Source organism: Crinia signifera, chromosome 6 (assembly GCF_055691185.1).
Source record: "Crinia signifera chromosome 6, ASM5569118v1, whole genome shotgun sequence".
Taxonomy (NCBI): Eukaryota; Metazoa; Chordata; class Amphibia; order Anura; family Myobatrachidae; genus Crinia; species Crinia signifera.
The window spans coordinates 115,590,407-115,734,585 of record NC_139222.1 but is presented as its reverse complement, the minus strand read 5'-3'; the positions used below and the strand labels follow the sequence as shown (position 1 = coordinate 115,734,585).

Here is a 144,179-nt window from a genome sequence, read left to right as displayed (position 1 = left end):
TATCGTATATATATCACCCTACTCCACAATCACAGTGACAGCAGTGTTTGGGGAGGGGGGGCAGCAAGGGGGAAGCTTGCTCCCGTAACATGCAGTGGGAGCTCAAGCATCTCCTGTCCTTGCAGTGCCTGCTTTGCCTCTCCTTCCTCTGGCTCACACAAGGGGCTGGGACACATACAGAGAAGGGAGGGGGCAGAGTGGGCGACATACAGTGAAGGAGAGTCAGGCTGGGGGACATACAGTGAATGGAGGCAGTGATGGTCATTCAGAAAAGGGAGAGCAGGGGCAGGCTGGGGGACATACAGTGAATGGGGGCAGAGTGGGGTACATAGTGAATGGGAGTCATAAAGTGAAGGAGGGTCAGGCTTGGGGACATACAATAAATGGAGGCACTGATGGACATTAAGAGAAGGGGGGCAGGCTGGGGGACAGAGTGAATGGGTGCAGAGTGGGGAACATACAGTGAAGGAGGGGCAGGCTGGGGAACACACAGTGAATGGGGGCAGGCTGGGGGAAATACAGTGAAGGGACATAGAGTGAATGGGGGCAGAGTGGCGGACCATTCTGATGTGATTAATGATTCAAAGAATGTCAGGCTCAATGGTCGGCCCCCACACATTTACACTTCACCAAATCTGGCCCTCGGCTCAGAAAGTTTGGACACCCCTGGACTAGGATAAGTAATGAGGGAGGATACCTTTTTAAAGGCGCATAATTCAAATATAATGTATGGGAACTTTTCCTTGAAACGGATGTTTCTTTATCGGTGAGTTTTCTTCCCTTAGGGTAATATCCAGATATTGTAAGTCCTCAATAAAATGTAATTACAAAAGTTATTTTTATGTTAGTGTCTTCTTACTACGCATGAATATCAATATTTGGACAGTACAAATGTGAATGAAGATGATGGGCGTACCCAACTCACGGTAGGTTAGGACGTCTTCAAACTTATAACTGTTTCTTTAGTTGAAAACAAACTCCCAGTCCTCACGTGCTGGATTCAGGCGATGGAGGTCAAGGGTAGTCCTTCCAATATGAAGAAGTGAAACAAAATATCCAATGTGTAAAGTTGTTTGTTATTAAACATGTGATGAGAAATTTGGTCTTAGGTAGACTAATGGATAATGGCCCTTATTCTGGTTCACTCACAAAGGCAGATTCCTTCTCAAATGGACAAAACCATGTGCACTGCAGGTGGGGCAGATTTAGGGCCTTATTCTGGTCTGTGCGGCCGGAGCCGAATATGCGGCCAGGACCGTGCGTCCTAAACCCCGCCTTCCGTACGGATCGCTCACTCCGTCCGAATGCAGTAAGCCGCTGACCGCACGGAGCACGAGTGGATTTCTCATGTATACACCTCCTCCATCTCTGGGAACCTCCCCCATCATTCGATGGTCGCATACCATCGAATGATGGACCGAGCGGTCAGGCAGCTCCCGCGAGCTCAGACCACTCGGGCATTTCTCCGTGCAAAAGCAGGAATCTGGGCGGGCAGCTGACATCCGGCAATGTCATATGTCCGCCCCCTACACGTGCATCACGGCCGCATTACCATACGTACGCCCAGCGTTTTCATGGGAACGCCAATGAAACGCGGGGCGTATGCATATGTTAATGAGGCCAAACAGCCCTTCACGCCCCACTCCTCCCCCTGTTCGTAGTGTAAACAATTCATGCGGAATTTGGACGTATATGTCCCTTTCGCACATGCGCACATATGCCTCTGCACATGCGCAGACACAAAACATCGGCGGAACGAACGCACGCGGACATATCCGCACCATCAAGAATAAGGGCCTTAGAGAGAATTAGTTTTGGGTGGGGTTTTACTTCAAAGTGAGAACTATATTGCAGTGTAAAAATTAATCAGCCAGTATTTTCCCTGCACGGAAACAAAATAACCCACCCAAATCGAATTCTCTCTGCACATGTTACATCTGCTGCCCCCCTCCCCGCAGTGCACATGGTTTTGTCCATTTGAGAAGGAATTTGCCTTTGCCAGTGAACCGGAATAAGGGCCAATATATTCCACTGTGCGCCTCAATCACCAAAACTAGGGGTATATTTATTATTAGGCGATTAGGGTAATATGCGCTATCCCCATACGTTATGGCAGGGGATAGCACTTCCCCTGATCTATGACCGCCGCAATGCGGGACCCGCGGTAATGGTGATATGGGGCATGTGTCAAATCGGCACAGGTATTATTTAAATAGTACCTCTAATGTATGAACCGCCGATGTGCACGCCCATATCCCCATAGTCTTCACCATCTTGATGTGGCGCTGCCGGTCTCCTCAGGGCCAGCGCCACCACTAGGCAAATCTAGGCATTTGCCTAGGGCGCCGGCCACTGGAGGGCCGCGGGGGTACCTGTCCTGCGGCTGTGTATATAAAGCTTGCGGCGGCGGCGGGGGGTCCCTGCAGTCAAGAAATAACGAGCGCTATCCGCCTGGCTACGCGGAAGCGCTTCTGTTGTGGAAACACTGGTCGCACGCTGATTGGCTGAGATTCAGCCAATCAGCGTGCGCCGTGCGGCCAGTGTTTTCACAACAGAAGCGCTTCCGCGTAGCCAGGCGGATAGCGCTCGTTATTTCTTGACTGCAGGGACCCCCCGCTGCCGCTGCAAGCTTTATATACACAGCCGCAGGACAGGTACACCCCCCGGCACCGGGGCGCCCCCACCCCAACTCGCCTGGGGCGCTCCGGTGCGTTGCACCGGCCCTGGGTCTCCTACCTACTAATATTTGGTGGGGCTTGCTGGTCTTTGACTTCCTGAAGTTAAAGCAGGGTATACAGCCTTGTTCATTTCCCAGCATCAATGCAAATATTACCCTGCGCATGCACAGTTTTAATTTGAATACTCTCAAGCCCAGCAGAGTGTTAGAAGGCTGGAGACACAGTGCACAGCCGTCCATCGGGTAAGGATAACGCATTCCCATAACGTGTAGTTAAAAGTTGATACATTCAGGCGATGTGTGGGGCCGCTTCACCACGATAAAGTGATGAAGCGAAACAGGGCTGGTAAGGATCCTTATGGCAACAATAATAAATCTACCCCTCTGTGTGATAGAAAACACATCAAGGCATACTTGCCTACCTGACCCTCTCCATGAGGGAGAAAATACTCTGTTCCTGGACTTCCCTGGTAATGTAGGATTACCATCACCTGTGGTAAGCTAGGTAATTGATAAGAAAGGTGTTTCACCACAGGTGATGGCAATCCTACATTACCAGGGAAGTCCAGGAACAGAGCATTTTCTCCCTCACGGAAGGGGGCAGGTAGGCAAATATGCATCAAGGTATCTTTATATGTGGAGGTAAGATGGGCATACCCACACTCACAAGAAATAGAAATTGTATGTTCATATATTGGTTTCTTTGTGAATCGGTAGGGTCTTCTCCAAACTTGATGGATCATCAGTATAAATGGCGGTCGATGTGGAAGTGCATAAAAAATATCCAATGTGTAGGAATGTCTTAAAAGGTATGCTGTTATAGTAAATATAGGTAAAAACACCCTGTGCATACCTCACTTAAGGATTAAGAGAACTAGGGTCCTTCTGGTTAATGTGAATTTTGCAGCCTTGCAAGTGTGATGAATGAAAATGAATGTCATAGGCGTGCACCGCACATTTTATTAGGGGATGCACCACCTATTGTGCATGTCTAACAACACCCATTGGGTGCGTCTAACACCACCAATCAGGCGTGTCTACCATCATCTATTGGCACTCACTACAATATAAAAGTCAGCCACAACATAATCTCTTGCCTATTTCAGTCAGTTTTTAATCTTATTATTACTCTCTGTAACAGTTGATGCAAATAAAGTCAAAAACATATACTGTATTGATGACACAGGTATGTAGTGATATGACAATGGTCTAGTACAATTAACAATACAAAACACACAGAATTGAATGATAGGCTCTTCTTTTAATAGAATACAGTTCTAAAAAGCAAAAGTCTTTGGTAAAAGGTATTTTTGGTTGCTAGCGGCAGGGAGGTGTTTATAAGGGCGGGCACAGCATTAGGGAATGCCTGTGCACCCCTAACACTCTATGCGCACACCTATGATGAATGTACAAAACAAGAATAAAAAATGGGATCACCTTCCAACAATAAGTGAATCCATTGAAATAGATTGTGTATATATATATATATATATATATATATATATATATATATATACACACAGTATGTCGGACCGGCACTCTCCACAAATAGTTCAATTGGTGCTGCGTGCCTTTGCTACACCGCAGGCAGCACCAATTGAACTATTTGTGGAGAGTGCCGGTCCGACATCCTGTATACTATTTGGTGGGCTCACGCTCACTATCAGGGTCAAGGCACCCCAACGGGATTGGACTATTGAGCAAGTGTTTGTACCAGAGATATCGACACGTGTCGACACCTATACAATATGGACAGCTCCCAACAGGATTTGGGGCTGGGAGGTATACAGATACCTGGCAATGCAACTTTACCTAGAGATGAGACATTAAGCTTTAATCATGATGCAGTCTCTGGAATATTGTTTGCTGAAACCCCTGGGGATTTAAGCCTAAATGCAGAGGACATTTATCACCGGCTGCTGAAAATGCGCAAACTTGAAATAGATTTTCTATTACACGGACAATCTCTCTCGGATTATTTCCGTCAAAAATTAATTCCACGAGGATTTTGTGTACACATTGTGCCCACGATTGGCAGATCAAGCCCTGACTTCTGCAGGAGATGGGTGGCTGTGTTGAACAAATGTGGACTGGAACTAATGCTGTTGGTGATCGAACAAGCTGGACGTGAGCTAAAGGTCACTAAGGATAAGATTGAAGCATTAACAGCCGAACACACCACCCTTCTCAATAGGCAGGAGAATGCCAAACTATGGAATAAACTCCAACAGCAATGTGATTCGTATAAAGCGGAGTTATTGAAATTCAAGAGAGCTAAATTGCATGCAGTACAGCAGGACTATGAAGATAATTCTGTGTACAGATGGATTGGAGGGCAAAATGCTCCAAAGTGCAATTTCCAGCAAAACCGGCGTGAAAATTCCTGGCGTAATAGGAGAGGCAGAAGGGAGCCACAGAGATCTTCGATTTTGCCTGGCCTGAGTCGGATGATCCATCGGCAGCAAGGCCCCCTTTAGGGGCAATTACCAGAAGAAAGGAAGGACCTCGCTTCAGAGAACCTTGCCGAAGCGGTCAGAATGAAAGAATCTTCAAGAGCAGGCAGCTCAAAGATGAACTGATTTTCAATTTGTCTTCAAGGGAAGTAACGGAGAGTGAATGCCGGGTCTTGAGCAAGGGCCTATCGTTCATTCCCACCACCACCCACAATAAGTTTGAATGGCAATGCAGTCTTCAGCGAATGGGAAGGAACATGCGACTGCGTGAGTATTTTTAAGACTCTTCTTCTGTACAGGACTCAGGTGTCATTTACAAATTCATTTCGCGTCAACATCTGTCTAAATTCGACCCGGTGAGTTCAAATACATCAATTAAGACATTTACACGTTTATTTGATGACTCAATGACCCGATTTAATTCGGCGTCAGAGGTGATACATCGGAACTTGAGCCGGGATGAACAGATTGCTCTTAAAAATTTAAGTAAAGATAGGAGTATCACTATCCGCCCCGCTGATAAGGGGGGCGGGATAGTGATACAAGACCTGAGCGACTACTGCCTAGAAATATACAGGCAGTTAGCTGATGAGAATGTATATTGTAAATTAACATCTGATCCGACACAAGTTTTTCAGAAAGAATTGTTTGTGATTATCGATGCTGCAGTGGCCGAGGGGTTAATCAGTGATAAATGTGGAGTTGCACTAAAACCAGCCTTCCCGGTCACCCCTGTGCTCTACACCTTACCTAAGGTGCACAAGGACAGTGCACACCCCCCTGGTAGGCCAATTATTTCTGCCAGGGGGAGTATTCTACAGCCGGTATCACAATTATTGGACATGTTAATACAACCGCATATCTGTGTCCAACCTACATTCCTGAAGGACACGACAAACTTTCTTTACCATATTAATCGATTTGATGATTTGCAACCCCATACAATTATGTGTGTAATGGACGTGTCTAGTTTACACACGTCCATACCGCACCAACAGGGACTATCAGCCATGCGGGTCTTTCTGTGCAACTTGGACAACTTCCAATTCAATGTTGACTTGTATTTAAAGCTACTTGAACTTGTCCTGACCAAAAATTATTTTACTTTTAATGGGGAGATATATCTACAGACGTCCGGGTGTGCCATGGGAGCGGCGGTGGCTCCAGCCTATGCGAATGTGTTTATGTTCAATTTTGAACAGAGGTATTTTTTTCCAGCATAGGTTTGGCCAACACATCCGGGCGTTCTGTAGATATATTGATGACCTGTTTATGTTTTGGAATGGTGGCATTGATTTGTTTAATATAATGATGGCGGAGATTAATGCAGCTGACACTCCTATCAAATTTACGTTTACGACCAGTGATTGCAAAATAGATTTCTTAGATGTGTCAGTAACTATCGCCAATGGCAGCATCAGCACATCATTATTCAGTAAGGCTACTGGCTGCAACACATTGTTGTTGGCCAGTAGCCATCACCCCCCTCCACTAAAGAAGGGGTTGCCATACTCCCAAATGGTCAGGACTGTTAGAATATGTAGCGACCGTACTACAGTAGAGCAGGAGTTGGACAAAGTTGTAGAGAAGTTCCGGCAGAGAGGGTATTCCCTGAAGTCACTCAGAGTGGCCAAAGAGAGGGCATTGAAATTTAAGAGGGGTGACTTACTTAAACCAGCTGTAAAAACTCAAGGGGAAGTATTCCTGTTTATTTCTCAGTTTGACACTTCAAGTGCAGTGGTACCTATCGCCAGTAAGGCATTGTGGCCGATATTGGCCAGTGATACAGATCTACCAGCTTTCAGGAAAGTTCATCCTCTGGCTTGTTATACCAGGGGACGTAACCTGAGAGACATTTTAGTGCACACAGACGTGTCCGGCTTTGATAAAGTTCAAACAGCGAATACTGTTGTTAAAGCGCCAGGATGCTACAGGTGCCCGAAGTGTGTTACCTGTGGCTTCCTGATCGCTGGTACTAAATTTAAGGACCCACATTCCTCTAAGCTTTACTCCATCCGACATGTACTTACTTGTGACACACGCTTTGTCGTGTATATGGTAATTTGCCCATGTGGCTTATGCTATGTGGGCATGACATCGCGTAAGTTTAAGGAGAGAATGGCGATGCATCGCTCCGCTATAAAAGCCTCTGTTGGGGGCAGAGTGACAAGTAAGGTTGCAGAGCAACCAGTAGCTATGCATTTTAAAGAGAAGGGCCACACATTAGCATCTCTCAGGTACCAAATTATAGACCATGTCCCGGAGTCTAATAGGGGTGGCGATAGATATAAACAACTACTTAGACTAGAAGCTAAGTGGATCTTTACTTTAAATACAGTAGCCCCCCATGGCCTTAATGAGCGTCTGGTATGGAGTACCTTCATGTAAATGTCCACATTGCCGTATCAATGCATTGTTGAGGTTATTTGATCTAGGTTTACCAATGATGACTCACTGCTCGTTGAATTGATTATTTTGATTAGATATATTTGAGACATTAGTATATGTTTCCCTCCTATACCCAATATGTATATATGTATTATGGTAGTTGATTGATCTAATTTTTTATTTTTTGTTTTGTTTTTTATTATATATTTTGTATGTCTTTAATATGTGATAGATTGTGTAATGTTGGTAATGTCCTATGTATCATTTGAGGTGTACTTATTTATATATATCATTCAGGCAGTATGTGGCCCGGTTGGTTGGCCCGGGATGGTGTGAGCACCCGGGGCACCACCAGGGTTAATTGTGCGGGGTCTACCAGGTGTATGGCCACGGTTGCGTGAGAGGCAATCGGGGCTATGCAATTTACTGCTTGATATAGTATGTCCCTTAGATGGATTATGTTTTGCCTGGGTTTGATATATTGATTACCGTCCCTCAATAACATCACTTGTTATGGCGTCACTATGGGAACGGCGCCGACGTGGTGTGAGCCGTGGGCGTGTGTTCTCCATGTGATGTCATGACGACCTGGTCTGCAGCTAGGTTACCATGGGGACAGCGTCGGCATGTGTGAGATGCCGACGTGAGATCCTGGGGCCTGCTCCGGCTATGGTGGCGATCGACAGAGGTGCCAGCGACGACACGCACTTCGCCGATGCCCGGGTGGTGGATGCCTGCAAAGTGTGAGCTGTGGACATCCGCGCCGTAGGTATTGGTGCTGGTTGTCTCCCGGTTTCTGGTTGTCATGGCAGCGGGTCAACGTGTGGGAGGCGGTGACGCTGCTGCTGTGCGCCAGAGCCGAGGGACGTGCGGCTGAGGAGCGTGGAGAGCGTGGCTGAGAGCGGAATGGCGGCAATGGTGATGGTATTTAAATGGTAAGCACTGTATTGATTGTTGTACTTGTTTGGAAAGTCTCTTGATAAAGGGGTTGTGCCCCGAAACGGCCCGTCGAGGCTAATAAACTTCCAAGTTCTTCACCAAGATCTGCTGCAGTGACGTGCTTAATCCTCTAGGATTCCTGCTTGGTATATATATATATACAGGGCTATTTTTCTGGCGGAACGGTCCATAACGCCGTTCCTGAAGTTCATATAAAAAATGACATCAACAGGAACGGCGTTCCGGAACCTGTTAGTAGCCATCCTCACCCCGCGGCAGTCAGGTGCAGTGTCCTGGGACTCCCGGCAGATCGCCAGCGCTGTCTCCCCTCAAACCGCTGCCCAGTCCATTGATGCGTCACTGCTCAGCGCGCATCCATGGTGCAACGCGGTGGTTACGCAGTGCGCTACACACTCCCGCCCGCCTGCACGCCTCAGGACTCCTCCTCTGTGATGGACAACTGGAACTATTGCCGAATTCGATGTAAGCTGAGCTCATATGCCCGCAACACAGTTTCTGCCAGGTAGGACTGCAGTACCTCCTCCCTTCAGCACCTGTGAGTACCGCTCAGAAGCCTGACTACACACCACCTCTCACACAGCCAATGCTATACACTTCCCTCCCCTGCAGCCTAACTATACACCCCTCCAACCCCTGCAGCCTATGCTATACACCCCCACCCCTGTAGTCTATGCTTTACACCCCACCCCTGCAGCCTAACTATACACTCCCACCCCTGTAGCCTATGCTTTACACCCCCCACCCCTGCAGCCTAACTATAAACCCCCCCAAACCCTGCAGCCTAATTATACACCCCCCACCCCCACAGCCTATGCTATACACTTTCCACCCCTGCAGCATAACTATACACCCCTCCAACCCCTGCAGCCTAAATATACACCCCCCAACCCCTGCAGCCTAAATATACACCCCCCCAACCCCTGCAGCCTTATTATACACCCCCCACCCCTGCAGTATAACTATACACCCCACCCCTGCAGCCTAATTATACACCACCACAACCCCTGCAGCATAACTATACACCCCCCTGCAGCCTAACTATACACCCCCTCCCCCGTAGCCTAACTCTAACCATACACCCCCCTTAGCCTCACCTTCATTATAACCCCCCCTGTAGCCTAACCCTAACTATACCCCCCCACAGCCTAATTCTATCTATACACCCCCTCCCCTGAAGCTTAACTAACTATACACCTCCTTACAAGCAGCCTAACTTTAACCCCACCCCGTAGCCTAACCTGAATTATATACCCCCCTATAGCCTAACCCTAACTATATACCCCCCCCCCACGGCCCAACCATTCACTACCCACCTGCAGCCTAAACATACATGCCCCACAGCCTATAACCCTAACCATACACACACACACCCCGCTGCCTATAACCCTAACCATACACACCCCCCGCAGCCTATAACCGCAACCATGAATACACATACACCCCGCAGCCTATAACCCTAACCATACACACACCCCATAGCCTATATGCCTAACCATACACACACCCTGCAGCCTATATCGCTAACATACACACACCACAGCCTATATCCCTAACCATACACACACACCACACAGCCTATATCCCTAACCGTACACACACACACCACAGCATATATCCCTAACCATACACACACACACACACACCACAGCATATAACCTTAACCATACACACACTGCGTAGTCTATCATGCTAACCACACCCACCCACCCTTCAGCCTGCCTTTGCAAAGCGCACACTGTTCTCATTTTGAGTATGGGGGAGGGCATCTTTTTGCACCTTTGTTTGCAACTCGCTATTTCTGCCTCTGTGATGGACCCGGTAATAACTATTTTCACTTTAAGCATTGAACTGTGTTTAGCAGACTTTTGTTAATTTGTGTGTTGTATAAGTATTAAATGCCCTTCCTGAGAGGCTGTAACCACTCAGCCATGCCCAGGCTATCACAGTACATCAAGATATAAATCATGTTAAAGTCAAGGTCACAGGTGAATAGGAGGCTGCATAATTGTACAGTGAATATTAGCAGAATTATGCATTTATAGCTCTTCAAGCCATTGTCCAGTGTTCCTGCTTATTACAGCGAGCTCCAAATGAAATGTACTATAATAAATATAATTAAAATAATAATTATCTATACACACTGTTTGAAGCCCCATCCCCGCAATAGCTCCGCCCATATCCCCGCCCACTCTGCTCTGTCCCGGGAGAGTTCCTGAAAATATTTTTCTACAAAAATAGCACTGTATTTATATACCATATATACTCGAGTATAAGCCTACTTTTTCAGACCATTTTTTATGCTGAAAAAGCCCCCCTCGGCTTATACTCGAGTGAGGGTCCCACTTGAGTCAATATGTTTTCCCATTTTTTTGTTGTAAAATTAGGTCCCTCGGCTTATATTCGGGTCGACTTATACTCGAGTATATACGGTATATATATTTATTTTTTATTTTTTTAATGATCCTCCAACAATTGATGAAAAGTGACAATAAAAATACTTTACATAATGCATAGAATAAAAGAAGTCCAATAAAGAGCCAAGGATAACTGGCTGTTCTCGCTCAAGATCTTGATAAAGGTCCACTGACCAAAACACGACTATTGTGCTTGAGGAGAGTCTAAACCGCCTGTGGTTTTTGCCAGGGAGCCCCGCAAGGAGCTTTGGACTATGTTGCACCTGACGAGCAGGTAGAGGCCCCCTGCCCTGGCCCTCTGCCCTGGCCCTGTGAACTGACTATGGACCTTATTCACGTTGCTTTGCAGCAGGGCTGTGTTCGCACGGGGACCGATGTGATTTCTGTTCATGTGCATACGCAGCATGTGTGCACCCATTGCGGACATTCTGTTTGCCGGGTGCACGCACCTAACACGGGGCATTCTCATGCTAATTCGGCCAGATGGGGGACGGCCAGTTGACATTAACCATAATCACCTCAGTTGAGACATATCCAGCCACAAAGCTTGACAAACCCCATTTTCATCGGACACTGTGGGGGTAATTCTGATTCACTTGGAAAGGCACAATCACACTCTAATGCAGGGGTGGGGAACCTCAGGCCCGGGGCCTGTATGCGGCCCCCGTAGCCGGTCTGAGTGGCCCTCACACCCGCCCTGCAGCTTTGCCAGGAGTCAACTTCAGGGGAATTCTCGCAAGAGGTCGGTAGTTCTCGCGAGATTCCTCTTAATCAACAGTAGCCGGAGACTGTCAGGCCTATTCAGCTGCAGCCACTGGAGCGTGGGACGGCTGCAGCAGGACAATTTGTAAGAGACATTTTTACTTCTGGCCCCCAAAGGATTTTTCCCCATACAAACGGCCATTGGCGCAAAAAAGGTTCCCCACCGCTGCTCTAATGGACAAAACCATGTGCACTGCAGGTGGGGCAGATGGAACATGTGCAGATATAGTTATATTTGGGTGTTTTAATGTTTCTGTGCAGGTTAAATACTGGTTGCTTTATTTTTACACTGCAATATAGATATCAGTTTGAAGTACACCCCTCACCCAAATCTAACTCTCTCTCCACATGTTACACCAGCCCCACATGCAGTGCACATGGTTTTGTCCATTATAGAGTGATTGTGCCTTTCCGAGTGAATCAGAATACCCCCCTGTGTCCTGCCAATGACTGCTGTCTCACTAATATTACCTGTATGCGCTCCCACATCCATATTTAGTAGAGGCATTTGATATTATTTTCTTCTACCTTCTCACTTAGGGCCGAATTCAGCATTAATCGCTATTGTGAGAATGTGCAGTGAGGTGGAAACCACCGCTCCTTGGTGAACTTCAAGATATATGTGAGTGGAAAGCTAAGCGCTATCCACTCACAAATCCATATGCAATCCCCATACCATCAAAGAGTTTTTGCCATCTGTAGCTGTGAGACTTCCACTAATCTGTGATTGAGACAAGATGGAAGAGGTCATCATTGATGTCGCAAACCCTCCTCAAAATCACCTGTACACACCTGGAAGACTACTACCCCTAAACACTGGTTTCCTATTGGTCAAATTGCGAAAAGACTACATTTACAAGCATAATTTTTCACATAATTCCCCTAATGCATGCATCATGTGTATGGTATGCATGTGCAGTCTATCGGTAATGGTTTGATTTGCTAATTCTAAATTTAGCAATTTATGCTAAATTAGCCCCTTAGTGCCATCCTATTTGTGTCTTCTCCTTTTGTCTTGGATATAAGCTTTCATTAGCAAGACTCTCCTCTTGTGTATTCTTTCTGTACACCGTACTCTTGTCTCCCTACAGTATTTCTCAAGTCCATGCTTTGAGCACTGGCCTACCTCATGTGGGTGCTACTTATCACTTACCTTATATTGTCATCAATCCTTACACTACAGCTTTAAGAGGTCAGATGGTGAGGTTCCCTCCAGATTACAGCCCTCACATTGGTGGCAAGCATTTTTATCTCCCCTTTGGAGTATAGAGATACCTGGGAATTTATTGGTTATTCTCACAGTGACTTTCATCAGACTGCCATAATCCCAAATTCTAAAACTTTTCATGATTGCATGGTTTTATTGGAAGCAAGACACTCAAGGGCAGGACAGGACATGGAGGGTGAGGAAGGGTGTGACACCCCATTAAGTTATTGAAGCCCTGCACTGTACATATATTCTAAATGCATTATTGTAAAAACTGTTGGGACACTTAGAGGTAAATTTACTAAGATCAGATACATATGAATACACTCATTTGTACCCATCCAATGTCCTATACGGCCGGGACCCTGTGCCCGGCTAATTTACAATCAGCCAAATGCGGCTGATTTGCCATGTTTATATACGACAAGGTCAGCCGAATTCAGCTGTACGAATCAATACACCGTAGATAGGACTAGGCCGTATGTGGCCATAGAGTTCTATGTGATCTACAAATTTACAATCATTCATACTGGTGAATTCAGATACAAATTCACCAGTAAGTACAAATGACAAGTAGACCAATTTTTTTGCCTGCACTTGGCTAAAGCCTGCATGGATCACTTGAAATGAGTAGGGGTCCCCCGTAGACTAGTGCCACAACCTGGGGACACTTTTTATACCATGTTCCTGGGCCAAAGCATCAATCTGTGGCTAGTCAGCCTGGGCCAGGACCCTGGGGGAGTGGGGTCCCCCACAATAATGGGGTCCCCCCTCCAGGGCACCCCAACCTGGGCTGATGGGCCTGATCGGTGGGCACCAGGCTGATGGCATGTATAGTGTAAAGATTGGAATAATAAACATTGGGTTTTGTTGTGGAACTACAAGTCCCAGCAAGCCTCCCCCCCCCCCGCATGCAGTGACTTGGTGAAACCACAAGTCCCAGCATGTGGGGAATTAATGGGCTGGGTCTTGTAGTTCTACAACAAAACCAATGTCCCAATACATCACACACACGTAGAAAAATAGAACTTTAATATATACTACAATCACCCATCCAGGACCATTTTGCAAATGAATCATGGCAAAAGAGATATAGTCAGATCTATAGAAATAGAGCTTAATTTGTCCTGTATGTAGGTCCCTTTAAGAAGAAATAAAACATGGTTGATCAAGGTTTCTAAAAAATTCTTCTTTTCATGAAAACATTTGTTTTTAAACCGGATTTTTCCTTCTCCTGGTAACTTTTGTGGAATGTAGCAAAGAGGCTACAAAGGTGTTAGCTACCAGAGCAAAGCTCTTGATTGTTTTGTACTATGGGGCTTATTCTGCAATCAAGAACCGGGGTTCATAGCAGATATCTTCAAAAGCTGCTGTGATCTCCCATACATCATTGCACAGAATCCTCAGTATTAGTGATTAGCCACAATAAGACATCTGTTTGATAAATATGCCTCCTAAACGTAATCCTCTGCTTAACTTCAGTCTTCCATGGATTTAGTGTTCTAGGTGACATAAACCAGTACTCATTGCATATGAGGTAGGGTTTGTAACACTGTTACAGAGGGCGATGCTCATTCTGTAGGTGGATGTATGCATCTAAAAGACCTATTTTGGCAACAAGTAGTGGACCCCAGGTATCCGATCTATGGGCCAACAGTCACTAGATAGACCACTACTGGTCGACAGAGATTAGATCGACACACAGAAAGGGTCAACTTACACACTGTAGACATTGACACAATGGCCCTTATTCAGATCTGATCGCAGTACAAATTTGTACTCAAAATGGGCAAAACCTTGTGCACTGCAGGTGGGGCAGATTTAACATGTGCAGAGAGAGTTAGATTTGTGGGAGTTATTTTGTTTCTCTGCAGGGTAAATACTGGCTGCATTACTTTTACACTGCAATTTAGATTTCAGTTTCAACACACCACACCTAAATCTAACTAATCTGCACATGTTCCATCTGCCCCACCTGCAGTACACATGGTTTTGACCATTTTGAGAACAAATTTGTACTGCAATCAGATCTGAATAAGGGCCAATGTCGACTTAAGTAAAAATTCTAAACATGAAAAGGTTAACATGCGATTTCAATTTTAGCCGACTTGTTAATTTTTTAGGTACTCATTTCCTATTTGCTTAGTGGGCTATTCTGCGTAGTGAAATCGCATCGCACATCGCATCACATGGCTTTTTGTGCCTTGCGATGTGTGCGATGCGATGTGCGATGCACATCGCATGGCCCTTTTTTGTGGCGTGAGATGTGAGATGTGAGATGTGATCTCAGTAGTTCATATGGTTAAACACCACCACTCTCCACGTCACCCCGAAGCGTGGCAAGCACAGGGAGCCCCGCGAAGGGCGTCGGAACGCATCCTCCGTCTTTTTCATACCCCCACTATCCACGTCGGTGTGGAGTTCATTTTATATAGTGTGGCGAACGCAGCGATCCACCGAGCCCAAAGCGCTACGGGGTGACGTGGAGAGTGGTGGTGTTTTACCATATTAACTACTGAGATCGCATCTCACATCTCACGGCACAAAAAGCCATGCGATGTGCAATACGATTTCGCTACGTTAGCGTACGTAGGTAATCTGGGCGCCCTGCTAGGAAACAAGTACCATTTTTTACCATCCCAGTGGGCATAGAGGGAGAATAGATAGTGTACTAAGCACAGCAAGGCACCATGCCCGAAGCATGGCGAGCCCATGCGAGGGGATGGGATACACTTACATGGTGTCTATGTTGACATAGACATCAAAAAATATGAAAACCTCATGTCGACCTTTTCACGTGTTCTGTATTTACCCTTTGCTTGTGCCGACCTTGTGTCAATGTCGACCTAGTGTATGTCGAACCCTTTTCAGGTGTCAACCTAATCACTGCTGACCATTAGTGGTAGACCTAGTGACTGTCGAAGTAGACACTCTCTATAATTTATACCAGAACCGTACCTCATTATTGCTTGTTTGCAAAGGTGTAACTAGGTTACATGTGCCCAGAGCAAGGGTATGTTTCGGCAACCCCCCCCCCCCCCCTCCTCCAGTATTTATTTCTTCCTATAGTAATGCAACTTACACATTATGCCACTGAAACTGAAATGCTTCACTGTAATGCCCATTTCAAAATATGCCACAAACCTTAATGCGTATTTCACTTTATGCCACAAACCATAATGCCTATCACCTACAGTATAGTACCACTCACCATTGCAAATAAATCATGGCAAAGAGGCAGCTTACTGCATCTTCTTCTGATGGTGCCAGTGTTCCTGGCACTTCTGGCTTATGCTATACATGCAATGGCATAATTATAAATCTTGCCCCCCCCTTGGTATTTTAGTGCCACTTACACACATACTGCCCCCTGTAGTACTGCTTACACACATAATGCCCCCACTAGTGCTGCATATAGACATAATGCCCCCACTAGTGCTGCTTACACACATAATGCCCCCACTAGTGCTGCATATAGACATAATGCCCCCACTAGTGCTGCTTACACACATAATGCCCCCACTAGTGCTGCACATAGACATAATGCCCCCACTAGGGCTGCTTACACACATAATGCCCCCCCCCCCCCCCCTAGTGCCACTTACACACATCATCACCCCCTTTAGTCCGACGTACACACACATAATGCCCCCCCCCCCTAGTGCCACTTACACACATCATCACCCCCTTTAGTCCGACGTACACACACATAATGCCCCCGCCCAGAGCCACTCTCCCTATGCTCCTACTTGTTTGGTAGTAAAATGGTAATTAACAATAATGTCTATGTTGGGTCTCAGGTAGTCTTTTAGAAAGTCCTTTGCTGAAATATAAAAATGTATGTTTTTAAATTGAAATTAAGAATGAAATTCTGTCTCTGGTAGAGTAATAATGCTCTCTAGTGGCTGTGAATAGTAAAACAAGAATTACAAGCTTGGGGGAAAGCTGGTAATATGTACCAATAGCCAATGTAGTTATCTGATTTTTGGCACAAATAAAGGGTGTGCAGCTAACCATTTCACAAATAGTGATTGTCACACACCATAATCAGAAGCATGTGAAAATGAAAAAGTGTTACAGAAAAGTGCTACCCTTATAAACTCTGGCACAAACTAAATCACCCTTAGGTGTACAATGAAAAAGGTACATAACTTTAAATGGTTACAATTGTGATGTAAAGTACCTATATCTCCCCCCCCCCCCCCCCCATATAGTGTGGGAATCAATAGGGAGACATTTAACAACAAAAAAACATGATATGATAGTGTAGTATTTTGAATACACACAAAGGTACATCACACTTACAATAGGTAGACATAGCAAAACATGAATCAAATTCCCTGTGTACATGACTACAGCAATAAGAGTGTTGCTTCAAGACCTCTCAGGTGCTGATAAGAACCTTTAAGAGATTGAAAGACTTCAATACCGATTTTAGGTCCTCCACTTATGGCATACCTCCCAACTGTCACGATTTTAGAGGGACAGTCCCGATTTTCGGGTCCTGTCCCGCTGTCCCACCCGCGGCAGGCATTGTCCCGCTGGGGGGGGTGGCAGTTGGGAGACCCCCAATCTAGTAGAATAGACGCTGTGCGCATGCGCACAGCGTCTATTCTCGTATGAAAATGAGGTTGCAGCTAATTAGCATAAGCCGCACCCTCATTTACATACGCCCCGCCCCCTTTTTGGACGCTCGCGCGGCTTCGCCGCGCGAGTGTCCCTATTTCATACGGACAGAAGTTGGGAGGTATGCTTATGGTGTGTACACACGCTGCGATATGGCTTCTGATGCTGCCGATATAGTGAACATCGGAAACCATATTGCATGCTGATTGTGTGCTTTTTAGGGCTTTCGAGTCCGAAGCGCTGCCGATGCACGCTCCCGTTTGAGCGCAAATCGGCAGCAAAATAGAGAGGGTAGGCAAGACTATATAGTGCAGATCTGCACTATATAGTCTTTGTGCCTTACATACTCAGATAGCCCCGGCGGCAAGAGGGGCTTCTCTTGGGGCTGCAGGGCTGATGTGCAGTGACCCAGGGCGGAAGTTATCCAACGTATAGAGGGGGGTCACATATACTGCTGTGTGCCCTCTGCTGTATGCATGGGGGGGGGGGAGCAGCGGGGGGAAGCTGTCTCTTACCTTGGGGAACTGGGGCATGCCATCACTACACACTGTGCCGCGGCCCAAAGTGGGCTAATGGCACTCAGCTCCGGCTGTGAGCCGTGGATAATGGGCACCATGAGCAGCAGCACCCTGCCATCTGTGCCCCTGCCCGGCACCTGCAGCGGCGGCACTGCGTGTGCGCTTTGCTTCTCCTGCAGCACTCTAGTACTGCCATGTACAGCGCCGCATATGTGACAGTTGGCGGCGCATCTGGATGATTAAAGTAGGATGGGGCAACATGAGGATGGTGACTAATCGCCTCTCTCGTTACAGGTATCGGTACTGTCCTCTCTCTCTCTCCTCCGGTCAGTGATGCATGCCGCACGGCATCTCGACCGTGTGTACACACCATAACAGGTGCAATCTCACCAATATAATACTGCCCCTCAGCTAAAATGACCTATAAAATGCGATCGATGTAGTGTTATTAGTAGACTATTCCGCTGTTACTATTCCGCTGTTTATCTAAATCCACACACTGAAAGGGGAGGAGGCACAGCCTAAACATAGAGGCTTGTGCCCCATCTCCATGGAAACCAGAAGTGCCGTGCGTTCCAAATAGTGGAAACACGTCACTGAATATCTGTTTAGAAAACACTTTACATCCTTCGTTTTTATGCTTTTGTGTTAGTTTAAAGTGTTTATGTCTCCTGAGGTTATGCCTGAAATTCCTACAGCCATGTGCAGTAATGCCCAAAGCCCCCCTCACATATCTTGAAGCCACATTCAGGGGCAAATGCAGGATTTTCAGAAGGGGGTTTCCAGAGGGGCGGAACAAAGCACGGAGATGGACACTTAGGTGACCCAGTATATGCCGGGTCAGTTAAAGTATTATAGATAGACCAAATGTATATAAATAATAATAATAAATATATATAAATATATATATATATATATATACATACATACAGGGGCATCAACAGCAGTGTAGACCCCTGAGCATAGCAAAGTATTGGGGCACCTACCGATCCTCCAGTGGTAGGGGTGGGGGAAGCTTTGATGTCCCGCGGGTGGTAGGGGGTATTATATCAACCGCTCAGCATGTAGGGCCTGGGTCAGTAATTTCCACTAATTACCCCTTTACTGTACAGATGGTGGGAGATGAGGTGGGAGAAGGGGGCATTGGGCTGAATGAAGGGGCCCTGATACATAACTTCCAGGGTGGTAGAGGATGTTTAATATGTAGAGGAGGGGTGTATAGTGGAGTGGGCTTATTATTCATAATTTTCTGGTGGGAGGACAGCTTGCTTGACTGCAGATATCTCCAGTTCCCAGAAATAGATTTCTTAGATTTTAATGGAATTAAAAACTAGAGAATCACACCTACCAAATGGTATTGGGGACTAGAGTTCAGGAGGCAGAGCAATCTATATATGCAAAAAATGATTAGTCGACAGAGATAGCTTAATGGTTTATCCTATCTACATATCAGAGTGTTATTAGTCTGGATATTTACAGATATTTGGATATCTGGATATTTGCAGAGGTGGGAAAAGGGAGACATTTCTGTAATAGTAGTAAAATACCTGTAATGCTGAGTACATTTTGGTTTTAAATAATTGTATTGAGTTCCACAGCTTTGTTTAGTCCACAGAGGTAGATCGTTTGCATATGCAACATCCAGTAAACCTCCTGTTCACATAGTTGTCCGAAACTGTCCGCGCCCCCGGCGCATAGTTTTTTTGATATGTTCTAACCCAGGAGTTGTAAGCCTGTAGGATCACCTGAATGGACTTCATGAAAATGTCTAGAGACACTGTGGGACAATATATGTTTTACAATGTTCCTTCTGTGCTCCAGAAAACGGACTTTGATTTTTCTGGTTGTGCGGCCTATGTATTTAAGCTGGCAAGGGCAGCTTATCAAATAGATAGTATATTCCGTATTACAATTGACAAAGCTGTCTATATTTATCTTATTTTCCTCTTTATCCTCAAAAGTAGGATTTGATATGCGTGCATGTAATGCATTTAGTGGCACCGCATCTAAAGAAACCTTTGGGTTTTGTACCCATCCACATTGGAGGCAGTGTTTCAGATGTTTGTGAATCTGTTGTCTTCAACATGCTTGGGGCTAATAAGTTTTTAAGAGTTCTGTTCTTTTTGAAAACAAAAAGGGGTTTATCTGGAATGATGCCGACTAATAGGTTGTCTTGGCGTAAGATGTAATTTTTTCCTATTATTTTTTTAATTTGTGTTGAGTGACTATTGTATTTTGAAATGTATGTGATTTCGAAATTTTTCTTTTCTTATTTGGTGGTTCCATTCTTCTTGTTGGGTTTGAGTAATGATTCTCTATCTTCTGCAATTACTTCCCCTTATGCTTTTTTGAGGAGATATTTAGGGTAACCTCTCTGTTCAAAGGTATCTAGCATCTCTGAAACTTGTGCTTCAAATGTTTCTTTTTTTGTACAGTTCCTATATAAACTTAATAGCTGTCCTTAGGGTATGCCTTTTTTTTTCAGGGTAGATAATGTGAACTATTAAAAAGAAGATAGGAATTTGAGCCTACTTCTTTTGCAAAATTTGAGGTACAGATGCAATTTCCAACTATCTCTAGGGAAAGATCCAAGAAAGAGATTTTGTTAGGGTGTGTATGGTGTGTGAATTGTAAATTACTAGTCATTACTATTAAGATGATCTACAAATGCTTGTGTTTGTGAGTGCTCCCCATCCCAATTAATAAACAGATCGTCAATGTAACGGCCATAGAGGACCAGACCCGCGCCAAAATCGCTGTCCCAAATAAGTTGTTGTTTGACTTCCCCCATGTAGAGGTTTGCGTAGCTTGGCGAAAATATGGTCCACATGGCCGTCCCCATTGTTTGTAAATAGAAAGTGTTCTCAAAAAGAAAATAATTGTGATGGAGGATATAGGTGATAGAGTCAGTGATGAATTTTTGGTGTTCCACCCTCAGGTTTCCATCTGTCAGTAATCTTTTGGTAATAACTTTAATACCTTTGGAATGTGGAATATTAGAGTAAAGACTTGTAAAGTCTAAGGTAAGGAAGGAATATGTATCCTAAAAATGTATTGCTAAAAATTGGAAGCAACCAAAGTGACCTCTACGCTGTTGGCTAGAGAGGAGGGCACCAAATGGAGACTGCACACAGGCCTCATTCTCTCCTAAGACTCCGCAGGCTATCCCCTTATGCAAATTGTCTTACTATGGTTTCTTCGATTCATAGGATCCTTATTCTGTTGTTCTTTTGTGTTTCGGTACCTTCCGCCCCAGTGCTGCCGTCTTTTCACTGTAAAGCAGGAAGCCGTGACTCACTACCGTTGGGGTAAGAGAGTCAATAGGGACCTGGATACAGCTCCCCTGCATACTAGAACCAACTCCCTCCCCATCTCTCTCTTTCTCCTTGTCTCTTCCTCCCCTCTCTCCCTGTCTCTTCCTCATCTCTCAATCTCCCTGCCTCACCTTCACCCTGTCTCTCTCCCTGACTTTTACTCTCTTCCTGTTTCTCTATCCATTCTCTCTCCCTGTCTCTCTATCTGCTCTGTTGTGCACTCTGTCTGTCTTTCTTTTTTTCTCTCTCTCTCTTCCTCTTGCTCTCTCCCTGTCTCTTTCTTCTTCTCTCTTTCTTGGGGCGGGATGTTCTAACATCCGCAGCCCAGCTCTGCCCCCCTTCGCCGCCCATCGCATACATAATTATCGCATATGCTCTAACATATGGATAATTATGGCAAAGGACAGCTCTTACATTAAGAGCTGTCTTTTGCGGTGAGTCAGCGGGTCCCATCGGGTCCTGGCAGCTCCCCCCTCCCTCCCTTACCAGGCGCTGCTGCTGCACCAGCTCTCCTCCACCCTGCACCCGGAAGAGGATTACAGTGCAGGGAGGAGGAGGTCACAGGTCTGGTTAGCACAGCTCTGTGCTGCCCGAACACAGGTGAGAGGAGGTCGGTGCGGGGCGGCATGGGTCTGTGCGGGGCGGTGGTGGGTCGGTGCGAGGCAGCAGTGGGTCGTGGTAGAAGCACATAGGCTTCTATGGGGTATCGCCAGATTTTTCTGGCAATGCCCCCCGTCGTGGTAACCCGGCGGGGATGCTTAGAGCATCCCAAAATGCGGTACAAATCCCGATAATGGGGGTTTACTGCATTTTTAGATTAGAGAATCTCCCCCTGTGTCTCTCTCACTTTGTCTCTTTCACCTTCTCTCTCTTTCCCTCTCTCTCCATGACTCTTTCTCCTTGTCTCCTTCTTTTCTCTCACTCTCTTTCCTTTTCCCTCTCTCTCCCTCTCTATCTCCCCCCTGTCTCACTCACCCTCTGTCTTGCTCTCCCCGTCTCTTTCTCTCTTCTCCTACTCTCTATTCCCATATCTTGCTTTCTCCTTCTCTCTCCCTGTCAGTCTCTCTCTCCCCCATCTCTCCCTATGTATCTTGCCATGGGATTAATAAGATGGCAGGTTTGACATTCAAGTTACATTTGTTTTATTACCCCACTTCCCCAAGCCCATGTAGGCTTGTTTTCATTTTATTAATTCATTATAAATTATTTGGGGCACAATAATCGAGGTGCAAAACTCCATTCTTATTTCCCATTTTGATGGGCTTAAGGGAGAGGTACACTAGGTTTCAGGAGGAAAAAATTATTCCTATATACTTAACCCCTTCCCGACATTTGACGTACATTTACGTCATGGCCGGGATGTACTTCCCGACACATGGCATAAATGTACGTCATGCCATTTAACTGTCACCGCGTCTATAGACGCGGTGACAGTTTAAACATGTCTGCTGTCCCTGACAGCAGACATGTCCCTGCATGCCCAGGGGGGGCTGCGATGCCGCCCCCCCGTCGGCGATCGCTGTGATTGGCTGTTCAGTGTGAACAGCCATTCACAGCGTTTTCCTGTGTACCGGCGAATAACGTTCGCCGGTGACACAGGGATCGGTGGTGATTGGTGCTGTAAAGTACAGCACCAATCACCACGGGGTGTAAGGGTGACACTGGTGTCACCCCACCTCACCCCACCCGCCCCCAAAGGCCGTGATTGGTTCGTCGGACCGACGAACCAATCACAGCCATGGAGGGTGATTTAAACTAACGGTGACTGCACTGCAGACGCCATTCCGGTCTGGAATTGCGTGCAGTGCGGTCACCGTGCCTATCTGCCGCGATATACTGACCTGATCCTTGCAAATACTTACCTGATCACTGCTTGTAGCGTTCCTGGATCTTGTTACTTCTTGTGACTTCCTGTGTTGTGCTGTGCTGTGTTGTGCTGCTGCAGTGTGTTCGAGTTATAGATAGAGAGATAGAGAGAGAGAGATAGAGAGAGATAGAGAGGGCTAGTCACAGAGAGTGCTATATTTTGTGCTGCTGCAGTGTGATAGTTATAGATAGAGAGATAGAGAGAGATAGAGAGAGATAGAGAGATAGTGACAGATTGTGCTATATATTTTTTATATATATACAGCTGTACTGCGTGTGCAACTGACTGCTGCCCCCCCCTTTTGTGCTGATCAGTATAAATTAACTGATCAGCAACTTTTTGGGGGCGCAGGTTTTTTTTTTATATATATACCTGTCAGTGCTGCTGCTGCAGTGTCATAGAGTGATAGATAGTGAGAGATAGAGAGAGATAGTGATAGAAAGTGCTATATTTTGTGTCTGCTGCCCCCCTTTTGTGCACCCCCAGCAAATTTTTGGGGGTGCAGGGGTTATTTTTTATATATATAACTGTCGGTGCTGCTGCTGCAGTGTCATAGAGTGATAGATAGAGAGAGATAGAGAGAGATAGTGACAGAGAGTGATAGAGAGTGCTATATTTTGTGTCTGCTGCCCCCCTTTTGTGCACCCCCAGCAACTTTTTGGGGGTGCAGGGGTTATTTTTTATATATATAACTGTCAGTGCTGCTGCTGCAGTGTCATAGAGTGATAGATAGTGATAGATAGTGAGAGATAGAGAGAGATAGAGAGAGATAGAGAGAGATAGTGACAGAGAGTGATAGAGAGTGCTATATTTTGTGTCTGCTGCCCCCCCCCTTTTGTGCTGATCACTATATCTGAGGTGATCAGCAACTTTTTGGGGGTGCAGAGGTTTTTTTTTTTATATATATATATATACCTGTCAGTTGCTGCCAGTTGCACTGTCAGTTGCACCAAAGGTTGTGCACCTGCTGCCCCTCACTGGTAATCAGTGTCGCATCACTGATCACCTTTTTTTTGAGGGTGTTGTGGGGTCTTTTTTTAATTTATTTATTTTTTTTATCAAATTCCTGTTGCCTTTGAGCGCTGTTCAGTGACGGATGTTACTGACCAACATCTGTGCTAAATTTTTGGCGCAGGACCTTTTTTTTTTTTTTTTTTTTTTGCACTACATACACACTACACACTACATACTACATTGAAATAAAGTTTGTACCCCCCCCCACACTATACACGTGTTGAAACATTTCACTACCAGAAACACAAAAATAAAAATGGCATCCCAAATGTCATCCCAAATGTCATCCCAGTCATCCAGAAGAATGTATTCAGCGGAGGAGGCATATGCCATGCTTGCCTCTGACTCTGACACAGCCAGTGAGGCAAGCGGGGAATTTGAAGGATTCATCTTAAGCTCCTCTTCCTCCTCTAGTGATGAGGGACCCCCTCAAAGACGCCCCCGTAGAGCAGCTGAGACCCCCCCCCCAATAATTGATCTCGTATGGACCCCACCACCAGACAATTTTGAGCCCCAGGTTCCTGAGTTTTTGGCCATCCCAGGAATCCAATTTGATTCCACAGGTCTCAGAGAAATTGACTTTTTCAAATTATTTTTCTCTGATGATTTTATAAATTTAATGGTGGACCAAACTAATTTATATGCCCAGCAGTTTATTGCTCAAAACCCCACGTCATCATTTGCTAGGTGGACCCCTGTAGATGCAGTAGAGATGATGACGTTTTGGGGTCTGGTGTTTCATATGGGCATAGTAAAAAAGCCAGAAATTAGGCAATATTGGAGTACAGATGTTCTGTACAGCACCCCACTTTACCGTATGGCCATGACCCGGACTCGTTTTGAGTTAATCCTTAAATTTTTGCATTACAACGATAATGCACAGTGCCCACCCAGAGATGATTCCACCTTTGACCGGCTATTCAAAGTCAGGCCGGTCATTGATCATTTCAGTGCCAAATTTGAAGAGATGTACATCCCAGATAAATTCATTTGCATAGACGAGTCCCTTATACATTTTAAAGGAAGGGTTAAATTCCGCCAGTACCTTCCCAGTAAGAGGGCAAGGTATGGCATAAAAATGTATAAGCTGTGTGAAAGCACCTCAGGGTACACTCACAGGTTTAGGGTATATGAAGGGAAGGATTCAAGAATTGAACCGCCAGAATGCGGAAAAATTGTCTGGGATTTAGTGCACCCCTTCCTGGATAAAGGTTATCACCTCTATGTGGATAACTTTTACACTAGCATCCCCCTGTTTAAGGCCCTTGGTTCAAGAGGTACAGCAGCTTGCGGTACTGTGCGCAAGAACCAAAGAGGCCTCCCAAAAACGCACATTGCCCAAGTAATGAGAAGGGGTGAAAGCAGGGGAATATGCACCGAAAATATGTTGTTGGTCAAATATAAGGACAAGAGGGATGTCCTTATACTGACAACAATTCACGGAGACAGTACCACCTCCGTCCCTGTACGAGGTACCAGTACCCACACCTCAAAACCTAATTGTATCCTGGATTACAATAGGTACATGGGCGGAGTGGATCTTTCAGATCAGGTACTGAAGCCGTACAGTGCCCTGCGGAAAACAAAAATCTGGTACAAGAAGCTGGCCGTGTATATCATCCAGATGGCACTGTATAACGCTTACGTGCTATTCCGTTCTACCAGCCAGAGGGGGACATTTATGCACTTTCAAGAGGAAGTCATAAAGGGCCTAATATTTGGGAACCAGCAGGCAGAGGGCCCCAGTACTTCTAGTACTGGCCCCTGTATTGTACCAGGGCAGCATTTTCCTGATGAAATCCCCTCCACTGGAAAAAAGGGCAGGACACAAAAAAGGTGCAAAGTTTGCTATAAAAAGGGAATAAGAAAGCAAACTATTTTCCAGTGTGACACTTGCCCCGACAAACCCGGCCTATGTATAAAGGAGTGTTTTAAAATATACCACACATCTATGGATTATTAGGTTCATAATTTCACCGTGCTTCGGGGGTCTTGCTAATGCCACATAGCACCCACCATTCATTCCACCAGAATCTGAGCCGCAAAATCCAAAAATCACTCCTTCCCTTCTGAGTCCTGCCATGCACCCAACTGGTATTTTCTGGTCACATGTGAGGCATTGCCGTACTCGGGAGAAATTGGGGCACAGATTTTGGGGTGCTTTTTCTCCTTCATACCTTCTGAAAATGAAAAATTTTGAGCCAGAACTGCATTTTTGTGTAAAAAAATGTAATTTTTCATTTTCACTGCCCAGTTGTATCAAAATTGGTGAAACCCCTGGGGGTTTGAAATGTACACTATACCCCTAGATGAATTCCCTGAGGGGTGTAGTTTGCAAAATGGGGTCATTTGTGGGGGGGTTCCACTGTATTGGTGCTTTGGGGGTCTTGCTAATGCGACATAGCACCCACCAACATTCCACCAGAATCTTTGCTGCAAAATCCAAATATCACTCCTTCCCTTCTGAGTCCTGCCACTTTTTGGTCACAAATGAGGCATTGCCGTACTCTGGAGAAATTGGGGCACAGATTTTGGGGTGCTTTTTCTCCTTCATACCTTCTGAAAATGAAAAATTTTGAGCCAGAACTGCATTTTTGTGTAAAAAAATGTAATTTTTCATTTTCACTGCCCAGTTGTATCAAAATTGGTGAAACCCCTGGGGGTTTGAAATGTACACTATACCCCTAGATGAATTCCCTGAGGGGTGTAGTTTGCAAAATGGGGTCATTTGTGGGAGGGTTCCACTGTATTGGTGCTTTGGGGGTCTTGCTAATGCGACATAGCACCCACCAACATTCCACCAGAATCTGTGCTGCAAAATCCAAATATCACTCCTTCCCTTCTGAGTCCTGCCACTTTTTGGTCACACATGAGGCATTGCCGTACTCGGGAGAAATTGGGGCACAGATTTTGGGGTGCTTTTTCTCCTTCATACCTTCTAAAAATGAAAAATTTTGAGCCAGAACTGCATTTTTGTGTAAAAAAATGTAATTTTTAATTTTCACTGCCCAGTTGTATCAAAATTGGTGAAACCCCTGGGGGTTTGAAATGTACACTATACCCCTAGATGAATTCCCTGAGGGGTGTAGTTTGCAAAATGGGGTCATTTGTGGGGGGTTCCACTGTATTGGTGCTTTGGGGGTCTTGCTAATGCGACATAGCACCCACCAACATTCCACCAGAATCTGAGCTGCAAAATCCAAAAATCACTCCTTCCCTTCTGAGTCCTGCCATGCACCCAAATGGTATTTTTTGGTCACATGTGAGGCATTGCCGTACTCGGGAGAAATTGGGGCACAGATTTTGGGGTGCTTTGTCTCCTTCATTCCTTGTGAAAATGAAAAATTTTGAGCCAGAACTGCATTTTTGTGTAAAAAATGTAATTTTTCATTTGCACAGCCCAGTTGTATCAAAATTGGTGAAACCCCTGGGGGTTTGAAATGTACACTATACCCCTAGATGAATTCCCTGAGGGGTGTAGTTTGCAAAATGGGGTCACTTGTGGGGGGCTTCCACTGTATTGGTGCTTTGGGGGTCTTGCTAATGCGACATAGCACCCACCAACATTCCACCAGAATCTGTGCTGCAAAATCCAAAAATCAATCCTTCCCTTCTGAGTCCTGCCATGCACCCAAATGGTATTTTTTGGTCACATGTGAGGCATTGCCGTACTCGGGAGAAATTGGGGCACAGATTTTTGGGTGCTTTGTCTCCTTCATTCCTTGTGAAAATGAAAAATTTTGAGCCAGAACTGCATTTTTATGTAAAAAATGTAATTTTTCATTTGCACAGCCCAGTTGTATCAAAATTGGTGAAACCCCTGGGGGTTTGAAATGTACACTATACCCCTAGATGAATTCCCTGAGGGGTATAGTTTGCAAAATGGGGTCACTTGTGGGGGGGTTCCACTGTATTGGTGCTTGGGGGGTCTTGCTAATGCGACATAGCACCCACCAACATTCCACCAGAATCTGAGCTGCAAAATCCAAAAATCACTCCTTCCCTTCTGAGTCCTGCCATGCACCCAAATGGTATTTTTGGTCACATGTGAGGCATTGCCGTACTCGGGAGAAATTGGGGCACAGATTTTGGGGTGCTTTTTCTCCTTCATACCTTCTGAAAATGAAAAATTTTGAGCCAGAACTGCATTTTTGTGTAAAAAAATGTAATTTTTCATTTTCACTGCCCAGTTGTATCAAAATTGGTGAAACCCCTGGGGGTTTGAAATGTACACTATACCCCTAGATGAATTCCCTGAGGGGTGTAGTTTGCAAAATGGGGTCACTTGTGGGGGGGTTGCACTGTATTGGTGCTTGGGGGGTCTTGCTAATGCGACATAGCACCCACCAACATTCCACCAGAATCTGAGCTGCAAAATCCAAAAATCACTCCTTCCCTTCTGAGTCCTGCCATGCACCCAAATGGTATTATTTGGTCACATGTGAGGCATTGCCGTACTCGGGAGAAATCGGGGCACAGAATTTGTGGTGCTTTTTCTCCTTCATACCTTCTGAAAATGAAAAATTTTGAGCCAGAACTGCATTTTTGTGTAAAAAATTTAATTTTTCATTTTCACTGCCCAGTTGTACCACAATTGGTGAAACCCCTGGGGGTTTGAAATGTACACTATACCCCTAGATGAATTCCCTGAGGGGTGTAGTTTGCAAAATGGGGTCACTTGTGGGGGGGTTCCTAAATTTTAGCATCTTATGGTGCCTAGAAACCTACATGGTGCCTAAAAAATAATCTCATAAAAAGGAGGCTCCAAAATCAAGTAGGTGCTCCTTCTATTATGAAGCCTGTGGTTTGGTCAACGTGCACACTAGGGCCACATATAGGATATTTATGAAAACAAAAGAATTGGGGGAATCAATTTTTAGTCACATTTCTCTAGTAAAATCTACTGTGTTCCTTAGAAAAATGTATTAAAATTGCAAATCTGCAAAAAAAATGAAATTTTGAAATTTCACCTACACTTTGTTTTAATTCCTGTGAAACACCTAAAGGGTTGACAAACTTCCAAAATGCTGTTTTGAATACTGTGAGGGGTGCAGTTTTTGAAATGGCATCATTTATGGGGGTGTCTCACATACAAGTCCCTCAAAGTCACATCAGAACTGAACTGGTCCCTAAAAAAATCAGTGTTTGAAATTTTCTTGAAAATTTGAGAATTTGCTATTCATATTGTAAGCCTCCTAGTGTCCAAAAAAATTAAAAGGAAGTTGAAATAATGATGGAAACATAAAGTAGACATATGGTCTATGTTAGTTATTAACTATTTTGAGTGGTATGATTATTTGTCTCACAAGCAGAAAATTTAACATTTTGCAAATTGCTAAATTTTCCATTTTTTTACGACATTTTGGTATTTTTCACAAAAAAACACAGACTGTATCGACCCAAATTTACCACTAATTTGAAGTACAATGTGTCACGAGAAAACAATCTCAAAATCACTGGGATAAGTAAAAGCAAAAAAAAGTTATCCCCACTTAAGTGATACATGTCAGATTTGAAAAAAAGGGCTCTGTCAGGAAGGCAAAAACTGGCTGTGTCAGGAAGGGGTTAAAAAAAGTAACAAGATAGCTGCACAGTCCATTCGCAAGCGCTCACCATATAATTATTTTTCCAGCGTGTGCAGACTGTGCATAACCCAGGACCTACTCGTCCAGCACAATAGAAACAGGCTGTTCGGGGCAGGAGCTGATGTCACACACCCTCTCTGGTATCCTGATATTCTCCTAATTATCACTGCATATTGAGGTGTGCTATTCCTCTATACATCATGCACAAATTACTATCAGAGTCTGGACTGGGTGTAGTAAAATACTACCCCTTCTGTTAATGTAATCAATTGCTTAGCAAAACATTTTCTGAGCTTCATATAATCTAGGCTAAATAGACATCTCCTGGACAAGACATGTGCCAACACAACGTTTCGCTGTTTACAAGCTTTGTCAAGGCCCTTCTATAATAGCAAAGATAAGCCAACACTTAAATATGGTTTCTTCCTCGGTTGCATATAAAGGTATCTTTTTTTATAAAGATAGTCCTATCCTATCAAAGATTTCTTCTCACAATGTAAACCATAAAAGTCACTTCCATTAATATTCTGGAAGGTGTGCATATAAAGGTATCTTTACTATGTCTGACCCACGTGAATTCATGTGACCAGGTCAGACTACAGACTTCCAAAAAATGTAAATAAAACTAAGGGGTTATGCAGACCCAATCGCGGGGCTGCTAATTTGCAGAGCCCTTCGATGAGGTCATCGCCGCCCAGCCAGAGTGAAATCCCTCCCTGTGTAAGCCTGCAAAAAGATTGCAAAAATAATGCAACCCTGCGAATAGCTGCTAATCCATTCGCAAGTGCTCACCATATAATTATTTTTCCGGCGTGTGCAGACTGTGCATAACCCAGGACCTACTCGTCCATCGCGATAGAAACAGACTGTCCGGGGCAGGAGCTGACGTCACACACCCTCTCTGAAAATGCCTGGGCATTTTTCCCTGCCACACACCAGTAGTCGTCCCGTTACCACTCACAAATGCCAGCTTCCTGCCAATCAACTTGCAGATGGCTAGCGATTAAAAAAGACACTGGGTTTTATCGCAGTATGGCTCAAACATACGTGCTGCAAACTGTGCGCATAATCTCGTGCAATTTCGCAGCCATGCAATCATGTCTGAATAAACCCCTAAATCACTGTGTGAGTAACAAGTTTTGAGCTGATATTCAGTTGTACTGCAGTGGACAGAATATATATATTTTTTTATATATACATAGGGCCAGATTAATCAAGCTTCAAATGTGATAAAATGGAGAGTGATAAACAGCCAGCCAATCAGCTCCTACCTGTCATGTTACAGGCTGGGTTTGAAAAATGTCAGACAGGAGCTGATTGGCTGGTTGTTTATCACTCTCCACTTTTTTCACTTTTTGAAGCTCGATACATCTGGCCCTAAGAGAGAAAGTGTATGAATGGACAGATTTTGGCATGGTGGTGTAGTGTGACCAGGATTGTCAGGGCCATGGAGGTTTAGATGGGGGCCACCCACTAGGCCACTGAGTCTCTGAATATAAATTTTCATTTAAGCCACTTTACTCAGGATGTCTCCCAGTATCAAAAACTGCAGAGATCTGAAAGCACAGGCTGATATCTACCAATGGGGGGGGGGGGACAGCCAGAGCTCCAATAGAAGAGCAGTGAGTCGGAGAATTAACTGTCACACTACAGCTGCACTGACAGTTACTGGCCAAGGTCTCCAATGTTGGTCTGTAGAGATTTTTGCCCAGCATTCATTTCTGAGAATCACTCAATGCTGGTCTAGCTCACCAACCTGTCTATGCTGCTAGACATGCATCCTCAAGGGTCATGAAGTCGGCAATGGCAAGACAAACATGTCACTCATTTAAGACTCAACAAACTGAAGCCTCGACAACCATGGAGTTTCCAGCAGCAAAACAAATTCCACAATCTGCTAATGCTGCGAGAGCTGCAGTTCTTAGACTAAAACCATAGCAAGGCTTTAAATTATGCATTTCAATATGTTGCAAATATCAAGTATGAGATGCACCCTAAGGTAAATAGTGAAATATGTCCAGGTAATGCATACAGTGCAGTGATAAGCACGGCTGGCGCTAGGAATTATGGGGCCTGGGACTGATTTTCAGTCCGGACCCCACCTTAAGGCCGGGGTACCTGGCAGCTCCTCTCTTCTCACAGGGGCATTGCAGTTGAGAAGTTCCCGGTTCCCCAGCTCGCAGTGCAGTTTAGAAGATCCTGGACCAACTGCCGGTCAAAAGAAGTGCAGCATGCAGCAAGGCTCGTCCCGTTTGTCACGTGCGACTTGACGTCATCACGTCATGCCGTGCAGTGCAGGCTTCATGTGCCGAGTCCCGGCGGCAGGCTTGGTCCTGGACAAGGATGTGACTGCACAGTCACAATGTCCTGCCACAGCCCGCAATGAAGTCGGAGCTGGGCAGGCTCCCCGCCAGGCCCAGCTGCATAGTAAACGGGCGCTGGATGGTGGAAGAATGAGGGGGCGTGAGGCAGTGAGTGGTGTACAAGGAAATTGAAGGGATGGGTTTTCTGCTGGGGATAGAGCTGCCCGGGCCCTACCCTCTATCAGAGCGATGTGGTCCGGGACTCAAGTACCCCCAAACCCCCCCTGTCGGCGGCCCTAGTGCTAAGACATGTGATCGAGAAGCATCTAGTATGTGTTGCTGTTGGGGCAAGGTGAAACTCCCACCACTCTCAGACCCGAATGAGCCACTTACATCTTATGGGGCCCACACACGGGGTCATTTTAGGGCATTTTCTAAGCGATCTCACTAGATCGCTTAGAAAATGCCTTGAAATTGCTCTGTGAGTAGGAGTATAGCGATAGTGATGCTTGGCCCTGCGTGTTGATTCAGCATGTTGTATAAATCGAGTTAATCACCGGTCAGGGCCAGTTTTCTAATTGGAGAATGAGTGATCTTGCTAAGCAATCCTGGCTGAAATCGGACCAAAATCGGCTAGTTTTGATGTCCCCTCAGATCCGATGCGCGGTCCCGTGCGCATCGGATCTGCGTCAGGAGGTCGGACCTGCTGCACGTCCGATCACCAGACTTGGGACCTAGTGGGGCGGCGCGGCGGTGGAGGGAGCAGGGGGGGCTGGGGACGCTGCGGGGGACACAGGCGGCATAGAGCCGTGCAGGGGGAGCCGGGAGCTGTCAGTACTGAATAAAAAAAAAAAGCCCATACAATGAATGGGCGGCCTGTGATTGGCTGAGCGCTCTCTCAGCCAGTCAGAAATTGGCTGAGAGAGCACTCAGCCAATCACCGGCTGCCCATTCATTGTATAGGCTTTTTTTTCTAGCACTGACAGCTCCCGGCTCCCTCTGCCCGGCTCTATGCCGCCTGTGTTCCCCGCAGCGTCCCCAACCCCCCCTGCTCCCACCAGCCCCCCCTGCTCCCCGGGTTTTATACATGTCATAAATCGAGACGATTTATCACATGTAAAAAATGGCACATCAAGTGCCAATCTAATCAAGCTCCCCCGGGGAGTAGCCGGGGAAGCTCAGGGGGAAGTCGGGGGCGACTTGTCCTAGGACAAGTCGCCCTAGTGTATGGGGGCCTTAAGATACAGGTTACATATTACAATAATAGTAAGATTTAGAGATTATGTTGTCAATAGTTTCAAGGTTGCGTTTGGTAATGGTAGCCTTGTAGGGTGAAGGCGGAAAAGGAGTGCAGAATAAGTTAAAAGAAAGAGGGAATGCTTGATTAGTAAAATCTGATTTATCACAATGGTGAGTGAAGACCAGATCAAGTCCTTTGGGGAATCAAATTATGTCAGGGTAATGAGTTTAGAGGCAGAGGTATCAGTGGGGTCATCAATAGAGATACCTAATATACTGTAGGAAAGGAAGATCTGAAGAAAGGAAGTATGGGCTCCAGGAAGCAAATTTGTGAATTTGAAGATAGGGCCAATGGGATGAAAGATGAAAGCTACACGCTGGTGAACAGTCAAATAAAGGTGAACAGATTTAACCTCAAAGGTAGAGATTTAAATGGATGATTCTGGGGTTGTGAGTTGAAAGGAGCAGTAGGGGTATAAAGGAACACCCCCTACATAGCTACCATACAGCCACCCCTGAGTGGTGGATATGAGAGAAGGTGAAGCCATCAGAGGAGAGAGTTTTGTGCCTAAAAGGGAATTCCAGCATTCTGTGAGGACTACAGAGTCAGGAGGTTGGACATGAAAAGATCATGGGCGAGGATCAGTTTGTTACATACAAATCTGGCATCCTAGAAGGCATGGGGAGAGGGATATAGTTGTGAGGATGCATTTATCATGGTCATTGTACCATAGAGGAGAGATTGCTTTGAATCATGAGGATGAGGTGAGCAATGGTGTGGTCTCCTGATTGACTTGGTGGGCAAGGTGGAAGTTTAGCGTATCATGAGAGGATTTGAGTATAGTAGACTGGGAGAGATGGGCGAGTGCAGAGCTTTCTGGTGGTGGAGGAAAATAAATACACGTACTCTAAAATACTTATTTGCTTTTTAGTTTCCTCCCTGGGAGAAGCCTGGAGAGGAGAGTCCGGCAGGTGACTGGTGCACGAGGTGCACTGATCCTTCCACATGCCTATATATGTAAGTACTTGTACACTGTTTTTTTATGTCTTGATAAAGGGCGATTAGCCAGAAACGTTGACTCACACATTGTGTGCTTTGCATCGTTCTTTTCTTCATTGCAAAATCTCAAGAGTGCCATCCCAATATCTTCTGTCTATATATACAGACTGTGAAGACCGGCACTCTAATGACTCACTGTGGGGTAGACAAAACTTGCTTGGGTGCATTCTCCCATGACCTGTTACTTAGGGTCACCAATATAGATAGCGGCATAGAGTGTAACTCCAAGACTTGTGCATCAATAAAATGTATTCAGGTCTACAGCGTTTCAAGCATCCTGAAGGTTGGTAGGTGTCCAAATATTTATTTTTCGCATGTATATACAAATAAATTGTTTAAAAATCATACAATGTGATTTCCTGTTTTTTTTTTTATTGTTAACCAGCCTTTTTCTGGGAGTGTCAGAAGAATGCAGGGATGCCAAGTGTTTTCAGGGAGGGTGTGTGAGGTCATTAGCCTGTCTTTGTCCCAGAGTTGAGGAGGGGTGAGAGTTACGCCACTTGCACAGACTGGGAAAATCATTCAACGGAGAGTGAGTTACGTATAGGTTTTGCAGCTGTACGATGATCAGCGATATTTTCGCAAGCCATTCGTAGACCTGTACAGGGCAGGATTTCAGTCTGGGTGGTGGCTATCTGATCGCAGGGCTCTGCAAAAGTGATTAGGACTGAATCAAACCCAATGTAAGGGGCATGAATCAAGAATGTTTTTGTATTTCCTGTGGTGGCCAATGTCTGGGCATGCAGACTGCAAAATGTCTGTTCAGAGTAGACTTTTACTTACACTTTATTAGTGGTTGTCAGAGGTTTAATTATCATAAGAAGTGGACTAAAGATTAATAAGATAATGCTAGTATCACACCCTGACTGGCTGTAGACCTCCCCATGCAGGGGTATAAATGTTTTTTTTTTTTTTTCTGGTGGTGTACACCCTAATATATGTGCTGCGCACACCTAGGTATCTATTTAGATATTTCTCTATCTGTGGGTGGAATGTACCAAGAACGGTACACCCGACACCCGTTGTGCCAATACTAATTTCATATGTACCTCCATATGCCATTAGCAATGCAAAGGCAGCCTGACAGGAGGAGGACCAATTGGGGGGGGGGACCTGTTCCCGCTAGGCTGTTTTAGCGGGGTGCTGCGCCCTGCCTGATTTTTAAAGGGCAAAATGCGCCCTGCCCCTCTAGCAGTGCCCCGCTAAAACAGCCTGGTGTCTGCCCGACACACCGCACGGGGAAGCCCAGTGCCCCCTTTGGTGATGGCGGTGGCCGGACTCGCCCCCTTTGATGATGGCGGTGGCCGGGCACGCCCCCTTTGATGACGGCGGTGGCCGGGCCCGCCCCCTTTGATAATGTCGCGGCCCAGGCACACCCCTTTTGCAACGTCAGCGGCCCGGGACCGCCCACAGGTGTGCCATCGAGGGCCCTGCCCACACAAAATCCTAGAGGGAACACTAGGGGGGTGACACCATGAGTCACTACACCGGGTGGCACCTACCCTAGTGACGTCTCTGCCAATGTGTGTTACTCATGCCCAGCATTTGGTAAGTTATACCACTTTCAGACCCAGCATTTGGTAAGTTATACCACTTTCAGACATAAAACCCCCTAAATCACGGCCGTCACTCTGCATTTTAGTGCCGGGTTGTTTTACAGGTCCTAGTCTAACTCACCTTTCACTCAGAAATGCAAATCAAGCATTTCTACCTGGTAATTTGCTGATTAATACAGGTATTTCTTCTGTGTGAAGAGGTCAAATCAGGTCAAAATTCCTGGGTCTACGACCTTGGTAAGAACCTGGGCCGAAGACTCGAGAATTTGCCACCCATATTGAATGGAAAATTACCGGGTAAAAATGGATGACCCAGTAATTTTCTTTTATATGTAAAAGGGGCATACTTTGCAATTGATTTATTAAACAGATTCATTTATACAAAGCGCTATATGTATAAAAAAAATGCACATTTATCTAGAAGTGTTCAAAATTACAACGCAATTTTTTTTCAATATTTATTTATTTAATAAAATACATATTGCATTATATACATATATTTGTTGCTGACCGCAAACTCTACATATGTAACACATGCACGTTTTCATTGTTATTAAAGGCGATAGCTCCTGTTATCGCAGATACCTTTGTGCAATCGCAAATACCTTTGTGCAATCCCCCTCGCAGTGCCGGTTCGCCCGCACCAGCTGCGCATAAACATCCATTTCAGGCTGGGGGGAACCACCCCCATCATTTGCAAGGCACCGGCCCGCCCCAGGCGAGGGGGGGTGGGGCTCCCCGGTGCCTACGGGGGGAGGGGGGGTAGTGGTACCTGCGGCGCTGTGTGATCTGGCGGCGGGGTCCCTGCAGTGATGCGCGCTATCCGGCAGCCAGGCGGCGGCGCAGGAAGCGCTGATGGGTTTGAAAACTCGCCGCATGCTGATTGGCTGAATCTCAGCCAATCAGCATGCGGAATGTTTTTAAACCCAGCAGCGCTTCCCGCGCCGCCTGGCTGCCAGATAGTGCGCATCACTGCAGGGACCACGCCGCCAGATCACACAGCGCCACAGGTACCCGGCACGGACACCCCTGCAGCCTCCATGCGAGTGGCGAGGGGCAAAGTGCCACCCTCCAGTGGCTGGCACACTAGGCAAATGCCTAGATTTGCCTAGTGGTGGCGCCGGCCCTGGTCACCGACCATCAAATGATGGTGCAGGTGCACGCAAATCAAGTGACTTTCAAGTCACTTAGATATGCGTGCACCCTCGGGAGGAAATGGGCAGGAGCTGAACCCCCCCCCAACTCCCCCCTGGCGTCACCGGGCGAATTGTATGGGTATGCCCAGCATTCTCATGAAACGCTTGGCATTCCCATGGGTATATTGCCTGGCCCGCTGTCGCACATCCCCCGGCCCGCAATCCTGGGTGTGTGCGTCCATCGAACACCCTGTTCGCCGTGGCCGCACGGACCCTGCCTCTGTACATGTGCAGAAATGCATCTGCAAGCGAAGGGACCTGAATAAGATCCAATGTGTGTAAAGGGTGCTGCTACTGCAGACACTATGGACCTTATTCTGGTTGACTCACTAGGTCCATCAGTCCACCAGATGCCGCCTGCTACCCCCCATCGCATGCCACGATTCCCCGCACAGCTGCAAATGGATGATTGCATAATCATCCATTCGCACCTGGGGAGAAATCATTTGATGGTCGTGACCATCGAACGATTTCTCCAGTGCTCGCAGATCAGAGACACCTCTATGGTGTCTCTGATCTCTGAGTGTCCTGTCCGAGCACTGGGCGTTCCCATGGGCTGTACCCCCGCCACTGCCCTATGCCCGCACTGCTAGGTGCGAGCGGGATGTCGAACATGTAAATCGCTGTGCCCGCTCACACCCTGCGTCTGCACATGCGCAGAAATCCTGTGTGAACGCACCCCCTATAAATAACCCCCTCTGTGTAAACGGGGCTGCTACTGCGGGCATTGTGCATGGAAAGGGCGCTGCTGCTGCAGGCATTATGTGTGTAAATGGTGCTGCTACTGTGGACATTATGTGTGTAAGCAGCGCTGCTACTTCAGGAATTATGTGTGCAAGTGCCTCTACTGCAGGCATTATGGGTCTAAGCAGTGTTGCTACTGTGGTCATTGTGTGTAAAGGTGCTCATACACTGCTGCGATGTCTTGCAGCAGTGTTCGGACACCCGATACCCCTGCAGGCAGGGATGCATGCTATCCGTTGTGATGGATCACATGCGTCCCTTCTTCCCACCCGGATCGCCGCCAGGAGGAACGGGTGGTCAGACAGCCTGCCGGTCCGACCACCTGGTCGGATCCGATGCGCACGGGACCGCGCATTGGATCCAACGGCATGTCAGGGAGGGGTGATTTGGTCTGACTTAACAAAATCGGACCAAGTCGCCTCAGTTTATGGGCACCTTAAGAGGAGCTGCTACTGTGGGCATTGTGTGTAAGAGGAAATGCTACTGGAGGCATTATGTGCATAACGGAAGTTTCTAGTACGGGCATTATGTGTATAGAAGGCACTACTACTGCAGGCATTATTATGTTTATAAGGGGCGCTACTACTGCAGGCATTATGTACAGGGACGCTGCTATTGCAGGCATTTTTGTGTGTATAATGAGTGCTACGGTACTTGTTTCCTAGCACGGCGCCCGTCGGGTTGATCGCATGCCTTAAGTTTAAGGTACTTAAGGCATGCGATCGACGCGATGGACCTGATTTTCTGTTAATTAACCAGTTTATTTGACGGTAAAAGAGAAAATCGCGGTGATCGCATCCATCGCGGCCCATTATAATGGGGCGCGATGCGACCGACGCAATCAACGCGATTTTCCCATAGAGAATAATGTTAAATGATTTTTACAGTTAAAATCGCGTTGATCGCGGGCCATTATAATGGACCGCGATGCGATCGATGCGATTTTACATAGGGAACAATGGTAAATGGGCCAATATGGCCAATTTCTCATTGTATATGGTTATAAAGTGTGGTGACTGCCCCCCCCATTGTTAACGCCACCCCACTATTGAAGCGTGGCGAGCGGCGGCGGTACGCGTCCTCCGAACTTTTCATACCCCCACTATCCACGTCGGCGTGGAGTTGATTTTATAAAGTGTGGCGAGCGCAGCGAGCCTCGCGAGGGGACGCGTATACCTGTGAAGTTATGCGTGTCCCCTCGGCGTCAATAGTGGGGTGGCGTTAACAATGGAGGGCCATTTCACCCATCAGGGGGGGGGGTTTGCTATTAAAATGGGGGGTTTGGGGGCTTTTTACATTGAAATCAATGTAAAATTGGGTCGATCGCATCGCATGCGATTTGGTTGGCATGCGATGCGATCGACGCGATTTTTCCGACCCGATCAATACAAACAAAATCGCGGGCGCCCACTAGGAAACAAGTACCAGTGCTACTATTGAGGTGTTATGTGTATAAGCGACACTACTACTGTGGGAATTGTTTTGTGTATAAGGGACACTACTACTGTAGGCATGTGTAAAGGGCACTATTGCATAGTATAATGTGGATAAGGGGCACTGTGGTGTAATAAGAATCAGGGGCACTACAACTTGCGTAATGGGAATAAGATTGTGCTACCGTGTGGTGTAATTTGTAATGGGGATACTGTTGTGTGTCCACGTCCATTTCTTGTGAGACAACAACGTTTTTCAGCTCTGGTGTTCACTGTTTCTTTCTAAAGTATGGGAGGGAGCAAATTTATAGATTGCAGGTGGGCGCCGAACACCCTAGCACCGGCCCTGCACAACATACAAAATTTGTGAGTATATTGGATTTGGGGGCTCGGCTACTAGAGAACTTCTTTTCCGGCATATGATGACGATCACACCCATAAGATGTGCTATGTCGGAGGAGGAAAGTAAAAGGGATTTAGGTTAATCAGGGACAGCTGGGATAGATAGTAGAATGTGCTATGTATGACAGCTGGTGGCAGTGTGCTGCTGCTGCTGCATGGTGTCAGTAGTGTAAAATGTATGACAGGGTCGCTGCTGTTGCCAGTCACAGCGCACTGTTGTGTCCTCCTGCATTCGTGTCCCCGCAGTTGGCCCCACCCCCTCCCCGCCCCGGACACTGCGCCTGCGCGGCGGATGGAACGTTCCCCCGGGCCTTGCAGTGCGTGACGTCGGCAGCCTCCGCCCTCCGCCGCTTTGCTGCATCACCAGCTCCTGCACTACTCACTGCACAGGCCCCGAGCACCCCCTGACCACTGCATGCACTGCCCCTCACAGGAGAGCACCCCGGAGGAGACATGGCCAAATCCGAGCAGGTCCTAGTCCTGGAGCCTCAGCACGAGCTCAAATTCAAAGGTAGTTATCTCCGGGGCGGCATCCGCCATTTTCTAGAGCGGCCGAGGGGGAGCTGGGGGGTACCCCCGGGGTGCAGGGGTTGGGAGAAGGACGGGCGTCATGTGGGGTCTCCGCCCCATGGGGGATTGCACAACATCCTGTCTGTAGGGGAATATATGTATCATGTTTCAACGTATCTCACATGACATGTATTATGTCCAGTATATGGTTCATTATATGCTAATGTATGCCCTCTCAATATGTAATTATTGTACTGAGTAATCCTATGTAGTCCATAGTGTCCTGCTGTATACCATGTACACCTTGTGTATGGCCAGCTATTGTAATGTTACACATGATAGACCGAGAGGGATGTCTGCTTAGAACATGCTAGATCAGAGGAGAAACCTGATATAATTGCACCAGGGAGCTACAGCTACTGTACACATAGCATGTAACACAAGATTGAGCTGCAGGTCTGTGGCCCTTCCTCGGGCCTGCCTGCTTCCCCCTGCCTTGCATTAGCATAGTATTGCTTTTATTCTCAGTAATTACTACAGTGAGTGTATTTCAGGAGCACATAAACCCACAGGCTTTGAGACTGCTAAGAAAAGCAATGATTCATATTGCTATTATCAGGACCTCAAGGAGACTATGTTTAGTTACATTATTTGGCCTTTAATATATTGTGGATGAACTGGGGTAGTTCCTTCAATGTAAATGAAATTGTGCACATAAATCTGAGACTGTAATCTACACCTCCCATGTATTGGAATGCAGCTGCAATTATTTATAATGAAATGCCCAACCTGCCCATGGTTGTGTATATATACCAGCCGTAGCTAATTAAGCTTGCCGACTATACATTTTGCGATCTACACATTTTCACAAATTGTGTAGAACAGCATGCTACAGAAATATGGTTCGGTCACACGTTGAAGGTAGATCCCACATACAATTAACACTTGAAATAAATGATTAAGGGAGGTGGAGCTGTAATTGTATATACTGGTAAAAAAAAGTTATTTTCCCTAACTTTATATTTTATTGTACTAAATATTTACATTTGTCCCCTATTCTGAAACTTCCACTTGTATGTATGTTTTGTGTACACTTTCATCTTCCTGTGCAGTTTTCATGCATCATAAACATGATGCCGCTTCTGCAACGTAAGCCTTTGCACTGGCTGGAAGATTGCAAAGTCTGTTCACCATTCCATGCACTTATCAGTAATGTGTGTCCTATGCCCCTGATGTTACGTCAGATTGTATTACTGGTCCGAGTCAAAGTGCTTCACTGATAGAGCAGCCATCTCATGAGTGCCATCATTTCAGACTTGTAGTAGGATGATGTATGGCTTTCTGCAAGTGTTCCTGGAAGAGGAAAAGGATCTGATTTTCGTTTGAGGACCTCCTGTTTATTTAATAGTACTAATTATAAAGAGTATCAATAAAACTTATCAATAAAACTTAACTTCAATCTTAACAGTCTTCTACATTGTAACTTGGAAATCCCAACCTTAGTATTTTATTAGAGTATTCTGCATCAGATTGCTTACCATTGTTTACTTTGTCTTTACAGAAGTCTACATTCCGATTTGCTAACAGCAGAGTATCCCAAACTCTGCCTTCAAGGCACAATAAATTGTTTAATAGTCACCCAAAATTGCATATCACCTTTTAATTTAGAAGGGGCAACATACAATTGTTTTATTGTGCTGATTTTAGCTTGCCACCAGTGTGAGCTGAAATGTGTCCTATCACTGCTAATTGCGTCCGAATGGAGCAACGATTGAATAGCTCTATCGGGCACCATCAAGTGCAGGGCTGGGCAATTGCGGCCCTCCAGATGTTGATGAACTACACATCCCAGCATGCCTTGCATCAGTTTCAGCATGGCGACATAGCAAAACTAATGCAAAGCATCCTGGGATGTGTAGTTCATCAACATCTGGAGGGCCGCAATTGCCCAGCCCTGATCTAGTGAAAGCTACAGTAAAACTGAATTCCCCCCTTATCGGTCCAGGTTTTAAGTATATCCATGTTTGAGCGCAGGTGACTTTAATTGGCACATTTGATTTAACAATGTATGCTCAGTTGTGGCTAGCCATAAAACTGGTACTGTTAAAGTGACAGATTTTGGGACCCTCCGGCTTCCAGTTTAATTAAGGTGCCCATACACGTCCCGATGCGGGCGTGTGTTTTGAGCTTAAATAGCATGCATCGCATTGCATGCCTTGTGCATGCGATGTACAAAAAGTATGTGCAGCACATACTTTTTGTACTGTGCGATGAGGTGCCGCGGGAGCGCGCACCTCAAAGCACAGATCGCACCGCCCGCATCGGGACGTGTATGGGCAACTTTAAGCTGGATACACACTTAAAGAGATATCTGCAAATATATCTACTGCTCCCATTGGCTCATGAGCAGACTCTAGTTTTGAAATAGCCGTGCAACAGACTTGATCTGATACAGCCGGAGCCAAGTGGGTTGTCCACCGCTCTGCCCTGCATTAACGCACATCTGGTCATTCACTTTGTTGCCTTGACAAAGGGGCGTGTGAACACCTCTTTTTTGCTGTTTTAATACACGCTTGATATAAATCCTCTGAGTGCCATCATTCCTATCATTGTTGTTATCCATCACTACAAGGGGCACAGAGGTCGCTGAATTCCAAGGGAGAGTGCCGTACTGCAAAGTGTGTGTGTGTATATATGCAGTTTGGGTTTTGAGGAGCACACAGGCACAGGTCTAACAAGGAGTGGTCTCCTACATATTTTGCCTTAGACACTATCCTGAAAAAGTGGGATTGTATACCAACTATCTAAGGAACTATTGAGGGTGGTATCTAGGGAAGCCAATCCCGGGGCATTTTTTCAATCCCGGGATTCGGGATTGAAAAATGCTCAATCCCGGGATTGGCTTTCCTAATAAAAAGACACCCTAGCTGCCCCATATTTACCTTCATTTGAGGGTGCAGCAGGGTTGCCAGGAGCCCGGTTGCTGGGTGGGGGGGGACGGGTTGTCCATGGTGCATGCTGGCTGGCTTCGCGCTGGCTGGGCGGGCGAGTGGGCTTGCTGGGCGGGTTCATAGCTGGCTGGGCGGGCTGGTTCAAAGCTGGCTGGGCGGGTGGGTTCAAAGCTGGCTGGGTGGGTGGGCTTGCTGGCTGGGCGGGCGAGTTGGCTTGCTGGGTGGGTTCATAGCTGGCTGGGTGGGCTTGCTGGCTGGGCGGGCGGCGCGGCATTACATTGCCGGGCGCGACCTCTGCCTGCGCAGTGCTGCCGGGAGAAGTCGGGCAGCGTCTGAGCGATGCTCAGGCGCTACCCGGCATTAGATCCCGGGATTGGCCACCCTAGTGGTATCCTTTATTCAATTATATATATATATATATACACACACACACACACCTCTGGAATATAATTATTTACAGGAGTGAATAACAATTGCATATTGTGAATATAACCTTATATAATAGGTACATTCCTGATAGTAATCCATGAAAAATGGACATATAAGAATTTACGTCTAAAGACAGTGAGTCAAAGAGCTCCTAATAACAGACAAAAACAAATTAATCAAAAAATCTTCTGGAATACCACAATAAAGTGTGCAGGCTTATTCAGTCTATACCACCATAAAGTCAATCTAAGATTGTAACAATATTATCGGCATTCCCCTGATGATGTCTATTGACGAAATGCGTCGGGTACTAGATATCATCTATAATCAAGGAATAACATTACTGAAGACAAGAATAACTGCAAAAAGTTTGTTTTATTGTTTTTTTTATGCTTGTAAAAATAAATGTTTTATGTATAATGGAAAATTTCTATTGTGTATAAATTGGTCAAGGGAAAGACAGGAATAACCCTATTTTTAAAGCAGTTAAGGGCGCCATATAACACTATTGTGGGTTAATATATATATATATTTTTTTTTTTATGTATGTGTACAGGTGGAGCGTCTTTCAGTCAGCGCTGGGAATCGCCAGATTCACTGAGCTGTCTTTTGCCAGCAGGGAGGCACTCCATCTGATGGGGACATGTGAGCATCTCATACGCTCGTGCATCCCCATCACTCGGCGGCAGGGAGCGGATTCCCTGCCAGTCTCTGCTTCAGGGAGATGGGCAGGGTTAGTGGTGTTGCGGAAGGGCTCCACTCCTTAGAACAGGGTGCGCGAGCGTCTCGTGTGTGCACGCCCCCTTCCGGCTCCTGGCTGGTGATTCTATTGACAGGAGCTGCTCCATCTGTATATATGTATGTATGTTATACATATATACACACACTACTGTTTACAATGCATTATCTTTGTGCATTGTGGTTTGCTTCCCTTGAGACTGTGTAACCATATACAGGATCTTTACCCATTAGTTTGCTAGTGCTAGCTAGCAAAATCATTCCAAAATGTAACATTGTTTTTCCCAACACAGTGTTTACCTATATAATAAAAAGCTACCGCTGCTCTTCCACTTCATGGGGGATGGGGGATGGGGGAATTGAAATGTTCTGTGAACCAGAGTGTTGCCCACCAGATCAATTAGAGCAACTAGCTGGTAACTAGTTTCACTATATTTTCCCTTTTTGATTGGGTTACAGTGAAGTGCTGGCCTTGCTCCCATCCAGTACCAGATTTTTATTCCATTCATCCAACCAACTAGTTGGATTAAAGGTGTATAAGTGCAGAGGGAATGTGAAAGGAATGCCATAACCAACAAATGTGACAGGGGTTTATGCTGGCCATACACCAGACCAACATCAGTCCTCAAGTACCCCCAACAGTTTGTTTTCCAGGTCTCCACACAGTCTCAAGTGAAATAATTAGCTCCACCTGTGGATGTTTTATAATGTGTCAGTGAATAATAAGTGCACCTGCTGAGTGACCTGGAAAAAACGTGAACTGTTGGAGGTACTTGAGGACTGAGGTTGGGAACCACTGGTCTAGTGTATGGCCAGCATAAACCCCTGTCACATTTGGTGGTTATGACATTCCTTCCACATTCCCTCTGCAGCATCTTTTACCAGTTCCGTGAATTTTAGTCTCCTGATTTTATGTAAGACTGTTATGGAAATCAGTACAGTGCATGTAAAATCAGTACAGTGCATGTAGAACAGTTCAATTGTTGGGTGTTCTCTATAGTGAAAACTAGATTGATGTAAATATCGAGTATCCGTTACGTCAGTGGTTCTCAAACTGTGGGTCCTGACTTTTTTCTAATCTGTCAGTGATTCAGTGAGTCTGAAAAATCTGTTGAATTGTCTTATTTTGTGCCTCCACAATTCTGCCATGTACTGTATATGCTGTAGGCTGACTACACATGTGACGTGATGACCTTTCAGTAGCGCATGCAGGGGATCTGAGGGCCCTAGTCTGAAAGCTGAGGGTCCCCTCTTTCCATAGGTACAAGAATTTTAAAAATCGGCCCTGGGGAACAAGAGATATCTGACTTCAAAGCAGTGGTCCCCATCCAAGCCTGTTAATTGCTCTCCCCAGTCAGATATTTCAGTTTCTGTCTGACTTAGAGTTTTTCTGAGGGTATATTCTAAAAGCTAGGACTCTCCCCCTTTGAGAGACACTAGAAGCTTGTCTCTACTGTTCCCAGAGCCAGAGATATCAACCTTCCAGCAGCTGGTTACTGCTCCAGCTCCACACACCTGGTATGTAGTTTTATATACTCGTTGGCGGATTGCTCTGCCTCCTGAACTCTGATCACCTAGTACCATTTGGTAGGTGGGATTCTCTAGTTTTTAATTCCATTAAAAGCTAAGAAATCTAGTCCCGGGAACTGGAGATATCCGCAGTCAAGCAAGCTGTCCTCCCACCAGAAAATTATGAATAATAAGCCCACTCCACTATACACCCCTCCTCTGCGTATTAAACATCCTCTACCACCCTGGAAGTTATGTATCAGGACCCCTTCATTCACCCAATGCCCTCTTCTCCCACCTCATCTCCCACCATCTGTGCAGTAAAGGGGTAATTAGTGGAAATTACTGAGCCCTACATGCTGATCCGTTGATATAATACCCCCTACTACCCGCGGGATACTTCCGCTCATAGCACCCCCCACCCCTACCGCTGGAGGATAGGTAGGGGCCCCAATACATTGCTATGCCCAGGGGTCTACTCTGCTGTTATGTATATATATTTATATATAGACATTGTAGGGGCTCTGCACACACTAAATTAACTGATGGCTCATGAATTGATCAATGCATTTAAGCCTGCAGCCCCCAGTCATGCACCATGTTTTAACTAAGATTCCATAGCTTATGTTAGCCATTTCCCTAGATGATTAGTGACAGGTGTGTTGGTAGCTGCTCACCTATAAAAGCACAGTCTGCTGTGAGCTTCAGACCAGATAGCATGCCTGGAATCAAACATTGATGTGATAGCTATGTGTATTGTAGCCATTTTCAGCGATAGTGTTAGGACCTGCAGAACAGTGGGGTCCCGTGAAGGGGGCTGCAGGCTTAAATGCACTGATCAATTCATGAACCAAATCTCCACTATTTATTATCAGTTAATTTAGTGTGTGCAGAGCCCCTACAATGTCTGTTTAAACAATGTGGTCACAAGCCATAGGGCACCCCAAAACTAGGAAAGGTGAGTGCCGATGTTAAGTGTATGTATGTATATATATATATATAGATATAGATATATATATAGATATATATATATATATATATATATATATATAGATATAGAGATATATATAGATATAGAGATATAGATATAGATATATATAGATATATATATATATAGTAATATATATATATATATATATATATATATATATATATATATATAGTAATATATATATATATATATATATATATATATATATATATATATATATATATATATATATATATATATATATATATATATATATATATATAGTAAAATATATATATATATATATATATATATATATATATATATATATATATATATAGTAAGTGGGGTTTTGTGCCGGCACTCGACTCCTAGTCAGGTTATAACGTGCCCGGTGCCTCTGAAGCCGCAGCAGCGGGTCCAAATCATATAGAATAGAAGGAAGTGGCACTCGGGTCTGGGATAAATGATGACACGTAGCCGATTTAACGGTTGACGTTTCAGCCCTTTATTCGGGCTTTTCTCAAAACAGCTTACAGCTGTTTTGAGAAAAGCCCGAATAAAGGGCTGAAACGTCAACCGTTAAATCGGCTACGTGTCATCATTTATCCCAGACCCGAGTGCCACTTCCTTCTATTATCTATATATATATATATATATATATATATATATATATATATATATATATATATATATATATATATATATATATATATATATATATATATATATATATATATATTTATTTATTTTATATATATATATATATATATATATTTATTTATTTTATATATATATTTATTTCATATACATTTGGTCTATCTATAATACTTTAACTGACCCGGCATATACTGGGTCACCTAAGTGTCCATCTCCGTGCTTTGCTCCGCCCCTCTGGAAACCCCCTTCTGAAAATCCTGCGTTTGCCCCTGCCTTTTGCCGTAACTTGCTGGGGTCCTGTAATTATTTTTATTGTCTGATGGGGTACCAGTGCAAAATACTTTAAGGACCCATGCGGGTACTTGTTTCCTATCTGGGCGCCCAGGTTTTCTACGTACGGCACCATAATGAAATCGCATCGCATCGGATTCGGTACTCGATGATGTACGATGGCCTACGATGCTATCCGATCCGATTTTACATTGGAATCAATGTTAAATGGTCCCTGAGACCCGATTTTACATTGATTTCAATGTAATAACCCCGCAAACCCACGATTTGTATAGGAAACCCCCACCTGATGGTTTAAAATGCGCCTCCATTGTTAACGCCACCCCAGTATTGACGTCAACCCGAAGCGTGGCGAGCGGCGGCGGTACGCGTCCTCCGACTTTTTCATACCCCCACTATCCACGTCGGCGTGGAGTTGAGAATAGAACAGTGTGGCGAGCGCAGCGAGGCGAGCGCACGCGGATACCTGTGAAGCCCGCGAGGGGACACGGATACCTGTGAAGTATCCGCGTCCCCTCGCGGGGCTCGCCACGCTTCGGGCTCGGTGGCTCGCTGCGCTCGCCACACTATTCTATTCTCAACTCCACGCCGACGTGAATAGTGGGGGTATGAAAAAGTCGGAGGACGCGTACCGCCGCCCCTCGCGGGGCTCGCTGCGCTCGCCACGCTTCGGGTTGACGTCAATACTGTGTTTCTGTGCAGATGTGACAAGGGGAGGGCTTTGAAGGGTTAATAAATACAGTAGTGTTACAGATGGCCCATCCTATGGGCCAACCATAAAAGCGGGAACGAAATCGGATCGCATCGTTCAATATCGTGTATGTGCATTTGTGGTATCCGATGCGATGCGATCCGATTTTAATACGGAGAATACCATGGTGCGCAATTAACTTAGCGGGCGCCCAGATAGGAAACAAGTACCCCCATGCGTTACGTGCATTAAAGGATTGTAGGAAGAATGGAGATTAAAGAAATAGTAATGCACAGTTGTGCTTAACGTCCCACTGACCCTAAAATAGATGTCATTTTTAATTACCATGAAATCTTGTAATGACCACACATGTCCTTTGTGTGTAAAACCTTCTGTGCCATAAAATAAGGTATTTGACCTGTATGTGAATTCTGGCCCTATGCAAGCGGGTATCAGTGTATTTGGGGCCTAAGTGCACTATTCAGCCACCAGCTTTCCACTGGTTTGGTATGGGTGATCACGTGTCACGTTGTCGACAGTGATGCTGTTGACCTTATCGGCATGCCGGCGCCTGCATTCTGGGATCAACACGGTTGCTGCTGATCCCACGACTACACTCCCAGTGATATATACACTGCTTAACTTTAAATGTTGTTTGTTTATATACTGTAGCTTACATTTTGATTAAAAGGTCATTTAACTTTCATGCTTCAATTTAATTATTGAAAAGTAACTAACCCTTTGTTTTAGGTCAGCGTGAACTGTACTCTTTGGCCGTACAGCTTAGTTCTGGAGCTCTTCTGTTATATTTTTACATCAACTTAATATTAAAATTAATTTATATATTAACATTATATTGCCATTCCCTTTTTATTTATTTTTATATATATATATATATATATATATATATATATATATATATATATAAACACAGACAGGCTGCGCTAGTCCTTAGAGATGTTTTCAAATCACAATAGTAGTACGGTGCAGCTTCTCCAATAAACCGATCCCACGGATAGAGTTTTGTATGCAAAAGAATAAGAGAGAGCGCACAATGAGCAGTATATTCAGGTAAAATTTATAAAGAAAATAGCAGCTCACGTACATATTAGGTAAAAGATAAACAGCTTGCCAGCATGTATACACAAGGAGCAACAGGTGGATGTCTCTTCTCAAACCGCGCTGAAGCCGCAAAGCCTCCGGCGTATGTCACAGCGTGTTTCTGCTGTGACATACTTGGAGCTGGGAGTCTGTTTGATGGGACGTCGGAGGCTTTGCGGCTTCAGCGCTGTTTGAGAAGAGACATCCACCTGTTGCTCCTTGTGTATACATGCTGGCAAGCTGTTTATCTTTTACCTAATATGTACGTGAGCTGCTATTTCTTTATAAATTTTACCTGAATATACTGCTCATTGTGCGCTATCTCTTATTCTTTTGCATATATATATATATATATATATATATATATATATATATATATATATATATATATATATATATATATATATATATATATATATATATATATATATATATATATATATATATCTTTGATATGGACAGTAAACCTGAAAAATGAAGTTGCTTTTATTGATACAGTATATCGAAAGCTAGAATTCCATTTTGTCAGGGGAGCCAAACCAGATTGGAACACTTGGGAGTCCTCACTTATGTAAACATTTTACCTATTAAAAATGACTTAATCCTACCTGAATGAAAGATCTTATAGCTGCACCTAGTCAGTAAAACTAAGATTATGGAGCTACAGTAATGTAATCATCACAAGTTGTAGCATTTGTACATAAGAACCTATTGGGAGTTTTTATTATTTGCTAGATGGACTTTGTCAATGTACTTGTTGCACACAAATGCCGTACACACACAGTTGTGGTGTGGTCTTCCATTTAGTTTCCCTTTGCCATAAGGGATATCTATGGACCAATCATATGCAATCAATGATCTTATGGGGGAAAACTATTCTCCCATCTTAGTTCCTTGAGATTTCAAGGCAACTTTCAAACGTTGTTTCTTTATTGACTGGATTTAGCAGCATTCAGAGGCTGAATGCTTCTAAATTTACGGGGGACGTACCATTTTTCACACGTTTCAGTTTGCCACTTAAGGAGGCTGCGAACTGAAATGTGACCCCCCCCCCCCCCCCCCAACGCACGCAATGTAAACGTAGCAACAATTGAATTGCTCCATAAGGCGTCATCTAGTGCCAACTGTGGGGAAAAACAATTGAATTCCGTGCTTTCTATTCCTGATTTCCTGTAAAAGAATATGCTGCTTTGGGCTGAATGTTCCTGCCCACAAAGTAACTTCCCCTGATGTAGATTAGGATGTGAGTGGGTGCCAGCTGATGGGTTGATTCTATTCAGCACACTGTACATAGCTCTGGGAGAGAGCTCCTGGAGTTATTCAAATCAGCGTGCTGTTATGTTGGGGAATACCAGTTCCCATGGGTGTTTTGCTACAATGCTGTTTGCAGCCTGCTGTGGTACAAAACGGTATCTGACCTAGTTTTTGTTGGGTTTCTGCTTGCATCCTTTGCTAATGCGCCTTAAGGTCCATAAACACTGGAAAATCATCGGGCTGAAAATCGCTCAGTGCATGCCCACTGAGCAATTTTCGCCTGTTCCTGGGGGTGGAAGACTTTCCATCGCATGATGCTATGGAAATAAAGCCGCCCACCTTGTCACAATATGAGTAGATGAGCAATGGGGCTAGCGATGATGCTGGCGCTCATCGCTGGCCTGTACACACTGGGCGGCTTTTGCGCTGAAAGCAGCTCAAGTGACAAAACTGAGCTGCTTTCAGCTCAGTCGCCCAGTGTTTATGGCCTTTTAGAATCATCCCCTTCACCACTTCCACCATTTAGAATATGGCCATACCCATCAAATTCTGTAATATTCAGAAGAATTCCAGAAGTTGATGACCAGCTCTAGACAAGTTAGTATAAAATATAGTCTGAAAATAAATGTAAGTAGAAACTCAAAGCTCCTTACAGTGAGGTCGCTCAGTGACTGACTTATTAAATAGGTAAATTTGTAGATTTCTATCATTCTGCGACCTGAACGTCTGAATTGGGTATGGGGTCGGTCACTAGGTCGACATGGAAAGGTCGAAGCGAGTTAATGTTTTGGTGTCTGTCGACATGGACACCATGCTTTGGGGACAGTGCCTCTACGCTTGGCACACTATTATTTTCTCACGCTATACCCGCTTGGATAGTAAAGTGCGAAAAAAAAACCATGAAAAACTCATGTCAACCTTTTCCATATGTCGACCTTGTGACCGCATCCCTCTGGAACAATGAGAAATTATCCAGAACACGTGGGTGCTGAGACTATACCAGGGCTGTGGAGATAAATGTTCCGACTCCTCGTACTTCTGACGCTGACTCCTCTATATTAATATGCGAATGTATGGACACAAGGAACGATTTCTTTACCAAATCGTTACTGGCGACGAAAAATGGTGCCTGTACATCAATATGAACCAGCGTAAGGAATTGCTTAGCCAAGGTAAACAAATGACCCCGCGCATGAAACAAGATCTTCATCCGCGTAAAAAGATGTTGTGCGTATGGAGGGAGAGCTTGGTTGAATGAATTTTTCGAGGTATTAAAAACCTTATTGAACGTTTGAAATAAGTTGTAAACTACAAGGGAGAATACATTTATAAGTATTGGTGCTCCGAATTGTGCGTTGCGTGCCATATAGTGAAGCACATGAAAAGCATGCTTTTTCACGGTCACTTAACGTGTTCGTTTTGCGGTTACGTGAGGCACTGCATGCATTGGTCTTTATTCTTACAGTAGAGAAGTCATTAATTATAATTGTCGGAGTCGGTGCATTGATTTCCGACTCCAGGCACTCGAAATTTCCTCTGACTCCACAGCCCTGGACTATACCTCATCAGATTGCAGTGCAACCCATCGCTGTTAACATTTCTACATCCTATATGAGGACTATCTCCACACAATGTTATAGGGCCTACACACATGCCGATATTAAGGCATTTTCTAGGGGACTTTGCTTAGAATGCCCCTACATCGATGTGTGTACGGGGATATAGCGACAGCAATGCGCATCACTGGCCGAAATTAATGGTCAGTGACCATTATTCTCTATGGTCACCAGTGTTCTCCGCCGGAGAACACTGGTGCTTTTAGCTGGTTCCGCACACAGAGCTGACAGCTCGCGTTGGGTTTGTGGTCTGTCAGCGATGTGTGCTGAGCTACAGCACCGCAGCATAGGCCGACATTGCTATGTGTGTAGGGCCCATAACTCTTATAATAGGATTAGTGGTTTCCTTTTTTCGGGGGTATTCTGTTCAGATGGTTACGGGGTCCCTGCACACACGGCAAAGTAGGCAGCTGCATTGAAATGAATACACTGAAAAAATATAACTTGTCATTTCTTGATCTTTTTTGTATTTTACATCAATATTGTTTAAAGTCAAATAATGTTCTAATAATCATTTATGTTCTCCTATATTTCTTTCCCTACTGGATCTGTTATCGTCCTATTACTGCTGCTGTGCAGAAATCCAAGGCCCTCCTACCTCACCTGGTCACATGACAATTCAGTGAAAATCCATGACATTGCAGGGAATGTAGATTCTACTTTCCCAGCAGAGAGAAAGTACTTGAGAGCACAAGATTATGTCGGGCATTTCATTTATCACCAAATATACCACTGGATTGAGATATACTGTCTCAGCTCTGTACACATGATGTGATTCAGGTTCAATTCGATTTTGGCTAACTGCACTTTAGATTTAAGGGGTATACACACCATGCTATGTAGTTTCTATGCAATCTTGATTCAGGATTGAGTCGTACAGTGAAACACATTTAATTTGTGCTATATAGTACAGATTTGTACCATACCTCCCAACATGACCCTCTCCAGGAGGGACACAATGGCTCTGCTTCTGCACTTCTGTCTTAATTTATGATGACCATCACCTGTGTTGAAGCACATTTCTTATTAATTAACCTGTTCAACACAGGTGATGGCAATCTTAAATTGACAGAAGTGCAGACGCAGAGCATTTTGTCCCTCCTGGAGAGAGTCATGTTGGGAGGTATGCTGTACTATATAGTCTTGCCTGCACAGTCTATATTTTTCATTCGACTTACAGAAGCAAAGTCGAATCGAAAAATCTACAAAGTGTAACCAACCATGTTTACATTATATTGCAATTTGGCCCTAGGCCAAATACATTTTAAATGAGAGATATTCCAGATAGACTTGCCCGCCCAGCCTATTTTTCTATTCAATACTGACTAAACAGGGTCGTGCATCGAATCTGCATTGCATGTGACAACACTGTGCGATTCTGGCTAACTTTCTATTCGATTTTGACTATATAGTTAAAATTGATGGCCAGAATTGCACCGTGTGCACACAGCTTTAAGGTACCCACATGCTAGAAAGATCTGTGATTTATCATATTTAAGATTTCCATTGGACAAAAGATTTCATGCAAAGAGTACATTTTGACATCTAAAGATGTATCTTAAGATTTCAGAAAAATTTGAACCCCCTTTGGTGTTATGCTTGGAAATTTTCCAGGCTGAGCTGCTCTGCTGGCAGAATCTCCCCCCGAAAGATTTCCGTATATGGCACTATAATGTAGGTGTGTGCCATCCCCATACGTTGCTCACCCTTTCGACCCCTGACGCTGCTTTCCCTGATTACCCCCTGGGAGCTGAACACCCAAACACGTGAGCCCCAAAATACCAGTGTCCCGACGTCCCAAATACCCGACTGCCCTACTATCCGAACGCCCCCCCGCAAATACGTGATTGCTTTCAAAGTGCCCGAGTGCCCCATCTCCCAAATACCCGAGCGTCTAAATGAACCTGAGCACACCAACTCCCAAATTGTCGACCATCTGAATACCCCAAAGTGTCCCAACTACCTGACAGTCCGAACGCCCAAGTACCAGAATTCCAAAGTTCCACAGATTTTTAGTTGCATCTTCTGATCTTCCCTGCAGCAGGTAAGATCAAAAGATTTACATAAAAAAAAACAGTAGATCGCCCCAAAATTCGCTAAAGTGTGTGGACACCTTAAATGTTACTTAAGCCTGTGCAGTGTGGGTGATTAAACAGAAACTGTTTTTGGAGTATTTTTTTTTTATGTATTCATCATAGTCAACAACTAAAACCCTTTCTTGTCAAATGCCAATAACCAATGTGAGCCGTACATCTACAGACTAATGTATTTCTCCAATAATTGGTTATATGTGGGGTGAGATTGCCAAAGTAACAAAATAGAAAAAATACCAGACTTGCTGATTTCAATAATTTTAAGTGAAATTTTTATAACTGTTAGTTTTATCACTTTCCAGTTTCCATTTGTAAAGCTCATTGAGCAGCATGGAACTGCTTTCAATCTGGCATATCCAAGCAGAAATAGACTTGCCTGCCAAGTCTATTTTTGCTTTTGACCCTGATGTCACGGGGTCACGCATGAAGGTCGAATCTGCATCCAATGCAGCGAACACTGTTCGATTTGTTCGTTTTCGATTTGGGTTATATAGAAAATGACACTGAACTGAGCTGTGTGTACACAGCATAACCTGCATCAAAAAAATAATGTAAAACACCACCCAGCAATTCTAACAGGAAATATAAATAGCATGCTTAAATCATACCAAATAGCTGAGTGTTTTTCCTTTTTAAACCAGCAGTCTGCGTGGTGCAGGGGGGGTGGTGGTGGTTGTAATGGCTATGGGGACCACGCTGTTCAGCAGGGGAAGACTGTCACAAGCTGCATTGGTGGCCTGTGACTGGTCCTCAAACACTTTTAAAACCTCCCTGTTTTAAAATGGCAAATGGAATTGATTTGTCTGTTCTATATTTAAACGAGCAAAGGTAAAAATGTGTGTGTTGGAGTAGCTGCCAAGGCTTCCGCTGGACTGGGGGGTATCATCTTACAGTAAGAGGTAGCGTGGCTGTAAATAAAGTAGTATGATGGAAAGCTCATACATGCTGATGAACTAGTTTCAATGCAGTGACGCAACGGGTGAATTTATCAGGATTTATATGGCTGATCTTGTAACATCATTTCCCACTGCATTTGAGGGTTTTTAGCAGAGGTGCTTTGTATAATCGTATACACAGTGCTGCAGGAGGCAGTTTTTTGTCATTTCAATTAGACAGTATAAAGTACCACTGTATTATATTTATAGAAAAATGATTTCAAATACTGATTTTCATGTGGTTTTTTTGGTTCTTGTTTCCAGCGATTTTAATTGCAGGCATCGGGACCTAAAAAAATCGCGTCCATCGCATGCAACCAAATCTCATGCGATGCGATCGACGCGATTTTTACATCGGAAGCAATGTAAAATGGTCCCTGGGACTCAATTTTACATTGGGACCAATGTAAAATGCACCCCAGACCCCAAATTTTTATTGCATACCACCCCTGATGGGTGAAATGGCCCCCCATAGTTAACGCCACCCCAGTATTGACGCCAGCCCGAAGCGTGGCGAGCGCAGCGATACGCGTCCTCTGACCTTTTCATAACCCCACTATCCATGTCGGCGGGGAGTTGATTTTATAAAGAGCCCGAAGCGTGGCGAGCGGACAGGTATTACGCGTCCCCTCGCGGGGCTCGCCGCACTCGCCACACTTTATAAAATCAACTTCACACCAACGTGGATAGTGGGGGTATGAAATAGTCGGAGGACGCGTATTGCCGCCCCTCGTGGGCTCGCTGCGCTCGCCACGCTTCGGGTTAGCGTCAATACTGGGGTGGCGTTAACAATGGGGGTTCATTTCACATGTAAAATACCCATTAGGGTGCCTATACAATAAAAAATCTGGGCCATTGGCCCTTTTAACACTGTCCCCTATGTAAAATCGCGTTGATCGCGTCAGTCGCATCGCATGCCATTATAATGGCATGCAATGGTCGCGATCAACGCGATTTTTTCATTGACGGGGGAAAAAAAGGCTAAAAATACCAAAATATCGGGTCGGTCGCGTCAATCGCATACCTTAAGTTACCTTAACTTAAGGTATGCGATTACCCACGACGGGCACCGTGCTAGGAAACAAGTACCATTTTTTTAATTTATATTTTGTTCTTTAAAATAAGTGGGTTTAGTTATAATTCTTTCCATTGTTTTGAATGATAGATGATCTGATATAGCTATGTTTTATATGTGAAGGTGAAGATCCTATTTTATCCAGTCTGCTACTTGTGTATTTAATGTGAACACGAACACACATCCTAATATGTTATTAGGTGCATACACACGCACAGATATTCTGTCTGATCTATCTGGTCGGAACAAAATCCTGGAAATGTATGGGAGCAAATGACAATCCAAAAATTGTTCCCAAACACTTGAAAACAGACAGTGACCAGTCAAACAAATTGTTTAATCGTTCTTCTGATATAACAAATTTATCAAAGCATTTTTTTGGGGGGGGGGGGGGGGGGGGGGGGGGGATATGGAAGTTGCTCCCATAACATTTCCAGGTTTTTGTTCCCACCAGATAGATCAGACAGAAAATCTGTACGTGTGTACGCACCTATTGACTGACTGGGAACCAGTAACAGATCTTTATTATAAGCTGTTGCCTTTTAGCTCAAAGGGCTCATTTTACATTCTTGACCTTCCAAGGAATTGTGGACATGCCCACAGTGCAAATTCTGCCAAGAAGCCTATCCAGCTTCTGATCTAGCCCAACTGTTTCAGTTGAATTGCCTTCTCTAGCTGTGACTTTTTTTTTGTGTGTGTGTGTTTTTTTTTATTTTTTTAATTCCCGGGTAAACCCATGAATTTAACGAAATACATGGGTCCTTTTTCTGTGTGGAAGGGTCAATCTGGACCTTTAAACTCCGGGTTTCCGAACTTTAAATAAGCAGGGTTGGAGACACGGAGTTTAAGATCTGGATCCACCCTTTCACACAGAAGAAACCCATGTGTAATAGAGCAGCGAGCGGCTGAATAACCCGACACTTCAAAAGCCGGTAATTGCCGGGTTATTCGGCTGCCCCTGTCTGAAAGGGACCTTTTCCACAATGCACTCCATTACAGCTATCTTTGGGGGGAGTGCTTCTCTATCCGGCATCATTCCGAGCAGTAAAGTAAGCTGGACAGATTTGCAGAAATAAATGTGTTAATTGATGGTGTGTATGTGGTTGGAGATATTTACTTTGGTAAAACCCAACTTTACACCTTTCCCTATGGCAAACTGAATATGCACCTTAGTATAGGGTTGAAGCTGCTGACCTCCAATGCTAACAGTTTTGTGAGTAGAAAATATTCTGGTAAACTGAAGAGTGTAGGGGTGTACACGCGGGGCACAAGCTGGGAGATTATGACTTAAGCTGGGTACACATATATACAATCCTTATTTTTTGTAACCGTTCGGCCGACCGTACTCCCGTCGGACCGTCTACAAACAACAGCCAACACGCGCGTACACACCTCGTACACACCTGTACAATTTACTTGCGACGTCCGATGTACTCCCGTCCAAACAGTCACAAGAAAAAGATTGTACCACCGTACACACTCTCCCGATTTGGGCTAGTGACATGTCACGTGACCAAAATTATCATAATGGGCTGGGTTAGGGCATAATTATAGCAGTCACCCTCCTATTAAAAAAAAAAACCGGCGTGGGGTCCCCCCACAGCCGTAACCAGCACCAGGCTGAAAGATTCAGGGCTGGTATTAAAAAATCAGGAAACCCGACAATTAGGGCTTCGCTTATTTTTTTTTTTTTTTTTTTTTAAATCAGGTCCGGGGCTGGTTCCCAAAATATGGGGGACAAAATGACTAGGGGTCCCCCGTATTTTAAGAACCAGCCCCAGGCCAAACCAGCCAGCAGGGTAATGCCACAGCCGGGGGACACTTATTATATAAGGTCCCGCGGCCAAAGCATTCAGCCCTCTGACCGGTCAGCCTGGCCAGGGGTCCTGGGGGAGTGGGAACCCCCCCAATAAAGGGGTCCCCCCCCCTCCAGGACTTACCTGACCAGGCTGAAGCCTGGTGCTGTCCTCGATGCCCCTGGGCGGTGGGCATCGAGCTGATACTGTGTAAAAAATAGATGAAAACCTATTGTCTTTTCCTGTGGAACTATGAGTCCCAGCAAGCCTCCCCCGCATGCTGGGACTTGGAGAACCACAAGTCCCAGCATGCGGGCATTAAAGGGCCCGCTGGCACTTGTAGTTCCACAGTAAAAAAAAAAATAGTTAAATAAATACACACTGACACATTAGAAAAATAAAAGTTTAATACATACATTACACAAACACACTGATACTTACCTATCTTGATCCCGAAGGTAGGTCCCTGGGTCCGGTCCGGTGGCTTGGTTCCGGGGCTGGTCTGGGTCTGGGGCTCCAGGGCTGAAGAGTCCGGGGTCCTGGATCCGTAGTAATCCAAAGGGGTACCTGTGGAAGGAAATCCTACTCACCTGCTCCTGTGGCGACCACCTCGGCATCTTCTGTTGAAGTCCCGCTGCTCCCAGCTGCAGTGGTACCCGCTCCGCCTCCGCTGTATACTAGAGACGCAGAGATCCTTCTTCCTCGGCGTCTCTGCTCAGAATGATTTCTGGCCAATCAGGAGCCGACTTTCTCGGTCGGAGTAGAATCCTACTCACCTGTCCTCTGGCGTCCACCCCGGCATCTTCACTTCAAGACGCGCTGGTACCCGCTCTGCTCCGCTGTATACTAGAGACGCAGAGATCCTTCTTCCTCTGCGTCTCTGCTCAAAATGATTTCTGGCCAATCAGGAGCCGAGAAAGTCGGCTCCTGATTGGCCAGAAATCATTTTGAGCAGAGACGCAGAGGAAGAAGGATCTCTGCGTCTCTAGTATACAGCGGAGGCAGAGTGGGTACCACAGCAGCCGGGAGCAGCGCATCTTGATATGAAGATGCCAGGGTGGACGCCAGAGGACAGGTGAGTAGGATTTGCTTCCCCAGGTCCCTCTTTGGATTACTACGGATCCAGGACCCCGGACTCTTCAGCCCTGGAGCCCCGGACCCGGACCAGCCCTGGAACCAAGCCACCGGACCGCACCCTGGGACCTACCTACGGGATCAAGATAGGTAAGTATCAGTGTGTTTGTGTAATGTATGTATTAAACTTTTATTTTTCTAAAGTGTCAGTGTGTATTTATTTAACTATTTTTTTTCTGTGGAACTACAAGTGCCAGCGGGCCCTTTAATGCCCCGCATGCTGGGACTTGTGGTTCTCCAAGTCCCAGCTTGCAGGGAAGGCTTGCTGGGACTCATAGTTCCACAGGAAAAACCAATAGTTTTTTTCATCTATTTTTTTACACAATGATCAGCCCGGTGGCCACCGCACAGGGCCACCGGGGACAGCACCAGGCTTCAGCCTGGTCAGGTAAGTCCTGGAAGGGGAGGGGGCTTTATTGGGGGGGGGTCCCCACTCCCCCAGGGCCCCTGGCCAGGCTGACTGGTCAGTAGGGATGAATGCTTTGGCCGGGGGGACTTGCATAAAAAGTCTCCCCCCTGCTGTGGCATTACCCTGCTGGCTGGTTGTGCCAGGGGCTGGTTCTTAAAATACGGGGGACCCCTGGTCATTTTGTCTCCTGTATTTTGGGAACCGGACCTGGAGCCTGGGGCTGGTTTTAAAAAATCAGCGAAGCCCTATTTGTCGGGTTTCCTGATTTTTTTTATTTTTATTTTTTTAATACCAGCCCCGGCTCTTTCAGCCCAGTGCTGGTTACGGCTGTGGGGGGGGACCCCACGCCGTTTTTTTTTTTTTAGTCAAAGCTGGAACGCCCACATGGGCGTTCCAGCCTTGGCAGTATAGTCGCAAGGACGGCAGCATATCGGTCGAACGTGCGTACACACTGCACTTTTGTACCGATATGAGGCCGTCCTGTCGGATGAAAATTAAACAGCAAAGAACCGTCGACCGACCGAGTATGGACGGTCAAGACAGTTTTTTGCCGTTTATCGCTCGTACGGGACAGCGTACACAAATATACAATTGAACGGCTGTCCGACCCAGAACGAAAGAACGGCCCGACAATTGTATATATGTGTACCCAGACGGAGATCGGCAGACTACCATCCCCAGCAGCAGCCCTTGTGTACATGCAAATAGAAACAGCAGTGTCTAGTCAAAATATACTTGCCTGCAGTGTCTATTTGCTGGGCGATAGCGGGCTGCGCATCACTATCGCCCGCTGTGTACACATGGGGCAAAAAGCGATTTTGATGATGTAGTCAGAATTGTTTAGAAGTATCTCCCTGTGTGTGTGTATATTCCCACATGGATATGTGTATATATACAATTCTGCCCCATGTGTTTTGGAATGGCACATTTTCCCCTTGGCAGATTGGATGGAAACCTTGTCACTACAGCATCGAAGCAACCCTTTTATTACAAATTGTGTCGATGCAGACTTTCATATGGTAGTACAAATGAATTCATGTCCTAGTTTTGTTTAATGCAAGGGCACTTACTGGCACAAGGGTTTATATCTGTATGTGAGGGTATACACTGTTTATATAGAGGGATACTGTCTGACATGAGAATGAACACGGCAAGGAGGATGTGATGACCCCAAACCCTGTAGTCTGTACTGTCCGCATTTTCCCTTGCAAATTTGAATTCACTTCCAACTGTAAAATAAATGTTCCCATTGCTTGTGTATACTGCATGTGTACTGCAATAAAGGTCCATTAAACAGTGGACGTGTTTGCCCAGCATGTATGGCCAGCGATGTAGTGAAAATCGGCTCCATGCATACACACTGAGAAATCCTCCCCCCCCCCCCCAACTGGGGTGGACTGCTTTCCATAGCAGGATGCTATGGAAAGCCATACACTCGGCTGGTAAAACAGCCCAATGGCCGGTGATGATGCTGGAACGCTCATCATGGGGCATACACACTGGTCGGTTTTGAGCTGAAAGCAGCTCAAACTGCAAACGTGAACGGCTTTCAGCTTAATTTCACCCAGTGTGTATGGGCCTTAAAACTAACGAGTAGTCTGCAGGACATTTAGCATCTCTGACTTAAGCATATTTTTTCTTTTGTGTATTTAAATGTGTCGTTGAGTAGTGACTACACCTGTGCTCTCTGAAAATGTGTCAGCGAGTAATGACTACACCTGCGCACCTGCTAGAAAATGTGAATTCTTTTGGGTCCTGTGGACTGAGTTGGAGAACCAGTGTCCTAATGGCACATGCATCTTTCACTGGGAAAGATTAATGAAACAATGTTTTAATATTGCCAGCTCTTCATTAATTATTTTCTTTGTTTCCTATGAGATGTCACATCTTTCAGAGTACCGCACTAGGGATACTTGAGAGTGTAGCTGGCAGAGAAGGCGGGTGTGTGTGAGAGGCTTATTTAACAGTAATGTTAATATAAATAAACTCCTGTTTTGCCAACTTGTGTAATTGTAGCCAAGCCTTGTACTTGCTAATTACAGCACTTAGCATATGTGAGATCACATTGTGTGTATTTTATGAAGTGTAAAGCACACAGAAGGTCCAAAGCATCCTTGGGATTCTACATCATTTTCTTTTAATTGTAAAAAATGAAGGAAAAAGTATGTTACTAAGCTGACACCTCCCAAATTTCTCCCAAAGGTTAAAGTGGTCATATTTATAAGGTTCTAACCTTTCTTTTGTATAAAAACATTTTCTGCAAATAAATATTTGGAGGGTTCAATTATTAAAAGCAATTAATTTGGGCATTTAGTTGTAATTTGCTCCCAAACAATTTTCCAAGGTTTAGGGGCACATTGCTGACTGTCATTTGCTCCCATACATTACCAGATTTTCATATTAACCCCTTCCTGACAGAGCTAGTTTTGGCGTTCCTGACAGAGCCATTTTTTTCAAATCTGACATGTCTCACTTAAGTGGGGATAACTTTTTTTTGCTTTTACTTATCCCAGTGATTTTGAGATTGTTTTTTCGTGACACATTGTACTTCAAATTAGTGGTAAATTTGGGTCGATACAGTCTGTGTTTTTTTGTGAAAAATACCAAAATGTCGTGAAAAAATGGAAAATTTAGCGATTTGCAAAATGTTAAATTTTCTGCTTGTGAGACAAATAATCATACCACTCAAAATAGTTAATAACTAACATAGACCATATGTCTACTTTATATTTCCATCATTATTTCAACTTCCTTTTAATTTTTTTGGACACTAGGAGGCTTACAATATGAATAGCAAATTCTCAAATTTTCAAGAAAATTTCAAACACTGATTTTTTTAGGGACCAGTTCAGTTCTGATGTGACTTTGAGGGACTTGTATGTGAGACACCCCCATAAATGATGCCATTTCAAAAACTGCACCCCTCACAGTATTCAAAACAGCATTTTGGAAGTTTGTTAACCCTTTAGGTGTTTCACAGGAATTAAAACAAAGTGTAGGTGAAATTATAAAATTTCTTTTTTTTTGCAGATTTGCAATTTTAATACATTTTTCTAAGGAACACAGTACATTTTACTAGAGAAATGTGACTAAAAATTGATTCCCCCAATTCTTTTGTTTTCATAAATATCCTATATGTGGCCCTAGTGTGCACGTTGACCAAACCACAGGCTTCATAATAGAAGGAGCACCTACTTGATTTTGGAGACTCCTTTTTCTGAGATTATTTTTTAGGCACCATGTAGGTTTCTAGGCACCATAAGATGCTAAAATTTAGGAACCCCCCCACAAGTGACCCCATTTTGCAAACTACACCCCTCAGGGAATTCATCTAGGGGTATAGTGTACATTTCAAACCCCCAGGGGTTTCACCAATTGTGGTACAACTGGGCATTGAAAATGAAAAATTAAATTTTTTACACAAAAATGCAGTTCTGGCTCAAAATTTTTAATTTTCACAAGGAATGAAGGAGAAAAAGCACCCCAAAATCTGTGCCCCAATTTCTCCCGAGTACGGCAATGCCTCACATGTGACCAAAAAATACCAGTTGGGTGCATGGCAGGACTCCGAAGGGAAGGAGTGATTTTTGGATTTTGCAGCTCAGATTCTGGTGGAATTTTGGTGGGTGCTATGTCGCATTAGCAAGACCCCCCAAGCACCAATACAGTGGAACCCCCCCACAAGTCACCCCATTTTGCAAACTACACCCCTCAGGGAATTCATCTAGGGGTATAGTGTACATTTCAAACCCCCAGGGGTTTCACCAATTTTGATACAAGTGGGCATTGAAAATGAAAAATTAAATTTTTTTACACAAAAATGCAGTTCTGGCTCAAAATTTTTAATTTTCAGAAGGTATGAAGGAGAAAAAGTGCCCCAAAATCTGTGCCCCAATTTCTCCCGAGTACGGCAATGCCTCACATGTGACCAAAAAATACCAGTTGGGTGCATGGCAGGACTCAGAAGGGAAGGAGTGATTTTTGGATTTTGCAGCACAGATTTTGGTGGAATGAATGGTGGGTGCTATGTTGCACCAATACAGTGGAACCCCCCCACAAGTCACCCCATTTTGCAAAGTACACCCCTCAGGGAATTCATCTAGGGGTATAGTGTACATTTCAAACCCCCAGGGGTTTCACCAATTTTGATACAAGTGGGCAGTGAACATGAAAAATTACATTTTTTTACACAAAAATGCAGTTCTGCCTCAAAATTTTTAATTTTCAGAAGGTATGAAGGAGAAAAAGCACCCCAAAATCTGTGCCCCAATTTCTCCCGAGTACGGCAATGCCTGACATGTGACCATAAAATACCAGTTGGGTGCATGGCAGGACTCAGAACGGAAGGAGTGATTTTGTGGATTTTGCAGCTCAGATTCTGGTGGAATTTTGGTGGGTGCTATGTCGCATTAGCAAGACCCCCCAAGCACCAATACAGTGGAACCCCCCCACAAGTCACCCCATTTTGCAAACTACACCCCTCAGGGAATTCATCTAGGGGTATAGTGTACATTTCAAACCCCCAGGGGTTTCACCAATTTTGATACAAGTGGGCAGTGAACATGAAAAATTACATTTTTTTACACAAAAATGCAGTTCTGGCTCAAAATTTTTCATTTTCAGAAGGTATGAAGGAGAAAAAGCACCCCAAAATCTGTGCCCCAATTTCTCCCGAGTACGGCAATGCCTGACATGTGACCAAAAAATACCAGTTGGGTGCATGGCAGGACTCAGAAGGGAAGGAGTGATTTTTGGATTTTGCAGCTCAGATTCTGGTGGAATTTTGGTGGGTGCTATGTGGCATTAGCAAGACCCCCCAAGCACCAATACAGTGGAACCCCCCCACAAGTCACCCCATTTTGCAAACTACACCCCTCAGGGAATTCATCTAGGGGTAGAGTGTACATTTCAAACCCCCAGGGGTTTCACCAATTTTGATACAAGTGGGCAGTGAACATGAAAAATTACATTTTTTTACACAAAAATGCAGTTCTGGCTCAAAATTTTTCATTTTCAGAAGGTATGAAGGAGAAAAAGCACCCCAAAATCTGTGCCCCAATTTCTCCCGAGTACGGCAATGCCTGACATGTGACCATAAAATACCAGTTGGGTGCATGGCAGGACTCAGAACGGAAGGAGTGATTTTGTGGATTTTGCAGCTCAGATTCTGGTGGAATTTTGGTGGGTGCTATGTCGCATTAGCAAGACCCCCCAAGCACCAATACAGTGGAACCCCCCCACAAGTCACCCCATTTTGCAAACTACACCCCTCAGGGAATTCATCTAGGGGTATAGTGTACATTTCAAACCCCCAGGGGTTTCACCAATTTTGATACAAGTGGGCAGTGAACATGAAAAATTACATTTTTTTACACAAAAATGCAGTTCTGGCTCAAAATTTTTCATTTTCAGAAGGTATGAAGGAGAAAAAGCACCCCAAAATCTGTGCCCCAATTTCTCCCGAGTACGGCAATGCCTGACATGTGACCAAAAAATACCAGTTGGGTGCATGGCAGGACTCAGAAGGGAAGGAGTGATTTTTGGATTTTGCAGCTCAGATTCTGGTGGAATTTTGGTGGGTGCTATGTGGCATTAGCAAGACCCCCCAAGCACCAATACAGTGGAACCCCCCCACAAGTCACCCCATTTTGCAAACTACACCCCTCAGGGAATTCATCTAGGGGTAGAGTGTACATTTCAAACCCCCAGGGGTTTCACCAATTTTGATACAAGTGGGCAGTGAACATGAAAAATTACATTTTTTTACACAAAAATGCAGTTCTGGCTCAAAATTTTTAATTTTCAGAAGGTATGAAGGAGAAAAAGCACCCCAAAATCTGTGCCCCAATTTCTCCCGAGTACGGCAATGCCTGACATGTGACCAAAAAATACCAGTTGGGTGCATGGCAGGACTCAGAAGGGAAGGAGTGATTTTTGGATTTTGCAGCTCAGATTCTGGTGGAATTTTGGTGGGTGCTATGTGGCATTAGCAAGACCCCCCAAGCACCAATACAGTGGAACCCCCCCACAAGTCACCCCATTTTGCAAACTACACCCCTCAGGGAATTCATCTAGGGGTAGAGTGTACATTTCAAACCCCCAGGGGTTTCACCAATTTTGATACAAGTGGGCAGTGAACATGAAAAATTACATTTTTTTACACAAAAATGCAGTTCTGGCTCAAAATTTTTAATTTTCAGAAGGTATGAAGGAGAAAAAGCACCCCAAAATCTGTGCCCCAATTTCTCCCGAGTACGGCAATGCCTGACATGTGACCAAAAAATACCAGTTGGGTGCATGGCAGGACTCAGAAGGGAAGGAGTGATTTTTGGATTTTGCAGCTCAGATTCTGGTGGAATTTTGGTGGGTGCTATGTGGCATTAGCAAGACCCCCCAAGCACCAATACAGTGGAACCCCCCCACAAGTCACCCCATTTTGCAAACTACACCCCTCAGGGAATTCATCTAGGGGTAGAGTGTACATTTCAAACCCCCAGGGGTTTCACCAATTTTGATACAAGTGGGCAGTGAACATGAAAAATTACATTTTTTTACACAAAAATGCAGTTCTGGCTCAAAATTTTTAATTTTCAGAAGGTATGAAGGAGAAAAAGCACCCCAAAATCTGTGCCCCAATTTCTCCCGAGTACGGCAATGCCTGACATGTGACCAAAAAATACCAGTTGGGTGCATGGCAGGACTCAGAACGGAAGGAGTGATTTTTTGGATTTTGCAGCTCAGATTCTGGTGGAATGAATGGTGGGTGCTATGTTGCACCAATACAGTGGAACCCCCCCACAAGTCACCCCATTTTGCGAAGTACACCCCTCAGGGAATTCATCTAGGGGTAGAGTGTACATTTCAAACCCCCAGGGGTTTCACCAATTTTGATACAAGTGGGCAGTGAAAATGAAAAATTACATTTTTTTACACAAAAATGCAGTTCTGGCTCAAAATTTTTCATTTTCAGAAGGAATGAAGGAGACAAAGCACCCCAAAATCTGTGCCCCAATTTCTCCCGAGTACGGCAATGCCTCATGTGTGACCAAAAAGTGGCAGGACTCAGAAGGGAAGGAGTGATATTTGGATTTTGCAGCACAAATTCTGGTGGAATGATGGTGGGTGCTATGTCGCATTAGCAAGACCCCCAAAGCACCAATACAGTGGAACCCCCCCACAAGTGACCCCATTTTGCAAACTACACCCCTCAGGGAATTCATCTAGGGGTAGAGTGTACATTTCAAACCCCCAGGGGTTTCACCAATTTTGATACAAGTGGGCAGTGAACATGAAAAATTACATTTTTTTACACAAAAATGCAGTTCTGGCTCAAAATTTTTCAATTTCACAAGGAATGAAGGAGAAAAAGCACCCCAAAATCTGTGCCCCAATTTCTCCCAAGTACGGCAATGCCTCACATGTGACCAAAAAATACCAGTTGGGTGCATGGCAGGACTCAGAAGGGAAGGAGTGATTTTTGGATTTTGCGGCTCAGATTCTGGTGGAATGAATGGTGGGTGCTATGTGGCATTAGCAAGACCCCCGAAGCACGGTGAAATTATGAACCTAATATTCCATAGATGTGTGGTATAATTTAAAACACTCCTTTATACATAGGCCGGGTTTGTCGGGGCAAGTGTCACACTGGAAAATAGTTTGCTTTCTTATTCCCTTTTTATAGCAAACTTTGCACCTTTTTTGTGTCCTGCCCTTTTTTCCAGTGGAGGGGATTTCATCAGGAAAATGCTGCCCTGGTACAATACGGGGGCCAGTACTAGAAGTACTGGGGCCCTCTGCCTGCTGGTTCCCAAATATTAGGCCCTTTATGACTTCCTCTTGAAAGTGCATAAATGTCCCCCTCTGGCCGGTAGAACGGAATAGCACGTAAGCGTTATACAGTGCCATCTGGATGATATACACGGCCACCTTCTTGTACCAGATTTTTGTTTTCCGCAGGGCACTGTACGGCTTCAGTACCTGATCTGAAAGATCCACTCCGCCCATGTACCTATTGTAATCCAGGATACAATTAGGTTTTGAGGTGTGGGTACTGGTACCTCGTACAGGGACGGAGGTGGTACTGTCTCCGTGAATTGTTGTCAGTATAAGGACATCCCTCTTGTCCTTATATTTGACCAACAACATATTTTCGTTGCATATTCCCCTGCTTTCACCCCTTCTCATTACTTGGGCAATGTGCGTTTTTGGGAGGCCTCTTTGGTTCTTGCGCACAGTACCGCAAGCTGCTGTACCTCTTGAACCAAGGGCCTTAAACAGGGGGATGCTAGTGTAAAAGTTATCCACATAGAGGTGATAACCTTTATCCAGGAAGGGGTGCACTAAATCCCAGACAATTTTCCCACTAACACCTACGAGGGAGGGGGGGCATTCTGGCGGTTCAATTCTTGAATCCTTCCCTTCATAAACCCTAAACCTGTGGGTGTACCCTGAGGTGCTTTCACACAGTTTATACATTTTTATGCCATACCTTGCCCTCTTACTGGGAAGGTACTGGCGGAATTTAACCCTTCCTTTAAAATGTATAAGGGACTCGTCGATACAAATAAATTTTTCAGGGATGTACACCTCTTCAAATTTGGCACTGAAATGATCAATGACCGGCCTGACTTTGAATAGCCGGTCAAAGGTGGGATCATCTCTGGGTGGGCACTGTGCATTATCGGTGTAATGTATGAATTTAAGAATTGTCTCAAATCGAGTCCGGGGCATGGCCATACGGTAAAATGGAGTACTGTACAGAACATCTGTACTCCAATATTGTCTAATTTCTGGCTTTTTAACTATGCCCATATGTAACACCAGACCCCAAAACTTCATCATCTCTACTGCATCTACAGGGGTCCACCTAGCAAATGATGACGTGGGGTTTTGAGCAATAAACTGCTGGGCATATAAATTAGTTTGGTCCACCATTAAATTTATAAAATCATCAGAGAAAAATAATTTGAAAAAGTCAATTTCTCTGAGACCTGTGGAATCAAATTGGATTCCTGGCATGGCCAAAAACTCAGGAACCTGGGGCTCAAAATTGTCTGGTGGTGGGGTCCATACTAGATCAATTATTGGGGGGGGAATCTCAGCTGATCTACGGGGGCGTCTTTGAGGGGGTCCCTCATCAGCAGAGGAGGAAGAGGAGCTTAAGGCAAATCCTTCAAATTCCCCGCTTGCATCACTGGCTGTGTCAGAGTCAGAAGCAAGCATGGCATATGCCTCCTCCACTGAATACATTCTCCTGGATGATTGGGAGGACATTTGGGAGGACATTTGGGATGCCATTTTTATTTTTGTGTTACCGGTAGTGAAATGTTTCAACACGTGTATAGTGTAGGGGGGGGCACAAACTTTATTTCAATCCGGGGGGTATGTAGTGTGTATGTAGTGCAGAAAAAAAAAAATACTTTATACCAATAAAAAAAAAAAAAAAATGAAGGTGTTAAAAAAAAAAAAAATGAAGGGGTTAAAAAAAAAAAAAAGGAAGGGGTTAAAAAAAAAAAAAGGTCCTGCGCCAAAAATTGAGCACAGATGTTGGTCAGTAACGTCTGTCACTGAACAGCGCTCAAAGGCAACAGGAATTTGATCAAAAAAAAAAAAAAAAATTGATCAACCCTGTGCCGAAAAAGATGATCAGTGATGTACGTCACTGATCAGCGCACAGCGGCCACAGGACACCCACAAAATCACAGTGTGTGTAAAAAAAAAAATTAAAAAAATACCCCACAGCACACACACAAAAAAAAAAGGTGATCAGTGATGCGACACTGATTACCAGTGAGGTGCAGCAGGTGCACAACCTTTGGTGCAACTGACAGGTATATATATAAAAAAAAAACCTCTGTACCCCCAAAAAAGTTGCTGATCACCTCAGATATAGTGATCAGCACAAAAGGCGGGGACAGCAGACACAAAATTTAGCACTCTCTATCACTATCTCTCTCTATCTCTCTATCTCTCACTATCTATCACTATCTATCACTCTATGACACTGCAGCAGCAGCACTGACAGGTATATCTATATATTAAAAAAAACCTGCGCCCCCAAAAAGTTGCTGATCAGTTAATTTATACTGATCAGCACAAAAGGAGGGGGCAGCAGTCAGTTATATAAAAAATATATAGCACAATCTGTCACTATCTCTCTCTATCTCTCTCTATCTCTCTCTATCTCTCTCTATCTCTCTATAACTATCACACTGCAGCAGCACAAAATATAGCACTCTGTCAGTAGGCCTCTCTCTCTATCTCTCTCTCTCTATCTCTCTCTCTCTCTCTATAACTATATCACACTGCAGCAGCACAAAATATAGCACTCTCTGACACTATCTCTCTCTATCTCTCTCTATCTCTCTCTATCTCTCTCTATCTCTCTCTATCTCTCTCTATCTCTCTCTATCTCTCTCTATCTCTCTCTCTCTATCTCTCTCTATCTCTCTCTATCTCTCTCTATCTCTCTCTATCTCTCTCTATCTCTCTCTATCTCTCTCTATCTCTCTCTATCTATCTCTCTATCTCTCTAGCTAGTACACTGCAGCAGCACAATTTCACAGGAAGGCACAATTATTGAACAGGATCCAGGAAGCAATCAGCAGCGATCAGGTAAGTATTGCAGCAAGTATTCTGGTCAGTATGGCGGCAGGGGGGTACGATGACCGCACTGCACGCTTTCCAGACCGGAATGGCGTCTGCAGTGCAGTCACCGTTAGTTTAAATCCCCCTCCTTGGCTGTGATTGGTCCGTCGGACCGACGGACCAATCACGGCCTTTGGGGGCGGGCGGGGTGAGGTGGGGTGACACCAGTGTCACCCTTACACCCCGCGGTGATTGGTGCTGTACTTTACAGCACCAATCACCTCTGATCCCGTGTCACCGGCGAACGTTATTCGCCGGTGACACAGGAAAACGCTGTGAATGGCTGTTCACACTGAACAGCCAATCACAGCGATCGCCGACGGGGGGGCGGCATCGCAGCCCCCCCGGGGCATGCACGGACATGTCTGCTGTCAGGGACAGCAGACATGTTGAAACTGTCACCGCGTCTATAGACGCGGTGACAGTTTAAATCCATGACGTACATTTACGCCATGTGTCGGGAAGTGCTTCCCGACCATGACGTAAATGTACGTCAAATGTCGGGAAGGGGTTAATCCATCAACTAATTCAGTGGTTCCCAACCCTGGTCCTCAAGTACCCCTAATAGTGCACGTTTTCCAGGTCACCCACCCGGCAGGTGCACTCATTATTCAGACACATTTTAAAAGATCCACAGGTGGAGCTAATTATGTTAATTGTGATTCTGTGAGGAGACCTGGAAAACATGCACTGTTGAGGGTACTTGAGGACCAGGGTTGGGAACCACTGAACTAGTTTGCTTGCATCCCATAGCTCTGTGCCCTCTTTGTCCATCCATATTCTTTTACAAAAAATATCACCTCTAGAACTGGGTCCTCCATCAATTATATTGTAACATTTGTATGTGCATATCTTCCACCGCTTTCAAGTTGAAGCTGGCAAATCTTCCACAATTATTTAGTATCTAAAAAAAAAAAGCTATTAGCCTGCATAGTCTCAAAGTGCAGAATGTAACCAAAAAAACCAAGCTTTTTTTGGTTATGTATTATCACAATGTGACATCAGGGAGAGAAGAGCCCCAGGGCTGGTGCAAACAGAAATCCACTAGTCGGTGGCAGCAGCAAGCTGATTAGATTATCACACATATTTTTTAATAGAATCAACCCCTATATTTCTGCAGGGATCTCTAAGGGCCAGACATATTGGACCTTGAAAAGTGTTAAAATAGTCTCAAACATCAAATGTCTAATAACTGTCATTTTTCAAATCTGGACTGTAATATGGCAGTTAGGAGTGATTGGTGGTTTATCACTCTCCATTTTTATCACTTCTTAAGCTTAGTACATCTGCCCGTAACACAGCTAAAATAGGTATTGGTTCCACCACTGTATGTATGGGAGCAAGATTATTTAGGTTTTTTAAAGCCGTTGTCATTCACACAACCCGAAAGCCCATTCTTTTGTGTTTTTGTTTGCTTTGTACAGGCTGTTTAACCTGCACCACCACCTCAAACAGGAAAGATAAAGATAAATAGAATGCTTCTATCACATACCAAATATCTCAGTGCTTTTCCTTCTTAAACCTGCACTCCTGCTCCATGTTGCAGGGGGGTGGTGACTGTAATGGTTATGCTGACCTCTTTGCTAAGCACGTGAGGCTTGTCACAAGCTGCAGTCGTGGCTTATGACTGATAATATGAAAGTCAGCATCAACACAATTTGTGCAATTTTAGGACAAGCGAGTAAATGATATTATGGTTTGGCCTTCGTTTTTAGGTCTTTTGCATAACCGCAAAATATTCATGTTATGTAAATAGGGGGTACTAATAGCTGTGGTTGCGGTGTACCCAACAGAGCAATTCAATTATATAATTTAGCTCGAAGCCCCTGGAATACTGGTAAAAATCCGACACTGCAGGGCGCTTTCAGCGGGATAAAAAACAAACATTTCAATATCGCTTCCTTGTTCCCATCACTTTGTTAGAACAGGCATGAAAAAAAAGAATTCACTCGCCCTCTTAAACTTCTTAATAAAACCATTCTTTCAACGTGCAAGAAATGTGGAATTTGTTTTGTTAAAAACACACCCATGAAACATAGACTTTGCTCAGTCCATTATTGAGCTTGGATGTAGATGTGTGCACAATCGTTCTGCTGGCAGGAGAACAACTGAAATGTCACCATTATCAGAGGTAGGCCTTTTCATATTAATTACATTGTTTTTAACTCAAGTAATTTAATCTTTGCTATTATCCAACAAGATAAATATTACTACATTCAACTCTTCATTGGAAACATTTTTCTTTTTTTTTTTCTTTCCATGTATTACTTCATTTGACAGTCCCCAAGAGCTGACTGATATAGCTGACTCCGTTTTCCTGCTTGCCCTCCCCTCTGGGAAAACTGGATACATAATTTAACGCAGTTCAGCTGGGAGAAATTGCAGAGATCCTTAAGTAGTGGTGCATCCAGGGTTCTACAGAATAATAATTATTGAATGCAAAATGATAATGTGATGCGTGCATCAAGTTTTCACTTTGTTCAATACAATATGCCTATCTTGTCCGTCTAGTACTGGGGTAGCCAACCCTAGTCCTCGAGAGCTACCAACAGTGCATGTTTTGCAGGTCTCCTCAGTCTCCTCAGATCAGAAAGTGAGCTAATTGGCTCCATCTGTGGATCTTTTAAAATGTGTCAGTGATTAATGAGTGCAGCTGTGCAGCAGCTAGGTTGTCTGGAAAATGTGAACTGTTGGTAGCTGTCGAGGGCCAGGGTTGGCTACCACTACTATGTCCAGGGATGATTGTTCCATTAGGCTGCCACTAGGTGGAATCAATGGAGCATTTCAGTTGTTGCTCTGTTCAGATGTGAGTAACCTGAAGCAGACACATTATAGCACCCATCCTCTTGAGGTGGTGAGCTGATTAAGTCAGCTGCATGAAAAAATGTGTAGTTTATAAAGAGTGGCGAGCGGATGCGTATTACTTGATGTGAATTTTGTGTATTACTTGACGTGTATTCTGTGTCTGCTTGCCACGCTTTGGGCTCGTTTTCTGCGTCCCCTCGCGGGGCTCTATGCATTCGTCCTACTTCGGGCTTGGTAGCTGGCTGCGCTCACCACACTTTATAAAATCAACTCCACGCCGACATGGATAATAGGGCTATGAACAGATCGGGAGGACGCATCCTCTCGCATTGCTTCGGGCTGACGTGGATAGTGGGGGTGTGCTAAGATTTGCATACTATGCGATTCGTCATGAACCTACACAAGTACCAACAAATGTGCCTATTGGCCTATCTCTCCTCACAAAAACAATAGAATCCCCCTTATACCCTTTTTACACTGCCCAAAAAACCCAGGGTGACCCAAGCCCCCTCAGTATGAAAGGGTCCCTGAAGAAGAACCTGGGTAGCAAGCATGTTTGCTCCCGTGTAATGGCGTACTGTAAACAGGTGACCTGGGTTCTGTTTACACTGTATGGAGAGCCGGCAAATGAATACCTGGGTCCAGTCTGTGGTGCAAACGGGGTTTCAATTCACTGTGACTTGTGAAATCTGAATTCAATGAACCAGCCTGTTTTGTAGGATTGTAGGGTAAAATATGTATTCATTTGCATGCACAGTCAGTTCTTGGAAAAATGGTATTGCAAAGTCACAGGTTTTTAGTGGTACACTTAAGACACGAGATGCTCTGTTTATAAACTTTGTAGAGTTTAATTTTAAATTGTGTAAGAGGTAGTAGTTCTCTACTTTTTTAAAGGTTTGTTTTATCTCTAGATCTAAGCATTGTCTATTTGTACATTTTTCTTTGTACATCTGTTATAGATAGAATTTAATTGTTTCCCCACAGCCTGCCCATTGAAGCTATTCAATTGTTCTATCCGGATGCATGTTCTGAAGGGGAAGTCATTTCTGCTTGAAGCCTCCTGAGGTGCCGAGCAGAAATGTGCGCAGACTCGGTGGTTTGAGCACTTTACTCTCTTCGCATTCTGACCAGAAATTCAAACGGTTTAGCTGCTGTACGCGGCTAATCCCGGACTCTATGGATGTGATAAGTGCAATAAATAATGGGGGTACTTGTTTAGTTTCACGGCGGCCGATATATCGGATGCAACATTGGCTGATTATATCAGCTGATCCGATGCATTTTTTTTTTACCTGTTCATAACCCCACTATTCACTACGCATGGAGTTGATTTTATATAATGTGGCGAGAACAGTATTCCACGTCCCCTCGCGGGGCTCGCTACGGTCACCACGCTTCGGGTTCGGTGGCTCGCTGCGCTCGCCACATTATATAAGATCAACTCCATGCGTAGTGGATGTTATGAACAAGTAAAAAATAGTATCGCGTCGGAATGACTGATTATATATCGTCCGATATCACATCCGATTTATCGGCCGCCATGAAACTAAACAAATACCCTAAAGGGTGAACAATTGAATTGCTCTGTTGGGGCACCTGTTAACTATCCTGGCTGTTAAAAATAGGATTTTAATACCTACTGGTAAATCCTTTTCATGGAGTCCTTATAAGATACTGGGATGGTCTCAAGACATTGGGTATTAGAGGGTATCTGCAGGAGACAGGCACATATATAATTTTGAACTGGGTGTACTGGCTCCTCACCCACGAACCAGTTAAGGTAAAACTGTGCCCGAATGAGGATGAACATATGAGAAAAAGGATATATGTCAATACATATGTGTGAAACATGTGGTGAGATTTATACCAGCACACTCACATACAACTACAACAAAAAACTGTACTCAACAATGAGGCCACCATAGTGAAACGGGGTGGACTTTTCAACAACCAGACTAAGTATCTGCAGCGAGACACCGCACTGGGCGGGTGCCCAGTATCCCATAAGGACTCCGTGAAAAGGATTTACCGGTAGGTATTAAAATCCTATTTTCACTATCGTCCTATGGGATACTGGGATGGTCTCAAGACATTGGGTAAGTCCCAAAGCTTCCAGAAGGGATGGGAACGTGCAGAAACTGCTGCAGTACCGCCACCCAAACTGGGTATCTTCTTTGAACAGGGTGTCAAACTTCGAAAATTTTACAAAGGGATGCTGACCCCAACCAAGTTGCAGCTCTGCAAACCTGTAAGGCTGAAACACCCTGAGCAGCCGCCCAGGATGCACCCACCGACCTAGTGTTGTGCAACTGATCTGCTCTTGCCTCTCTCTGCTGGCTCCTATACAGCCAGTGGGAGGGGGGGGTTGACGACCGCACCACAGGGCACAAGCCCACCCGACCAAGACCAGATTCTGCTTCCTCCCCCAAAAAATCTGGTCGCCGTGGCGACCGGGGTTTGTCGAGCCCTGGTCTAACGACGCTAGGAATTCTCCCTCCTCCAGACTTGCTATTTCTGCCCTTAAAGACTCCATTCTGAACTTGCACAGCTTAGGTGCAGTAAGGGTTCATAGTCTTTAGGTTCAGTATGGGCCGTACCGAACCGTCAGGTTTCGGTACTGCGAATAGGTTGGAGTAATAACCCCTGCCCTGCTCTGCCACTGGGATGAGTACAATGACCAGTGATTTTACCAGTCTATGTACTGTTTGACACAGAATTACCTGGTCCTCCGCAGCCGATCGGATGAACCTGTGAGGGGCGGTCCGGCAAACTCCAGCCTGTAGCCGTTGGAAATAAGATCCCTCACCCAAGAGTCCAGGGGAGAGGCATCCCACACATGGCCGAAATGCGCTAACCCCCCCCCCCCCCACCTCGATAAACTCTCGAAACCACTTTTCCGGTTGTTTCCAGGCTTCCTTAAACGTGTCCTCCAAATCAGCCTGCTCAGGAATGACCATATTAGATACAACACCTCTCTAATTGCAATAATGAGAGGTTCAGGGCCACAAAGGGAAGAATGAGAGTCCTGTGCTGTGATGGCTCATCCTCTTCGCTTTCCTGTGAATCTTCTTCAGAATCAGGCAAAATCGTGGCCGAGGCTTGCTTGCGTGATTGACCCGGGGCATGGGTGATATTATCCACCCTTGCTGACAGGACTGATAAATCCTGCTGCACCTGCTTGGTCTGCACCATATTTGCAGCCAATTGTGAGGACACATTCTGCAGTATAGTTTTAGTACCAGTAGCCCACTCAGGCTCCTGGGAGTCTGATTGCAGCATCCCACTAAGTTGGGGTGACACCCCACTAAGTTGTGGAGACATGCATTGTTTACAAGTAATTTGTGAAGTGGACCCAGGAGCAAACTTTGTGCTGCAGATCACACAGGTTATCTTACTCGCCATACTGGAGAACTGTAACCGTCCCACAAACGCACAGATTAACTCAGTGAAATACAGAATAAATCAATGTGAGGTGTATAGAAACTATGTGCAAGCTTCTAACACTCATATGTGTGTGTGTGTGTGGCTTTAACAAGCCTGTGGGGAGTACTCAGATACTGAGGGGAGCAGCACACCCTTAATCTGAACTCCCAGAATGAGGAGTTTGTTTATAAGCACATATACCATCAAGTAATATGCCCACAATATTGAGTGCACAAAGCAACACACAATAAGCGTTTGTAAAGCGTTGAAAACACTTGCTGTTCTGCTGCAGAAGTCCCTCTCCAATGCCTCACCGCTGAGGAGTCTGTGTCAGGCAGTAATGGCGCTTCAGGGAGAAGCAGGAAGCAGTGTTGGTGCCCACAGAGCTCTTTGCTCCCGCTCTGAGCAAGCACCGCCCCCTGTAATGGCACTGGGCTTATACTAATGTTTATACTGGTGCTGGCTGTATTTAACAGCGCTTTTGTGGGGAACTGCCCTGGTGGTCCAGTGGCTAGCCCTTAGCATCCAGTCTGTGACAGGGGGCCTGCGCGGTCCCTGTGAAGGGACACAGCGACTGCCGCCGCCATCTTGCTGCACAATGAACCCGGGGTACCCCACTTAGGGGACCCCGTTTGTACTCGCCACTGACTTCTTCGGACTGAGTCAGGAGTGGTGCCGCATGCTGGAGGTGTGTAACGCTGCAGCGCAATGCCCGCGATGACATCAACCTCTCAGGACAGTGGTCCTGCAGCAGGGACAGCTCTGTATCTTAAGAGGCCTGCAACTTAACCCACGAAGCAGGAATGCTGTGAAGTCCAACAAAGCAAACCCAAAATAATAAAATAAAATAAACTGAAGACAAACTCTCTGGAGCTCCAGCAGTGTGCATCCTATCCTGAGGGCACATTTTTCTAAACTGGTTCGTGGGTGGGGAATCAGAGGGGAGGAGTCAGTACACCCAGTTCAACGTTATATATGTGCCTGTCTCCTGCGGATACCCTCTAATACCCAATGTCTTGAGACCATCCCAGTAACCCATAGTGAAAATATTTGAATCAGCCAATTTGGTACTTGTGAGTTATCCGGGCGTCCGATTTGTAAATCGGGTCGGATCGGGACATCGCATCGCATCGCATGCGACCATCGGATGCGATGCGATGCGATGACCCGATTTTTCCAGAGGAATCAATGTTAAAATGGACTGAGTCCATTTTAACATGGAATTCAATGGGAAAAAGGGTCCTTTTCATACCCCTACTATCCAAGTGGGCATGGAGTTGGATATAAACCTGTGGCGAGCGTAGCGAGCCACCGAGCCCGAAGCGTGGCGAGCGGACACGGAATACCGTCCCCTCGCGGGGCTCGCTTCGCTCGCCACGCTTCGGGCTCGGTGGCTCGCTACGCTCGCCACAGGTTTATATCCAACTCCATGCCCACTTGGATAGTAGGGGTATGAAAAGGACCCCTTTTTCCATAGGAATCATTTTAACATTGATTCCTATGGAAAAATCGGGTCATCGCATCCGATGATCGCATGCGATGCGATGCGATGCGATATCGCATCGCATCGCATCTGATTGTATGCCTTAACTTAAGGCAGGGGTCTTCAACCCATGGCCCGCGGGCCACGAGTGGCCCGCCGACTTGTTTTTCCTGGCCCGCCAGTGAATAGCATTATTAAAATGATTGGCATGCTGAATGAAAAAAAAATCCTTCCGCGATGTCCTCTTAGCAGTGGGACGCGGCAGAGGATGCTGCTGGGTGAGGTTGAGGATGGCGCGGGCGGGACTTTGTGCGGAAATGTGCTTTGTCTACTTCCTGACACTGCACACACGTCCCGCCCGCGCCCTTTCAGACAGCCAGGAGACTGGATTGACAACCGCCACCAGCCGCGCACTGCATCTGTCCCTGCCTGCTCCTTAGCTGTTAAGACAGCAAAGACAGACGCCGCCATTAGCAGCAGCAGCCCTCTGCAAGGGACACTAAGGCAGGTGCCTCAGGAGAGGGTGAGCTGGCTGTACTTAGAAATGGTTTGTTGAACGTGGGGGTGGGGGTGGGTTGAGCTGGCTGCATTTAGAAATGTTTTGGTGGAGGTGTGAGGTGAGCTGGCTGCATTTAGAAATGTTTTGGTGGGGGGTGAGGTAAGCTGGCTGCATTTTGAAATGGTTTGCTGAACATGGGGTGGGGGGCTGGCTGCATTTTGAAATGGTTTGCTGAACATGGGGTGGGGGGGTGAGGTGAGCTGGCTGCATTTTGAAATGGTTTGCTGAACATGGGGTGGGGGGCTGGCTGCATTTTTAAATGGTTTGCTGAACATGGGGTGGGGGGATGAGGTGAGCTGGCTGCATTTTGAAATGGTTTGCTGAACATGGGGTTGGGGAGGAGGTGAACTTGCTGCATTTTGAAATGTTTTGCTGAACATGGGGTGAGGTGAGCAATGCCAAGTTTCTGACTTGAAGAAAACAAAAGTAAGCAGACAATTCTTTTATGACTGAAACCTTATTGTTGAAGTCTTTATTATGGGTTTGTTAGTATGGAAAAGGTCTTGTAATCTTACATTCACATTTTTAAATAGTTTGAATAGTTAATACACCTCAGTATAACTTAGTGGCCCTCGGGCTTCGTTTAATTTTTTTATGTGGCCCACTTGGTCTTAAAGGTTGAAGACCCCTGACTTAAGGCATACAATCAAAAAATCGGACGCCCAGATAACTCACAAGTACCGCCAATTTTAGCTTGTATCCCTGTTGCCTCAGAAAATGCTGGCACTATATAAATTAAGGATAAGACCATTTATTTAAGTGTTGTCTGCCTTATTGTGAAGAGTGGCCAGCTTCGGAGAGCTTCAAATGAGTGCTAGACCAGAGTTGCTATACAACATTGAAGGTTTCCGTTTAAGATTCTTTACTGTGTCTACAATGGTGAAATTACTCCCAATAAACCATACATATTTTTTATATATTCTTGTACCAGTTTTTACACATTTTGGTCAACTTGTATTATTAATCAATTTGTGTACACCGACAACCACAAGTTCATCCAAAATAAAGACATCTTGAAACATTATACAGCTTTAAGCGTGCCAGTTCTATTCGACCTTATTATGGAATAGAAATTCCAATTCATTCCAGTACGGGAACTCAATTCGTATCAGGGATGTAGCTCTCAGATTAAATGCTCAGATATTCAATTTCCCGCCCAATAAACACACAATTAGCAGAATTCTGTTCTGTTTGGGTGCTAGCAGAAGTATGAAGGGCTAGCCATGGGCCCGTTGTGTGCATACATTGCCCCATGCAGTTTAATACGGGAGATGCAGTTTACCTTGCATTAGTCACAGCAGGGTGCATCCTCTGGGTTAAGTGTTGAGGATATGAATAGTTTCGGGCACTAACCCTGAGATATACATCCAGTCAATGCTACAGTAGTAGTAGTTTGTTTATTTATAAGGCGCCACAAAGTATCCACAGCGCTACAGTAATTCCCCGCAATCAGTGTGCTACAGTAATTGAATCCCCCGCAATCTATGCCAAAGATAACTGTAATGCAGGTTGTTTTCATGGCGACACCAGACCAGAGTCACGTTGCAAACCTGTACATGAGGATTAAAGAGCAAAATGACACCTTATGATATGTGTTGACCTTAATACATTTGGGCATCTCTGAGTTCCCACAGTTGTAGCTGTAAAACCTATGCACTATTAAAGGGATTCATTGGTGTATATACATTTTTTTCCTTTTGTGTTCTGCTGTGCCCTATTAGTGCACAAGGATGTGATCAAACAAAAGCGATACTAGAGAAATATAACTAGTAGAAAAGAGTGGAGACTGACATAAAAGCTTTGTTTCGGGAATGTTTGTTTTGCTAATGTAAAAAAACTTGTGATTGTGGTTTAGCAGTACTTTTGTATCATGCCAACCTCATTGATGTACATGACAATTTGTCATACATAAATGTTTGTCAGGGGGTTTTTGTCAATGCTTAGGGGCCTTGATTTTTCTGGGTGCCTTAACTAATGGTTGTTCAACAAGCAATTCAATTGTTGCTCCGATACACAGCTTCAGCACAGATGGTTAGATAAAAATAGCTGAGGTACTGAGTCACCTGGTGACTGTGTGCCTTGAAGACTTAGGTTGGGAATAGAAGGGATATAGCTCCTACCACCACATTTTGTATAATCTACTCATGGAAAGACCTATTCCACCCAGAGTAATCCGATGTAGTGTGCCCAAGATGGCTGCCACACCTGGTACCTTTCATGGGAGCAATATATGGGCTGTGAATTTTATTACCTAAAACAACTGCACCATCTATGCATTATGATTAATGTGCTCTCCATTTGTTGTGTGTGTTCCCTACAGTAATACAACATCCATTGTAAAAATGTTTTTTTTTTTGTCTGTAAAATAACTGAGTCCTGCTAGAGAAAAGCACCATATAAATAACATTTATATTTGTTATTCCCGCAGCTTCCTGATTTGGCAAGAAAGCATATTAGAAGTCTGCTTTTGGCACCACAACCAGGACTTTAGCACTTTGCGTAGCTAAACCTGTATGTGTCAACAGTAATGGGTACCCAATCAAAACTACTATTGAGTTGATGTAATAAAATGCACACCCAGTAAAAGATTAGGGGGAATTACATGTTTTTCCCCCTGCAGCGTACTAACAGCCTCTGCTTCCCTGCACTGGTCATTGCTGGTCTCCCGTGCCATCCACTGCTGCTTTCCCCTCTGCTCCCTGGCATCGTACACCATGTAGCAGCCAGATCCATCCAATGTCGTTTCAGGCACAGCAATAAATCCTTCTGGGACTTTGCCGTGCCAGTCAATACCTGCTAGCATGAAATAGGCCTTTCAGGAGAGCACAGGTGCCCGGAAAAGACCACGACACCGGGGAGCAGTAGAGCCTGGTGCCCAGTGCTGCTAAAGGGAAGGTCGATGATGGAAAGAGACCTGCATTTTCCCCCAGCCCTCTTCTCTCATCTAGCCCCATAAACTCACCCTCTATTACCACCTCACGTTCTCTCACCCCACATCTTTGTCACTGATGTGTGCTGAAAATGCACATTAGTTTTACAATTTAGTTTACTAGTGCACCACATTTGAGATGGATCTAAACCTCAAACGTAACTGTTGCAGTAAAAACTGGCTTTTTTTTTTAATGATTAACATGACCTTGACAATATGGGTACACAACATTTTGATAAATATTTGCATTTGGGGGAGGGGGCTTCTATTAAGGTAAGCTCAATACACACTTTGCAATGTTACATAGTAAGGACTTATAAACTGTTTTTAATAATACATTTCATAAAGTTGATTTTCCGGACTAAGGTTTAATAATTTAATTATAAACTAAGGCATCTAGTAGTAGTGTTCCTTCTAGGAACAGGGCAGGGTGTGCTTCACGGGAGCAGCTTAAAGGGGGCAGATCGGGCCCACCGACGTCCCCAAAGGGGGCTTCCCCATGTGCATTGGCAGGGACAAGGCAGCAGCAGGGTGCTGCTAGAGGGGCAAGGTGGATTTTGCCCTTTAAAAATAGGGCAGGGTGCAGCGCCCCGCTAAAACAGCCTAGCGTGAACACTATAGTAGTTATAATGTCCATGCTTTGAGCACTCATCCCTCTACTAAACAGTAGAGTTTTAACCGTGTATGTTTGCCTCTAGAAATTTGTCAAGCACCTTTGTAAATATGTTCATAGTGTCTACCAGCACTACCTCCTCTGGCAGTTTGTTCCAAACATTCACTGCCTGTACTGTAAAGAGCCCCTTCCTTTTTGTAGTGTGCGAAATCGCCACTCCTAGAGTCTATGGCAGTGGTTCCCAAACTGTGTGCCTAGGCTCCCCGGGGTGCCTCAGGACACTTGCAGGGGTGCCTTGGGTTGGTATACCAGGATCAATTCATATTATTTATGGTCAATGTACCAGGCAAAACCAGTGCTGGTGGCTGCCAATCATAACATATGTGGACAAACAGAAGCAAATCCTGTCCCCCTCCAGATAAATGTGTCCTATAAACACAATGCACTTAATTTAATATTTTTTTCTGAATTTCTCGATAAGAAGTATTTGGCCTAGGGGTGCCTTGAAAATATTTTGATGCTCAAGGGTGTCGTGTCCAAAAAAGTTTGGGAACCACTGGTCTATGATAGCCTGAACTCAACCCTCAAGCTGTAGAGGGTGACTGACTAATCTGTCTAATGCTCCCTGATATAAGTGTATGCAGTGATAGTCAGCAAGTGCATAGACACATGCCAATGCAGGGCATGTGTGTTTCATTGTTTGTATGTGCAAGACGACATGCGGGAGTGTGCATCCTTGCTAATAATTTGCATTTTCAGCGATATCGCTCAGAATGAGAAAAGTGAGTGTTATCGTTTAAAATGTTGCTTAGTGTGAATGGGGTTTTGCATAGAACAGTGCTTCCCAAACTGTGTGCCATGGCTCCATCGGGTGCCTCGGGACACTTGCAGGGGTGCCATGGGTTGATGGTCCAGGACTAAAACCAGTGCTGGTGTCTGCTAATCATAAAATTGTAGTACAATCGGAAGCAAATCCTGCCCTTTAACACATAACTGAACCTAAGAAGCACATATAAACACAATCTACTTCATTATATATATATATATATATATATATATATATATATATATATATATATATATATATATATATATATATATATATATATATATATATATATATATTTTGGGGCCTAGGGGTGCCGTGGAAAAATTCTAATACTCTAGGGTGCCATGATTCGAAAAAGATTGGGAACCCCTGGCATAGAATATTGATTGGCTTCATTTTTTCGTAGTATTTGGCATTGAAGGCACCCTCTATATGATATTTCGAAGACGACATTGTGTTGGAGGGTAGTGATTGTCACAAGACACTCTTTTTACTAAATAAGTCATGTGATTCTTGAACATTAGTAAGGCTTTAGCTACAAACTAAAAATGAAAAAAGTGAAAGTTCTTATAGAAATGATGTAATCTAAAAATAGACACAACAAGTATCTAAATGGTATACATAAAATATAGGTTAGATATTTCTTAAGACTATATTGAACGTCTTAAGATTAAAGAACTGTGTGAGTTAGGACACATGTCTAAAACTGCATCCGCATTACACAATATGACCTTTTATATGTACATGCAGCTCAATCTGAGGATATTGTCAAGGACCGCATAATTCTGGATGTGGCCACTGATGATGTAATTTGTAAAAAAAAAAATAAGAGGACGTGGGGTTTAAGAAAAAAATGTGGTCATTGTCGTGAGTTGACCACAGAGTTGTAAGCCGGGCACACCATGGCATGGGGATCCTGTTCAGGGCCTACCGCTGGACAGACTTGGATGAGAACTTCAGATGACACTAAGCAGCCACCACTTGTGTCTGTTGGAAGAGCGATCAAGCTTAAAACAAGAGAAAGATAAAGTAATGCTAATTGCACAACCAAACCCGAGCAATGCCGGGTATCGCAGGTAGTTTACCAATAAAGCCTAACTTTGTTCATTTAATTTCTTTGCCCTTTTTCAATCACTCAAGCAAGGTTCTTAGAGTAGCAAGCATTCTTTTTTTTTTTTTTTTTTGTATGTACTAGAATGGAAACTAGCAAAAAAGGTACTTGAGTTGGGATACGGTCATTGGGTCTACAGCAACTGTTGACCAGCATTGGGCCGACCTAGTTGCTGTAATTGATACAAAGAAGGGGGAGTAGTGTCCCTAAGGGCACTTAAGAGCGCTGGATCACTATAATTGGTTGTGTGGATCACAATAAAAATAATTAGATCAATTTAATAACAGATGAGACTGCTGCCGCTTTCAGGAGAGGATGTGTGACCTCTTCAAGTATCAAGAAACAGGAGGGGGGTAAAAGTGATTTTATCCCAAATAATTGGGATGCTATCACTTTAAGAAGCGCAGTCTGATCTGAATAATCATTGACACAGTTTTATAGTAAAAATACTCTGATGAATTTATTCAATTATACAAAGTAATACATAATACTATATGTGTGAAGTGCACTTCACCACATAGGATACAATAAAAAATTGATATAAAAAATATATATAGATATAAATACACATAAACGAGACAATGACAAACAACATAAAACATGAATGGCTGGCTGTGGTGTTTAGAGGCTGATTTTAAGCAGGCTTGGTTATGGTTTCAAATGGCATTTTGTAATCCTTTTGTATAGTTACCAGTCCTTTGGCAGGGGTTGTAGGTGGATGCAGGTGGATATGCCTCCTTAATAGGAAAACCTCCGTGAGTGGCACTTTTTCTCCTCCTTTACCAGTGTAGTGACTGGATATGTAACTGTCCACTGATGATAAAAAACCCAGCTGGTGCTCTGCCCAAAGAGATCTGGCGTCTGGTTCAGCTCAAAAACGCGTTTCTCCGCCTTGTGTGCTTATCGGCGGCTTCCTCAGTTTGAGCTGTCAGGTACACATACAGCGTTTTTTATAGTGTGTTGATTCGCGCGTCTAGCGCCCCCGCACTTCCGGGTTTGAGTTCCAAGCCTCGGTTTGGCTCTAGTCATACAAATAGACAGCGGCGGCCATTTTTAATTTGTATTCCAAGCCTCGTTTTTATTCCTTTTTCAGGAAGTCGCGGCCATCTTTAACAGTGTAAACCAAGCCTCATTTTCACTCTCCACATAGAACATATAAATAACGGCAGCCATATTAGTGTGGTGTACTCCAAGCCTCGTTTTCACTGTTCTTTATGTCCTTTCTGCGTATCATACACCAAGCCTCGTTTCCAGGATAAAATAAAAACACATTTATATCATAATCTAAACCTCGTTTTTTTAGGGGTGCAGCCATTATTATAACTATAACACAGTCCAGATTTTCGCTGAATATTGCCTTATTTATTTCTTTATTGTTGTTTGTTGTTATTCTTCCAGCCTCTTTGGTTTATTCTATTACTATTATTTAGCCTCTTTCAGCCACCAATTCATAGACAAACAACATAGACACGACAAAATTATTTGGAAATACATATCAAATCACTAACAAAATTCATATATATAAAAAGACATTCTGCATATTTATTATAAATATGATTCTGATTTCATATTGAACCCTGATCATATATATACCCTGATCTTACATTTTTCATTTTTCATTTTTCCCCCCATATTTTTTCTTCTTCCCCCCTTACATATATAGTCTGATTATGAATTAATAATTTTTCTTGATCGTTTTTTATTTATTATTACCACTATCACTATTCTACATACTATTCTATTTAATTTCATTATCTTTATATATAAAAAATATATATATGCATATACAACAATAATAATAGTAACGATAATAAGGGGGGGGGGGGGTTTGAAGATTAGGATACAAAAGAGAAATAAATAAAAATATAGATACATGAATAAAAATGAGCAAGTGAGAGATTGTGAGGTAACATTTTTTATGGCCCTTGCCATGTAAATATTTATATAATAGCCTATAAATAAGGCTTCTTCATGCCTATATATAGAGGGAATTATGGGTGAAAGAAAGAAGAAAAGGGATAGAATTCTTATAAAAAACCTTTTCGAATTTATATCAGGACACTGTATAGCGTCATTCATAATATTACAATCGTCATTACACCAATATCAAATTACATAGTGATGCACAGGCAGCTGTGGACGGGAAAAGTGGTGCGCCGATAAGCCATACCACTTCGCCCCTCCCCAGCTGTCTCCTATGCATCAAAAAAGACTCATTAACATATATAGACTATACGCAGGCACGTCAAACACAAAGGCTGAAGATGTCATGTTTTAAATATTGTTTAGTTCGATGCTATCGTTTAGACCCAAAGGGCTGAGGGTTCTTAAACAGAATATCCAGTATGCCTCACGTCTGCATAACTGGACATATCTGTCTCCCCCTCGAGGGGTGCTCTGGATATGTTCTATTGCAATCATCTTAATGCCTTTTAGATCACCTTTTTGACATCCAGCTATATGTCTGTATAAGCTGTTATTTTTATTCAGTTTTATAATGTTTCTTCTGTGCTCCATGTAGCGGACATGCAGATTTCGAATGGTGCGACCTACATATTGTAGGCCGCATCCGCAAGTCAAGATATATATGATATACTTAGTCTTGCAGTTTAAAAAACTCTTTATAGGGAATATCTCTCCCGACACAAATGATGTAAACGTAGTTGTTTTCCTTTCAACAAATAAGCAGGACATACATGAACCTCCAGTTCCTCCGCCCCCACATACATGATAACCCTCGGGTTGGGGTGGCAACCAGGTGGGATTACTAATCTTGTCCTTCCCTTTTTTCTTGTAGAAACTGGGTGCCAATTTCGTTTTTAGATTTCTGGATTTTCTGAATACTACTGCATTGTTGAAATCTATCTCTTTATTCAGTATCTCATCTGACTTCAGTATATACATATTACTTTTTATTATTTTCTTGATCTCCATGGCTTTAACATTATACTGTGTGACAAACGTAGTTTTTCTATCTTTGTTCAGACTCCTTTTCTTACATTTTTTGGATATTATGTTATTTTCTTTCACTTCTAACAGTGTTTTCCTTTCCATACTTTTAACTACATTCAGGGAATCATCTAACAGCTTTTGGGGGTAACCCTGTTCCAAAAAGGATTTAAGTAAATCTTTGCTTTGTCTATCGAATGCTGCCTCAGTTGAGCAATTTCTTCTAATTCTCATTAGCTGGCTCTTCGGTATATTCTTTTTCCATTTACCATAATGGCTACTCCCATAATTTAAGTATCTATTCTGATCGACACTTTTGACAAAAGTCTGGGTCTCTATTTTGTCCCCCTCTACCGTGAGAGCAATATCCAGGAAAGTGACACCCTCTGTGTGACTATTGCTGGTGAATTTTAAACCGTAATTATTGGTATTTAAACTATTAGTGAACGCAGTGACCGAGTCTAAATCCCCATCCCAAACAAAAAATAAATCATCTATGTATCTGCCATAAAGGACCAGGTTCTCCCCCAGTTCCGCCCCCCAGATGTTCTCTTCTTCAAATCTCCCCATAAATAGGTTGGCGAAACTGGGGGCGAACCTGGTCCCCATGGCCGTGCCCAGTGACTGTAAATAAAATTTAGAATCAAAAGTGAAATAGTTGTGCTTAAGAATGAACCTAATTGAATTTAGAATAAATTCCGCCAGGTCGTCCGTCATCTCTGGGTCGTTGTCAAGATACCATTTAGTGGCTGTAATCCCAAGTTCATGATCAATATTTGAATATAAAGCTTCAACGTCACTTGTAATAAAGTGGTAGCTGTCTTTCCATTTAATTTCGTTGATTTTTTGTAAAAAATGTGTCGTATCTTTAATATACGATTGAAGCTTGGGTACATATTTCTGCAGATAGTTGTCAACAAAAAATGATAGATTATTAGTCATTGAACCGATCCCAGCGATGATCGGACGACCTGGCGGATTAACCAGTGTCTTATGGATTTTCGGAAGAAAATAAAAAGTGGGTGTGATGGGGTATGGTATAAATAAAAAACCATATGTTTCCTTGGATATTGCTCCCACGGAGAGGCCATCATCCAACAGATGGCTATATTCATACATGAATTTTTTAGTTGGGTCACCACCCAGTTTATCGTAGTATTTTTCGTCCATCAATTGTCTCAGTGCCTCTTTTAAATATTCCTCAGTTTCCATTATGACAACGCCTCCCCCCTTGTCTGCCTGCTTTATAGTTATATTAGAGTCATCAAGCAAAGATTTTAACGCTATTCTTTCCTTTTTGGTCAGATTGTCTTTTAGTGGAGTTTTATCAGTTTTATTGCATAAAGTCCTAAATTGTTCCATGATTACTTTATAAAAACTCTCTACAAATGGACCCCTAAACTGTAGCGGGTAAAATTCCGACTTCTTTTTAATATCATATTATTGTGTCTTTGATATCAAATATGGGAATCTGTACATCTATTGTGTTACTTTCTGATGCCAATGATTCTAGAATTGTCACCAGTTCACTATCATTGGGTTCCAGAATTTCTGGGTCAATACTTCCCAGAATTTTCTGGTTTTGATTTTTAAGTGAAAAGTAACGTTTCTGACTAAGGTTCCTGACAAATTTGTTTAGGTCAATAAACAGCTCAAAGAGATTTGGCTTACTGGCCGGAGCATAATTCAATCCTTTTTCAAGCAAGCGGATCTCCTCCTCACTTAAAACTTTTTTGGAGAGATTAAAAATCCCTTTTCCTTTTACTTTCTCTTTGAGTTGTTTCCTTGACTGTTTCTGTCCTCCTCGTTTTCCCCGAGATCTTCGTTTCTTGACCTTTTTAGTGATCTGTTGTAATTTTCTATTGGGTTCTTTAGATGGTCTGATCTGCGGGGATCCCCTAAAAAACTGTTCTCTCTTGGGGGTAATGGGGTGTTATAATTACTATTCCCCTGAGTGTCCCCTCTTCCCATACGATTTCTGTCCTGATATGTCCTCCTTGGTGTATAGTTAGGATTATAGTGAGGTCCCCCACGTGTACCAGATTTAGCCAGGGGTTCATATCTATTGGAGGTTTCTATGATATCCCTCTCACTGTCTCTCTTATTATATTGAGGCCTATAATTATGAATGGGCATCCTATTTCCCTGATCTTGATAGGACCTATAGCCTTTTTGAGGTCTACCTGGTGTAGATTTTTTACGATTGTCCCAATTATTGGTAGATCTATTTCTATTGTAGGTATGCACTGTGCCTGACGCATAGTCTGATCTATCACGATCTAGTTTATTGTTTTTTCTCAGAATTAGTGTCTTTTCAAAACTTTCGACATTTCTATTCACCTGTAAATCTCTTTTAGAGAAATCACTATCCCCTACATGGGTTTTAAGTTTTTCTTGAACTTTTTCGATCTCCACTTGGATTTCTTTAGTTTTCTCCTCTCTATATCTAATTAGCAATCGCATTAGATTTTTAGAACAATTATCAAGTATGTTCTCCCACTCATCAGAGAAAGTTTTATCCTCCTTAAATGTTGAGGTCTTGAGGATTCGCAACCCTCTTGGGATCAGATTCTGGTCCAGATATTTCTGTAACAGAATCTGATCCCACCAGTGTCTGGTCTCGTCTGTACATAAATTCTCTAATTGGTTAAACAGACTATGCATATTCTCTATACCCTCATCATGAGTATCAGACCGGATTTTCAATGGGTCTTTTAAATATAAGTTTCTTCTCTCAATTCTCTCACTAATACATTTTAAATTGCTCATATTCAACACCTAGTATAGTGCTCCTGCAGCTCTTTGACACAATACAAAATTGATACAAAGAAGGGGGAGTAGTGTCCCTAAGGGCACTTAAGAGCGCTGGATCACTATAATTGGTTGTGTGGATCACAATAAAAATAATTAGATCAATTTAATAACAGATGAGACTGCTGCCGCTTTCAGGAGAGGATGTGTGACCTCTTCAAGTATCAAGAAACAGGAGGGGGGTAAAAGTGATTTTATCCCAAATAATTGGGATGCTATCACTTTAAGAAGCGCAGTCTGATCTGAATAATCATTGACACAGTTTTATAGTAAAAATACTCTGATGAATTTATTCAATTATACAAAGTAATACATAATACTATATGTGTGAAGTGCACTTCACCACATAGGATACAATAAAAAATTGATATAAAAAATATATATAGATATAAATACACATAAACGAGACAATGACAAACAACATAAAACATGAATGGCTGGCTGTGGTGTTTAGAGGCTGATTTTAAGCAGGCTTGGTTATGGTTTCAAATGGCATTTTGTAATCCTTTTGTATAGTTACCAGTCCTTTGGCAGGGGTTGTAGGTGGATGCAGGTGGATATGCCTCCTTAATAGGAAAACCTCCGTGAGTGGCACTTTTTCTCCTCCTTTACCAGTGTAGTGACTGGATATGTAACTGTCCACTGATGATAAAAAACCCAGCTGGTGCTCTGCCCAAAGAGATCTGGCGTCTGGTTCAGCTCAAAAACGCGTTTCTCCGCCTTGTGTGCTTATCGGCGGCTTCCTCAGTTTGAGCTGTCAGGTACACATACAGCGTTTTTTATAGTGTGTTGATTCGCGCGTCTAGCGCCCCCGCACTTCCGGGTTTGAGTTCCAAGCCTCGGTTTGGCTCTAGTCATACAAATAGACAGCGGCGGCCATTTTTAATTTGTATTCCAAGCCTCGTTTTTATTCCTTTTTCAGGAAGTCGCGGCCATCTTTAACAGTGTAAACCAAGCCTCATTTTCACTCTCCACATAGAACATATAAATAACGGCAGCCATATTAGTGTGGTGTACTCCAAGCCTCGTTTTCACTGTTCTTTATGTCCTTTCTGCGTATCATACACCAAGCCTCGTTTCCAGGATAAAATAAAAACACATTTATATCATAATCTAAACCTCGTTTTTTTAGGGGTGCAGCCATTATTATAACTATAACACAGTCCAGATTTTCGCTGAATATTGCCTTATTTATTTCTTTATTGTTGTTTGTTGTTATTCTTCCAGCCTCTTTGGTTTATTCTATTACTATTATTTAGCCTCTTTCAGCCACCAATTCATAGACAAACAACATAGACACGACAAAATTATTTGGAAATACATATCAAATCACTAACAAAATTCATATATATAAAAAGACATTCTGCATATTTATTATAAATATGATTCTGATTTCATATTGAACCCTGATCATATATATACCCTGATCTTACATTTTTCATTTTTCATTTTTCCCCCCATATTTTTTCTTCTTCCCCCCTTACATATATAGTCTGATTATGAATTAATAATTTTTCTTGATCGTTTTTTATTTATTATTACCACTATCACTATTCTACATACTATTCTATTTAATTTCATTATCTTTATATATAAAAAATATATATATGCATATACAACAATAATAATAGTAACGATAATAAGGGGGGGGGGGGTTTGAAGATTAGGATACAAAAGAGAAATAAATAAAAATATAGATACATGAATAAAAATGAGCAAGTGAGAGATTGTGAGGTAACATTTTTTATGGCCCTTGCCATGTAAATATTTATATAATAGCCTATAAATAAGGCTTCTTCATGCCTATATATAGAGGGAATTATGGGTGAAAGAAAGAAGAAAAGGGATAGAATTCTTATAAAAAACCTTTTCGAATTTATATCAGGACACTGTATAGCGTCATTCATAATATTACAATCGTCATTACACCAATATCAAATTACATAGTGATGCACAGGCAGCTGTGGACGGGAAAAGTGGTGCGCCGATAAGCCATACCACTTCGCCCCTCCCCAGCTGTCTCCTATGCATCAAAAAAGACTCATTAACATATATAGACTATACGCAGGCACGTCAAACACAAAGGCTGAAGATGTCATGTTTTAAATATTGTTTAGTTCGATGCTATCGTTTAGACCCAAAGGGCTGAGGGTTCTTAAACAGAATATCCAGTATGCCTCACGTCTGCATAACTGGACATATCTGTCTCCCCCTCGAGGGGTGCTCTGGATATGTTCTATTGCAATCATCTTAATGCCTTTTAGATCACCTTTTTGACATCCAGCTATATGTCTGTATAAGCTGTTATTTTTATTCAGTTTTATAATGTTTCTTCTGTGCTCCATGTAGCGGACATGCAGATTTCGAATGGTGCGACCTACATATTGTAGGCCGCATCCGCAAGTCAAGATATATATGATATACTTAGTCTTGCAGTTTAAAAAACTCTTTATAGGGAATATCTCTCCCGACACAAATGATGTAAACGTAGTTGTTTTCCTTTCAACAAATAAGCAGGACATACATGAACCTCCAGTTCCTCCGCCCCCACATACATGATAACCCTCGGGTTGGGGTGGCAACCAGGTGGGATTACTAATCTTGTCCTTCCCTTTTTTCTTGTAGAAACTGGGTGCCAATTTCGTTTTTAGATTTCTGGATTTTCTGAATACTACTGCATTGTTGAAATCTATCTCTTTATTCAGTATCTCATCTGACTTCAGTATATACATATTACTTTTTATTATTTTCTTGATCTCCATGGCTTTAACATTATACTGTGTGACAAACGTAGTTTTTCTATCTTTGTTCAGACTCCTTTTCTTACATTTTTTGGATATTATGTTATTTTCTTTCACTTCTAACAGTGTTTTCCTTTCCATACTTTTAACTACATTCAGGGAATCATCTAACAGCTTTTGGGGGTAACCCTGTTCCAAAAAGGATTTAAGTAAATCTTTGCTTTGTCTATCGAATGCTGCCTCAGTTGAGCAATTTCTTCTAATTCTCATTAGCTGGCTCTTCGGTATATTCTTTTTCCATTTACCATAATGGCTACTCCCATAATTTAAGTATCTATTCTGATCGACACTTTTGACAAAAGTCTGGGTCTCTATTTTGTCCCCCTCTACCGTGAGAGCAATATCCAGGAAAGTGACACCCTCTGTGTGACTATTGCTGGTGAATTTTAAACCGTAATTATTGGTATTTAAACTATTAGTGAACGCAGTGACCGAGTCTAAATCCCCATCCCAAACAAAAAATAAATCATCTATGTATCTGCCATAAAGGACCAGGTTCTCCCCCAGTTCCGCCCCCCAGATGTTCTCTTCTTCAAATCTCCCCATAAATAGGTTGGCGAAACTGGGGGCGAACCTGGTCCCCATGGCCGTGCCCAGTGACTGTAAATAAAATTTAGAATCAAAAGTGAAATAGTTGTGCTTAAGAATGAACCTAATTGAATTTAGAATAAATTCCGCCAGGTCGTCCGTCATCTCTGGGTCGTTGTCAAGATACCATTTAGTGGCTGTAATCCCAAGTTCATGATCAATATTTGAATATAAAGCTTCAACGTCACTTGTAATAAAGTGGTAGCTGTCTTTCCATTTAATTTCGTTGATTTTTTGTAAAAAATGTGTCGTATCTTTAATATACGATTGAAGCTTGGGTACATATTTCTGCAGATAGTTGTCAACAAAAAATGATAGATTATTAGTCATTGAACCGATCCCAGCGATGATCGGACGACCTGGCGGATTAACCAGTGTCTTATGGATTTTCGGAAGAAAATAAAAAGTGGGTGTGATGGGGTATGGTATAAATAAAAAACCATATGTTTCCTTGGATATTGCTCCCACGGAGAGGCCATCATCCAACAGATGGCTATATTCATACATGAATTTTTTAGTTGGGTCACCACCCAGTTTATCGTAGTATTTTTCGTCCATCAATTGTCTCAGTGCCTCTTTTAAATATTCCTCAGTTTCCATTATGACAACGCCTCCCCCCTTGTCTGCCTGCTTTATAGTTATATTAGAGTCATCAAGCAAAGATTTTAACGCTATTCTTTCCTTTTTGGTCAGATTGTCTTTTAGTGGAGTTTTATCAGTTTTATTGCATAAAGTCCTAAATTGTTCCATGATTACTTTATAAAAACTCTCTACAAATGGACCCCTAAACTGTAGCGGGTAAAATTCCGACTTCTTTTTAATATCATATTATTGTGTCTTTGATATCAAATATGGGAATCTGTACATCTATTGTGTTACTTTCTGATGCCAATGATTCTAGAATTGTCACCAGTTCACTATCATTGGGTTCCAGAATTTCTGGGTCAATACTTCCCAGAATTTTCTGGTTTTGATTTTTAAGTGAAAAGTAACGTTTCTGACTAAGGTTCCTGACAAATTTGTTTAGGTCAATAAACAGCTCAAAGAGATTTGGCTTACTGGCCGGAGCATAATTCAATCCTTTTTCAAGCAAGCGGATCTCCTCCTCACTTAAAACTTTTTTGGAGAGATTAAAAATCCCTTTTCCTTTTACTTTCTCTTTGAGTTGTTTCCTTGACTGTTTCTGTCCTCCTCGTTTTCCCCGAGATCTTCGTTTCTTGACCTTTTTAGTGATCTGTTGTAATTTTCTATTGGGTTCTTTAGATGGTCTGATCTGCGGGGATCCCCTAAAAAACTGTTCTCTCTTGGGGGTAATGGGGTGTTATAATTACTATTCCCCTGAGTGTCCCCTCTTCCCATACGATTTCTGTCCTGATATGTCCTCCTTGGTGTATAGTTAGGATTATAGTGAGGTCCCCCACGTGTACCAGATTTAGCCAGGGGTTCATATCTATTGGAGGTTTCTATGATATCCCTCTCACTGTCTCTCTTATTATATTGAGGCCTATAATTATGAATGGGCATCCTATTTCCCTGATCTTGATAGGACCTATAGCCTTTTTGAGGTCTACCTGGTGTAGATTTTTTACGATTGTCCCAATTATTGGTAGATCTATTTCTATTGTAGGTATGCACTGTGCCTGACGCATAGTCTGATCTATCACGATCTAGTTTATTGTTTTTTCTCAGAATTAGTGTCTTTTCAAAACTTTCGACATTTCTATTCACCTGTAAATCTCTTTTAGAGAAATCACTATCCCCTACATGGGTTTTAAGTTTTTCTTGAACTTTTTCGATCTCCACTTGGATTTCTTTAGTTTTCTCCTCTCTATATCTAATTAGCAATCGCATTAGATTTTTAGAACAATTATCAAGTATGTTCTCCCACTCATCAGAGAAAGTTTTATCCTCCTTAAATGTTGAGGTCTTGAGGATTCGCAACCCTCTTGGGATCAGATTCTGGTCCAGATATTTCTGTAACAGAATCTGATCCCACCAGTGTCTGGTCTCGTCTGTACATAAATTCTCTAATTGGTTAAACAGACTATGCATATTCTCTATACCCTCATCATGAGTATCAGACCGGATTTTCAATGGGTCTTTTAAATATAAGTTTCTTCTCTCAATTCTCTCACTAATACATTTTAAATTGCTCATATTCAACACCTAGTATAGTGCTCCTGCAGCTCTTTGACACAATACAAAATTGATACAAAGAAGGGGGAGTAGTGTCCCTAAGGGCACTTAAGAGCGCTGGATCACTATAATTGGTTGTGTGGATCACAATAAAAATAATTAGATCAATTTAATAACAGATGAGACTGCTGCCGCTTTCAGGAGAGGATGTGTGACCTCTTCAAGTATCAAGAAACAGGAGGGGGGTAAAAGTGATTTTATCCCAAATAATTGGGATGCTATCACTTTAAGAAGCGCAGTCTGATCTGAATAATCATTGACACAGTTTTATAGTAAAAATACTCTGATGAATTTATTCAATTATACAAAGTAATACATAATACTATATGTGTGAAGTGCACTTCACCACATAGGATACAATAAAAAATTGATATAAAAAATATATATAGATATAAATACACATAAACGAGACAATGACAAACAACATAAAACATGAATGGCTGGCTGTGGTGTTTAGAGGCTGATTTTAAGCAGGCTTGGTTATGGTTTCAAATGGCATTTTGTAATCCTTTTGTATAGTTACCAGTCCTTTGGCAGGGGTTGTAGGTGGATGCAGGTGGATATGCCTCCTTAATAGGAAAACCTCCGTGAGTGGCACTTTTTCTCCTCCTTTACCAGTGTAGTGACTGGATATGTAACTGTCCACTGATGATAAAAAACCCAGCTGGTGCTCTGCCCAAAGAGATCTGGCGTCTGGTTCAGCTCAAAAACGCGTTTCTCCGCCTTGTGTGCTTATCGGCGGCTTCCTCAGTTTGAGCTGTCAGGTACACATACAGCGTTTTTTATAGTGTGTTGATTCGCGCGTCTAGCGCCCCCGCACTTCCGGGTTTGAGTTCCAAGCCTCGGTTTGGCTCTAGTCATACAAATAGACAGCGGCGGCCATTTTTAATTTGTATTCCAAGCCTCGTTTTTATTCCTTTTTCAGGAAGTCGCGGCCATCTTTAACAGTGTAAACCAAGCCTCATTTTCACTCTCCACATAGAACATATAAATAACGGCAGCCATATTAGTGTGGTGTACTCCAAGCCTCGTTTTCACTGTTCTTTATGTCCTTTCTGCGTATCATACACCAAGCCTCGTTTCCAGGATAAAATAAAAACACATTTATATCATAATCTAAACCTCGTTTTTTTAGGGGTGCAGCCATTATTATAACTATAACACAGTCCAGATTTTCGCTGAATATTGCCTTATTTATTTCTTTATTGTTGTTTGTTGTTATTCTTCCAGCCTCTTTGGTTTATTCTATTACTATTATTTAGCCTCTTTCAGCCACCAATTCATAGACAAACAACATAGACACGACAAAATTATTTGGAAATACATATCAAATCACTAACAAAATTCATATATATAAAAAGACATTCTGCATATTTATTATAAATATGATTCTGATTTCATATTGAACCCTGATCATATATATACCCTGATCTTACATTTTTCATTTTTCATTTTTCCCCCCATATTTTTTCTTCTTCCCCCCTTACATATATAGTCTGATTATGAATTAATAATTTTTCTTGATCGTTTTTTATTTATTATTACCACTATCACTATTCTACATACTATTCTATTTAATTTCATTATCTTTATATATAAAAAATATATATATGCATATACAACAATAATAATAGTAACGATAATAAGGGGGGGGGGGGGGTTTGAAGATTAGGATACAAAAGAGAAATAAATAAAAATATAGATACATGAATAAAAATGAGCAAGTGAGAGATTGTGAGGTAACATTTTTTATGGCCCTTGCCATGTAAATATTTATATAATAGCCTATAAATAAGGCTTCTTCATGCCTATATATAGAGGGAATTATGGGTGAAAGAAAGAAGAAAAGGGATAGAATTCTTATAAAAAACCTTTTCGAATTTATATCAGGACACTGTATAGCGTCATTCATAATATTACAATCGTCATTACACCAATATCAAATTACATAGTGATGCACAGGCAGCTGTGGACGGGAAAAGTGGTGCGCCGATAAGCCATACCACTTCGCCCCTCCCCAGCTGTCTCCTATGCATCAAAAAAGACTCATTAACATATATAGACTATACGCAGGCACGTCAAACACAAAGGCTGAAGATGTCATGTTTTAAATATTGTTTAGTTCGATGCTATCGTTTAGACCCAAAGGGCTGAGGGTTCTTAAACAGAATATCCAGTATGCCTCACGTCTGCATAACTGGACATATCTGTCTCCCCCTCGAGGGGTGCTCTGGATATGTTCTATTGCAATCATCTTAATGCCTTTTAGATCACCTTTTTGACATCCAGCTATATGTCTGTATAAGCTGTTATTTTTATTCAGTTTTATAATGTTTCTTCTGTGCTCCATGTAGCGGACATGCAGATTTCGAATGGTGCGACCTACATATTGTAGGCCGCATCCGCAAGTCAAGATATATATGATATACTTAGTCTTGCAGTTTAAAAAACTCTTTATAGGGAATATCTCTCCCGACACAAATGATGTAAACGTAGTTGTTTTCCTTTCAACAAATAAGCAGGACATACATGAACCTCCAGTTCCTCCGCCCCCACATACATGATAACCCTCGGGTTGGGGTGGCAACCAGGTGGGATTACTAATCTTGTCCTTCCCTTTTTTCTTGTAGAAACTGGGTGCCAATTTCGTTTTTAGATTTCTGGATTTTCTGAATACTACTGCATTGTTGAAATCTATCTCTTTATTCAGTATCTCATCTGACTTCAGTATATACATATTACTTTTTATTATTTTCTTGATCTCCATGGCTTTAACATTATACTGTGTGACAAACGTAGTTTTTCTATCTTTGTTCAGACTCCTTTTCTTACATTTTTTGGATATTATGTTATTTTCTTTCACTTCTAACAGTGTTTTCCTTTCCATACTTTTAACTACATTCAGGGAATCATCTAACAGCTTTTGGGGGTAACCCTGTTCCAAAAAGGATTTAAGTAAATCTTTGCTTTGTCTATCGAATGCTGCCTCAGTTGAGCAATTTCTTCTAATTCTCATTAGCTGGCTCTTCGGTATATTCTTTTTCCATTTACCATAATGGCTACTCCCATAATTTAAGTATCTATTCTGATCGACACTTTTGACAAATGTCTGGGTCTCTATTTTGTCCCCCTCTACCGTGAGAGCAATATCCAGGAAAGTGACACCCTCTGTGTGACTATTGCTGGTGAATTTTAAACCGTAATTATTGGTATTTAAACTATTAGTGAACGCAGTGACCGAGTCTAAATCCCCATCCCAAACAAAAAATAAATCATCTATGTATCTGCCATAAAGGACCAGGTTCTCCCCCAGTTCCGCCCCCCAGATGTTCTCTTCTTCAAATCTCCCCATAAATAGGTTGGCGAAACTGGGGGCGAACCTGGTCCCCATGGCCGTGCCCAGTGACTGTAAATAAAATTTAGAATCAAAAGTGAAATAGTTGTGCTTAAGAATGAACCTAATTGAATTTAGAATAAATTCCGCCAGGTCGTCCGTCATCTCTGGGTCGTTGTCAAGATACCATTTAGTGGCTGTAATCCCAAGTTCATGATCAATATTTGAATATAAAGCTTCAACGTCACTTGTAATAAAGTGGTAGCTGTCTTTCCATTTAATTTCGTTGATTTTTTGTAAAAAATGTGTCGTATCTTTAATATACGATTGAAGCTTGGGTACATATTTCTGCAGATAGTTGTCAACAAAAAATGATAGATTATTAGTCATTGAACCGATCCCAGCGATGATCGGACGACCTGGCGGATTAACCAGTGTCTTATGGATTTTCGGAAGAAAATAAAAAGTGGGTGTGATGGGGTATGGTATAAATAAAAAACCATATGTTTCCTTGGATATTGCTCCCACGGAGAGGCCATCATCCAACAGATGGCTATATTCATACATGAATTTTTTAGTTGGGTCACCACCCAGTTTATCGTAGTATTTTTCGTCCATCAATTGTCTCAGTGCCTCTTTTAAATATTCCTCAGTTTCCATTATGACAACGCCCCCCCCCTTGTCTGCCTGCTTTATAGTTATATTAGAGTCATCAAGCAAAGATTTTAACGCTATTCTTTCCTTTTTGGTCAGATTGTCTTTTAGTGGAGTTTTATCAGTTTTATTGCATAAAGTCCTAAATTGTTCCATGGTTACTTTATAAAAACTCTCTACAAATGGACCCCTAAACTGTAGCGGGTAAAATTCCGACTTCTTTTTAAATACCCTTTCATTGGACGTACTGTCTTTGATATCAAATATGGGAATCTGTACATCTATTGTGTTACTTTCTGATGCCAATGATTCTAGAATTGTCACCAGTTCACTATCATTGGGTTCCAGAATTTCTGGGTCAATACTTCCCAGAATTTTCTGGTTTTGATTTTTAAGTGAAAAGTAACGTTTCTGACTAAGGTTCCTGACAAATTTGTTTAGGTCAATAAACAGCTCAAAGAGATTTGGCTTACTGGCCGGAGCATAATTCAATCCTTTTTCAAGCAAGCGGATCTCCTCCTCACTTAAAACTTTTTTGGAGAGATTAAAAATCCCTTTTCCTTTTACTTTCTCTTTGAGTTGTTTCCTTGACTGTTTCTGTCCTCCTCGTTTTCCCCGAGATCTTCGTTTCTTGACCTTTTTAGTGATCTGTTGTAATTTTCTATTGGGTTCTTTAGATGGTCTGATCTGCGGGGATCCCCTAAAAAACTGTTCTCTCTTGGGGGTAATGGGGTGTTATAATTACTATTCCCCTGAGTGTCCCCTCTTCCCATACGATTTCTGTCCTGATATGTCCTCCTTGGTGTATAGTTAGGATTATAGTGAGGTCCCCCACGTGTACCAGATTTAGCCAGGGGTTCATATCTATTGGAGGTTTCTATGATATCCCTCTCACTGTCTCTCTTATTATATTGAGGCCTATAATTATGAATGGGCATCCTATTTCCCTGATCTTGATAGGACCTATAGCCTTTTTGAGGTCTACCTGGTGTAGATTTTTTACGATTGTCCCAATTATTGGTAGATCTATTTCTATTGTAGGTATGCACTGTGCCTGACGCATAGTCTGATCTATCACGATCTAGTTTATTGTTTTTTCTCAGAATTAGTGTCTTTTCAAAACTTTCGACATTTCTATTCACCTGTAAATCTCTTTTAGAGAAATCACTATCCCCTACATGGGTTTTAAGTTTTTCTTGAACTTTTTCGATCTCCACTTGGATTTCTTTAGTTTTCTCCTCTCTATATCTAATTAGCAATCGCATTAGATTTTTAGAACAATTATCAAGTATGTTCTCCCACTCATCAGAGAAAGTTTTATCCTCCTTAAATGTTGAGGTCTTGAGGATTCGCAACCCTCTTGGGATCAGATTCTGGTCCAGATATTTCTGTAACAGAATCTGATCCCACCAGTGTCTGGTCTCGTCTGTACATAAATTCTCTAATTGGTTAAACAGACTATGCATATTCTCTATACCCTCATCATGAGTATCAGACCGGATTTTCAATGGGTCTTTTAAATATAAGTTTCTTCTCTCAATTCTCTCACTAATACATTTTAAATTGCTCATATTCAACACCTAGTATAGTGCTCCTGCAGCTCTTTGACACAATACAAAATTGATACAAAGAAGGGGGAGTAGTGTCCCTAAGGGCACTTAAGAGCGCTGGATCACTATAATTGGTTGTGTGGATCACAATAAAAATAATTAGATCAATTTAATAACAGATGAGACTGCTGCCGCTTTCAGGAGAGGATGTGTGACCTCTTCAAGTATCAAGAAACAGGAGGGGGGTAAAAGTGATTTTATCCCAAATAATTGGGATGCTATCACTTTAAGAAGCGCAGTCTGATCTGAATAATCATTGACACAGTTTTATAGTAAAAATACTCTGATGAATTTATTCAATTATACAAAGTAATACATAATACTATATGTGTGAAGTGCACTTCACCACATAGGATACAATAAAAAATTGATATAAAAAATATATATAGATATAAATACACATAAACGAGACAATGACAAACAACATAAAACATGAATGGCTGGCTGTGGTGTTTAGAGGCTGATTTTAAGCAGGCTTGGTTATGGTTTCAAATGGCATTTTGTAATCCTTTTGTATAGTTACCAGTCCTTTGGCAGGGGTTGTAGGTGGATGCAGGTGGATATGCCTCCTTAATAGGAAAACCTCCGTGAGTGGCACTTTTTCTCCTCCTTTACCAGTGTAGTGACTGGATATGTAACTGTCCACTGATGATAAAAAACCCAGCTGGTGCTCTGCCCAAAGAGATCTGGCGTCTGGTTCAGCTCAAAAACGCGTTTCTCCGCCTTGTGTGCTTATCGGCGGCTTCCTCAGTTTGAGCTGTCAGGTACACATACAGCGTTTTTTATAGTGTGTTGATTCGCGCGTCTAGCGCCCCCGCACTTCCGGGTTTGAGTTCCAAGCCTCGGTTTGGCTCTAGTCATACAAATAGACAGCGGCGGCCATTTTTAATTTGTATTCCAAGCCTCGTTTTTATTCCTTTTTCAGGAAGTCGCGGCCATCTTTAACAGTGTAAACCAAGCCTCATTTTCACTCTCCACATAGAACATATAAATAACGGCAGCCATATTAGTGTGGTGTACTCCAAGCCTCGTTTTCACTGTTCTTTATGTCCTTTCTGCGTATCATACACCAAGCCTCGTTTCCAGGATAAAATAAAAACACATTTATATCATAATCTAAACCTCGTTTTTTTAGGGGTGCAGCCATTATTATAACTATAACACAGTCCAGATTTTCGCTGAATATTGCCTTATTTATTTCTTTATTGTTGTTTGTTGTTATTCTTCCAGCCTCTTTGGTTTATTCTATTACTATTATTTAGCCTCTTTCAGCCACCAATTCATAGACAAACAACATAGACACGACAAAATTATTTGGAAATACATATCAAATCACTAACAAAATTCATATATATAAAAAGACATTCTGCATATTTATTATAAATATGATTCTGATTTCATATTGAACCCTGATCATATATATACCCTGATCTTACATTTTTCATTTTTCATTTTTCATTTTTCCCCCCATATTTTTTCTTCTTCCCCCCTTACATATATAGTCTGATTATGAATTAATAATTTTTCTTGATCGTTTTTTATTTATTATTACCACTATCACTATTCTACATACTATTCTATTTAATTTCATTATCTTTATATATAAAAAATATATATATGCATATACAACAATAATAATAGTAACGATAATAAGGGGGGGGGGGTTTGAAGATTAGGATACAAAAGAGAAATAAATAAAAATATAGATACATGAATAAAAATGAGCAAGTGAGAGATTGTGAGGTAACATTTTTTATGGCCCTTGCCATGTAAATATTTATATAATAGCCTATAAATAAGGCTTCTTCATGCCTATATATAGAGGGAATTATGGGTGAAAGAAAGAAGAAAAGGGATAGAATTCTTATAAAAAACCTTTTCGAATTTATATCAGGACACTGTATAGCGTCATTCATAATATTACAATCGTCATTACACCAATATCAAATTACATAGTGATGCACCATTACATGGCAAGGGCCATAAAAAATGTTACCTCACAATCTCTCACTTGCTCATTTTTATTCATGTATCTATATTTTTATTTATTTCTCTTTTGTATCCTAATCTTCAAACCCCCCCCCCCTTATTATCGTTACTATTATTATTGTTGTATATGCATATATATATTTTTTATATATAAAGATAATGAAATTAAATAGAATAGTATGTAGAATAGTGATAGTGGTAATAATAAATAAAAAACGATCAAGAAAAATTATTAATTCATAATCAGACTATATATGTAAGGGGGGAAGAAGAAAAAATATGGGGGGAAAAATGAAAAATGAAAAATGAAAAATGAAAAATGTAAGATCAGGGTATATATATGATCAGGGTTCAATATGAAATCAGAATCATATTTATAATAAATATGCAGAATGTCTTTTTATATATATGAATTTTGTTAGTGATTTGATATGTATTTCCAAATAATTTTGTCGTGTCTATGTTGTTTGTCTATGAATTGGTGGCTGAAAGAGGCTAAATAATAGTAATAGAATAAACCAAAGAGGCTGGAAGAATAACAACAAACAACAATAAAGAAATAAATAAGGCAATATTCAGCGAAAATCTGGACTGTGTTATAGTTATAATAATGGCTGCACCCCTAAAAAAACGAGGTTTAGATTATGATATAAATGTGTTTTTATTTTATCCTGGAAACGAGGCTTGGTGTATGATACGCAGAAAGGACATAAAGAACAGTGAAAACGAGGCTTGGAGTACACCACACTAATATGGCTGCCGTTATTTATATGTTCTATGTGGAGAGTGAAAATGAGGCTTGGTTTACACTGTTAAAGATGGCTGCGACTTCCTGAAAAAGGAATAAAAACGAGGCTTGGAATACAAATTAAAAATGGCCGCCGCTGTCTATTTGTATGACTAGAGCCAAACCGAGGCTTGGAACTCAAACCCGGAAGTGCGGGGGCGCTAGACGCGCGAATCAACACACTATAAAAAACGCTGTATGTGTACCTGACAGCTCAAACTGAGGAAGCCGCCGATAAGCACACAAGGCGGAGAAACGCGTTTTTGAGCTGAACCAGACGCCAGATCTCTTTGGGCAGAGCACCAGCTGGGTTTTTTATCATCAGTGGACAGTTACATATCCAGTCACTACACTGGTAAAGGAGGAGAAAAAGTGCCACTCACGGAGGTTTTCCTATTAAGGAGGCATATCCACCTGCATCCACCTACAACCCCTGCCAAAGGACTGGTAACTATACAAAAGGATTACAAAATGCCATTTGAAACCATAACCAAGCCTGCTTAAAATCAGCCTCTAAACACCACAGCCAGCCATTCATGTTTTATGTTGTTTGTCATTGTCTCGTTTATGTGTATTTATATCTATATATATTTTTTATATCAATTTTTTATTGTATCCTATGTGGTGAAGTGCACTTCACACATATAGTATTATGTATTACTTTGTATAATTGAATAAATTCATCAGAGTATTTTTACTATAAAACTGTGTCAATGATTATTCAGATCAGACTGCGCTTCTTAAAGTGATAGCATCCCAATTATTTGGGATAAAATCACTTTTACCCCCCTCCTGTAGTTGCTGTAATGATCCACACCCCTTGAGTTATTCTTCCCCTGTATGGTTTGCAAAAGAAAATGTGATGCAATTTAATAAGACACACACACATCAAAAAAGACAAAGAAGATCCTGCAGCTATAGATAAGAAAGGGAGCACGATACAGTTTACGCTTCCACCCAAATAATTTTTTTTTTATATATTCTTTGAAACCATACTTTTATTTTTAAATACTTTGTTATGGTTTGTGATAATGGGGCAGATGTATTAACCCCTTCCCGACATTTGACGTATATATACGTCATGGCCGGGATGTACTTCCCGACACATGACGTATATATACGTCATGACTTTAAACTGTCACCGCGTCTAGGGACGCGGTGACAGAGGGACGATGTCTGCTGTCCCTGACAGCAGACATGTCCCAGCATGCCCAGGGGGGGCGGCGATGCCTCCCCCCCGTCGGCGATCGCTGCGATTGGCTGTTCAATGTGAACAGCCAATCGCAGCGTTTTCCTGTGTTACCGGCGAATCAGACGCTCGGTAACACAGGGATCAATCACCGCTGGGTGTGAGGGGGTCACCGGTGATGACCACACCTCACCCCACCTGCCCCCAAGGCTGTGATTGGTCCGTCGGACCGACGGACCGATCACAGCCATGGCGCGTGATTTAAACTAACGGTGACTGCACTGCAGACGCTATTCCGGTCTGGAATTGCGTGCAGAGCGGTCACCGTGCCAATCTGTCGTGATACTGACCTGATCCTTGCCTGATACTTACCTGATCACCGCTGGTAGCGTGCTGCCAGCAGCTGGATGCTTCCTGGATCTTGTGACTTCCTGTGTGCTGCTGCTGCAGTGTCATAGAGTGACAAATAGTGACAGATAGTGACAGATAGTGACAGATAGTGACAGATAGTGACAGATAGTGACAGAGAGTGCTATATTTTGTGTCTGCTGCCCCCCCTTTTGTGCTGATCAGTATATCTGTGCTGATCAGCAACTTTTTGGGGGTGCAGGTTTTTTTTTTTATATATATATACCTGTCAGTTGCACCAAAGGTTGTGCTGCCTGTGCAACTGACTGCTGCCCCCCCCTTTTGTGCTGATCAGTATAAATTAACTGATCAGCAACTTTTTGGGGGTGCAGGTTTTTTTTTTTTTATATACTGTATACCCTGTCAGGTTGCACCCACAGTTGTGTGCCTGCTGCCCCTCACTGCTAATCAGTGTTGCATCACTGCATCACTGATCTGCAGTTTTTTTTTTTTGGAGAGTGCAGTGGGGTTTTGTTTTTACACCCACGTTGCTTTTGTGGGTGTCCTGTGGCCGCTGAGCGCTGATCAGTGACTTACATCACTGATCAGCATTTTCGGCACAGGGTTGACCTCATTTTTTTTTTTTTTTATTGGGATCAAATTCCTGTATAAAGTATTTTTTTTTCTGCACTACATACACACTACACACTACATACCCCCCCGTGTTGAAATAAAGTTTGTACCCCCCCTACACTATACACGTGTTGAAACATTACACTTACAGAAACACAAAAATAAAAATGGCATCCCAAATGTCATCCCAAATGTCATCCAGAAGAATGTATTCAGCGGAGGAGGCATATGCCATGCTTGCCTCTGACTCTGACACAGCCAGTGATGCAAGCGGGGAATTTGAAGGATTAGTCTTAACCTCCTCTTCCTCCTCTAGTGATGAGGGACCCCCTCAAAGACGCCCCCGTAGAGCAGATAACTTTTCTCTTTCAATGGTCCTGGTGACACAGCTCAACACTGGGATGTAGGAGGGTCCGAAGGAGCCAGGCACCTATCCTAAAGCTTTAGAGGGTAGGCTCCTCCCCTACTGCATCCCTGGACTCTTCAGTTCGTGTTAGGTGCCCACTGGAGTGGGTGCTATTCTAAAGGGCTGCAGGAGCAGCCGAAGAATTAGAGTAGTTAGGGGATTTTTATTATTTTATTAACTTTTACCCTAGCTAGGTAGGCACAGTGTGAGGATTCTCATAGTGAATCCTCACACTGCTTGCGCAGCAGGAGCTGACAGAAGCGCGTCCTGTCAGCTCACTGTGCACAAGGGAGACACTGTCTGGTCCCCCTGTGCAGCGCTTATAGCCTTTTCTAAAAGGCTGCCTGGGCTCCGGAGTACCCTGAAACCGGCTCCACGTTTAGGTGGGGATCATGGGGGACAGGCGCTCCGTGATGGCGGCGGCCATTTTATGCGGAGCTTACACGCTGAGCTCCTAGATGAGAGGACAGCAGCGTTGTGACAGGCATGTTCCAAGTGATCCCCATTTGAGGGGGAGACACTGGAACTAGGAAATCCTACCTAAGGAGCGGCTTGCTGGGGGTGGTTGGCGCCAAAAGGTCACGGACCCCGCAGCAGCAGGGACCTGTGGTCTCTTCCTTCACTCTGACTTTGGCGCCTTTCAGAACGCTTGCAGCGGAGCTGAGCTGGCTTACTGATCCTGGCAGAGTGACTTGGATTTCCTGGGCATCGCTTCCCCGCAGTTGAAACCAACAGACAGATAAGTGATTGGGTGCATTGCCTCTGTATAAACGCTTGTACATTGTTTGCACTGTGTATACTGATAGATATACATTTATCACTTGCATCATGTCTGAGCATCAGGCTGTGGTTTTGGGGGAGGGAGCCCTTAATGCACTGAGCGCGTGCAATGTTTGCACACAAAAGTTTGTCCCTGAGCAGATGGCCAAGGGGGGCTTATGTATTACTTGCGCTGATGTGAGACCCATGGGCAGTGATCCCCATAGGGCAGAGCATATGGAACCTGCGTGGGCCAGGGCCCTAGGCAGGTCAGTAAACGCTTTGGTGCAGCTTTTGGACAGGCAGAGTGATGGGCTGGTAGAATCACAGAGACCTATGCCATCATCTCAGCAGTCGTCTGGCTCCTTGCCTCTTACCCAGGCAGATCCTGCACTTATCCAGGTGATGCAGGATACTGCAAAAGGGATTAACAGGTTCAGTGAAATGCTGGACAAAATGGATGAAAATGTGGCAGGGACCCCTAGAAGGTCTTATGCTTTAACTACTGTGGTAGATGAAGAGGAAGGAGAGTATACTGACATCCCCTGGGATCAGGGTGATGATTTGGAAGAGAACTCTGCTGCTGGTATAGAGGATCTCATTGTAGCTGTGAAGCAGGCTTTAAAGCTGACTGTGGAGGATAAGACTCCTGTTAAAGGTGTTTTTAAGCGACAGCGGAAGGAGGCTGTTACTTTTCCTTCAGATGAGGGGTTACAGGAATTGTTAGAAGGGGCTTGGAAAACTCCTGATAAGAGGCTTCAGATGCCAAAACGATTCCTAAATCTGTACCCCATGCCAGAGTCTCATGCGGAGCTCTGGGAAAGGGTCCCAGTTGTGGACGCTTCAGTGGCACGTTTGTCCAAGGCTACTGTATTACCAGTACAGGGCGGTGCAGCTTTTAAAGATTCTGTGGATAAAAAGCTGGAGGGAAACCTCAAGGCTATCTTTGAAGGGGTGGGGTTTACCTTACGACCCCTTATTGCTTCAGCCTGGGTTTCTAAGGCCATGATAGAGTGGGCTGGTGAATTATGCACCATGCTGCAGGCTGACCCGGGTGCATTACTGCTGGCAGAAAAGATTAAGGCAGCAGCAGAATATGCAGTTGAAGCAGAGGAGGAAGCTATTAAAATGGCAACCCGAGTGTCCACAGTCTCCATTAATGCCAGGAGAGTGCTTTGGCTTAAAGCCTGGGAAGCAGACAATGAGTCCAAGAAGGCTCTGGAAACATTAGCCTTCAAAGGAAAGGTACTCTTTGGTACCGAATTAGAGGAGATTATAAAACAGGCCACAGGCGGCAAAAGTACATTCCTGCCGGCCTCCTCAACAAAGCAGACGTCCAGATTTTCTGCTTTTAAGCCGTCCTTTCGGCCCTCCCCTAGAGGTGGTGCGTCCTTTCGAGGACAGTCTTTCAGGGGAAGGTTTCAGCCCTCTAGAGGCAAGACACAAAAGTCAAAATTTGGCTCTTTTCACAAGAAGCCTGCCAATAAAGGAGAGGATAAACCCTCTGCATGACTGTCAGGGGCTTTGCCCGACAGTGACAAAAGTGGGCGGGCGTCTCACACTCTTCAGGGACGCTTGGGCTTCTCTAGACCAGGATGCCTGGGTGCTAGACATCATAACACAGGGTTACAAAATCCCTTTCAGAGGGCCACCTCCGAAGAGGTTCATCCCCACATCCTTACCAAAGGAGGCACGGCTGCGTACAGCTCTTGTGAGAGCAGCGCACTCCCTTTTGGAAAAAGGGGGGGTGACACTAGTCCCCAAGACAGAGTGGAAGAAAGGCTTTTACTCCACGCTGTTCCTGGTGCCCAAACCAGACGGGTCTTTCAGACCAATACTAAATTTGAAGTCTCTAAATGTTCATTTATGGGTAGACCATTTCAAAATGGAGTCTCTACGGTCAGTACTCCTGAGTCTGGACCAGGGAGAATTTTTGGCGTCCATGGATGTCCAGGACGCATATTTGCACGTTCCTATACACCCGGAGCATCAGACCTTGTTGAGGTTTGCCATAGGAGACCTGCATTTACAATTCCGGGCGTTACCCTTTGGGCTAGCAACCGCGCCAAGGGTATTCACAAAGATAATGTCAGTAATGGCGGCGGTGCTGAGGCTCAGGGGAATCACAGTAATACCCTATTTGGACGATCTCCTGTTCAAAGCAGAGTCAGCAGCCATGCTGCAGAGTCACTTGGCAGAGGCCATCAGTTTTTTGCAGGCTCACGGCTGGATTTTAAATTTGCAAAAATCTCAGTTGGTACCGTCACAAAGGCTCCAATTCTTGGGAGTCATACTGGACACCCATCTTCATCGGGTATTCCTCCCGGAGGTAAAGGCCAGGGATCTGGTCACCCTAGTCCAGGAGATTCTCAGGGCTCAGAGCATTTCAGTATGGAGGTGCCTCAAGCTCCTGGGGAAGATGGTGGCGTCATTCGAGACGCTTCAATTTGCCAGGTTCCACTCTCGGAGGTTCCAATGGAACATTTTGTCAGCTTGGTCAGGAGACACTTTGACCATGAAATCCGAGATGATAGTGCTGTCTTCGGACACCCGAGAATCCTTGAAATGGTGGACAGAAGTAGATTCCCTTCAGTGGGGTCGGTCATTACAGACCTGGGACTGGTTGATAGTAACTACCGACGCCAGTCTCAGGGGCTGGGGGGCAATAGTCCTGGATCTCAGGCTTCAGGGCCTGTGGACGGCAGAGGAATCAGCGTTACCAATCAACATCTTGGAGCTGAGAGCTGTCTGGAAAGTCATTTCCTTAGCGGGAGACAGGTTACAGAACCTCCCTTTGAGGATTCAGACCGACAATGCCACAGCTGTGGCGTATCTGAATCACCAGGGAGGTACACGCAGCAAATTGGCCATGTGGGAGGTGTCCAGAATCTTCCTATGGGCGGAACAGAATGTTCCAGCTGTATCGGCTATATTCATCCCAGGAATAGAGAATATAGAAGCCGACTTCCTGAGCAGGGAGGAGCTCAAGGAAGGGGAATGGAGCTTACACCCTCAGGTGTTTCACCAAATCACTTCGATGTGGGGAACTCCGGATGTGGACCTGATGGCATCCAGGATCAACCGTCAAGTGCCCAGGTTCTATGCCAGAACAAGGGATCCACTAGCGGAGGCAGTGGATGCCATGACTATTCACTGGCAGGGAGATCTCCTTTATGCATTCCCACCAGTACCAATGTTACCGAGACTTCTGAAGAAAATACAGGGGCAGAAGGTTCCAGTGATCTTAGTGGCCCCGGATTGGCCAAGGAGATCCTGGTACTCGAGGCTTCAGAGGTTGTCTGTGGACTCATGGCGTCTACCTCTGAGACCAGACCTTCTAAGACAAGGCCCATTCAATCACCTGGATTCAGATCGATTGATTTTGACGGCCTGGCTATTGAAACCACCATTTTGAAAAGAAAAGGGTTTTCTGAGGCAGTAGTACAGACTATGATAAAAGCCAGAAAAGCTGTATCTTCGGCAAATTATTATAGAGTCTGGAAGACTTACATTCGATGGTGTGAGAGAAGAAAGGCTCATACATCTCATTTTAAGCTATCAAGAATGATGGAATTCTTACAAGATGGTTTTTCATCGGGCCTAAGCCTTCAGTCACTGAAGGTGCAGATTTCGGCCTTGTCCATCTATTTCCAGAAAAAGATAGCCATTTTGCCGGAAATTCAAACTTTTTTACAAGGAGTATCCAGGTTGAAACCTCCATACAAGCAACCAGTAGCACCTTGGGATCTATCACTGGTTTTGGAATGCCTTCAAAAGGCACCTTTTGAACCTTTAAGGTCGGCTGACTTTAAGTTTCTCACGTGGAAGCTAGTGTTTTTGTTAGCAGTAGCATCTGCTAAAAGAGTTTCAGAATTGGGAGCTTTGTCATGTAAATCTCCCTTCTTAATTTTTCATGATGACAGGGCTGTTTTAAGAACAGTGCCTCAGTTTTTACCGAAGGTGGTATCTACCTTCCATTTAAATCAGGAGATAGTTCTACCTGTGTTTCAACCCCCAGAGGGTTCTAAGAAAAGGGACAAGTTGAGAACTTTGGATGTTGTGCGTGCCTTACGCATATATGTGGACAGAGTGAAGAGTGTCAGGAAGACTGACACATTGTTGGTATTGTATGACGTACACAAGATTGGTTGGCCTGCATCTAAGCAGACTATTGCTAGGTGGTTGCGGTCTGTGATAGCCTTTGCATACACCAAAGTGGGTAGACCAGTACCGGCCAAAATAAATGCGCATACCACCAGGTCAGTTGCCACCTCTTGGGCGGTTCGACATGGGGCCACAGCTGAGCAGGTTTGCAGAGCTGCCACTTGGTCATCTGTTCACACATTTGCCAAATTCTATAGATTCCATGAGTTCGCGTCGGAGGACGCATCATTCGGGCGAGCAGTGCTGAGAGCTGCAGACCTGAGCGTACCCTCCCAAAGGACCGGCTCTGGAACGTCCCAGTGTTGAGCTGTGTCACCAGGACCATTGAAAGAGAAAAAGGGATTTTTGTAAGAACTTACCGTTCGAATCCCTTTCTCTGATATGGTCCTGGTGACACAGCGATCCCTCCCTTACGCTCAGTAAGTATGCCAGAAGTTTCATGATGTTCATGTTAAAATGGTTAAAAGTTAACAGTTTTCTGTTATAAAATGTGCATATAATATGTGCAGGCGTTTGTACTGAGTTAATGTATTCCAGTGGCTTTGAAAGATGAACTGAAGAGTCCAGGGATGCAGTAGGGGAGGAGCCTACCCTCTAAAGCTTTAGGATAGGTGCCTGGCTCCTTCGGACCCTCCTACATCCCAGTGTTGAGCTGTGTCACCAGGACCATATCAGAGAAAGGGATTCGAACGGTAAGTTCTTACAAAAATCCCTTTTTACACTCGCATCCCCCTGTTTAAGGCCCTTGGTTCAAGAGGTACAGCAGCTTGCGGTACTGTGCGCGAGAACCAAAGAGGCCTCCCAAAAACGCACATTGCCCAAGTACTGAGAAGGGGTGAAAGCAGGGCACAATCCACCGAAAATATGTTGTTGGTCAAATATAAGGACAAGAGGGATGTCCTTATACTGACAACAATTGAGACAGTACCACCTCCGTCCCTGTACGAGGTACCAGTACCCACACCTCAAAACCTAATTGTATCCTAGATTACAATAAGTACATGGGCGGAGTGGATCTTTCAGATCAGGTACTGAAGCCGTACAGTGCCCTGCGGAAAACAAAAATCTGGTACAAGAAGCTGGCCGTGTATATCATCCAGATGGCACTGTATAACGCTTACGTGCTATTCCGTTCTACCAGCCAGAGGGGGACATTTATGCACTTTCAAGAGGAAGTCATAAAGGGCCTAATATTTGGGAACCAGCAGGCAGAGGGCCCCAGTACTTCTAGTACTGGCCCCCGTATTGTACCAGGGCAGCATTTTCCTAACGAAATCCCCTCCACTGCAAAAAAGGGCAGGACACAAAAAAGGTGCAAAGTTTGCTATAAAAAGGGAATAAGAAAGGATACTATTTTCCACTGTGAAACTTGCCCCGACAAACCCGGCCTATGTATAAAGGAGTGTTTTAAAATATACCACACATCTATGGATTATTAGGTTCATCATTTCACCGTGCTTCGGGGGTCTTGCTAATGCCACATAGCACCCACCATTCATTCCACCAGAATCTGAGCTGCAAAATCCAAAAATCACTCCTTCCCTTCTGAGTCCTGCCATGCACCAAACTGGTATTTTTTGGTCACATATGAGGCATTGCCATACTCGGGAGAAATTGGGGCACAGATTTTGGGGTGCTTTTTCTCCTTCATACCTTATGAAAATGAAAAATTTTGAGCCAGAACTGCATTTTTGTGTAAAAAATGTAATTTTTCATTTGCACAGCCCAGTTGTATCAAAATTGGTGAAACCCCTGGGGGTTTGAAATGTACACTATACCCCTAGTTGAATTCCCTGAGGGGTGTAGTTTGCAAAATGGGGTCACTTGTGGGGGGGGTTCCACTGTATTGGTGCTTCGGGGGTCTTGCTAATGCGACATAGCACCCACCAACATTCCACCAGAATCTGTGCTGCAAAATCCAAATATCACTCCTTCCCTTCTGAGTCCTGCCATTTTTTGGTCACACATGAGGCATTGCCGTACTCGGGAGAAATTGGGGCACAGATTTTGGGGTGCTTTGTCTCCTTCATTCCTTGTGAAAATGAAAAATTGAGCCAGAACTGCATTTTTGTGTAAAAAATTTAATTTTTCATTTGCACAGCCCAGTTGTATCAAAATTGGTGAAACCCCTGGGGGTTTGAAATGTACACTATACCCCTAGTTGAATTCCCTGAGGGGTGTAGTTTGCAAAATGGGGTCACTTGTGGGGGGGGTTCCACTGTATTGGTGCTTCGGGGGTCTTGCTAATGCGACATAGCACCCACCAACATTCCACCAGAATCTGTGTTGCAAAATCCAAATATCACTCCTTCCCTTCTGAGTCCTGCCATGCACTCAAATGGTATTTTTTGGTCACATGTGAGGCATTGCCGTACTCGGGAGAAATTGGGGCACAGATTTTGGGGTGCTTTGTCTCCTTCATTCCTTGTGAAAATGAAAAATTTTGAGCCAGAACTGCATTTTTGTGTAAAAAATTTAATTTTTCATTTGCACAGCCCAGTTGTATCAAAATTGGTGAAACCCCTGGGGGTTTGAAATGTACACTATACCCCTAGATGAATTCCCTGAGGGGTGTAGTTTGCAAAATGGGGTCACTTGTGGGGGGGTTCCTAACTTTTAGCATCTTATGGTGCCTAGAAACCTACATGGTGCCTAAAAAATAATCTCATAAAAAGGAGGCTCCAAAATCAAGTAGGTGCTCCTTCCTTCTATTATGAAGCCTGTGGTTTGGTCAACGTGCACACTAGGGCCACATATAGGATATTTATGAAAACAAAAGAATTGGGGGAATCAATTTTTAGTCACATTTCTCTAGTAAAATCTACTGTGTTCCTTAGAAAAATGTATTAAAATTGAAAATCTGCAAAAAAAAAATGAAATTTCACCTACACTTTGTTTTAATTCCTGTGAAACACCTAAAGGGTTAACAAACTTCCTAAATGCTGGTTTGAATACTGTGAGGGGTGCAGTTTTTGAAATGGCATCATTTATGGGGGTGTCTCACATACAAGTCCCTCAAAGTCACATCAGAACTGAACTGGTCCCTAAAAAAATCAGTGTTTGAAATTTTCTTTTCATATTTTAAGCCTCCTAGTGTCCAAAAAAATTAAAAGGAGGTTGAAATAATGATGGAAACATAAAGTAGACATATGGTCTATGTTAGTTATTAACTATTTTGAGTGGTATGATTATTTGTCTCACAAGCAGAAAATTTAACATTTTGAAAATTGCTAAATTTTCCATTTTTTTACGACATTTTGGTATTTTTCACAAAAAAACACAGACTGTATCGACCCAAATTTACCACTAATTTGAAGTACAATGTGTCACGAGAAAACAATCTCAAAATCACTGGGATAAGTAAAAGCAAAAAAAAGTTATCCCCACTTAAGTGATACATGTCAGATTTGAAAAAAAGGGCTCTGTCAGGAAGGCAAAAACAGGCTGCGGCGGGAAGGGGTTAAGCCTTAACAAGAGATAAATGCAAGGGTGATTGGGGCAGATGTATTAAGCCTTTACAAGAGATAAATGCAAGGGTGATAAAGAGAGATAAACGTCCAGCCAATCAGCTCCTTACTGACTTTTTTTCAAACACAGCCTGTAACATGGCAGTTAGGATGTGATTGGCTGGACGTTTATCTCTCCTTATCAACCTTGCATTTATCTCTTTTTAAGGCTTAATACATCTGCCCCATAGAGAGATAAACGTCCAGCCAATCACCTCCTGACTTCCATGTTACAGGCTGTGTTAAGGAGAGATAAATGTCCAGCCAATTAGCTCCTTACTGACTTAACACTGCCTGCTACATGGCAGTTAGCAGGTGATTGGCTGGACATTTATCTCTCCTTATCACCCTTGTATTTATCTCTTGTTAAGGCTTAATACATCTGCCGCAATATGTGATGCATGGCCTGATGTAAAAACGTAATGCTTTTAGTAGTCCTTTAGATAAACAGGTAAAAACGTAATGCTTTTAGTAGTCCTTTAGATAAACAGGTAAAGGTTTCATTAGACTTCAATGACCCCCATGCCCACCTGTGTTTTTTTGGTGCTTTTTACTTTCATATTCATCCATGCAAGTTGGCCAATAGTGCACCTTGCCCCCCCCCCCCCCCCTCACCTAACTGCTCAGAACCTCTCTGAACATCACTAATGTTTGTTCCTTGTGCGATTTTTCCTGATCAGTGACATCAGGTCCTGGAGAGCAGAGCAGCACTAAAATTTGCACAAAGATCACGCTGGGATTGATGTGCCCTTTTGTAGAGCGATTGGAGGCTGAGAATCTAGTTTAACAGGTTGTAGTTTCAGTAACCGCATTCCAATTTTCTGTCCAGCGGTAATGTCTTGGTGAACTACACCCTGCTGTATTTAAAACCGGTCAGAGAGGTAAAATGTTCCCGTGGGGAGATGTGGTGTGGATATTTGTGAATCCTGGGATTTTCCCCCCAGGAAACAGCATATTCTGCAGTCAGGAAAGGAAACAGTCCTTTTAGTGTGGTGTGTAGCAAATTATAGGTTGTCTTCCATATCCAGAAATTCCATATCTACAATATTCCGAAATCCCCAAATTTGTGACTATCAAGTGACATTTGTCTTTTTTTTTTTTATTACTATTTTATAAATGCACAGAATTTTTTGGAATGTTCACAATCTCCAAACACATTTGACAAGACGCTAATCCTGAAATAATGAGGACAGTCAGATGCACATTAGCATTCAATGTGGCCGGGTTTTAACGCGCAAAACTATTTTTCAGAGAAGTCTGTAGTCCTGTCAAAAAAGTGTATAATGGGTGCAATTCAACTGGGGTTTTTTTTTTTGGAGACCATAATAAACTGATGGGAGATCGTGGGGCTATATCTAAGGGATTTTTATGCACCAAAACAGACAGTGTTTAGCTGCATAAAGCAACTATACCAGTCTAAACCAACAAGCATGGTGCAAAAGTGCTTTTTGAGTACCTAAACAGGCAGCTTTTTACATATTTGAACTCCCACCTCTGGAGGCTGCACGAGACCTGGAATGTCTGCACGCAAAAGCAGCAACAATTTAATTTCTCATTCGGGCACCATCTAGTGGCAGCCATAGGGAAAGACATTCAGCCCCCAAAAAAGTGTTCTATATTGTATATTTACTCCGTTGCATTCCAGTATCTGCATAGCGGATTAGATTTAAAAAAAAAGGGCCATATTCTTAATTCATATTATAAATATTACATTTGATAGATTTCCCATATTCTGTAACTTATGTATTATATGAGTGCTGTGTGCAGTGTTAACGTGCCCACACACTAGAACAAATGTGATTGGCGATTGGCCAATTTCCGATATATTTTTTTTACCGATAATCTGTTGAAAATCGTCCGGATGCGTGCTCCCGAGGATCTTTGGCTAAATCTTCTGATCTTACATGCTGCATTGCATGACAGATTGGAAGATTTGAAAAAAGATCCATAGGAACGCACATGCGATCTTAAGAGAAATCTTTGAAGATGTTTGCTTGCCTGAAATCTTTTGTCCCAGACGGACAAAAAATGTCATGGCGAATTTATGCGCACATCTTAAGATCGCAGATCTTACTAGTGTGTGGGCACCTTTTATATTACATGACAAAGGCAAGCTGTAGCAGCAGTGTTCGGACACCTGTTACCCTACAAGCCGCCGGGACATATGCGATCCGTTGTGATGGATCGCATGTGTCCCTGCTTCCCGCCCGCCTCGCTGCCTGGAGGGAGGTCCCAGAACGGGTGGTCCCTGCATGTCAGGGAGAGACAGATTGGTCCGATTTTACAGTCCGATTGGTCGCAGTCGGCCGAAATCTGACCTAATCGCTTCAGTGTATGGGCACCCTTAGACTGTGTGCCCTCAAATGCTTTTGATAGGTGAATAATTAAAATGAGCTCTGAGATAGTAAGTTTCTTACCTAGGAGAGAGAAGCTATGTAAGTTTATATTAATATCCTCTTATTTATATGGAGTCACAAGGGTTTTTCAGCAAATCACAAAGTACAGTGCATAAGCTGAAACCATGCAAACAAAAAAAGAAAGAAAAATGCTTAAGGTCCCCATACACCGGTCTGACTTATCTGAGGGTCAAGCAGGACCTGTTTTCTCTTGAGCTCCTCGGAGGGGTCCTTCCGACTTGGCAATTGATGTACCATTTTTTTATTATTTTTTACGTGGGATTTTACATATAAAAGTACTCCCTGAGAACTTCCATACGTGTTGCATGTATAATCTACAGGATCCAGTGCACACGGGGTCGCACATCCAGATCCAATCACATGTCAAACACCTCCGATTTGGGCTGATTTCACCCGATATATTGGCCCATTCTGGAATCGGGTGAAATAGCCCCAAATTGGATCTGTGTATGGTGCACCTTTTTTATACCTAGTACAAAACATTCCAGAACATGGGATACAAGCTACAGTACATACACATAATCTATGCAGTCATAACACCGGCACCGAACAATATAAACTATTTGTTATCGTCCACATCATCGCTACTATTGTCTAATGTGTGCGCGCATTCCATGGATGGTAGGTGCACCCAGATATATTACGTCCTTGCAAAATCACTTGCTGGCTTTGAGCATGCATCACGTTTATTGTTGCACTGCAACTGCAAACTCCTCTCACAAATCCATTCTCTCATTACAGGTCCTTTTACAGACGTTGTTACAACAAACCTGAAACTCTCTAATCCTACAGAAAAAAATGTTTGTTTCAAAGTGAAGACCACAGCACCCCGTAGGTACTGCGTAAGACCCAACAGCGGGATCATTGAGGCCGGCTCATTCATCAATGTATCTGGTTAGTATGGCGCAAGTCTGTAATGTTAATTCTATCTGATTATAATAGTATGTCATTGTCAAAACCTATGGCTGGCATTACTAAAACAGCTAAGAAGGTAATAAATCTAGCATGAAGGTGGCAAACAAATCAGGAAATGATCACATTCAGTTTTTTTTGTTTTTTGTCCTCGTGCAAATCTCTTATTGGCCACAGTTGGTTACAGCGGTTGAGTTAAATAAAAATGTCTTTCAGATCTTTGACATTAAGCTACTTGCCATTCTCAGTATAATGTAGGTTTAATTCCTTAACTACCTTTTAGCCTATTAATATTGTTTTATAAAGCACCACCAGTTACATGGTGTAAGTAGTATTGTTTATTGAACTTAATGCTGTTGACAGTCAGTATGCCAACAGCATATTATTGTGTGTGGCATGTGGCAATGCAGACGCTATTGCAGCGGCTAAATCGGTCTAAACTAATGGTTGCAATGTAAGAAATGCAAACTTTACACACATTTCAGCCACCAATTCGCTCTTCCACGATCTGAAATGTGTGACTATTCACGTCTGAACGGAGATCCATTGAATTGCATGCAAAAAATAGCTGCTGTAAAAACAATTGATTCGCCCCGGAGATTGCGTACAGCGTTACGATTGACACTGTGTTGATTTATAGCCATAATATGGATAAGTACACAAACACTACGGTATATTTTTAGACATCAGCCCAGTAATCTACCTGTAGGGTTTGGGTGTGTGGGAGGAATCCCATGCAAAGATGGGGGAAAATATTTGTACCCATAATCATAACCATGCAATGCCGTTAACGTAAGTGTTAACAAAGCCTTACTGGTGGTTCTGGTAGTGGCCTAGAGGGTCAGTGATTGCGCTTTTAATAAAAAAAAAAAAAAAAAAAAAAACTTTCACCATATTATGTTTCTGGGTCCAGTCACATAATATGGTGAATGAGGGCAGCTAGCATGTAGGACAGTGCTGGGGTCTGGTGGCAGCTTAGTGTTAGGAGCAGGTAGCGGTTGTGGGCAGAGATGAGGCTAGGACTGGGAGGAGTTGAGGGGTCTTAATGCTCTCATACCCTACTGTGATTTGGGCTGGTTTTACCCGTTCCTGGCGTATCAGGACGAGAAATTGGCCCAAATCTGATGCTTTTGATGTACCATAGGCAGTGGTGTAACTAGAAATTTTGCGCCCCCCCCCCCCCCCCCTGCCAAAAAAGTTTCTTGCTCTGGCTGTACATCCCCTGGCTTGTTTGTCTTAGAAGCTATTTTGATATTCCTGGGTTTGAGACCATATCAGAGGGAAGTTACTTCCCTGTATACTGATGAGCTTCTATGTTCTCACAGGTACAGATATTTCATTGGAATTTAGTCAATTCCTGGGTTGCACTGCTACATATGTGGTACAGTAGCCACAAAGACAGCCACCATCTGCTTAACCGCACTGTGCTCACATTGGGAATTTCTGTGAAGCTGCAGCTCCAACTGGGTTCCCCTGGGTCGACTTATTTTGTCTTTGGGTATTAACTGTAGATCCATGATTCAACTGCACTGATGATCTCAAAGAGTTTCAGTGACCACCATCAAACCTGGCCAGCATTTTGAGGCATCGTCACCCAAGCCCCCTCCTACACATCAGGCAGCTAGTAGAACCAAGGCATTTGTATTAAAGGGGTTAGAAAAAAGCTACAGGTCTAGATGAGCCAAAGTGGTTCTTATTTTTTTTTAGTTTGTCCCACCTCTACTGCACTCCTTTCAATTTCCTTCATTCCACAATTGAATTGCTTAAACATCTCCCCTTTTTTGCAAAGTCAGCCTTCAGAAAATCCAACACCTTTTTTGTAAGACAAAGTTGGACCTTGTCTTTATACTACACCATACTGCTTGATGGTCACTAGATCCTAGGTTCTCACATATATGTCTGATATACTGTGACCATTTGTGAGCATTAAATCTAATATTGCATCTTTTTGTGCCTGGGCTCCCATACCAAAGGCAGGAAATTTAGATATTTGCCACTTTTATAGTTGAACTTGCAAAATACCTCTGCCAATTTATATTGGGTAAATTAATGTCTCCAATGATTATGACATCTGCCTTTTTAAGGCCATTTTAGTGATCTACAACAATAGGTTCCTGTCCAATTCCTGTGCCTGTCTTGTGGTGTATAGATCACCCCAGTGTGAAGTGTCTCCTTCCCAGTTTCTATGGCGGGAGGGGGGACCTGCCACCTAAGGAGGCTGGCTGTTTTAGCGGGGCAGAGCATGATATGTTCTTTAAATATAGGGCAGGGTGCAGTTCCCTGCTAAAACAGCCTAGCGTGAACAATTACCTATGCACTGAGCATCTGGAAACTATCATTTGTGCAGCAGGTGCATTGCACAGAGGCCCCTGATAAAGAAGGGGCCCATTGCTGCCCAAACTAGCAATGAGTTATTGTGAACTTGAGTTGTGGTGGAGGAGGGGGGGCCCTAAATTTTTATTTTTGCACCTGGGCTCACAACCCGCAAGTTGCGCCAATGATGTCAGCATAGCCATTAATATGTTGGTTCCTGACCTTATGTTCCCCTTGTTATTTAAACCCATTATTTACCCTGCTTTTCTTTCTCACTATCCTATATGGATTTGATTTTTTTATTGCAATCCTCAATTACTATGATCTGTAGATTAAGGACTACTAGCAGTACCTAAAAACTTTCGTATTTCCATGTGGATCAGACTCTATGGAACTCTAATGCTATCTGTATCTCCACGCTATCTGTAGTTTATGGAAAACTTGTCTGTTCATTGTTTCTGTACTGTGTTATGTTAATTCTTTTAATCACCATTAGTCATTAAAGAGAGCGTGTTATATAAATAATGATTATTATTGCCTTGTCCTATCTTAACAATGGATGCATCATATTGAAGCTTTATTGTACACTCTTCTTGTCAAGCATTTTATTTAAAACCTTATTTTCATTTCAGTTATGCTCCAGCCGTTTGACTATGATCCTAATGAGAAAAGCAAGCATAAGTTCATGGTACAGTCCATTTTTGCACCATCGGACATTTCTGATATGGAAGCTGTTGTAAGTATCTTTCTTAGGAACTACTCTTTCTGCAGTAAGCAAAATAAGTTTGACAATAACTCCATTGTACGCTATACCGATGTTTTAGCAATTTTGCGATGGTCATACCTCATGTGCTGCAATCTCCTTGCATGGTACCTTTGCACTGGCGGTAAGGAACTATTCACTGAGTGACAGGAAGTGAGCACCTTTTTTTTTTTTTTTTTTAAGGTATTTGATAGTGGCAGCAAAAATGCTTTCATGTCATGGCTGTTTTTGGGACATGTACCTGATATCAGCTGCAAACATGTACACAAAGAAACATGGCACCTACGTCGTTACTGCCGTGTTCAGTCTGCATAGTGCTAGACATACTAGAGCAGTCAATATTCTCCATTGTTGCACATAAGCTGCATATCTGCACGGTTGCAATGGCTCCAGGAATTAGGCCCAGTGTTCTTGACAAACATAAATCCTTTAACATGCTATTTTAGTAGTAATGTCTCCATGTATGAGTTTGTCAGACAATTACAGCCACTGGGGGGCAGTATCTGCACATGAAAATATAATATTGCAAGGTTATTTCATTCTTCATAGTTTATCCACTATGTAGATAATGTATGAAATTGTCTTTCGCAGTGTGGTCCCCATTCTTCCCTTTTAGTGATTTCAAACATTTGTTATTTTACAGAAGGCCCTTAAACTGATTTGATAAATCTAAATTAACCCCTTGAGTGGTATGGCCGGAACTTTTCCAGGCTCAGCCGCGCTGCCGCAGCGGGCTGTCCCGGAAAGTTTCCGGGCATACCACTATTATACAATAGGTGCACGCCAGTGGTGTCCAGGTGTGGTGCAGCACCTCTACAGCCCACCCCCTGTCACAAACTTGCAGTCCCCCCCCCCCCCCCCCCCCCCCATCACCTTTGCTCCGGCGATCGGTACACCGGAGCTCCCCTGACCCGCCAGCCGTCACTCATTTTACAGTGACGGCGGCAGGTTCAGGTATGGTCGGCACGGCTCAGGGGGACTCGGGAGCGCTCAGGCGCCCGAGTCCTCCCGAGCCACCGCCAGCGTCACTGCTGAATGTGACGGGGGGACAGCGGCGGCAGGGATGCTCTGGTACACAAACGCCGGAGGAGGGGGTGGGGTGGGGGGGGGCTTCCAACCTCCTGCTGTGGTGGGTTTTGCTGGGGCAGGACAAACCTGCCCTGGTAGGTTTGTCCTGCCCCAGCAAAACCCACCACTCAAGGGGTTAAATTAAAGGTTGACATGGCCATCCAGGTGGGCTGCGATTGGGAATAGTAACCTGTGATTGTACATGTCCACTAATTTGGCTACTATGCTGAACTGCAAACCTCCACGAATGTCCTCAGACTTTGGTTGAGTCCGCATCTCTTGCTTAATCTCATGCCACCTGATTTTTTTTAAATAGTTTAAAAATGAGGACTCTAGTGAAAAGGGTGTTAATGTCTTCATTTGGGTAGTCTTACAGGCACTATACATCCTAGAATCTAGTATTAAAGAGGTTTGCAATGCTTTTCGGTTTAAGCAGACAAATTGATATTCTCCACCTCCAAGATCAAGGCTGGGTCATACGTTACAGGTCTGTTGCAGATCTTTTGTTCTCGTTATCCTCATGCTAGAGAGGATTGAAGTCTGTGGTAATCTCTTCTGCTTGTGGAACCCTACATTTTGAAGAAATAACCACCTTACCGATGCTGCTGACTAGTCAGTGAAGGTCCTTTAAAAAAAAAAAAGGTCACTGCTGCTCCTTATGTCAAGGCAGTGGTCAGAGTGATGGTTGACCTTCTGAGGGTTTTTCGCATGCCAGACCAAGCAACTAAGATTTTACAATACAGACAATGAAGGTTAAGAAAAATTGCTTCCTTTCTCAGTTGTCGCTTATGTTTAGAACTGGAAAATATCATTGTGTAGGCAGGCCATTAGGAAAAATTTAACTTTTTGCTATGTAATGCCCTACACAGAGGAATTCTCAGGTTTTGTGGTTTTACCTCCGATGGTGTTCGGGGTTAGTCACCTTGGTTAATGCTGTGTCTCTTGAGATGCACACAAGCTTCTAAGCTGCTAAAGAAGCCTTTCTTCAGCTGGAGGTAAGATAGGATTCCTACTTCATCCTTTAAGTTACAAGATAAAAAGAGAGAGCTGCCTTAGTATAACTTCTGAAAGATTAGGTCACACCACTAACCCCACACATAAACCATACAAAGAGATAAAAAAAATAGAGACAATCCTAGGCACGCTATAAGATTCAATACTTTCCAAAGTATTTTTACTTTATGTACTAAATGTACAGCCCCATGTGTGCCTCCTTTAGCTCTCTGTGAACTTAATCTGGCACTCCCTTGGGTCATTAGATTTGGTGCTGTTGAGGTTTCTTTACCTACAAGACCATTTGTCCTTTTGGGTAATTATTGGCTTGGAAACATACATAGTTGGCTTATATTGTACAGTAGGTTGACTCTCCCCCCCCCCATACCCCCCCTTTCATTTTCCATGAGTGTTAGTTGTCCTCCAGACATTTCATTTTAACCAAGATATTGTGTTTCAGGCTCTGAGGGAGGTTCTATCAATCTTGGATGTGGAAAAGATGTAGACGGCAATTGGTTGCTGGGAAAACGATAGTCTATTATGCTCAGAATAGGTGTTGGTAGACTTCCGCACAGTACAGTGGGACAAGTTCTGCTATTAGCTACCATTGGGCTGGGCAGGCTTTTCTTACAACCCTCCATCTCGCCTTTAGTCCTTTCCTAATGCTTTGCCTATGCGTACGTTACATTTTCTATAACTTTGTTGCAAATGGTGTATGTGGTAAAAGATGCTTTTATATTTGGATTCTGCCTGGTATGTATGGGGGGTTTGGGTTCGCCGCTAGGAGGAGGGTTAGGGTTAGTCTGTGGCAGTGTTGTAGGTTGGGGTTAAGCTGTGTGTGCGTGAAGGGGTGAGTTTTAAATACTTATCAGGATTTGGGATTTGCTATTGTCAGCATCCTGATAGTTGGAATTCTATCTACCAGAATTTTGTACCCAACCCCTTAATCTAGGTGAATTAACTGGCAACTTACCTTAATGACAATTTAAAGTTAAGAAGTTCCCCATTCAGTTACAAAAAACCCATCTGCATGTATATGTATACTGTATTTCTAAATCTGATATTGAAATAAAGAATTTGAACTTTGCAGTGGAAAGAAGCTAAACCGGACGAATTGATGGACTCCAAACTTCGGTGTTTATTTGAGCTGCCTTCCGATAATGAGAAGCCTGTGAGTATCTTCACTTGTGAGAAGGGTTTAAACTGTTATATTCTGATTGTGCTCTTTTGCAATAAATAAGGTGACTGTGTGTAATGCACCCATCTTCTGACAGTAATTTTATTAGGATGACCTGAGTTCACCCCATAAAATTGGTGCATTCACTGTGTTTCAGAGTTTATTTTGAATCCAAAAATGATCTCCTTTTAACCCTTCATTGCATGATTTTTTAGAGCAAAATATGTTTATAGAAAATTATTTTCGGTATAATAAACAAAATTGATGTACAGCAGGATAATATCATCAACATCATCATATAATTTGGCATAAGTTGTACCAAAAGAGGAGGCAAAGAGAGACGGAGGGAAAGAAAGGGAAATCGAGTAAGGTTTGGGGAGGAGGGGGGAGGAACAGATCCGATATATATCAGCAAATACAATTAATTCACATAAAAGGAAGATAGTGTGTGTGTGTGTGTGTGTGTGTATATATATAATATTCCCTTGAGTGTACATATGTCGGAACCTGGAGATACAGTAACTTGGACAAAATATAGCTAAGGTAGTGGGGAGGGGATAGACTCTAGTGCCATCCCATACATGGGGGATTCTTTAAAGGTTATCCATGCAGCCCAAGTATCTCTGAAGGAGTCATAGTCATCTGCAGCGGAAGACCTATACCCTCCATGTCCATATACATATCTATTTTATGGAACCACTCTTTAATTGTTGGAGGAGAGGAAGATAGCCGGCGTACAGGAATGACTGCCTTTGCTGCATTGTTTAATTGGCATAAGAGGGATATTTTATATCTTGGGACAGATCCAGACGAATAACGAAACCGCCAAAACAGGGCACCCGAATCTTCGTAGAAATAGAGATGACACTATTCCAGTAAGGTTGTAATGAGGGACAGCTGCATGATTTTTTAAATTTTATGAAATATTTTCATGCTTGTGTATTGTACTGACAAGGAAAAATAATGAAAAAAATCACAGGCAAAAAGTAAGACTTATTATGAAAAAACCCTCTGTAGCAAATTTGATACACCATGAATGGGTATGTAGCAAATTTGCAATAGTATGCAACGAAGGGTTAAGTGCAGTGTCTAACAAAAAATCATTTGCATTTCAGCATGAAGGAGAAATTAACAAGGTCCTATCTAGCAGTGTAACAAAGACAGAATCCACTTCCATGTTTAAATCGACAAGCTCAAGTCTGGATGACTCTGAGTTTAAGAAGGTGTTAGATGATAACAAGCGTCTGCAGTCTGAAATGCAAAGGCTACGGGATGACTACAAACAGCTCAAGGTAAAAAATCTTTATTGGATTTGCTCTAGAGTTCGTGCAATTCTTTAGTGGGGGCAGCTTTTCAAAACTGGTCCCAGATAAGAGGGGATGACATTTTATAGCAACGGACTAAGCATTCACTTCAATCTTCTACACTCTCCCTGCTTGCATGGTAGCTAGATTCATATTTATGTGGTTAAAGCACCTTTTTTGCACTATTGTTTGTACAAACTATGCTATTCGTATCCCATTCGCAACAGAAGAGGCTCTCTTAAATTAATATACATGTGTAACCTTAAACCCAAAGAAACGGATACATATACATCAAAAGTTTTATAGAACCCTTGGGGCCATTCGCAATGTGGATCAAAGGAAATTATAAAACACATATATATATATATATATATATATATATATATATATATATATATATATATATATATATATATATATATATAGTTCACTTTGCACTTTTCAGAATAATAGAACATTTATTTTGAGCCAGTGGTGTTGGCATGTGTGGCCTCAGTGAATTCCGATGATTCTGAATGTAGTCGGTGCAGTAGACGTGGATGGCCTTAGTTGCACCGCCTCTGGCCTTAAATGAATTTTACACCATTCTGAAAAGTGCGCATTGAAGTGTTTTACCTTTTTCCCATATTACACGTGCCCAATGTGATTAGAGTATGTTTATCCAGAATACTGTTGTCTACTGACAGCAGTGTAACTAAGGGTGTGTGAACTGTACAGTCACATGGAGCACAATACTCATCTAGTATTGTTGCTACAGCCGTCCAGTATATCCGTTGGATGCCTCAGACTCACACTCAGCTTATACAGCCCCCTAGAGAGTATTTTCAGAATGCTTTTGTCAGTTCTGCTGTTCATTCTGATGGTCAGTTGTGGCCAGCAGAGGGAGCTTTAAAGCCTTTTTTTTACTGCACTGTCCACAGATCTGAATAAGGGCCATAGTGTATGGATGCTAGATGTGTGTGTGTGTGCGCATTTTTAGACTCCGGTGCCCCCTTGGGGTAACTGGCTCAGGTACCCTCCTCTGGGATGATGGCCACTGATACAATGCAGACGTAGCAGGCGGCACTCATAAGTCTGCAATGCTTGAAGTAAAGTGCAGGTGCAGTTTTATTGGTATCGTTTCAGGGAATGTGTTCCCGAAACGTAGTTGATCAAACTACACCTGAGCTTTCTTCTAGGTTTGGAGACTCATGAGTGCCGTCTGCAAAAATATAAAATATGTAAGCCATCCACTTGGCTGGTAATACCAGCAGATGTACGGTGGCAGCCTGTGAAGATGCGGGAGCGCATATCAGTGCTCAAAGCCAGGCCATACACACTGGGTGGTTGGGAGCTGAAAGCAGCTCAAAACACAAAAAGTAATCTGCTTTCAGCTCAAAATCACCCAGCGTGTATAGGCCTTAAGTTTCCCTAAACCCTGCATTGGTCTGTTTCCATTAGTTTTCTACGAACAAATATTGCAAATATCTGCAAATCTATCCAGTGTTTTGTTTTCATTAAATCTTGCATTGTCGTCACTTGCATCCTGCAATGTTAAATTAAATAAAATAGCATGAATTACAATATACCACCAAAACTAAGTAACAATAACTTTAAGATTAAATGATGTATGTGGGTATATGATTTGTGTATTTGCACATTTCATGTAAGTAAAACTTTATAGTGTTGTAATACACGTTATCAGCCACTGGGCTGTGCATTAACACTGTTTTTCCTTTTATTTCAACAGGAGGAAGATGGACTGAGGATGCGAAAGTTTCAAGCGTCAAGTAACCCTGTCTCTTCATCCAGTAGCCTTGTAAAAGAGGAGGGCTTAAATGTCCGGTTACTCGCCCTGTTGGTCTTGATCTTCATTGTCGGCGTAATCATAGGGAAAGTGGCCTTGTAGATGAAGCATGCTTTAAAGAAAATACAAAAATCATACTGTTGATGGGTTAGCCATATCAAGAAAAATTAAATTTATTCATAACAAGAGCGAAAAAAAAAAGTACATTTCACAGTTCCTGCCTTTAAGTTACTTCCCCGCTCTACTCTAACATTTTGCTTTTAGGATCCGTTCAATTGTACAGAAAGATTCATTAGCAAGACCATTGTTGATTTAAATAACAAGAAAAGTCACAAATAATTCTTTAACGTCATATTGTAAAATGTCATTTTAAAGAAGAAAAAACAAAACACATTTTTAAACCTCTGGTTAAGTGTTTCTGGTTTACCTCTTTTAAGAAAAAAAAATTGTTAATTTCACGAATTGGGTTTTCAATGGCGCTTGTCTTACAGCCCCTGTGTTGAGTAGGTTTCAAGTGGTGGGGAGTGTTTAACTTTCTTTCCAGAATATATACATATAAATATATATATATAAATATAGTAATCTTACTTGCTGCTCATAAAGGATTATGTCCATCTGTAAATGTACAAATGTTCCCGATCTCCCATGTTGTCCACCACACTCCCGGCCTACCTGGATTTGCACAGTCCTTTTGCAGTTTCATGACTCAGGTAGACCAACCCAGTCAGGAATGTTTGGGTAATTCGGGTGTCTAGGCTGCACAGTACAGAGCCATTCTGCTATGGTTCTAGGAAGCCTACTCTGCTGGCAATATTTGCTATACATTGAAGGCCGCTGTGTACAGCAATCACCTGTAGTATCTGGTACTGGCAGTTAGCAATGAATATGGGGTGCTGTATTGTAGCAATCAATATGGGGTGCTTGAAAACTGTTTCTGAATAAAGGGACCAAGCAAGAAACTTGATTTAGTATTTTCTAAACAGTAGGATGAAATCTGAGCTTTTTCATTTAGGGCAGGTGAAATGCCAGTGACCCAACTCTGTTTGCCCAAAATGACCATTGTAATACAATTAAAAGTATTTACCCCACATCGCCCTCAACTGACCGAACTATATCTTTACATCCCATTGTTTAGGTGATCTATAGCTGTCGATGTGGATTAACACACATGTATGTATGTGTGTGAGTGTACATAACATACACACAATTAAATGTCATTTGGATTTAATTGTTTCGATCTATGGGGGTTTTTGTGTTTTATATGTTTGCTTTAAAAAAAAAAAAATAGACCTTTTGAACGGTCTTGAAGATGACATCTTCACATCTTTTGTCTTGTTAAGTATCAGGCACCTCCCCCCATTTATATCTATTTGGAAGAAACAAAGTAAAACCAATGGATTGGATAAAAAATATATTAATTGCCACAGTTAGGCTTCCCTGCTGTAAATTAAATCTTTAAAAATTCTGTGAAATATTTGTCTCTTTATTTTTCCCTGAAACTTTTTTCCCCCTTCTATTGAACAGTCTTCTAATTGAATTTGAATGATATTGGGATTCTGCAACACTGAATGGTTCTAATTCACTTCCCAGCATTCTGCCAAGTTCACCTTCCTGTGTACGAACAATTTGGGTTGTGGTCCTTTTACAGCCCCTTTTTTGCAGTTTTCAGTGACACGGCCAGCATTGTACAGTTCTTTCACACCGCTTCTCTCAGCATCTGTTCTCCAGCCATGTCTTCCAAACCATTACTTGCACTCCACATGTTGTACGGTTCCTGCAGGAATACCAGTTCTCTAATGGACAAAATGATATGCAAGAAATCGCAAATGATTGAAAAGAATTGACTGTTTATTAGGAACCATGTAAGAACTTGCCAGGAATCCTAATGAGGAAAGTCCTATTGGTCCACCATGAAAGATCTAATTGTAGCAGTCACAAATAGTTATGGTAAAGGTGTCTGAGCTTTGTTAACATGTTAAATATTTGGTAAGTTATCTATGTCTTAACGTCTGTCATCCAATTCTAAAAACCTATTGGTCATAATTCAATGTTGGCTAAGGCTTTAAAGGAAATGTCCATACTTGGGCATGGACCCTCCCACAGCACCAATTATTGCAGCCCAACACCCCCCATGTACCCTTGCCCTCATCCATATAATCATGATGCACCTTTTTACAGACTCTTTAGCATCTTAAAGCTGGAGTTCACCTATAAAATAGAAGGTTTTGGTAGAAATATTTTTACTGTTTGGTGCATCATATACTTGGATTTTAAATCTATAATGACCTTAAACCCTTTGCTTGTATGACTTCTGTTAGTAATACCATTTAAGCACCTTACAGTTAGATTAACATGGCTGATGATGATGATGGCTGTTAAATATATTTAACACCTGTCATGGTGCAGAAACATATGTGTATTTGTGAATGTAACACTGCACTTTCATGCTGAATCAATTTAAAAAAACACCACCACTTTTTAAAGACCTTTTACACTTAAAATACATGTTAACTTATATTAAAGATCTATTAATAACATTCACAAATACAGTATATATGTAAAGGAAAGGGAGCTATTCAGAATGGAAGTTCTAGTAGGTAAAGCTTTCACCATGGAGGGGGATATATTTTCCTAAACACAGTCGACTTTGTCAGGCTCATATCCAAGGGTACTGTAGTCCATCAGCTTGCTATGACTGATACATGGGTACATGAGCTTACACTCTCCTGTAAATACAACAGGTAATATCTGAAGTTCTCTCGAGACATGTTATTAGTATCATCTTAATGTAAAGGAACTAGTGGTTTAAGTAAAATTGTACTTTAAGTGCCCAGTATTACATGAGTTTAGGTATTATATATTTTGCATACACACTGTGGCCAGTGGGAGTTGTGCTCCATCAGGCACCCAAGTTCCATGTGTAATATAGCAGAGACAGCCACACGCCAAGCTGTGTAAAGTACGTTTCCACTTAGGCCGAAGAAGTAACCGCTCTTATTGTGTAGGTTTCTCCATGCGGAAACAAGGATACTTGTTCATAGTCTGCTACAAGTGTTCTGTGTGTTAATACACTTTTATCACAAGACGATTAGAATTGTCCATATCCTGAGTGGAAATATTAAAGGAAAAGAAATGAAACTGTCTGTAATTGCTACTATTTGAACACTCCTTGATTTGTGTTTGTGTCTTTTTTTTTTTTTTTGGTTATGTTTCTATGTAGTTTGCATAGGAGGGGAGGCTGACCTTTTATGTATGGAATCCTAAGAATAAAGCATATGAATTCACTAGTAACTGGCGACATTGCTAAGGCATGTAATAATGCGTGTCTCATGCCTCAGTGATTAATACTGGTTTCTAATTGGCTGAAAGTTTATTTGGTGCATTGAAAAACTGCCCACTATGGCAGAACACATCTGCGAACATGGGTCATGTTTAAAAAGCAGCATGGAGCAAATTTAGAGTACACCATCTTGGCAAGTACATTCTTGGCAAAATCCTCAAATTACAACAGTAGATCTAAATTAAAAGATGGGACTTGTTTATGTTAGTATATGGGAAAACTAGATTGTGCCCCTTTTGGTAAATAAGCCTAAAGGGACTGTACTTGTCTTAAATCATTCTTGTTGCTGTTTTAACAGGACTTAAACATTTGTTGTTTTGTCTTCATAAATAAAGTCAACATTCTCAAACAGTATTTACGGTTCTGCTCATGTAATAAGAGTAGATTTATTTCACATGACAGTAGGAAGTAATTTATATAAAGATAGGACACATTCCTCTGCAGGCAAATCTTATTTTTGCATCCGCCTGTGTAATCAAATATGGATATATAGAGGACAATCCAACTGTAAGTAGGTGGTACTCAGACTTTATAAGCGGTGAAAATAGTTATTGTTTAATTCAAGTTATCCTGGAATTAAAGGATAACACCATTGCTGTCTACTTACAGCCTCATTGCCACATGTATCACCTTACTCTAGTTCAGTGGTCAGGGAACTCGGTCCTCATTACTCCACGCAGTGCATGTTTTGCAGGTCTCCTCACAGAATCACAAGTGAAATAATTAACTCAACCTGCAGACCTTATAAAATGTGTCTGTGAGTAATTAGTACATCTGTGCATCTGCTGGGTTACCAGCAAAACATGCACTGTGCGGGGTAATGAGGACCGAGTTCCCTGACCACTGCTTTAGTTAGATATTTTTATTTACAACAAAAGTTCTTGTAAATGTCAAGGAACAATCATATATATGCATCAGTGCACACTGAAGAAATATGATGGTTTCCAGAGTGCTGGTGTGGGTGATATTCCATTGAGGAAGAGGAGTTTTGTGGTCGACCTGTGTCCACCATCACAAGGACAAAATTGCTCCAGTGTGGGCCTCATTTCATGTGGATGCCAGGATTACTGTGGCCCAATTAGAGAAGGAGATATGCATCTCATCGGGCCAAGACTATGTAGTTGCAGTAGCACACTGGTGACTGGTATGCCAACCAATCCCCAATGGAAGCTGTTTGCAGACACTGTCCAAGACTTCTTAATTGTGCTTTTCTCTCATGACTATACCCTGCTTGTGTGACCTTTTGTGCACAATACACACCTGTCTTGCATGCAGTGAGGCCAGGTCTGTCACTTTTGTCCACCTAAAAGTACCATGAATTCAAGTTAATTAAAAATGTGTTGGTTGGTACATATTAAATAAGGCCTGTCAGTTTACAACATAAAGCATTTTGCAATATATTGTTAATGTTATTTCATTTGCATCATGTATCACAAACACTAGAGAAGTGATGACATTGGAAATGGTCAATTTACACATGGATACCATTAAAATGTATTACAGCTTTTGAGGGTAACCATTGTTTCTATATCACAATGATGTTACTCCTGCAGTGGTGGCAGACATTTTGGAGACTTTATCGGTATGCAACCTATAACTTGACAAAGAAGTGACAATGCAACAACAAGAAGACACAGCACATGCAAAGCATATTTACATTGCCTTTTCAAGAGAACTGCTCTTTTATCAAAATCATCTATGTTTATAGGATCTTCATGTTGTTTAAAATGACCTTGGTAGTCTTGGACTGATATATGACCAGCTCCATACTGAATGAGTGCCTGTTACAGTAAAGCAGTGATTACCACCGCAACAGCATTAACAGTGAAATCTAGCATACAACAAGCAAACTTGATCATGAAGAAACAAATACTGAATGTATTTTTAATTATAAAATGTGTTAAGTAAAGTACAAATACATTTTAATGTACATTCTTTGAAAATAATACTGGTGTTTGGTCACTTCTATATGGAGTGGGGATACTCTAGAATGATCGTAGAGTGAACACCGACTATAACATTGCGTTTCTAACCTAGAATATTGTGGTAGTTTCTACTATACACTCTTTTTGGCTGAAGTCCCTATTAATTGAGTTAATCCATGATCTCCAGCGCTAATTTGAAATTTACATTTTACATTTTTGAAGACTGAAGCACCACAATACACTTTGGGGGGGAAGTCAATACCTGTATAAAATGATCAGGCGTAAAAACAAAGCTAATTAATAAGTCTCCTGGCAGCCTAGTTAACTAAATGTGCTAACAGACATTAATTTGCAGAATCCATAAAAAGTTCACTGATTAATGCGTTAATGTGTTCGCACCTGTTAGCCACTGAGTTAGCAGGGATTTGTTTTCCAATTGCTGAAGCTGCTGCTGGTTATTTTTGGATGAAATAGCCCACAGCAATCTAGAGCAGCTAATTGAATTAAACCCCCCCCCCCCCCCCCAATTGTTGGACTGTGTTGTGTACAATTGTGGCGAAGTGAAGTAACTGGGAGCTAGCACTTTAAATAATTTGAGTAGAGTGTCAGCTCCTCCCCTCTATACCCCTCTCCAACTCAGTCTAATGCTGCCTGAGATAGAGAGCTCAGCCAATCAGAGGGCAACCGTTTTTTCACATTCTGTCGCCACCTCTGCCACTGCTAGCGCTTCTTCATAGCAATACCGTACTCCAATGGATTCCGCTAGTGTTCCCTCTGTCCCCCTCTCCTCAAACCACTTCTGCCGAAAGTGCTCCCTCCGCCCACTGATTGCATTCGAGCACCACATCTAAGGATTGCATGCAATTTTGACCTAGTGTATGGGCAGCATTAGTTTGGTGCCTGCAGGAGCTGGTCAGGTTTTTGGCTTCTCCGGTCAGGCAATGTTATTTAGCTAGAAATTTTTCTAGCAGCAAGAGATTGACGGTACAGTGGCTGCTCTGCCTGTCACTACAGTTTGTGTGTGGGTCTCCAGCTCTGAGACCACTGTTTCTGGATGCTGCTGATTGCAGCGTACCGCAGCCTTGACCGCAGCTGAATGGCAGCTTGTGAGTATGGGCAGGGCACCCGGTTAGCGGGATGCCCTGTGTTTTTTAGCCAGTCAGTAACATGAAAAACGCCACCTGAAAAAGGCGCCATTGTAAAGGCTGTAGCTAGACTCTGGTAGCCAATCCCCCTGCTTCCCAGGAGCGCCAGTGCATCAGAGTGCTGGTGGCTCATCCTGCTGCTGGGGGATGGCGATAATTAGTAGACAGCGTTTTTAAGTTGCACAGCTACACCAAGGTCATAAGTTATAGTGGTGTATAGTTAGTTGGAGAGGTTTAGCACAAGAGTGTCTGCCTGTTTGTAACATTGCTATAAACCTGTTAGGGCTGGTGTGGAGCTGCTCCCCTCTTACCTAGCTCCTGCCATTCTGGTGTCTAGCCTGTTATTCTTTCACTGTTCTATTCTGCTTAGTGTTTGTCTCTTCAGTCCTTATTAACAGTATATGGCTGGAAAGGGTTCAAAAGCAGCTCAGAAGGTTATCGCTTGTACAAAATGTTTAGACAAGTTTATGCCAGATCAGTCCACAAGTTCTATACTGTGTGCAGCAAGTGATTCTGATCAGCAGACTCTAGGGTTACCACCTTTCCCCTTTAATTCCGGACACATATTAATTACACAGGTTCTGTGACTGGCTGACTTCAAGACTCCATTTCACCTGGTTTTAAACTTCCACAGAACCTGTGTAATTTATATGTGTCCGGAATTAAAGGGGAAAGGTGGTAACCCTAGCAAACTCCTAGTCCGGATATTCCTGTTTGGGCATCCCAGGTTATGTCTAACCTGTCTGCAGAACTGGAAGCCTCTCGTACAAAGAGGGAATTTTCCAGACTATCAGCTTCCACTGACTGAGCCAGTCTGTGCCAGGTTCTAATTAGATCAGTAGCAGGTTTATCAAAGGATGTAACACCCGCTACATCATCATTTTTATCTAAAAAGAGGCCTCTGCCTTTGGTGCTCCAGTTTGATGCATCAGACTTTTGTGTTAACTCTCCTTCCTCCAGGAGAGGGAGCCTCCTGGAGGAAGGAGAGTTTACACAAAAGTCTGAGGAGGATGTCTGATCCACAGAGCAGGAATCGGAACCTCTGGGTATTGAGGCTTTTATTCTGGCTGTGTGCAAGGTCATATCAAACCTATTTCCTAATTTTAAGGAATTAAATGAGATCCTTAATATCTGCCTGGCAGCATCCTGACAAGATATTTCAGGTGCCATGTCTTTTTGTAGCAACTTATTCTTTTACTTCTGATAGCAGAAAATTTTGTGAAGCACCTCCTTCGGTTGACTCTTCTGTATATCACATACAGGGCCACCACTACAAATCTGGGGCCCTGGCACTGACCTTCAGTCTGGACCCCCCCACAAGTACCATTATGGGCATGCACCCCCACCCCCAGAGTACCATTATGGGCACGCACCCTTCCCCCCTAAGTACCATTACTTACTTGGCTGCGGCGGCGCACCTTTGTTCCTGCACTCCTCCGCATCTCCTCGGGAGCACCTCTGTGTCCAAGGCTTGGCGCTCTGCAGGTTGCACTGTGTATTGTGCGTGCCTGGCTGGGGGGGCTGCGGGGTGGGGGGAGTGGCACCATGCTGCTGTTGCTGTGGGCAGCTGCCCGGGCCTCTCCAGAGGCCTGGGCCCAGGACAGCTGTACCCACAGCACCCCCCTTTCACATATGTAAGGAAACGGTACTTCTTGTACCAGGATCCACCTCTTTGAAGGAGGTTGCTGACAGAAAGCTTGACAGTACCTTGAAATCCATTGATATGGTAAATGGTTGGTTGCTGGGTGAACAAGGCTGTTGAAGCTTTGGCATCTTAATTGGTAGAAGGTCTCCAGGCTGGTAAATCAACTGAATAGCTTATCATATAGCTAAACATATACAGTAGCATACTTGGGGGAGGCTTCTAAAGATGTCTGTACTCTGGCTTCCAGTTCCTCAGCATCGGCCATTTCTCCCCGCAGGGGTCTTTTGGTCAGACAATGGCAGACAGATGCTGAATCCAAGAAGGCTGTAGATGCCTTAGTTTTCTTTAACAGTACTTTTTGGAGATGAATTGCATAAGTGGATATCCCAAGCAACTGGGGGGTATGTCTGCTTTTCTTCCTTCTTCTGATCTAGCCCATAGACTCTCCACCTTTTTCAGATCCATCCTTTTGGCTCTGGGGCCAGGGTAGACGTTCCAGAGGTTGTTCAACACCTTTTCGTGAATTCCATGGCAGGGGTCGTGCCATGGCAACCGCTTCACAACAGGACCTTAAGTCCGCCCCAAGCCCAGTTTGTGATGGGGCTCTCTTTCCCCTGGGGGATCCCAGGATGGGAGATCATCAGCAGGTGTTTTGAGCTATTTGGACACAATCCTGTTAGGATGCATGGGTATGAAGTTTAATCATTCATGGGTACAAGCTGTTTTATGTTTCCTCCACTTTAAGGTGTTTGCTACAGGTTTGCCAGTTTCAGATGACAAGCATGTTCTGCAGACGGCTCTTGCAAAACTGCTTCTGGCAGGAGTATTGATCTCAGTACCCACAAATCAAAGCAAATTGATTATTCCAGCCTTATCATGGCACCAAAACCATCCATTTTCAATTTGAAGGATCTCCAACCTATTTTTGAGAAAGTTCAAATTCAAAATGGAATCTCTATGCGTAATTGAAGGATGAGTTTTGGGTGTCCTCGGACACTGAAGACACATACGTACATATTCCCATATAGCCTCCTTATCACTCAGATCTTCATTACCAGTTCCTACCCTTTCGGCCTTTTGTCAGCCCCAGGGTCTTTACAAAGGTCATGGTGGTCATGATGATAATTCTCAGGCAACAAGGCATCACGGTGATTCCCTACCTTGATGACCTACTCTTGAAGGCTCCTTCACAGGATCAGCTGCTACAGAATATAGAGGTCACAGAGAGTCTCCTCATCAAACATGGGTGGATTCTGAACTTTTTTGTTCCTGGGCATGGTTATGGATACTCAGGATCGACAAGTTTTCTTCTCAGGGCAAAATGCCAGCTCTCCAGGGCATGATCTGTCTGATTTTGAGGCACAGGAAGGTATCAGTGCTTCTGTATATCAGATTCCTCGGTCATATGGTGGTGGCCTTCAAGACCATTTTATATAAAAATGGAAATACCCTGCGCTTAAATGCAATCTCAATCATGGAATTGCTTACTGACGGGAAAGAATTCAAACCACACAAGTTAATATCAAAGATAATCTTTATCTCGTAAAATAATTGACCGGTCAATAAACAATTAAATCAAAACACCAATAACAAAAAAAAAAAAGGGGGGGGGGGGGGGGTGGCATATATAGCAAAATATAAATTTGTGGATTAAAATAATTTTCATGTAATTACATATTCATTTAAAAGGCGGATCTCTTCTAAAGTGAAATATGGGTAACCTGTCTCCTTTGAACTTTGATAAAGTTCCAATCAGGAAAGAACTGCGTTAGAGAAAGGAGATTTGGACCCCAACACAAGATTCTGCTTCACTCACCCGCCATCATTTGTCTACAGCACCATGGGCCTTATTCTAGTTCACTCTTTCTGACAAAATCTTTCTTAGATGGACAAAACCATGTGCACTGCAGGTGCGGCAGATGTTACTTGTGCAGAGAGAATTAGATTTGGGTGGGGTTTTACTTCAAAGTGAGATCTATATTGCAGTGTAAAAATAAAGCAGTCAGTATTTACCCTGCACAGAAACAAAATAACTCACCCAAATCTAATTCTCTCTGCACATTTTACATCTGCCCCCTGCAGTGCACATGGTTTTGTCCATCTAAGAAGGATTTTGTCAGAAAGAGTGAACTAGAATAAGGCCCCATTTGCCAAATAAGATTGCACTGGCACCCATTTATTCGCCAGAGGAAACGGAGTCCGGGACCTTTGTGGCTGGCATAAACCCTGCTAATTCATACAAGCCGGAGAACAAGATGTTTGCTGGAAGAGCTGTCAGCAATACATCTACTGCTATCCCCGGCACAGCACCAGAGTGATATCATCCCACGGCCCGGTCACTACATCTGGTGCAGTGGTGCCTTGAGAGCAGTATCCGGGGTCTCTCTTCGGCATGATATCGGAACAGGTTTACCATCTTGCTGCATCACATGTCCTGGGAGCAGACCCCCCTGCATCCACTGGAGGTGTATTAACACCATACTTACCTGAAGGTAACGTGCATACCATCATACCAATTATGCCTATTAATGGAAATCGTATCATCTCTAGCAGAATATTGTGACTGAATCTGTATGTGAGCAGAATTTATACCTGTCCTTCCCACACTGACTATAATTATAGAGTACTAAGGAGTAGTGGCCTCTTCCTTTGTGGGAGGATCTTCTGAAGCAAGACCCTTTTTGTCTGTATGGACTTAAGCATCTACTTTTAATGGCATGTTTGTTGAGAGGACCATCTTGAGACGCAGGAGGATTCCCCTAGCTGTCATTTCGATCATGCTTAATGCCTGAAAGGATGTTACCTCAAAACACTATCAGCGCATCTGGAAGGCTTATATCTCCTTATGTAAAAGTAGTAAGCTGTGTGAGGTTCAAGGTGTCTCTTCTGCTGTTTCCTCAGGTGGGCCTTTTGGCATGATCGCCACTTGGTCCATCGAAGGTAGAGTTTTCGTCATTGTAAATTTTCTTTAACAAGAAAATAGCTCTTATGCCAGATGTTCAGATGTTTTTTCCAGGGGGTAGTCTGGTTGCATCCTTTGTTCCACCTATGGCTCCATTGGAATCAGTGCAGCTCAAATACTTGTCTTGGAGGTGGTGTTACTCCTTGCCCTAGCTTCTGCCAGGATTGCAGAAAGATAACAAGTTATCAGGTGTGGGCGCTTTAGTACAGAGTGGTTAAGCCAAGTTGCAGTTAAATAAAATGGGTTGTCACTCCCAAACAAAGTATACAAGAAAGTGTGTGGTGATAACTCCACTAAAACTTAGGTCCTACAACAAGGTTTTTTATAAGATTAAATATTACAATTTTAATCAAAAATAAAAGGGTTCATAAAAAAAAAAAAAGAAGTATAAATACTGTAGTATAATAATGATATTGGCGACATAGAAACTACAGCCCAGTGGGTACCATATATTCACTGATCAGTCCAATAGGGCTGTTTAAATGTCTGTGTCTGTTCCTATTTTGCCAGTCCAGCTTTGCTGAAGGCTTAATGGATAATGCTGTCCTCCTGCAGTATGTAGCCTGTAGTGAAGGTGGATGATCCACTAGAGAGGAATCCCAAGCTGTTATGTGTATTTTTTTTTTCGGAGGCTGGTTCACTCGAGGTGTTTCCAAGAAAAGCAGTCCACCCTTAGTTCCCTTGTAGTCCACCAACGTGTTTTCCTGCCCCAGTAGCTTTTTCAAGGTAATACTGGCAGTGGTTCTTAGGGTACCAATAACAATAAGATAATGTTGCACACCTGTTATATTTAAATTATTTTGTAAATACGTAAAAAATAAAAAAACACTAATTGTAGTTGAGCAAGAGACAGAATTAAGGCATGAGCATATTATACATCTAAAACGAGTATTACAAATATCTAAACAGTGATTATTTACAAAATAGAGCTGAATTATGTCCCCAGATATCCGGAATTGTACGATGGAAAGCATGTTACTTCTGGTATTTCCTCTCTTTTCTTTAGTAAACCTAAAGGGCGGAAGTGTTGCAGCAGTCATTTTTGTTAAGGCACATTTGTAGATCTGGGCCAGATATGATGCTACATGAGGGCAAAAATGCAGTGGTGGCCATATTTGTTGTGGCATATTATTATCTCAAAACAAATCTCACAATGGTACATATATGGAAAAGCTCATATTTATATCTATGTGAGCTGTATCTATAGCTAATACGTAACCCTGTCAATTTCAAGCCAATTTCAACTAAAAAATTATACCAATAACAATATATTGTTACTATTAATATTATCTTCTTACTGAGTTTCCACTTCTTGTATACGGATCAGATATGAGCCCCATATTTCTCATATGTTGAACGCATATGAATTACATATTATTCAAATTACCATTCTGAACCTGAAAAGTTTTTACAGATATATATATATATATATTTATATGCACAATTAGACATAGGGGGAGGGGTATCGGGGCAATCAAGGAAGAAAAATAAATTAATAAAGACCCTACATTATAAGAAACATAAATCAGCAGTCATTATTTTAGTATCAATTATAAACAGTCAAATGCAAATGAATTAGTTTACAAAATGTTGACTCATGATTTGTACTAGAGGTTGTAATACCTAGCTGCTTCCTATATGTAGCATATAGACTACTCGGATGAAAAAAAAAGACAATAAAAACCATAACAAAAAAGGAACCTGTGCTGAACTGCCTACATGAATGTCTTTCTTTCCTAAATGGTTTTGAGTTTTCACAGTCTCTAGAGCAGGGCTGGGCAACACCGGCCCTCTAGATGTTGATGAACTACACATCCCAGCATGCCTTGCATCAGTTTCAGCATGGCCACATAGCAAAACTATCGCAAAGCATCCTGGGATGTGTAGTTCATTAACATCTGGAGGGCCGGTGTTGCCCAGCCCTGCTCTAGAGGTACCATTTTGTTTCTGATGGTCTCTAGATGTGGTCCAAGCACTCAGGGTCTATGTGGATAGGACTGCTTCTTTGTGGAAAATGGATGCCTTGTTTGTCCAGTATGATTGCATAGATTTCTGTTGTTGTTCAGCGGAACTAAAAGACAGTAGTACCATCAAATATTGTGATTGTCTTTGTGCACAGTCTACTGGATTAAATTTTCAACTGAAACTTCATGAGTCAAGATAACCTGCCTGATTAGTCACTGATCTATAGTCGGATTATCATGCAAAATAGACCAATGTATAAAAAAATATATATACATATGCAACCAAATTAATGGTGCCCAATACATGGATATTTTATGTATATTTATATACATTATTATTATTTTGGCTTTCACACTGCATGCGTCAGGTTTTTCCATTATTGCTCTTTTCCTTTATGTCATATCGAGATAATACATACATCAGTTTCTTGTTTAGGTCACTAAGCTATACAATAGTGGAAACCCTATCCAAAATGCGGGAACTGACAGACAAAAATTCAGAATTAATTTCCTCTGTTCAGAAACAGTCCCTAGAAGTACAATTTTCTCCCAACAAATTATGCACAGACATAACCCTTACAAGTTTTTTTTTTATATGTATGTGCTATTGAACATCAGGCTGGCATTTAAATAATATTGACGATTTTTGCAGTAATATGCTTAACATTGGAAGTTATGTAGGGTACACACCAGGACGACCACCGTCGTTCACGACCGATAGACGACCATGGAACGATTTCCCTTGGACTTCCCGGGAGCTCCCAGGCAGTCCCCAGCAAACGATTAGCAAAAATTGTGGGTTTTTTTGCGGAACGATCTAGATCCGATCCCGATGTGCCCGCGATGGTCGTTAAGACGGTCGGATCGCTGGTTTTTGTTTTTTTTGCAAGAACACATGCGACCGTCGTCAGATGGGCCTTTGAAATTGTAATGAAGGGGCTGGACTAGCAGAGGGGGAGGACTAGCAGAGGGGGAATAGGAATAGCAGCAGCCATTTTAAACCAGTGTATTTCTGCTTTGTTACTAGTGAGGCTTGGTTTATACCTGCTGGACATAGCTATTTACACATTACTTTGTTTTGCCTGCCATTACAAAGTGTCTTTTAACCCTGCACTATGGAGAATGCAGTGATGGGTAGTCACCAGCAACAGTACCTGCTCTATTATGCAGTTTTGAAGCTCAGGCGTCAGAGAGCCCAGCGCAGGAGAGAAAGATCATGCTGGACAAAGCAGTGGCTACTTCAGCGTCAGACTCGTTCGCACATGCCACTGCTCAGGGACATCAGGGAAAATAACCCAGACGATTTTCGTAACTTCTTGAGGATGGATGATGCCACATTCCAGGAATTGCTGCGTCTGGTGACTCCCCACATCGAGAAGCAGGATACCAAGTATCGCATGGCTATCCCTGCTGAGGAACGGCTGGTGGTGACCCTGAGGTTTCTGGCGACAGGACGGTCTCTTGCTGACCTAAAGTTTGGATCCCTCATCTCCCCGCAAGCTTTGGGCCTCATCATCCCGGAGACCTGCAAAGCCATTGTGAAGGTGCTGCAGTACCAGTATTGCAAGGTAAGGATGAAATATACACTGTACACTTTATTGTGCAAACAAAATATTTTTATTTATAATTTAGGCCTAGGACAGAAACAGGTTTTTTAGGCCTTTCATGGTTAAAACATGTAAAATAGTAAATAGATTGTGTCAACACAAATATATTATAATACCATATATAAAAGATATTGTACAAAAACACACACTATATATAAAGATTGAAGTATGTATGACCCAGTTTAAACTTTCCCAATAAGTACGGGCTACTGTGTGGCAGAGGATGTCTGCCGCAGATAAGTAAAGGCTGCGGCCCACATGGCGCATGGCGCAGATGCAATGGTCCCGGCCCCATTGATGTGCGCCATACGCCATGTGAGCAGTGGCCATCACATACCTGCAGCTGAGACCATGTCTGCCGCACAGTACCCCATACTATTGGCAAAGAAAAAAGGGCAATAAATGGAGTTTGCTATCCAGATTGAGGAGAATCCTGTTCTCCCTCTGGTAATGCAGGTACAGGTAGCAGCATATAAATAAACAAAAAAAACACACTCTGGTAACTTCTGGAACATGCCCTTACAACAGTAGGGATAAGGTACTGTGCGGCAGAGGATGTCTGCTGCAGATATGTAAAGGCTGCGGCCCACATGGCGCATGGCGCAGATGCAATGGTCCCGGCCCCATTGATGTGCGCCATACGCCATGTGAGCAGTGGCCATCACATACCTGCAGCTGAGACCATGTCTGCCGCACAGTACCCCATACTATTGGCAAAGAAAAAAGGGCAATAAATGGAGTTTGCTATCCAGATTGAGGAGAATCCTGTTCTCCCTCTGGTAATGCAGGTACAGGTAGCAGCATATAAATAAACAAAAAAAACACACTCTGGTAACTTCTGGAACATGCCCTTACAACAGTAGGGATAAGGTACTGTGCGGCAGAGGATGTCTGCTGCAGATATGTAAAGGCTGCGGCCCACATGGCGCATGGCGCAGATGCAATGGTCCCGGCCCCATTGATGTGCGCCATACGCCATGTGAGCAGTGGCCATCACATACCTGCAGCTGAGACCATGTCTGCCGCACAGTACCCCATACTATTGGCAAAGAAAAAAGGGCAATAAATGGAGTTTGCTATCCAGATTGAGGAGAATCCTGTTCTCCCTCTGGTAATGCAGGTACAGGTAGCAGCATATAAATAAACAAAAAAAACACACTCTGGTAACTTCTGGAACATGCCCTTACAACAGTAGGGATAAGGTACTGTGCGGCAGAGGATGTCTGCTGCAGATATGTAAAGGCTGCGGCCCACATGGCGCATGGCGCAGATGCAATGGTCCCGGCCCCATTGATGTGCGCCATACGCCATGTGAGCAGTGGCCATCACATACCTGCAGCTGAGACCATGTCTGCCGCACAGTACCCCATACTATTGGCAAAGAAAAAAGGGCAATAAATGGAGTTTGCTATCCAGATTGAGGAGAATCCTGTTCTCCCTCTGGTAATGCAGGTACAGGTAGCAGCATATAAATAAACAAAAATACACACTGTGGCCCTTGTGTGGCAGAGGATGTCTGCTGCAGATATGTAAAGGCTGCGGCCCACATGGCGCATGGCGCAGATGCAATGGTCCCGGCCCCATTGATGTGCGCCATACGCCATGTGAGCAGTGGCCATCACATACCTGCAGCTGAGACCATGTCGATGGTAAATGATAAAGTAGCCTATTTTTTAAGACAGATCCTCAAAAACAGGACACTCTGGATCTTCTATCAGTAAAGAACTGTAGAATTGACGGTACTGGGGGGGTTGAGAAGGCTGTGTAGGTGTTGACTGGGTATGTGTTGGAATTGTGCTCGACTGGCCTGCTACGGTGGCAGGCGGAGTAGGCACTGGTGATTCTAATGACAGTG

At 43.1% G+C, this 144,179-nt stretch overlaps 1 protein-coding gene across 1 annotated transcript; it reads left to right on the top strand.

Annotated features, from left to right (window-relative positions):
* Positions 1-40,026: 40,026 nt before the first annotated feature.
* VAPB (VAMP associated protein B and C) lies at positions 40,027-131,430 on the top strand. The gene is made up of 6 exons (XM_083146866.1): positions 40,027-40,229; positions 118,162-118,314; positions 121,278-121,381; positions 124,560-124,640; positions 125,762-125,938; positions 127,680-131,430. Exons 1-6 carry the CDS (start codon positions 40,172-40,174, stop codon positions 127,836-127,838), a joined length of 732 nt encoding a protein of 243 aa, XP_083002992.1. The 5' UTR covers positions 40,027-40,171; the 3' UTR covers positions 127,839-131,430.
* Positions 131,431-144,179: the final 12,749 nt, after the last annotated feature.

What these genes read in the sequence shown, in the direction of transcription:
- VAPB (XM_083146866.1), top strand. Translation starts at nt 40,172, where the DNA reads ATGGCCAAATCCGAGCAGGTCCTAGTCCTGGAGCCTCAGCACGAGCTC. An exon ending in CTCATTCATCAATGTATCTG is followed by an intron (nt 118,315 to 121,277) that starts GTTAGTATGGCG and finishes TTTTCATTTCAG; the next exon opens with TTATGCTCCAGCCGTTTGAC. An exon ending in TTTCTGATATGGAAGCTGTT is followed by an intron (nt 121,382 to 124,559) that starts GTAAGTATCTTT and finishes TGAACTTTGCAG; the next exon opens with TGGAAAGAAGCTAAACCGGA.